Genomic DNA, 121,896 nt, shown 5'->3' with positions numbered 1-121,896 from the left:
TGGTTCCAAAGATCCAGGTGCCCCCAAATACTACAAAGTATGGGCAATGGGTTACCATCAATGGCCAAAGAGGGGAGGCTCTGAGAGATACAGGAGCCAGTATGACTATGGTGAGAAGTCAACTGGTGTCTCCAGAGCAGGTTGTTCCTAATGTACTCCACCCCGCCGCGATGGCTGACGGCAGAATGGGCCACTATCCAGTGGCTGAGGTTCCCTTTGAGTGGGAGGGGGTTGCAGGTTCACTTCGAGTTGCCGTAAGCCCTGCCGTGCCAGTTGATTGTCTGTTGGGGAATGACATGGAGCACAACACTTGGAGAGAGGTGGAATACCGGACGCATTCTGCGATGCTGGGTACACCTGACTGGGCCTGTGTAAGCACACGGTCTGCGACTGCCCGGAGAGGGAGTTCGCCTGGGTTGGAGCCTGGAACAATGGCCCAACCCGCTGCCAAAAAGGGACAGACCCGTAGACAGGAAGAGCCTGCTTCGGCTTCCACGCCCCATGTGTCAGATCGGCCACCTGCGGTGGTAGGCCAGGAGTCCATGGAGGGGGAAGTAGACTCTCTGGAGGATTTACCCATCCCTGCTGAGTGGCATGTGGAGGGAGGACCTACCAGAGAGGAATTGTGTAAGGGGCAGAGGGAGTGCCCTACCCTTGAGGGACTGAGGCGTCAGGCTGAAGCCCAGGCAGCAGGTGATGCTACGGGACACCACCATATTTACTGGGAGGATGGACTCCTCTACAGTGAACCCAAGGTACCCCTACCTGGCTCATCAAGGGCCTTGGTGGTCCCGCAGCAATACCGAGTCTTTCTGCTGGAATTGGCTCATGCGATACCACTGGCAGGACACTTAGGCCAGGACAAGACCTTTGCACGGCTTGTCCTCCACTTTTACTGGCCTCAGATGAAAGTGGCGTCCAACACATACTGTCGGACATGTGTATCCTGCCAGGCCAGTGGGAAAACAGGGGTGAAGCTAAAGGCTCCCCTGGAACCACTCCCAGTCGTTAGCACCCCCTTTGAAAGGGTGGGCATCGACATTGTAGGGCCATTGGATCCACCAACAACAGCTGGTCACAGGTTTATCCTGGTTCTGGTGGATCATGCCACACGGTACCCAGAGGCCATCCCTCTGAGGACTGTTACTGCACCTGTGGTGGCTAGGGCCCTGATGGGAATCTTTACCCGTGTAGGATTCCCCAAGGAGGTTGTGTCCGACAGGGGGACCAACTTCCTGTCAGCTTACATGCGGACAATGTGGAAGGAGTGTGGAGTGACCTACCGGTTCACCACTCCTTATCACCCCCAGTCAAATGGACTGGTTGAGAGGTTTAATAAGACCCTGAAGGGCATGATAAGAAGTCTGACGGAGAGCTTACGGAGGAAATGGGACGTCCTCCTGCCTTGCTTGCTGTTCTCTTACAGAGAGGTGCCGCAGAAGGGAGTGGGCTTCAGCCCTTTTGAATTGTTGTATGGGCACCCTGTGCGTGGGCCTCTCAGCCTGGTGAAGGATGGATGGGAAAAGTCTCCCAGAAAACCTCCTCAGGATGTGGTGAGCTACATGCTGGCCTTCAGAAGCCAGATGGCCAAGTTGTGAAAGCAGGCTTCTGACAACTTGGAGGCCAGTCAGGCAGTAATGAAGGAATGGTACGACCAAAATGCTCACCCGGTGGAGTTGGAGCCTGGCCAGAAAGTATGGGTGATGGAACCTGGAGAGCTAAGTGCCCTTCAAGATCGTTGGACAGGCCCATTTGAGGTGTTGGAGAAGAAGGGTAAGGCCACTTACTTGGTGGATCTTAAGACCCCGCGACAGCCCCTACGGGTGCTGCATGCCAATCGCCTCAAACCCCACCATGAGAGGCCAGAGGTCATCCTGATGTTGGTGACTGATGGTGCTGAGGAAGCAGAAAGCGAGCCTCTCCCGGATCTCTTTTCATCCCAAGAGAAGGATGGGTCGGTGGAGGGAGTGATTCTCTCCCCATCCCTAACTCCTGAGCAACGAGAGAATTGCCGCCAGGTATTGGAGCAGTACTCTTCGCTGTTCTCCCTTGTCCCGGGAAGAACCCACCTGTGTACCCATGATGTGGACACAGGAGACAGCCCCCCAGTAAAGTCAAAGACCTACAGGCTGTCGGACAAGGTGAAGGCTAGCATCCATGGCGAGGTTGCCAAGATGCTGGAGCTAGGAGTGATAGAACCTTCCAGCAGCCCTTGGTCCAGTCCGGTGGTGCTAGTGCCAAAAGCCGCCCCACCAGGCACCACACCAGAACTGAGGTTCTGTGTGGATTACCGAGGACTGAACTCAGTTACAAAGACTGATGCTCATCCAATCCCTAGGGCGGATGAGTTAATTGACCGGCTAGGAGCTGCCCAATACCTAAGTACCTTTGACCTCACTTCAGGGTACTGGCAGATCTCCTTGACAGATGGAGCAAAGGAAAGGTCAGCCTTCTCCACGCCTGAGGGACACTTCCAGTTTTGTGTGATGCCCTTTGGGCTCAAGAACGCCCCTGCCACATTTCAGCGGCTGGTGAACCAGGTCCTCTCTGGAATGGAGAGTTTCTCTGCTGCCTACCTGGATGACATTGCTGTCTTCAGTAGCAGTTGGGAGGACCATTTGCAACATTTGCAAGCAGTTCTCCAGGCCCTGAAAAAGGCTGGATTGACAATCAAGGCCAGCAAATGCCAGATTGGGCAGGGGTCGGTTGTGTACCTTGGACACTTGGTGGGTAGGCGGTCAGTGCAGCCCCTGCAGGCGAAGATTGAGGCAATCATGGCCTGGGAACCCCCCAAGACACAGACTGAGGTCCGAGCTTTCCTGGGCCTCACAGGTTACTACCGTCGCTTTGTGAAGGGGTATGGCACTATTGTAGCGCCCCTCACAGAGCTCACCTCCAAGAAACAACCTCGACGGGTAGTTTGGACGAAGGCTTGTCAGCAAGCCTTTGAAAAGTTGAAGCAGGCAATGTGTGTAGCACCGGTCCTGAGGGCCCCAGACTTCTCCAAGGAGTTCATTGTCCAAACAGATGCATCAGAACATGGCATTGGGGCAGTGTTATCGCAACTAAATGAAGAGGGCCTGGATCAGCCTGTAGTCTTCTTATCCAGGAGACTGCTTCCCCGGGAACAGAAGTGGAGTGCGATTGAGAGGGAAGCTTTTGCGGTGGTGTGGGCTCTGAAGAAGCTGCGGCCATACCTCTTTGGCTCGCACTTCCTGGTTCAGACTGACCACCGACCCCTTCGTTGGCTGATGCAAATGAAGGGGGAAAATCCCAAGCTGTTGAGGTGGTCCATCTCCCTACAGGGAATGGACTTCCGGGTGGAACATCGGCCTGGAGTGGACCACGCCAATGCAGACGGTCTCTCCAGGTATTTCCGCCTTAGTGATGAGGACTCCCAAGGGGTTGGGTAGTTCTCCCCACTTTCAGCTGGGGGGGACGCGTGTTAGACCTGTCTGGTTTTTTTGCGTAGTCCCTCCAAATTATTATTTATTTTGTCCCCTTTTTGCCCCTCATACCCTTAATAATTTTTGTGTCTACTACTTTTTATAGGTGTTGGTCAAGGGTATAGGTGTTCTTTTCCCCCTCATAATTTTTCACCTCAGGCCCAGAGGCTTGTTCTGACAGGAAAAGTTGGAACCACACAAAATGGTGGCTACCAACTGCCCTAACTGTCAATCTTAGAACTTGCCCATAGCCTAGCATAGGGCGTTCCAGAACGTTCTGGTCCATTCTGGACCACTGAGGGGCAGCCTATATAAGGCGGAATGCGGGGCAGCCATTTTGTCTACCTGTGAGAGTCAGCTGGAGGACAGGCTGTAGCTAAGGGTGGGAAAAGGTTAGACATAGGGTTGACCTCCTGGACTGGGAAGCTGCCTTACTGATCCACCACACTACTCCCCTCTTGGTTACTTGTCCTGACCCCGCTGTTGAGGGTTACTGGAGACCCTGGGCGCCTGACTTACCCCTAGCTTAGGAATAGCAGGGTGTCAAAGGAGAAGGAGACTGTAGTGCGGCGGTGCGCAGTCCTCTGCCCAGCAGAGAGAGGATCCTCTTGAGCAGTGTTCAGAAGAGGGTTAATCCTTGTGCCCCCCCCCTTCTGCAGTGGACAACTGTCATCTGCTTCTGGCTGCCGTGACTTTTCTAGTGACAGCAAACCCCCCCCCCCCCTCCTCCAGGGCTCATCACTTACTGGCCAGGGCGAAAGCGGAGAAAGGCTGTGCAGTTTAACCCCCAATTCAGCCCCTGCGGAGAAGCGCTGGATTAGCGCTGTGGTCGCTGATGGTGTGAGGAAGCAAGGCCGTCGCTTGACGAAGTAGCAGCCCGGAGGTAGTTTCCCCGGTCCCAGGGGGTGAGGAGGAAGTAGGGGGGTGCTGACGCGAGTGCGCGATCTCCAGTGTGGAGACGCTGCTTCTGCGCGCATGCCCAAGCATTGAGGAGTCCCTGGCGCAGGAGGGGCCTAAGATCGAGCAGGCCCAGGAGTGTAGTGTCCTTTCTGGGAGCGGGAGCAACGGGAGGAGTCATCGGCACGCGCGCTGCTGCGCATGTCCGCCGGAGGAGTGTCTTTGCCGTCCAGCGCTGAGGAGAGGCGCCGGCGGCTTCTTCAGTCTGCGGAGTGATCGGCTCGTTCCTCCTGCCCAGGCGCCACACTGAGGAGCTGGCCCGGGCAGGGAGGGAGTGATACAAGGCCCGGTCGGGGTCTGGGGCATCGTGGTGTCTGCCCTTGTGGTTTCATGCGCGAGGGCCGCACTGAGGAGTCGGCCTGAGCTGGGGGGCACTGAGGAGTCTACTGAGGCGAGAGAGCCTCTTCAGCCTCGGTTCCTCGAGCCCCTCGCTGTCGTTATTCCCCCTCCTTCTGGCACAGGAGGATTACCGGATTACACCTTGAATGCAAGTAAGGAGGTACTTATGTGGGGAAGTGACTTCCACAAAAGTTACTAGTAGCCTAGATTGAGACTTCATGAGTGTGTGAACATAGACTCTGGCTTCAAGAGTGCAGTGTCCTTGAGGAAACCCTAACTGGGCTTATTGGAAAACTGATTTAAGTGATGTTAACCAATCTTTCTTTATCAAACCCAGAAGGGGAATTATAGAACTATCAATGTAAATAATACTGCCTATCTGTTTAAACATAAGAGTTAAATTTGGCTTCTTTTAAAGTAATACTGGGATGGGGAGTCTCTGAAGTGTAAAGTAGAGTGTGGTAAATGTATTCCTGAGCATTGAGAATTTAAGTATTACTTAACAGTTTGGATTAAGAGGCCTGACTAAAGGTATTATCCTGAAATGCTGATTGTTAAAATGTTTTAGAACGTAAAAGTGGAGTTAATATTTCCATGACCAACTAAAGTGCTTAACCTGTATATTTTGAAAGCAAAAGAGAAAAGAAAGTATTTTTATAAAGCAGTACTTATTTTCCTATACTTTGGTGTAGTGTTGTTTTTGTGTGCTATTGCGTGGATTTACTATTGGGTGGTTTGCAACCTCACACTTGTGCCTCTAGAATTGCATGTCTTACCCCTAGGCCAGGCTACCCTAGGTGACCTGACATTCCAGGTTCCAACAAGAACACATAATTTGAAATCATTAGTGGCACTCCATTTTGCTGAATTACATCATAATGTATCACAACTGCAATTTCTAATTTTGGAGACAATAGAAAAAATAGAAGGCATTGACAACAGCAAACTTTTGCTCCAGAGGGAGAAGAATTGGATTTACTTGATTTGCTTGAGTAAACCGTGTGGTTTAAATGATCGCATTGAATTTGCTTGTTACTTATGAATTGTGATATCAATCGAACGTATTATTATTATAGTGGCATGTTTCTTTGATTCAGTTCCGATGTGTTGGCACATCCCATAACACAACATTAGTTTTATATATGACATCATGACACACGTGTATTCCTTCATATTTGCGCACTCTTTTTTCACTTTTCATCATTACCATTATATATGGTACACATTTTGAGTTGTACATTCATTTTGTACCCGAGAAACTTAGTCTTTCTACCACTTAGTCTTTCTACCATGTCTGAGACCACGTGATCGGAACTCGACAACCAATCGTATCGCATCCTCATTGTTTTTTTGAGGAAGCATCACAGAGTACCCTGAACACGAACAAGAACCGGTGAGACGTACAAGAAGATGCTACGCGTCTTGGAAGTAAGTCTGTTTACCGTGTATGTAACGACATGAACCTTCTTTGAGGTTCTAGATTCTTGACAAAACTTTCTCATGTTTCAGTCTCGTCAGATGAACGCAATCGGCAACCGTTTTCCTAAGGTCACTTAAATACCTTCGTATACATGTAAGTACACGCGCATACGTGTGCACCACTTCCTCACTTCTCTACTTAACCACGGGCTATTGCCTCACTCTCTGCACTTCTATTTCACCCATTTTTTTAATACATCTAACACGAGGTTTTTTTAAATCAGAAGCTTGCATATAAAGCAACAGTAACATGATTTTTTGTTACATTTTAATGAACAGGACTTGAGTTTAATTATGAATATTTTTTGTTGAATTCATCTTTGTAGCACATGTTCCCTGATGAAGGGCTAATCAATGCCCGAAATGCATTGGAAGAATAACTGTGATGTCTAAACAAATCAACATAAATGAAATGAATTTCATATGAAGATAACAAATGAATGTTCTGAATAAATATATGACAGAAAAGTCTTCAAGAACACTACTGTTTTGATATTTAATTTTTTTGGGAAGGAATCCCTGACTAGCCAACAAGGAGACACAGGTGTGCACCGGGGGATGCGACTGATGTCACTATCGGAAGCACTTTATTTTTCATTACATGTCAGACGTCCTTGACATGAGACGTCACCCAGGAAGCACCCGTAACCGTACAAAAAATATATTTTTTTTAAAAACTTCTTTGAACTTAAACAAACACCAGGCTGTGCACCAATCTCACTTTCTTTTCATTACTGTTAATTGAGACATTTTTATGCCTTGTGCGCTGATTTGAATTGAAGTTAATTGACAACTTCTGAATACGAACTTTATATTATATGAACAGGAGCTTGGCCAAAACACCGTTTGGATATTGGATTCGATTAGGCACCATCTGATTTTGATTGCCCACCATTTGGAACTCTTTTTAGTCTACACATTATATTATCTGCCCTGACGAAGTTCCTTTGATAGGAATGAAACGCGTTGGCTGTTGTTCCATTTTTAATACGAAGAAGAATAAAAGAATATTGATAAACTTTACTCCTGGCTCTTCTGTGACTGCATACCTGGTGCTGTCTTTACGCTTCTTGAAGTTTTCTATCTGGAATTCCAGTGAGACCCAACCACAGCAGGTCCCGGAGGCTTTATGCACAGAAACGGATATATATGGGACTTTAGGATTGAGGTACTCAATTTGTAGTCAACTGTGGGTGCTATAGTGTTTTTTCAAGGATTTACTATTCTTAACTTCACATCTATGTACCTTGAAAATATTTACATCAGTGAGGTATGTATGTTTGGGGGCAGGTATGGAAAATGTACAGAAACGTATCTTTCGATGTTCTGACTCTCAATATTGATGTTATGGTATTCTGTTCCATTGTTATTTGGGATGCAATATTCCCAGCCTAGCCCGCCCATAATGGGTTCAGATCGGGCGCCTATGTTTATCCGAGCACAACATACATACTGATGGACATATTGAGCGTCATTTAGTTGAGCTGTAAAAGTGACTTAGAATAGAAGCCTAGAGGTTCAGGTAGTCTGTGTGTGCAAAGATGCTCCAGCCTGGTCTGTTTTAGTGGCAAGCTCTGAGGCAGCATGCTTTACAGCTGGAAGAGGACCACAGCGTGGAGAGCAGGTACTGCAGGAGTCTGAACTGTAGTGCCACACCTTTTAATATTGTTAGCACCTCTGGACTGCGCTACATTTAATTCACACAACCCAAGATATTTAGCCAACACCTGCAATAACGGGGGGGAAGCAACACCTGAAAGTCAGCAGAAATAATACCTGTCAAAAGTAGTGGAATGGCATCTGAAACAAGGTGACACTAAACCTTAAGCTGACCTTTCTCACCCAGAGTAGACCTATGCACTCTGCAGGCACACCATCACTGCCACTCAAGGAGGCCCTAATTCGTCCTGCTGGGCACAATAGCTTTGGCACCCACTGGAAGGCTCACAGAAACATCAAGATAGCACAGTCATGCACAAACATTAGAGATGGCATCTAGGCACGCTGTCACTCGATGCTGCAGGAAATATTCCCCTGCATGCCAGGAGACCATTTATTTAGACATAAAGGGAAGGAAGAAAGGTACAGTAAAGAAGGGTTAAGGCCTGAGTGTGTAGGTGGTGAAAGACCTAACATGTGATGCACTGAGAGGCATCATGGTGACTACACCAATGTGAGAGTAATGTATCTATTCACCCAGAGTGCCAAATGACTCCTAACTCCCCCACGCCCATCGAACCTCAGTGACAATATTGTAATATTATGTTTCTATATTTATTTTCATGTATTGAACTATTATTTCAATGTTGTTTTGTTAGCTGTGTTTGTATGCTTCTTGCCTCAAATTAACAATTTCAGTTTGTTTTTCAAATACTTAGGGTTGAGCGGGATGGTCAACATTAATATTTCAGGGTGAAGCCTGGTTTACATGTAATGACGCAATTGACCCCAAAAGCAAGACGATCAGTGCTCTGGTCTCACCTTGTGTTTAAATTGACAGTGAGGTATTCAGCTGATACACTGAAACACCAGATCAAGTGAGAATACCTAAACATGTCACATAACCAAAATCTTGCCTTATCTTTCAGCAGATGGGGCAACTCTCAGATAACACATTTACACTTCCCATATAGTGGTACGTTTTACTCCGATCACACCAACCTAAATCTCATCTTATGTTTTAGGTGATGCTACAGCTCACAGGCAACACAACAACGTGCCCGATCTAGTGATCCTCCCTACTCAGATCACACCGACATAAATCTTGCCTTATGTTTTAGCTGATTTTGAGGTTCTCAGTCCACATGCTAACACACTGGGTCCAGTAATGCTTCCTTCTCTTATCACAAGGACGAAGCCACATGTTGCCCTTCAATTGATGCTGAAGTTCTCAGCCAGTGCATTCAAGCCAGGATCCTGACGGAACTAAAGTCAACAAGGATATTATTGGCAAAATGTATTCTCCATTGAATACATCTAGCTCACCAATAGTCACAGATTACACGGACTAGTTAACCCAAACCGAACTACCCTACATTCATTCCCCACTTAAGTCCACTTCAAACTCTTTACCAGAACATCTCAACCCCCATTCAAGTCATCGACCAAATTCTAAATAATTTTTGCATCCCTTTCAAACCTACACAGAGAAATAAATGATCAACTAACAATTATTAGATGCTTCATAGCTTCATCTTAGTTAAATAATGTAAGACAATCGTCACGTCTCCAGGTTTAGCTCGCTATTTGTCAAACAATCCCTATCTGTCCCATGTGAAACCAAAAACTCCATCTAGTACAGTTGGAAGTCCAAAACCCAATCAATGGATTTTCTAGCTCCTTCCTAGCCCTCCATTCTCATGCTTCTATTCCATCCTACTTTGATCTATTAACTAGAAGGGTGAAGTTGGAATACCACATTAAAATAAAAATCCAATTAGTACAACAGGAGATATGCAATAATTGAAGATTTAGGTAAAAAAGTGTGCTTAAAAGCACAAAGAGGCAACTGTGGTTATCTGCTTGTGCCAGAACGGGACGAAATCACAAGATCTGGTAGACCGTGATGTAGCGCGGGCTGGATAAAAGGAGCAAGTAAGGCCCGCTGAACAAAGTACCTTAAATCTTTGTTGTGGAGCGCTGTGAGGTCCTGCATTGAGGTCGTGCAGCTGCAGTTCTGAGGAGCTGCAGGACTGCAATGTGTGGTCCTGCATGTAGGATGCAGCATGCAGTAGTGGGTCTGAGGACCTGCAGGGCTGCAATGCGATGTCCTGCGGTGAGGGTGTGTTTTGCAGCAGGAGTTCTGATGCGGAGCTGCGAGGCGATGCATCAAACTGTGTCAGTTCTACGAGAACCACAGCTGGGCTGCCAGAGCACCTTCAGGCCCTCTTCCAAGGGTCCAGGACCCAGGTGGCACCTCTTGGGGGACAGAACTCTCAGCTGGCAGATTCCAGGTGCAGGGTTCTGGGTTGTTGGAGCCTTTTCTGTCCCTAAGGCTTTTATCACGAGGCAAGACAGCTATCCCTTGGAGTCACCCTGGTGGTTCTAGGTTCAAGATGCAGGTCCAGTCCTTCGCCTCACCAGATGTGCACTGAAGAGTTGGGCCTGAGGGTCCTATATTTATATCTAGTGCCAGCTTTGAAGTAGGAGAAGTTTCTGGAGTTTCTGCCTATAGAGGTGTCTGGAATTTCCTTCCTCCCTGTCCTGGCCCTCGCTTGTCTGGGGGCACAAAAGACTAGTGTGAAATCCTTTGTGAGTGTGTTCAAGCAGTGTCTTAGTGATGTACATGATGATAGGGGACAGCTCCTCCCCCTCATTCTTATAAAGATGGCCCATCCTGCCAATATCTATTCCCTTTTTGTCTCACTTTCTGGGAGTAATACACAAAGATCAACCACCAGCTGCACATAGTCATGCGACTCATGATGATTGGGACAAGAAGATGTGAGCTTTCTAAAAGTGGCATCTCTAGAACTGAGATTCAAAATCCAACTATACCTTTAAAGAGGGCTTTAAATTACAATTCTTTAGAGACCAAACTCAACATTCCTACCTGCTCCCAATTGAAAGTTATCACTTATTAAATGTAATAAGGTAAACCAAAGTAATCCTATGTGAGAGGTATGCCTTGCAGTAATGAAAACAAATTCAAGATAAAAGTTTTTGACTACCAGGATATGGTAAAAGTAAAGATACATTTCCAACTTTTCAAATACACTACACCCTGCCCTATGTCTGTTTAGGGCCTTCCATGTTTAAGGGAGACAGCACAAGCACTTTGGCACTGGTTAGCAGTGGTAAAGTATCCGGAGTCCTAAGGTCAACAAAAACAGAAGGATTGAAGGCAAAACAGTGGGGGGAAACCATGCCAAAGATATCACGTTCAACAGCCACTATACAGACAACTAATCTCTCCAACATAGAAACAATCATATACCGCTAACAAGAAGTACTTTCACTGAATCAAAACATTCACCTACTAATAATCTCAACCGCAGAAAGTACCTGACACTTCAGACACCTATGACTACTAAAGTTCCACACCACCTCAAAGAAGCCGGTATTGACTGCTGCTCAGCCATGCTTACCACATTGGTTTACATGATGATTCTGAAGTACAATCTCGACCTGCTAGTTTTAATTGCAACTCAATTTATCTCTTTCTCCGATTCCACTATTGGACTGTTTCTCTATTAGGAGCCTTGACAGAAAAGGGAAGAAAGGGCAAGGCAGTGAGTGCTGTATATGTATCCCCACTTCATTCTACTCTAACTGCCAGTACCTAACAGTGGACATCCAGCTAACTTTCTCAGTCTTAACTATCCCTCAGTGTAATTCACTATTCTCTGTCGCCCAGTAGTAGTACACATTTGGGGATCTATGTCTTAATCATATGTCAAAAAATCTCTTGTCATCCAACTCCAATATTTTCATGAAAGTGTTCAATCTCACGGTGTAATTACAGAATGGATCAGGTGTCACAAGTCCTAAACAATTGTTGAAGCTGAATGATCTTGCTCAAATCTCTTCATATATCACTCACACAATCAGCAGAAATCTGGGCTTCGTCTTAGCAAACAAAGTTTCTGTCCGTTTTCAAAATCCCTTGATGTTGAGTGGTCTGATCAGAAATATATTCCTTTCCCAATCAAATTTGATTTTCTTATGTCAAAGAAGGAGGTAGCTGGCCAAGAGGTATTACTGTCTCTGGTGCGGCTCAGAAATAACCTTAAAATTAAACCCTCAGCTTAAAATAGGCCTGTCTTAACCTCACACTAGTTGGGCTCAGCTCTTGACTCCATAGCCTCTCATACAAAGAGAAGGAAGCAAACTAAATGCTCCGCCCTGCCCTGAAAAACAAACACCCAGCGGGAAAGCATCAGGAGACTAGAATGGAAATGGTTAAAAAACTCTTCTTCGATCATATTTGCTCTTTTTGACAGAGAAGTAGATCATAGAAAAATAAATATATAAGGCTGAATCAGTATTTTTCAAGACTTAGATTATCCAGGCCAAAAACAAAGCTCAGATTCATACAGCACTCGGTCAAACACTTACCTCCAGTTGATGGTTAAAACATGTTGGCAGAATTCCTCATTGATAAAATCCGATACATTTGACTAGACATTGACAAGTTCCAGGTTAAAGCATTGATGACTGAAATCAAGCGATAAGTGGAGTGCTGTGGAGTGCTTGTATGTAACCTTTTGCATCTTTGAAAAAATTGACTTCAGAAAAGCAATAGCAAACACTAAGACTTTATCATACGAAAAAGACTCAAATCTTCATCTTTAACCTAAACCAAATATTGCTCAACTGGAAGAGTCCCGTTCTTCATATTGATATGAATTAATCCAATTAACAGAGCAGTGTGCCTGACTCTCAAAAACAGGCAATGTAAAGACCTTCCTCAAAATACCTGACAGAGCCACTTTTTCTAGTAAAAATGAAAAATTCTGGGGATTTATCCCAGAGAAGAACATATTCTCAGTTGTGCATGCCTTCATTCAGGATGTAAGCTAAATAAAATCTTTCATCTCTAAACAACACCTAAAATATGTTGTGCACGTGATGATTCTTAACAATACTACCTACGGCAATGTCCTTCTGGCTGGCCTTCCTAAATCTAGGCTTGCAACAGTCTTTGTTGGCTGGCACCAGTCGCAATGACCACAGCATCCCAGTGCTAAATGATCACCAATGGCTCCCGCTCAAAGCAAGATGCACCTTCCAATTTGCTTGCATCATGCTTGCCATGATTGCTTGCACAAACTTATGTGATTGGGAGCTGCCATCACTTTTTGAATCGAAAGAGGTCTATGACTAGAAGTTCCTAAAACTATGAAATACAATACCTTAAAACATGCCTTCTCAGAAGCATGCTGCTCGAATTAGAAGAAATCTACTTGTTTCTGATTAGCCTCTACTGCTGCAAACATCTAACATATTACGTGCCTCCTTGTTAAAGTTAGGCACCAATATGCGCTTTCTCCTGTCGCAGCAAGGACACTGCCGGTATATTTAAAGGTTTGTAAAATGACTGGGCTAATTTCTAGATTCACACATTTTTATTGCAGCATGAATCAATCAATCGGGCTTTGGTAAAGCGCAACTACTCACCGTGATGGTCTCAAGGCCCTGGGGGAAGGGGGTGGCTCCGTTGAGTGCTGGGGTCATCCAAAAAGCTAGGTCTTGAGGTCTTTTCTGAACTGTGGAAGTGTGGAAGATTTCAGGATGTGGAGGGGGAGGGTGTTCTAGGCTTTGGCTATGAAGTAGGAAAAGGACTTTCCTCTCGTACTAGTGTTGGTGATACGTGGGACGGTGGCCAGAGAGACCTGGGCTGATCGGAGTTGTCTTTTGGGTGTGTGGAAGAAGAGGTGGCTGTTCAGGTATGTGGGTCTGGTGTTGTGAAGGGACTTGTATGCGTGGGTGAGGAGTTTGAAGGTTATTCTTCTTTCGACTGGAAGCTAGTGGAGATTGCAGAAGTGCTGGGTGATGTGGCTGCGAGGGGGGATGTTGAGGATCAGTCTGTCTGCAGTGTTCTGGACAGTCTGGAGTTTGCGGACGAGTTTCTTGTTAATTCCGGTGTAGAGAGCTTTGACATAGTCCAGTCTGCTGATGATGTGTGTGCGTGACAGTTTTTCTGGTTTTGGTTGGATCCATCTGAAAGTCTTTCAAAGCAATTCAGAGGGTATTGAAACAGGCCGAGGCGACGGTGTTGTTCTGGCGGCTCATTGTGAGCGATGACTCTAGTATGATGCCAAGGATTCGTGCGTGGCCCGTCGGGATTGGGGGATTTCCGAGGGCTCAGGGCGACCAGGAGTAGTTACATGCAGAGGGGTTGGTGCCAAGAATGAGGGCTTCTGTATTTTCTGAGTTGAGCTTCAGCCAGCTGTTCTCCATGCAAATAGCGATGGCTTTCATCCCTTCTTGGAAGTTGCTTCTGGTGATGTTGGGTTTATTGGTGAGGGAGATGATCAGCTGGGTGTCGTTAGCATAGGAGATGTTGTTGAGCCCGTAGTTCCTGATGATGGTTGCGAGGGGGCCCATGTAGACGCTAGAGAGGGTGGGGCTGAGGGATGAGCCCTGGGGCACTCCACAGTCGGTTGCTGTTGGTTCCAAGTGGTAGGGAGGGAGTCTGACCCGCTGAGTTCTGCAGGTGAGGAAGGAGCGGATCGAGGCGAGCGCCTAGCCGTGGATGCTGGATGGATGTCCATTGCTTGTTCACTGCCATGTTATGTTATGGTCTTGCTCCTGTCTGTATTTAGTAATTACATATTTATTTTTGTAAAGTCTCATGTGTGCCACTGAGGTTGGTCTGCTCTATTAAAAAACAGATAAATAAATAAATGCATGAATAAATAAACGGCAAGTACCTGCGGTTCTAGGAGATGGCAGTCCTTGAGTACAGCAGTGTTGTTGATCCCTCATTTCTGTTTGAAATTCCCGAAGAAAAGCATGATGTATTGATTCATTGACTTTGCTTGGCAGGTCGTGAGGAGAGCTGCACAGCCCCACACTTCCAGCCTTACCGCCATCCTTCAGCCCACCGAGCGCCGTGAGGGGAACGGCCGGGCAGGCAACCACAGCTCCCAGCTCACAGGACTCCATTTCCCAGGTGCCCCTGTGGCAGAGGCGCACCTGGGACGTTGCAGGCTGCGCCCGGAGGCGCCTACAAACACCGGAGCGCCGATAGCTCCGTGGGGGACAAAACTTTGCTTGGCAGCTCGTGAGGAGAGCTGCACAGCCCCACACTTCCAGCCTTACCGCCATCCTTCAGCCCACCGAGCGCCATGAGGGGAATGGCCGGGCAGGCAACCACAGCTCCCAGCTCACAGGACTCCATTTCCCAGGTGCCCCGGTGGCAGAGGCGCACCTGGGACGTTGCAGGCTGCGCCCGGAGGCGCCTACAAACACCGGAGCGCCGATAGCTCCGTGGGGGACAAAACTTTTCTTGGCAGCTCGTGAGGAGAGCTGCACAGCCCCACACTTCCAGCCTTACCGCCATCCTTCAGCCCACCGAGCGCCGTGAGGGGAACGGCCGGGCAGGCAACCACAGCTCCCAGCTCACAGGACTCCATTTCCCAGGTGCCCCGGTGGCAGAGGCGCACCTGGGACGTTGCAGGCTGCGCCCGGAGGCGCCTACAAACACCGAAACGCCTCCTGTCCCGCGGGACAGCGCGCGGGACGTGCCGGGAGAAGCCCGGGACAAGGGCGGGCCCTCTACGGCCCTCAAAGGCCGGATAAGGACGGGACGGGCCACCCCCCTTGGCTGCTACATTGTAGGTCATTAAGAAGGTAAAGACCTTTACTCACCCATCTGTCTCTATATTTATGGTCTTGCTGACATATCGCTGTCCTACATCCCTTTATCATCATGACTTCTAAAGTGGATTACTTAGCCAGCGTACCAGGTACAGACCAAAAGTTCTCTTGGTTAGACGAGTTAAACACCTTATGTCAAACCACCTACGCTATATCAGAAACTCCCCTTCCGCCTAAAAGCGATAATATACAATCGGATAAGGTCACACTCATAGAGTACCCAACTTCATCCAACAAAACTTGCAGTCTGAACAATCCAGGTAATCATACACCGTGCCCAAGCTCACTCACTGTTAACTCCCCAATGATTTCATCGACTGTTGAGCTCCCACATGCCTTAACCCCCCCTCCACACCTGCATATACTTCCGCTCATTGAACAACTGCTTAGTTCTCTGATAGCCCCGTTGTTGGAAAAAATTAACCTGTTAGGGGAGAGGCTCATTGGAATAGAGTCAGCCATCAAGTCAAACCTGTTGGCTGACAAATGCAGTGACACACACAACTGCCTAAAGTCACCTCCCACTCATCAAGGCTCTAAACCATCTCTGCGGGATAGAAGCTGCCAAATACAATTAACTGGCCCTAGTACAGTAGGGCAAAAAGTAACTAAACACCCTCCCAAAGTCCCCTCTCCCCAGTTGACCGCACCTAGAGTAGTTCATAACAAGGCTAACTCTATCCATTTACCACCGGAGGCGGCCCCATACGTGTGCATTCTTGCGGGGGTCCCTACTCTTCCACCTGGAAAAACTGAGAGTCAACATGACTTAGTTAATAAAACCAAATTTTGGCTGTCAAAAAATAGGCCACTGCCTCGTCACTTATATGGAACAATAAGGAGCGTTAGGAGGGTGGACTGGCTGGGTTCCCTTCCTAAGGATATTCCTGGGGACCTGGTACTCGTGAGATTTAGAGCCAGAAACATTGTCCCTTACCTGATAACCTGGCCGCCTCAAGAGAGAGACGGCCCAATATCTATATGGGACTTATATGACTTTTATCCCTCAATTCCTTGTTTTCCCCTTTTTCAGAAATCACACCTTACATGGTCGAACTCATAAAATACATCAGGACCTTCCTGGGAAACACTTGGACTTGTAATAACTAACTTTAACCCCTATGTTACCATCTGTATTTGGTTGTTTGTAATGCTGTATATACTGATGACATTCTTAAATGCTCCTTATTTTTGCTTATTGTATTTTTTAGCTGACAAATTGAGGGTTTTAGATTGTACTGGTATGTTCCTTAAAATTATTGATATTTTTTAATTTATTCCTATGTATGCTTATATGATATTTCTTTTTGAATATCGAATAAAGCTTATTTTGACTTTTTTTTTACTTTTGAGTTGTATTTTGAACATTTGCAGAAGGGACTGTGAAAGTAAAACATAGTTATCTTTAAAACAAAATCAAACAAGCAACCTCTAAAAAAATGTAGAAAAAATAAAAATGAGAGAGCAATATTAAATTAAAAAAACAAAAAATGCACAGGTGTCCAGGCAATGTATACCCACATGTGGGGTACACCATGAAGAGGTGCGCTGGCCCGATGCAGAGTAAAGAGGCTGTTTTTATCTGCTTACACTCTATAAAAAAAGCATATATTTAACTCGGAATTTCTCCAAGTTAGATGATGATGATTTCACGATAGTACTGCTCGGAAACAGACAGAGGCAACCCCTGCTCACTGTTTCCTAGCTGTGGTTTCTGAAGTTCATGCATTAGCTCGGATAAATATATTGTACTTTTGACAGTCACACACAAAAAAACACCAGCACACTTTGTTTTAAAGCAGCACTGCTTGAAAAAACACGTACAGACCCTTTAAAATTCCTGCAATTTTATGTTTTTCTTAAATTATGCGTGTAACCCTTTTACCTTACATTTTCAGGAAGCCATATAAATACTATGACAAATTGTCCAGCAGTTTTTTGAGGATGATCAACAAACACTAATAAATGCGACAATGTGTGTGATAGCGCTAAACTTGGAGGTAATTCTGAGTATTACCACATCGGAACATTAACCAGGATGCAGTTCCAGAAGAAGGGATTTAAACTTAAGTAAATATATTCTAATTCCTGCTATGCACCAGTATCTCCCTGCCTTGATGTCTCAATATGTGTTTTAAATTAAATTTCAATAGAACGCGATCACAAAAAACACAAACAGAAGTGTGCATATCTGTGAAAAAAACACAGCCAGAAAGGCCCGTCACCCTGTTCTGTCAGTGGTCCGGCTCAGCGCGTGGCTGGTCTGGTGATGTCACAAACGTGCTGGAATGTCACGGTACAGGCGGGCCGCTGAGGCCGCCTGACGCCTTTCATTTCATTGCTCTGTTTATTTTCTCCCCTCCCTGGGGAAGAAGATGTCTCCCTTTTTCAATGTCGAGCGAAAAGGAGAGCGGGCCCGTTATCACCTTCTGTAAAAGGCGGGGTGGTCAAGGAGACGTCCTAACTAGGTCAGTGTGGAGAGGTTTGATGTTTATTGATGTCTACGCTGTGCATTTATCTCATCACCTTGTTGCCCCAAAAGGGTATTGACCCACTACGTCGCTCCAAATACTGCCTCGACTTCTTACCTGGTGAAAACAGTGATTCCCTTCTCACTGTCCTCTAGCGCCACCATTTGGTATTTGCGTTTTAACTTATCCTTCCCGTTTAAATTTTGCTTTTAGAAGTACGTAGGCCCACCGCCTTCGTTTATATCATTTATTTTCTCCATTTAAATATGCACTAGCTACCTATCCCCACCCTCTCCCAACATTCTGTGGGCTCACTATTCCATAATATTCTGATTTCCAAATGTAGTTTACTGTTATGTTTATAAAGGGCAGTGTCGGACTGGCCTATCGGGCTATCTGGCATTGCAAGAAGAGTTGGTCTGACACATAGTCGCGGCAAGTAGCGGTGCAGGGAGTGCTGCAGCACCCCCACAATATCAAAGCTGGAGTTCAGGAGGAGAATGGGCATTAAAGATGCCTTTATTGTTTGGTTTTATCTTGCAGTAGTTGATTTTAGTTGAGAGACAGATGGCTAATGTCAAGCTATGACTTCTGACAAATTGCTGCTTATGTTTTTAACATGGCATTGTTTACTTTTCTTACTCTGACTGCAGTGAGAGGATTTTTTTTATAATCATATTTTATTGGTTTTAATAGAAACAAGTACAGCGATAATGCATAGGAACTTCACGTCCTCACTACCCCTGCCCCTTCAACTCTCTCCCAGAGAACCCCCCCCCCTCATTCGCTCGCATTACAGAGTGGGTGGCCTAAAACATTCACCAGTCCGTAGAATTTCACCCCCCTTGCCCCCCTCATATACTTTGATGATTCTGGGGAAAGCCTCTGGCCAGAAGAGTGAGATTATTTTTATGGTCTGGTCTGACAGCGCAGCATTTGCCAGCCAATTATGTAAGCACTGCTAGAGAGGGGTTTTGGCTGCACCCACATGTTGGGAGTAAGGAGTCAGTTTGATGGGTCAGAAGGTGCGTGCTTCCACGAAAAACTGCTTGCCCTCCTCACAGCTATGAACATTTGTCATTGTGATGCTATTAAAGTGCCTCAGAGAACTAGATCCTTTATGGTGTTTTTCCCTGGCAATTATTAACCAACAAGGATTTTTAGGTCTGGCTTGAGATTGCATTCATAAGCCAGACCTATTGGCTTTGCCGGTGCTTGTTTGAAAGGAAACTATGCCACAATCTTGTAGGCCTACAAGGAGTTTGGAAGAAAAAGCTGCTGCCTTCCTATTTCTCAGATGTTTGATAGCTTGCATTATTTCTTCTTTAGCTGGTCTGCTGCAGTCAATTGGCAAGTTCTGTCAGCTGGCTGTATGTCTTGTGTAAACTGCTAGTTATGATGGGATAAAATCTCATCTAGTTGCGCACAGTTCACCTGGTGTAATACTATACCTTAAGCAATTATACAATATCAACTCAGTATACTGTAGTCAATCAGTTATTTAATTTCATAAACTGATTCTCTTTTGATCAATCACTAAATAATGCATTCCATAATCTTGATACAATCATGATTTAACAATTTATCACACTATTTTTACTTGTACAATATATTCTGTAGCAACATTTCATAATCATTTTATAACCAATTGTAATTCATAACATTTCACCTTTTTATATTCATGCCCAATGCATTTCGGCACCCAATAGTGCCTTCATCAGGGGCTGATCTCTCGATATTGTTTATGTGCTCAGTCAGCCTATGCTTTTTGGGACTTGATATTCTTAACTGGATTGGTTATGACGACCTCTAAAGTAGTTGCTCTTTCCCTGTGTTAAACGCCGTCAATATTCTGAACCGAATGCTCGAACCAAATCCTGCCAGTGTGTAAACTGCGGCATGGGCTGTTTCAGCAGGTCTTCAAAGTTTTTCACCCATTTTTGTTGTTGGTCTTCGTTACCCATAATTGGCTTCCTAGCTTCGTGTCTTTAACGGGTCTTTCTGGCTTCCTGAATCTGATGGAGAGTTTCCTTGTTATATCGTAGAGTTCTTTGAAGTTTCTATGGCTTGCTGCTTCCTGGGCTTCTGTGGCAAGACCGCTGATGAATCTTCAGTGGTCTGATCTTAAGCTTCTTTTGCTTGCTTATTGGTTTTGGTGTATTTGCCTTGAGCTTTCGCTTTTTCTGCTCTTGTTCAGCTGGTGTTGGCTGCAGCTTTCTTTTCCTTTCGTACTTGAATTTTGCACAGAGTCTCGTGAAGATCCATTCTTTATGCTGGTGTTTCTTGGGACCCAGTACTACCTGGCAGGCTGATGTCACAGTTTCTTTGATCCTCTCCCAATTGCTTTCTACTGGGTCTCTGTCTTCCTCTAATTCTCGCAGGACTTGAATCTTGTTACTGAGGGTGACTGAGTATTCACGCCATTTCTGTGCATCTTTGAGGTGGGTGGTGTTATATTGCTGGTGTTGTTTTGAAGGCTCCCTCCATGCTTTTTTCACCTTAAGCATTAGGCTGGTCATGACAAGGTGATAGTCTGACACCATGTCTGCTCCTCTCATCACTCTCACAACGTGCAGGGACCTTCAGAACTTCTTGGCAATGCAGATATGGTCAATCTGATTTTCTGCTGAATAGTTTGGTGACACACACATTGCCTTGAGTATTCTTTTGTGTGACAATACACTACCACCTATCATCAGACTATTTAAGGCACAGAGATCTGTGAGTCTTTCACCATTCTCATCAATCTCGCTAAGGCCATGGTCTCAGGACTGCCAGATTGAAACACTACTGACCTTCTTAGCTGTCCAGCGGGGATGATGAGAAACTAGTTCCTCTATTCCCTTCTACATTGCCTCCCAAAGAGTGCTTTGTAATCACTGCTTTTCAAGCGAACGCACCGGGGAAAAGGGGAATTGGAGAAAATAATAAAGACTGTGGAGTGTTTCGAAGAGGCGCTGGTCTGGAAACCCTCTTGGACAGTGTGGACCTCTATAGTGTCAGGGAACCATCGTCCATGCGGGTAGAGCCCTGTGTGCAAGATAGGAGACAACAATGAAGATGACATACACTCTAAGGAAACATCCACAACTCTGCACATCACTCTTTCTCCTGTATACTTGCATTCCCCTCTCTCACAGCACACCATGAACTTGTTGCAGAGATTCTGCTTATTCACAAAACTATGCACAGGAAACCAGGACCTCAGTGAATTGTGGTGTACCAAAAAACTCACCTCAGTACCCAGAACCCCCTATCCGACTAGCATTCTCTCATTAGCTCTCTGTACTACAGCGAAGCTTCCAATGATTAGACAACCCAGAACAAGCGATGTAGGGTACTCTCAGGAATGGTGGGAATCAAGAACACTCCTTCATTTTTATTCTCATACCAGTCCACAACATGAGTAATCAAAGACACAGAAAAGTTTAAAATGTTTTTTTTTAACTACGTGCTCTAAGATGCAGTATTTTGGCTGACATAAGCAGGCATATGATTAGAAATAAACAATCCGATACAAAAGGGGATGATGGACGGAGCGTTTGAACAAATCAAACACTCACCCCCAGTCAACTGATCTGGGTTTAATCCATCACCATTCTTTAGTTCACTCAGCCACCCCAGTTCAGACATGGCTATATGCAAATCAGTCTGACCCTGTGCCTTATGGGAACAGTCCAGCCCGAACTGCCAAGCCATGTCTTCCCTGGACCGGAAACCATTTTTGTCTCTATAGGACTCCTTTTGAGATGTGGTAAATTCTGATCAGCCTACATCGTTTTCTCTATCACAAAGGGTAAGAGAAACTGCCATACCCCTGATGGGGATAGGTTTTTAAAGGTTTGCACCGCGGCTAGTAATTTCACAATTCCTCTCTTGTAGGGTTATTCAATATCCCCTGGGTTGCCTCGTTTATCCCTTGTCCTGATGAAGACTCGCCATCCCCAGGTCCAAATCACCGTTTGGGAATAAGTCGAGTCGAAACGTCGACAATTTCAATATATACACCTAGGACCACTTATTAGCCAACATTGTAGACAGTGCATAATTTAGAACATCTATGTATATGTACTACAAATGGTGCTGATTGCAATTATATGAACTCAGTTGTTGGCCAGGTGTTCAATACGGTGAACTTTGTACCCAGTATTGACTGTAAAATTGTGTAAACTATTTCTTAATCACTACTGTGTAATTCCTTTCCCTTTTTTTCATTTGTTTTCATTTTCTGGATCACATCTTTTCTTTTTGCACGCTCCTGTCTTGGGGCAACCTACGTTTTTTATTGACAAAAATAATGTAAATGAATGAATATAGAGAAATATTAAACTGAAACATATTTTCTTTATCCGTGGTGCAATGTTCTGTTCGAAGATAGAGTCTTTGAGTTATAGATAACATATTGATTATGGTCTCTTGTTTTGAATATCGATACTGTTTTAGATTTGATCTAATGATATAATCAATAGGTTTAGGACCACTGTTTGTTTATAATTATAAGTGTCCAGGTCCATACCTTATGGGCCACCCCATTCATGTAATGGTTACCTTTGTGCAGCATGACTGCGAGGGTTGTCTCTGTCTAAATGTTTTGTCTTAAAGTTTTCTGATAAATATGTTATAACTGGTTACTGAAAATCTTCTTATCAGTCTAACATTTACCAGACTATGTCTGAAAAAGAAACCCTCACATATAGTGAAGACTATATTAATAAACTCTTAGATGAAGAGGGAGGGGGGACTCTCATAGCTGGTAGTTCAGCCCCTGGTGACTTGTCTCTCAATGAAAAAATCTCAAAGTTGGAAAGACTAGAAAAAAAGTTGATAAGAACCAGACTGCATGGCCACACATTGGCCAAATATCTACGTGCGAACGTAATACCCATTGGTTTCCAAGTAAAAAACGAACCTGCAATTTTTCTGGAAAATCCAAAATTCAAGGAGAACTTCAGCTTTGTGTCCAACACATGCTCCAGACACTGGATGGTGTTGGGCTGATGAGGATTATGAATCCGAAACCGGTCCCAGGATGCTTGTTTCCGGTCCAGGGAAGACATGGCTTGGCAGTTCGGGTTGGACTGTTCCCATGAGGCACAGGGTCAGACTGATTTGCATATAGCCATGTCTGAACTGGGGTGGCTGAGTGAACTAAAGAATGGTGATGGATTAAACCCAGATCAGTTGACTGGGGGTGAGTGTTTGATTTGTTCAAGCGCTCCGTCCATCATCCCCTTTTGTATCGCTTAGAAATAAACAATCAGCATTGTTACAATTCCAAAAAACACAAAGGGAGAAATCATGTAACAATGATAGTGGAAACAGGTCATATAGCACCTTGTGAACCACCCCTCCTGCTAGGAACTAGGTTTTATAATAATAGAAGGTCTCTTAGGCTTAAATGGGGAACCCCATACCTCCAAGATCAGCAGAGGTGACTCACATCTCAGGATCAGCAAAGCTCCCTGTCCCCGGGAAGGTTTTTTTCACCAAGTGCTCGAATTATGCATGCAATACAATATTAAAGGCACTAGAATTTCAGTCGGTTGCAGCTGTGTGCGTGTTATGTCTAGAGCGTGGGCCGATCAACCTAAATCACAGCATATATTGTTATTATGACCTTGAAGACTTCTGCACACAGTGTACAGACTAAGGTCGCGGTGTAAGTCTAGGGATGTGAAAAACAGACCGTTCTCATGCGAAGAAAATAAAGCAGTTTAACTTGTAACAGTTACATGTAGTGTTATATGCAAAAGCTGCAAATTGGCAAAATGGCATTTAAACTTCTAATACACTTATGCTACCATAACAATGTGTGCAAGTCGAACCCTGTCTCCACTACACCTTCCCCGGATCGGACCACGAACAAAAAGGGGAAGCAATTTAGGAACGCAGAGTTCAAGTTCGAGTGAGACAGAACCAAGTTCATAATTTGCCAAACTGGATAACTGGAAGTGATAAGTTCAAAATTGTTCGATAAAAAGCAAAAAACGAAGAAGGGGGGTATACTGCCCATCATGGAGATGGAAAAAAAGAGTATATATTTTTTTCAAGTCAGTACGCGTTGAAGATGGACAAGTGCCAATTCAATCCATCAGCGTATAGGCACAGTATGTTGCAACAGCCTCCAAAAGGAAGTCATTGTTATCCTCAGCAAACAATTCAGCCATCCAATTTAATAAGGATAATGAACAGACATGTTCTTCGATAGCCAGAGCCTTTTAGCACCATCAGAGGACAACTTGCCTGTTCTTCGAGATAACTTTTTGCCCAGAAGTCATGGGCTGCTGCACATATATCCCAATTACCTAGAACTCCATGCGCCGCTGCAAAGGCCATAATCCCGATACCAGAACAGTCCAACTCATGGGCCACTTAGGGACTCATCAGTCGATCATAATCTAGAGCAGGAGACGCCGTATTGGTGAGACACAAATCCAAAGCCCAATCAAAACAGCAATCCAGGCAATGGAAAACGGGTTGCACGCAAGTAAAGTACGAAAGTCGGGAGAATAACCCATAGGCTACACTCAAAGTGGCTAGAGGTAGCGTTCCATAATATTCAAGCATCCGGTTGCGAAGTTGGAGCAACCGGAGCAGGCCGTCTTGTGACACAGGTGTTTGGTGCAAGACCGTGATTCCCTCACCTGGGCTAGACACTGCTGGCTACTCCGGGCAACACGCTGCTGGTCCCTCTGATTGTTATGCCCCCATCACCGCTGCTTCTGAAGCCCGCAGCGTGACCGCGGTGTGGCGGACCACAAGCCCCAAGCTGTCCTGTGGCAGGAAGCCGCTCCTGGGATTTTTTGCGCCAGGAGGCGCTTGAAATTGAGCACACCCCCGGTGGAGCAAGTGTTTGGTGCAAGACCGTGATTCCTTCACCTGGGCTAGACTATGCTGGCTACTCCGGGCAACACGCTGCTGGTCCCTCTGATTATTACACCCCCGCCACCGCCCCGCCGCCGCTGCTTCCGAAGCCCGCAGCGTGACCGCGGTGTGGCGGACCACAAGCCCCAAGCTGCCCTGCGGCAGCAAGGCGCTACCGGGATTTTTCGCGCCAGGAGGCGCTTGAAATTGAGCACACCCCCGGTGGAGCGGGTGTTTGGTGCAAGACCGTGATTCCCTCACCTGGGCTAGACTCTGCTGGCTATTCCGGGCAACACGCTGCTGGTCCCTCTGATTGTTATACCCCAGCCACCACTGCTTCCGAAGCCCGCAGCGTGACCGCGGTGTGGCGGACCACAAGCCCCAAGCTGCTCTGCGGCAGGAAGCCGCTCTCGGGATTTTTTGGGCCAGGAGGCGCTTGAAATTGAGCACACCCCCGGTGGAGCGGGTGGTTGGTGCAAGACTGTGATTCCCTCACCTGGGCTAGACTCTGCTGGCTACTCCGGGCAACACGCTGCTGGTCCCTCTGATTGTTACGCCCCCGCCACCGTTGCTTCCGAAGCCCGCAGCGTGACCGCGGTGTGGCGGACCACAAGCCCCAAGCTGCCCTGCGGCAGGAAGCCGCTCCCGGGATTTTTCGCGCCAGGAGGCGCTTGAAATTGAGCCTACCCCCGGTGGAGCGGGTGTTTGGTGCAAGACCGTGATTCCCTCACCTGGGCTAGACTCTGCTGGCTACTCCGGGCAACACGCTGCTGGTCCCTCTGATTGTTATGCCCCAGCCACCGCTGCTTCCGAAGCCCGCAGCGTGACCGCGGTGTGGCGGACCACAAGCCCCAAGCTGCTCTGCGGCAGGAAGCCGCTCTCGGGATTTTTCGCGCCAGGAGGCGTTTGAAATTGAGCACTCCCTCCACATCGCGGGATAGCGCACGGGCAGCACTGGGCGAAGCCCGGGCAAAGGGCGGGCCGTCTGTGGCCGGAGGTGGCCGGGCCGGGCCCCCCCTCTGTCACCCTCGGAGGAACATCATCACCAGCGACATCTGCAAGTAAGGTGCGAGACATTACTTATATTGGCCATTAATATCGACACTTCAGTGCCCAGTGAACAGACTAATTTCTTTAAGGACTAAGACAAGGCCATGGCTAAAGCTTACCCCAAAATGTGTCACGGGGCTGTAGGGGTGGGGACCTTGGATGCCTTCCTGAAACGGACAGAATGTGTTATTGACAAGGAGATCAAACTTGTACAAAGGAGGTTGTCTTTGGATCCATCTTGTCAAACTGCTCTTCCATTACTAATTTCGGAGACATCTGCTTGCCCTGTTGTTCTACCTGTCCCTATGTACTCCCCCCAGGTTCTCAATGGGTCAGTTATGGATAACAGCTTGTCAATTTCATCTGTTCCTTCTCCTGTACCCAGCCTACCCCCTTCACCTCCGGCTACACGTACCAGGCAGCTAAGGGCTATGTCGGCGATTAGCAATAAAGTCACATCGGGGAAAAGAAAAGCTAATAATGCCCCCAAAGGAAGTCGGCAACAAGCCAAACAGCCGAGAAATATTAATTTTACATCTGGGTTGGGTAGACAGGATGACAATGCTCTTCATCAGGTTACTGAGGGCAGGGCTCTAGGAAGTAATGAACGCACAGAGCAAAATGTAGCAAACAATGTGGGGGGGAAAGATGACCGAGTTTATGAGACTTATGGATGAACGACTCAGGTCATTTATTTCTCCTGTAATGGACAAACTAGAGCAAATAGATGGTCGATTAAATGTAATTGAAAAATACTTTAAAGAACAAAAAGGCCCAATGCTTGGGGACAATCGACCCATAGTTCACTCTTTGAGTGCAATTACAACCACAGTAAATGATCTGGTGGATTCTATGTTGACTCCATTACCCCAAGCTGCAGCTCAAGCTGTAGCACCCAGTATACCATCCCCAGCCAGGGGAAAAAGCAAAGCATGGTCCACGGGGCCCAGTGGGGAGATTAAGCCTGCTAGTTCCGACTCCTAGAAAGGAGCTTTCTCTGCACCTTCCGCCGGAGGCATGCCCGTATTCAATTATTCTGGCTAACGTCCCAAAAACCCACGACGGCCGAGAGGAACACTGGACTACATTAAAAAATAAAGCCCTCCACTTCCTAACTAATAAAACAGTGCTAGGCGAGCACTTACACAATAATTTTAAGATGGTGAGAAGGGTATCATGGGTAGGAAAGTCTAAGAAAACAATGGAGGGTGACTCTGTTGTCGTGAGTTTTGGATGCCCTAGACTGGTTGATGACATTCTGAGGCAGGCAGGTTCAGCCAGACTTCACCACGACTATGTTAATGTTCTCCCGCTGGGGTTCTTTTACCCACCTTATAATATTGGAGCTATTAGCAAGGGACTGCCCAGTACTCACACTGTTCCCCTTGCCAGATCTGTAGCATTGAGCAACAGATATGAGGTTTTGAGCTCATTGGATACTAATGATTGATTTGGTGGGGGTAATCCTATGGATCTGGGTACGGCCGGCATAGTTGATGGTAATAGAATGTGTTTACCCTTGGAAATTGGGTTCCAGGGCTACTCACCTTTGAAAGAGATCGACAGTGTTGTATGCATAGGCCCCAGAGATACAAATCTTCCCCAGAGAGAAACAGGCCAAGTGGTAGCTAGAGAAGTCGGGGACCCTGTGGCAGGAGGTTCCCCGGACTCTCTAGATAGTACTATTGACGGTAGTATAACATCTCTGGTCTCATGGAATGTGGCAGGTTTCAAGAGTACGGCGTCATCTATAGACTGGCTGACATTTCTAGATGGGAATGATTTTGTGCTCTTCCAGGAAACTTGGTTGCAAACCACACAGTATAGACCTGGATTCCTTAGCTTCAGCATTTCTGCTATCCCTAGCGATCATGGAAGAGCAAAGGGTGGACTCCTAATATGGGTCAGACAAAACAGCAGATACAAGGCGACCCAATTAGACTCTAATAGTAATGATATTTTGCTGATCCAAATTAGATGCCCAAACTGTAAAGATCTCTTTGTTTTTAATGTGTACTCTAGAGGAATGCAGGGTGGGAAACGGTCTAAAACAATCGATGATCTAGAAACCCTCCTTGAGTTTTATTATACCAAAGGTAATACCATAGTAGAGGGAGATTTCAATTGCTGCTTTGAACCGCTTGATAGTAATGATGTGGACCTCACGTTGGAAGAAGATAGTATATCGAACATCCCCCAGCTGTCGCTTTCGCCGATTAAAAAATGGACAGAGGCTGCTCTACAGCTTAAGGTCCTGTGTGTGGGATTAGGGCTGAGAGCTACTAATGGCAGGCTAGCCTCCGACAAACATGGGGCTTTTACTTTTAATAATGGCTTACGCAAGAGCCGCATTGATTACATACTTACCAATAAAGAAAATTGGTCCAATTTAAAGGACATGGTGGTTGTAGAAAGAGGTGAAAGCGATCATGACCCGCTCTGCCTTGCATTCATTTTTTTTAAACCAATAAGGGAGGAAACCCGACCTGACAGGATAGATATCACCGTAACTAATGATGCGAGGCATATTAGATGGGCGAATTGTTCACTAAGTGTGGCCAAGTCAACAGCAATGAGGGAAATGACAATCCAAGCAACAAGTGATCTCCTAAAATGTATAGAAAAAGATGGGGAAGTGGCAGATTTAAATCCAATCCACACAATTTTTTTTACCAAACTTAGGGACTTTTTTGTAAAAAAAGGGTCTTTCTAAGCCTAATAGGCCCGTTAAAAAGGAAGACCAGTGGTATGGGAAGTCGTGCAGGTCTGCGTATAAAGCCTTGGCCGTGGCAATAAAAACAAAAGATAGGGCCAAAGTTAAAAGCGCTCGTGCACTTTACAAAAGAGCACAATATGACGCTAAATGTGCTTGGGATGAGTAGTACTGGAGGGAACTCTATTCTGCAAGTAGGGAACGCTCAATGTGCACCTTCTGGGACATAGTTAAGTGGGGTAGGGGGACACAAAGGGCCCAACCTATAAATTATGTCTCGCCCGATCTCTGGGTCTCCCACTATGCTACTCAGTTTGCATCCAACAAAGCTCCCATGGTAGTTACTGAGGGTTCCATGTCACACGAAAGGGGAATAGTCCCCATACAGTTTGAGAGAATAGAGGTCAGAAAGGTTTTGAATTGTATCCCTAAGGGTAGAGCACCCGATCTGGACTCCATTCCAGCCGACCTTTTCATGCACGACAAGGAGCTATGGGAACCATATATACAAGCTCTAGCAAATGGTATCGCAAACGGTTCGACCATCCCAATTACCTGGAAGGGTGCGGAGATCATACCGATCTTCAAAAAGGGGGAGCACTCTGATTCAGGAAATTACAGGCCTATTAGCTTGATAGACTGTATCCAGAAGGTGGTGGCAAGGCTTGTTCTGCAGAGAATCCTAGCGTGGATTGAGGAGGAAGATGTGCTGTCACCCCTTCAGGCAGGATTCCGCAGTCATACAAGCACTATAGATCAAGTTTTTAGATTTCTTTTAATTTACTGGCGGGTGGTTGTCTTAGGGGGACGCATGATATTTGCAGCGTTTGTCGATCTTAAATCTGCATTCGACATGGTTCCGCGGGAAAAAATGTGGGTAGCTCTTGCAGAGCAGGGCATGCCACCTAGCATTTTGTCATTCCTAAAAAAATTACACGAAAACAACTTTGCTCAAATTAGATGGAATCGACAGGGTAAAGTTACAGATACATTTCCAATAGAGAGGGGAGTACGCCAAGGGTGCGTACTTGCCCCAACCCTCTTCTCACTATACATCAACAGGGTGATCAGCTATTTCACTAACCAACCGACTGACGCGTCAAAGTTGGATGGAAGTCTGATCCCCTGTTGATGTTGGTTGATGACACTCTTTTGATTTCCAAAACCCAGAAGGGTCTTCAAAGGGCAATTGATGTGTTTGAGGTCTTCTGCAAGGACCATGGACTTGTAGTAAATGTAAGCAAGACCAAGTTTATGGTACTACATAAGCTCAAACATGTTAGAGGTAATGTGGAAATGGGTGGGGTTAGATTAGATCAGACTCAGGTCTTTTCGTACCTGGGCATTACCCTATCAACCAAATTAGATTGGAAACCACACGTTACGCAGTTGGTTACTAAGCATGCCCAGCTCACAGGTGCTTTAATTAAGGAATTCTGCCTTTCCCATACAAGGCCAATAACACCCGTACTGAAAATCTACGATGCCAAAATAGCCTCAGCAGTTTTATATGGGGCTGAATTGTGGGGTTTCAGTAATCTCGGTCATTTGACTAGGTCCCAAAATAAGTTTCTTCGAGGGGTAACGGGCCTCCCGGTATCTACTCTGCTTATTCCCCTTTTCTACGATCTTGGTACTCAGCGTCTGGAGGATAAGGCACACTACAGACCAGTGGCGTACTGGATGAGGTTGTGGGTTACCCCGGAACTTTCTCAGTACGCGAGGGCCTTTCTTGATGTTAGAGAGGCGGATAAGGCCCATAAGATCGAATGGATGAGGGAGGTGAGGATTATCTACTCAGCCATGGGCCTGGCCAGCTTATGGCAGGATCCTATGGCAAATGTTTTTCCACCCCGAAAAACCCTAAGAGAACTTTATTGGAGCTTGGTCGCACTGAAGAGATTTGGTTCCTCCATTGGCCCGTCGTTGACAGCTGATTTTTTGGAACTAAAACACCTACCACAACATTAGGGTTACTGGGATTACATTACTGTCCCGGAGGCTAGAAAGAGATATCATCAGTTTAGGGTGGGAAGCCTACCAACGAATTCTTTTGCTTCTACCTGGAGAGAAGGAATTGCTCCCACCTGTCCTTTCTGTCCCACTCAAAAAGAGACCATTGGGCATATCCTATTAGCATGCCCCGAGTTTAAAGTTCCGAGACGGTCCTGGTTGAAACCTATCTGTATACAACTCAGGATTCAAACAGGCTGTGAGGCCCTGAGAATTCTTAAAACTGATACTACCCAGCCGGTGGTTATTGGAGTGGCTAAGTTTTTACATTGGTCTTGGAGAATTCGCATCAGTAAAATATGCCCAAGATGACTATTTTAACCACCCTCTGTATATACAAATCATGTAGTTCTTTTTAACTTAACAACATTTTTAACTATTGTCTAAAGTGTATTGTGCTGTTTGAATACATTCTACTTTATACTTAATTGATTCTAATTTATATTTTTAGTTTTGTGGGACGGAAGGTTTTGCTGCATATCCCGGAATCTTTTTTTTCTATACTGGAGTTTGTAATTAATTAGTTTACATGTATTACCATATTGTATCATTTTTAATTGTGCTTGAAATTTTGTATAATCATTGTGTATTTTATGATTCATCATCGAAATAAAGACTTTTTGATTGATTGACACAGATTGTGCAGCCATTTCTGAGCAAACAAATCAACAGCAGCACACCGGCAGCCAAGGTGAGAATTAATGGTAACCCGCCGAAGATGCTGGAAAAATTCAAATGAAAAAATGCCGGTATCACACTAAATATTGTTTGGAATGAGGTCACAAGACAGGAGCTCACAACTTTGAAAAAATGCGCCAAGCCAGTTGTTGACGAGGCATTGAATATAGTATGAATTAGAGTGCCAAAATTAAGTGGGAGATCAATATTTAAAAGGGCATGCACCTCAGTGCGGGTGTTTGCCACATGAAGGACAAATGTTTCACGGGAAGAATTAAGGGCGACTTCTCTTTGGGACAATAGAGCCCTTATCCTACTCATCTTGTTGAACTCTGATTTCAAGGTCGGTATGGAAGGCCAGATTGATATGTCGAGTCTCCCATGCGGGGGGCGGGAAAAGCACATTTTTACAGGAAGCTACACGTTGGGAGACGGTTACAATGTATGGAATCCCTGCCAGCATACCACAGCAAGCTTCATTATTTAAAAGTAAATAACTACAGTTAGCTAGTAGCGTGAAAGTTGGTGTTATAGCTGCCACCGGATTACCCTTTAAAATGCAAGCTAAATTCGGGGCTTGCGTGTTACATGAGCTGTGCAATTGTATGTTCTTGCAAACCAGTGAGTGATCAGGTGTAGAAGTGTACTCCTCGCCCTTCAAATAAACTTCTTTACCCTCTCCCAGGCACCTATAAGTGAATGGAAGAGACCAAACATCAGGTAGATATGTGCTGCTGGATGTTTCATATCTGCCTAGGGCATAGTGTTTCATACATGAACTGAATTTAAACAAGGGAAAAGGCAGTGTTATTAACCCATGAATTAGCCATACAGCTGTGTTTGATTCTGCGACCGAAAATGGCAACGGTTCCAATTTTCAATATGTCAAAGTGAATATATAGCATCCTTCATGGACATAAACTGTTGTTTTTCAGTCAAATTAAACCGTAAAAATAGAGAAGAGGTACTCATGTAGTCCCAAGGAACTTACCCAGATTTCAAAATTTGTAAAGTCCAAGCAAACTGCTTTATAGATCATAATTGATTTTGACCATGGTACAAAACAGATACTTCATCCTTTACAATATCAACAACAGATGAAACAATATTGTCTAAAGTGTAAATTCTGGAAGAAAGAGTATTAATGCTATTATCAATGACAGAAAGCACTTTTTCCAAAGTTGCTTCATCAATAGCCCTTAATCTAGAAGCTACTTCAATTTGAGACAATTTCCAAACTTCGTTGTAAATAGCATAAATCCATCTTTTGGACCTGCCTCCTACAGAGCCTTTGACAAAGTCATTCAAATCAACATCGTCAGTCAATTGGGACAAGTGAAGATTAACTGACACTAAAGTGGAATGTTTAAGCCAGTTCTGACATAATTTGCCTACTGAATAGGTAGTAACAGAATGGGTGTTTTCAAAACGCGGGTCCACTCTAACCTATGTATAGCCTGGGGCCAGACCCAGAAAACGATGTTGGCACGAATCTGAAATTTATTGCCATAACCAACCCTGAGGATCCATGCTGGAAAAATGAAAGGAGGTACTTGTGACTAGTGACTGCAATTCATCAAGGGACCTATCGGTGTGATTGTACCATGTAGGGTATGCCCCCAGATCAGGATTCATTGTTTTAGATGTAGCCAATCCAAAGCAAGTAGCTTGTGAAATCGTAGAGTTAAAGAACAACATATGGTTAGGGATGAGACATGCACAATGCAAAGCGTCAGTGCCTTGCACTTGCCAGCTTTTAGAACCCCAAACAGATTTCAGATCAATTGTATCTTTCCACAGTTCATAGCCCCATATAGCTAATTGATCCATAAAGGACTTCAAATACAGTAATTTATTGTGGGTGAGTCTAACTTTGGAAGAGCACTTTGCAGTCATTTTGAAATAAAAGTCTTCAGGATTGGCTTGATTAAAATCAGTAAAATACGTAAATTATTTCAATAGAGTTTTTGAACTGTCTTCAACGGAGCTGAACAAGGTTCCCATTGTGTATAATTAACCACATTTTGAAATGTGTTTGCTTTATGTAGGAAATGATTGCCATAGTGTTGGTAACAGAATAAGTCTGCATAATTTGCAGAGTCTAAGTACAAATCCTCAGCATCAAATGCAGCATAATATTTCAAATCAGAAAAAAGAGCCTCTACGGCCTGGACATCCCAATCATCAGAGTGTATGTTTTGTTTAACCACATCCCCTACTGAAACACGGAGTAGATTGGGGACATTAATAACCTTTGTTGGGCAATGAATTTGAAATTTTACAGCATTCCATACAATCCCATCTAACACAGGTCAGGCAGTGATGTTGACAAAAGTCTGGTCCCTCTTCATGATGTGGGACGAGGAGTGGGGTGCCAAAGTTCCATCAATTAACCTGATTGTAGATCTTTCTTTAACACAATTTCCATTCACTAGATGAAAAAAATACAACTACAAATCCAATCGACATGAATAAAAAAATTGAGAAAAGCACCAGCCAAATGTAAATCCAAGGGGGTATCGAAAAATGTCTTTTAAATCAAATGGTAAAAATATAATTTTAGATGGGGAACGCGATGTTGTAGAGTTAGTGTCAAATGAAAAATGTGACTGGTCAACTGCACTTGTCTGCACACCAGGCAACAACATATCTGTGGGATAGGTATACTCAGTGTCTTCATGGGGATCACCAGCCGGTGGATTCAACAATGGATTAGTAACTGTATTCATCTCGATGGCAATGTCAGGCCTGTTGGTGTTAGCTGGGGCCAAAACAGAATTTCTCAGCATTGCTGGAAAAGAGACTGCTGGAGTCATACTAAAAATAATCGGCCACTCGTTGTAATTTGACATTGTCAATGGAGATGTACCTGTTATCCCTGCGACCAGGAAGAGGAGGTAAAATGACTGTTCTTGCACCCTGCACGCCAAACACTGGAACAGGTGCACAATAAGAGGGGCCGAACTCTTTCTTTTCTCCACCTTCTCATGGACCAGGTCACAGACTCGAGGTAGCTAGCCAACTACCGGAATCCAAAGTGCAGCATCAGTTACGGAGGGCAAATGTTCCTTTGCAAGACTGTCTTGAGTCTCTTGTAGGTTATGTAATACAGCAGAATGATCATCTACGTCAAAGGGTGCGGTCGACGCCGCCATGTCTAGACCCTCAAGGTCGGGGACAATTATCTTTATGCCAAAGAGCATTTTGTATGGGGTCCGCCCACCAAGAGACCTTCTAGGGAGATTATTAAGTGCAAGTTGAACACTATACAAATGGGCCAACCAGTTTCTGCCAGTACCGAAAACCCTAGCTGTCAAGGATTGCTTTAAGTTACTGTTCATTCGCTCCACAACAGAATTGCCCTCAGGCCGGTATGGAGACGAAAATTTGACCTGCACCCCCAAAGACTTCGTGGCTTCTTTGTACGCCTTAGAGGCGAACGCTGGACCCTGGTCCGAATGGAGGGTGCCACATGCAAAAATTCCCACAAAGACACGCAAATCCCTGATGACAGTTCGAACATCCGCACTGCGTTGTGGCCAGAGCCATAGAAAGCGTCTGCACGAATCCACTGCAACTAAGATGAACTTATACGCAGTATCTGAGGAGAAAGGACCTCAGTGATCTAAATAAACACCCCAAGTGGTTTATTAGATATGTACATCTGTGTTTGAGGTGGACGCGCAGCAGTCGAAGGTTTAATCTGCTGGCAAATGTGACAAGTAAGGACATAATCTCGAGTCTGTTTGTACAATCCGCGCCACCAGCAACGTTGCTGCAAGATAGTGACTGTCGCTGAGATGCCTGCATGGGCCAAGGCCATGCCTTCGTGAGCAGCTGTTATCAAAGAGAACCTGCGGTCCGTGTTGGGAATCAATCTGTCACCAACGTCGTTAATTCTCACATAGGGAACTTTATCAGGACTTAAATGATAAGAGTATTTAGAAGGGAAACCTCTAGGGTAATCACTTTCCTTCTCTGTTGCAGCAATGGCTGCCAAGATGTCATCATCAATCTTAATTTTGGACCTTGTAACTGCTGCTAGTAAATATGTCGCCACTGCTGACTTTGCTGCTTCGTCAGCAAGACTGTTACCAACAGCGTGTACTCCAATGCGCTGGTGACCAAGAGTATAAATTACATTCACGAGAGGCAGACCCTCTTTTAGTTCTGAAACTTGAACCCAAAGCATTTTATGTTTGATTGTGCTACCTTTGGAGTCATTCTGAGTCCAAAAGAATAAATTGTCATTGAAAGACTGAACACAGTAGTAAGAGTCACTTACAATGAGAGTAGTCGCACGGTGATCAGCAAACTCCAGTGCAAGAACCAGAGCACGGAGCACTGCCAACTGGGCGGTACAGTCCCCTAATGTCTGCATGTGCACGACATTGGACTTGAATTCTCCATTCACCATGGTACCAACCATTATTGAGCAGGCCGCTGAGTAAGCATGCTTAGATTCCGTCGCCGGTTGCGCCGAACCATCAGTGTAAATTATACAATGGTAATCCTCAAGTGGGCGCAGGACAAAGGAGCAGGATGAACAAATTCATACTGTAAGAACTCATGAGTCTGCAATGAGGGGTCAAAGATAAACGTGGCATCCGTAGACGTCAGTGAAGTGGCCCATAGTATCCAACGGGAATGCAAAGCATTTGAATTTTGTACACTGGCTTTCGTCACTGCCTCAAGGGCAGGATTCGGGGTAACAACAAACATGCGTCTGCCTTGCGACAGTGCCCTCTCTTTAAGAATCGCCATCTGCACTTCTGTCAAAATATTCTCGACAGTAGAAAATATAATTTTAGCCAAAGTGTACAAGTGTGACTTGTAAGCAATTGGGACTGCGTCTCCTTCATTAAACGTCAAGTACGTGAAACCCACTGTGCCTGGCACAATTCTTATTACCAGGTTTGTGTAGTTGTCACGTGTCAGTAAGAATTTAGATTCAAGAAGATCAGCCTGCAAAGTCTGCAGTATAGCTGTATGCTCAGGTAGCCAGCACGATTTGGTAAAAGTTGGTTGTATCAAGGCATATAGTGGCTTGATACGCTGGACATAATCGGGAATGTAAGTACGCCCGAAATTCAGAAAACCCAGCAAAGATTGTAGTTTTTTCAGAGTTGATGGAGCACGCAAACACGCCCATTTCTCCAGGAAGTGAGGTGCTAAACCTCGACCTTCAATGTTGAACTCATAGCCCAAAAACAACAGTGTGTACTTGCAATGTGTGGTTTCGCAAAGTTAAATTTGTAACCAAAGTCCGCAAACATGACAATGATGCTGTCAACGTGACACAGATGTGGCCATAATTCGTCATCAGTGAGATATATATCATCAACGTACGAGTACACATCAGGGTCGAGTCTCTCTAACAGAGTGACTACACGAGCGGCAAAGACGCCTGGGCTATTTTTGTAGCCCATGACTAATCTTTTGAACTGTTTTTGTTTTTTGCCCGAAGTAAAGGCTGTCCATTGACTTCTAATCGAGGACAGATTATGACTATAAAAGCCATTGGAAATGTCAAGTGTGGTTTTGAATCTTTTTCTCACGAGACTATCGACCAGGGCAGAACTGTGGGTATTCAGTACTGTGCACGTTCGACAATGAGAGTTCGAATGTCGATAATCCAAAACTAGGCGGTACGACCCATCAGGCTTGGTCACAGTGAAAAGAGGATTATTCATGGGAGACACACGTTTCAATTACACCTTGATATTCCAATTGTTCAAGGACTTTTGCAACAGGAGCTTTTGCTTCTTGCCTCATGGGATATTGGGGTTGTGGCTGTGGCATAGACCACAATGGTATCTTGTGCCTGGGTGAAAGCTTATCCCACCCAACTTGAGTATGGTACAAAGCGGGCGCAAGCGCCAGAGCCCACTCTTCTGCAAAATTCTACGCCTGCTCCTTGGACACTGTGTGCGCGAAACTAGGGAGGATTACCTCCTCCCCTCTCGGAGTGGCCAAAACGAAAGGTGGGGGCCAGTCTGCCTCCGCTAACAAAATGTCATATGTGAAAGTCAGATTTTCCCCAAAAATCTCTTTATTTTATGTTGTATGTCACCCTCAATCAAAAGGACTATTTCATGTAGTCTGTCAGGGGGAGCCACTCTAGTGTCAGGTGTCTCTACGGTGATGAACGTGTCAGTTGCTGTCGCCTTCAGATACGGACGCAGTGCTTGCCACACTACTGTAATCTCCGCTGCGCTGTCTTGCAGCATTAGTGCCCATGTCTGCTTCTGAAGCTGTGGTCTCACTATCTGTGGCATACCTTGCTATTAACGCAGCAACCTTCTTTTTCTGAAACTGAGGGTGTTGACGTTGAAAGTCGTCCTGCTTGCCTTTACCATAAGCTGGGCGGGGCTGCTCACGTCCTTGTGGGGTACCCCGACCTCTGCCGCGTTCTCTTCCACCGGCTTGTGAGACCGAAGTTTCCTGTGAAGAATGAGGAGAACGTTGATCAGGAACCTGAAATCTATCAGGAGGCTTAATTCTTGCATGGTCACGCAAATCATATATGCGGTCAGTAGACACTGGTACTGGTGACGCAGGACACGACCCTTGTTTCTGTTGCTGATTCCCCTGTTTTTTATTTTTACTATTCTGTTTAGGAAAAACTGGACGGTTGTCTTTAGTAGCTGTCTGAGTTTGCAGTTGAGCTGCTGTTTTAGCAAAAGGCTAAACACCCAAACTATTGTGGCCAATGATCTTATAAGCCTCCGCAATAATTTTCGGCAGCTGCCGGGGTTTATCGACTTCGGGGACAAGGCGCAAAGTATTAGACACCTGAAAGTTAACCGCATCTCCATTGACGTTAGCAAGGATGGGATCAGCAACTACGTCAAACACTACGACAAGCCTCATTCCCAACTCGACCACCGCCTCCGGACCGTGTTGATCCTGAACACGCTTGATCACGGAGGGCAGGACAGTCATAGATGGTGCGCCAAAGCACTTCGCATAGACTGCTGCAAATACCTTACCCCAGTTCTCACAATCGGTTGCCTCAGTCTTTCTGCAAACTAATGGTTAGAATCCTGTGTTTTTCCACAGGAGTAGTATTAGGAAACACTGCTTCCAGTTGGTCAAATTTCTCGGCAAGCCAGAAAGGCATCTCGTCCTCATCCTGGGGGCGCTTGCCCATTACCGAATTAACCATGACAGGACTAATTGTTATCCCGGCCGGTCCAACTGGTTGCGCCGCAGCTCCAGGTGCCCCCACCTGGATGTTGTGCGAAACATATTGCACTAAAGCCATCTGCACCCCAACAATGGCTGTATAGAGTTGTCTCAACTCAGCTATAGGGACCATTAGATAACGTGGATGTGGTGTGAACCCGCCCAAGACTGGCCAGGTGGCCCCAGGTATAGACAAAGGGCCTAACCGAACCGGAGTGACGGGGTGGGGAAGGGTGCCATTAAACCAAATATGATGCTGCCAAGCGGAAATTGGAATCTTGTGTCTCATAAATGGTGCATATATGGCAGGTAACGCAGTGGGAGTGTAAGTATGGAATGTATCATCATCCGCATTTACTGCAGGAAACGTAACCCAAGAGTAGAAAAGCTCAAATGGGTACGCTGCTTCAGCACTCACCACAAAAAGTACCGCCATACCATCAGCGGGCACCCCAAACGTCATCAATGATGCCGGAGTGGGAGACGACTATGCTGAGCAATATCAATATCACCCATAAGGACACAGTATAGGACAAACAATCTATATGAATTGTAGCACAAACAGGTAGTAATTCAAAGTACGAACCATTTTAAAATCTCAAGCTTGAAGGAATCTATTATTTATCCATATAGGTAGGTTAATCTGTCACTGCTGTCAAACGGAAACAGGAGTGAGGGTGTTGTGGACTAATAAAAGCACTACTCGAGTGTCTGGAAAATAAGACCAAATGTTAGGTGCGCCATGTTGTGGGGATTCTGCTCATGCAGAGAACTATGCACAGGAAACCAGTACCTCAGTGAATTGTGGTGGGAATCCTTGGACTCACCTTCCTCCTCGGTCAGAATGTTAATAGAGGAGATGGTTCAAGACAATGAAATCCCCTGCTAAAAAAAATTTGGTCTGGTGCTGGTAGATGCCAATCAAATCGTCCAGCATAGTCAAAACCAATGAGTCAGTGCCCAAGAGGAGAGACCTAGCATAAACATTTTAAATAGTCAAAATTAGTCCAGAGGGAAAGGTAAGCTGGACCCCGATTACATCAAGTGAATCAATTGGCATCTGTTTGTGGGCACAAACAATTATATGCTTTACAAAGATGGCTAAGCCTCCACTAGCTCTACCTGATTTCTTCAGAGTTTATGCTTCAACACTGTATGTGGAGTAACCATTAATGAATACTCTATCCACAGCCCATGTCTCTTGGAAAATGCAGACATGATTTCCATCATAAAAGCAAATCATCTAGGATCATACATTTTAGAATAGATCCAGGAAAGCAGTTAGCATCAATGTTAAGGTTAACTATGCTGTGCTCCAGATCTTGATTATTTATGATATAAAAGTTGGTGACAGATGTAACACTAGGTGATTCAGTTGAGAAAAACCTAAAAGCTGGACAAACATTGTTTGGGGTTTGCCCTTGTGGAGAGAGTACTTCATCTAGTACATAGGTATTCTCTTGAGTATTCCCAGCTGATAGAATGTTTGTGACCGTAGGTGTAATAGTAATACTAGATTTGTCCATCAATTTGTGCAGATTAGGATTGGTGTTAAAAGTATTGCAACAAGTTAAGGGTGTTAAAATAATATTGGGCCCAATCATAAGCTGGATATCGAGATCCCTGGATGGTGTACACATAGTGATTAGTGGGTTTCTTGGGTCAATCTACATCTGTCAACATTGATGGTAGACACCCCTATGTTAAACATCAGGATGTAAGTTGGTTCCAGACCTACAGTATTTAAAATGGATACTCAAATTGTTTGGTAAACTACTACTGATATCAAGGGTAAACATCGTTTACAACGATGTTTTCACAACGCGGTACCTTTACACCGCGGCTGTGACAACGCAAGTCGTTACCACGACTTGCGCTGGAGGGCGCTCAAGGTCTAAAAATAGTTAATTTACTATCCTAACACCTTCCCTAGGGTCCACGGGGACTGGTGTTAGAATAGTAAATTAAACTATTCGAAATCCGCGCCCCCCCAACGCAAGTCGTGGTAACGACTTGCGTTGTCACGGCCGCGTTGTAAAGGTATGCGTTGTGACGGTACGCGTTGTACCGTCATATATCCATATCAAGGGCCACCAGGTTATATATATGTTTGTGTTTGACTGAGACAGTACTCAGATTCAGCTGCAAATATGCTGCCCACTACACAGCCACATGCAGTGAAGGGGGCTAAACAAGGTGACCCATGCTCCCAAACTGAGAGTGGAAGTAGGTCCTTGGGGCCCAAGGGCCTAGCTGACTGGCCACAAGGGCACAATAAGTGGCTTACCCTGGCCCGAATTGATCATAGTGGGAGCATCATTGCAAGAAAGTGCTTTGAGATAAGGTTTGCACGTATATTACTTGTCACGCCGGTTGGGAGTCAAAGCAGAGAAAGCACACCAAATACTATTTTCTCAGGCTTCTATTGAGAAGCAAATAACGCCTTCAGTGGTGTTTATGGTAACATCAAATTTAACCAAAAACCCAACATATCTTCTAGTTCTAATTCCCCTGCTTTTAGCTCTCAGTGCCGTCATAGGAGACATGTTGCACTGTCATGTCTTTTTGTCTCACTAGCCAGGTCTCTGTTCTAGTGTCCAAGAGTGAGGCCTGTGTCTCTTTTGTGGGTGTTTCTGTCCATGTTTTTCTCTAGGAGTTCAGGCTCCAGTCTGAGTTGGTCCCTCTTCTGGTAAATGAGCCTTTCTATGCTCACGGCCCACTCTCTATGAATTAGTATCTGTGTCTCCTTTGCCAAATGTACGTTTCCTCTCTCAGTGCTCTGATCTCCCCCATCATAGGGGAAATGCTTACCATTCATGGAGATCATGTCTTTTTATCCCAGTAGTTGTATCTCTCTGTCCCAGTCTCCATGGCCCTGGTGTGATAATTTTCCCGGTTTTTGAGTCAAGGTTTCTAGACGCTGTACCTATGCCTTTTAATCTGGTTCTATGTTCCTGCATCGCCCTTTCTCTTTTTTGGTGCCAGGGTCTTCCTGTTCACGACTATATCTTTTAGTGCCACATGTGGATTTTCTTGGACCAGAATGTGTCTTCTTGTTCTCACATCTGTGTCTTAATTCTGTAGTATTTCCATGATAGCTCCTGTTGTTAATGTCAATCAATAATAACATTATTCGGAGGCAATTAGCCATCCATAAAAGCAGTATATAAAAAAGCATTAAAAATACAATTCATAGCAGCAGATCTGAATATGTGCATAGGTATACAATAAAACTCAGAATTTTTGTATCCCTTTCTAGGTGTTCTGAGCTTCCATTTCCATGAGTAAAGTTTTCTTGTCCCCATAATTAATGGTTTCATTTTTCCCCGCTTAGTTTGATTTATACCTATGTACTCTGGTACATGTCATTATAATTTATGATGGTGTTTCTGCAAGTGAGAGGTATATTCGCTGAAATTGTGAGTATTGGTATAGTTTTCTTTTTATAATTCTTTTTATTAACAATCATCAACATAAAACATACAGTACAGAGGATTTAGCATGTGTGTACACAATGGAGATGGACAGCGATCACAAATACAACATTACTTTTCATTGGATGCTACGGAGTAGGGGAATCATCATACTCAATGCTACGGGGTGGGCTACATATATTCCCCCGATAAGAATTCCATAGGTTCCAAATTTTTGACAATTTTTGGGGGCAACCTCGGGCTATGTAGACTGTTTTTTCCCTGTACATGCACCAATCGACATCTTTTTTCCAGTCTACAATCGTGGGTGCATGTACTGCTCCCCAGAGCTGTGCTATATTTCTTTTGGCTACCATTAGCCCAAGAGTAACCCATTGCGTGTGATAGTTATTTAGGTCTGTGGGCTCCCAGATGTTTAGGAGGCATCTACGAGCCTCCGGACGGAGAATGACTGTTAGTACTTCTCTGATTACATCATGTACCTTTTGCCAGTAGGATTGGATATGTTCGCAGTCCCAAATTATATGGATAAATGTGACTAGCTGAGTGCACCCCCTTCTACAGCCCCCCGATACTCCCATATGTAGCAGTCGAGGCCCGCAACATAGACTCTGTGGAGGATTTTGAGCTGTATCAATCTAAGGCGTGCTGGGATCGTGACTATTCTCTGGGAGGACACTGCTTCCTGCCACTCATCATCGTCCATTTCAATGCCGTCCCTCACCCATTTTTCCCATAGTGCGTGGAGGGGGTTTTCCATGTTTATCAGTTTTTTATATAGTAAAGATATGTTTTTTCGGGTAAATGACCGTCAAGTATCCTGTCCTCCAGGGGAGAAGCGTCAGTAGGGGAAGATCCCTTTGGCAGAAGTGATTGAAGTGCCTGACGGGCCTGTGCGTAGCGAAAACTTTCCGAATTCGCTAACTCGTGTTGGTGTTGAAGTGCGGTAAATGGCTTCACCTTGCCCTTGTCCCAGAGGACCCTGATACGCGAGATCCTAATAAGTTCCCATTTGTCAAATCCCTTTGATCTCCATAGGTCACCCAGCCTTTGGGAGTCCCACAACGGAGTTGCTGGTGGGGTTTTCTGCCCCCATCCAAGTGATCTGTTGGCTGCATGCCAGACGTTGGGCGAATGTTTAGTAGGGCCCGTAAGTGGATATCTACCTGGTTTTGAATAGAGAACCCGATTGTAAGTCCCTCGGGGAGGAGCCACCTATTCATGTTATATCCAGGGTCATCAGGTCGGCCATATGTGCCGTGGTTAATAGCCGCAAGGTGTGCTGCCCAATAATATTTCTTGATGTCTGGTAGGCTGATGCCCCCATCATACCAGTTGAGTGTGAGCTTGTGTAGTGCGATGCGCGGTTTCCCGTCCCACAGCAGATCTCGCTGGAGCCCTTCAATTACTCTAAAGCACGAGTTAGGGACAGGATCAAAAGAGTTCTGCAACGGATATAAAAACCGGGAAGTGACATCATTTAAAAAAAAGCTGCTTTGCTTAACATCGAGAGAGGAAGAGTTTTCCAGCTAGTTATATCTTGTTTGAGCCTCTGCAGTGGTGGGACGAGGCTACGGGTATAACAGAGTGTCTGATTTAGGAAGATTAATATTCCCAAAAATTTTAAACCTTCTGTAGTAATTTGTATTGGGCAATTTTGCGGGGGCGGGTGTCTCCTGAGGACATAAAGGAGGGATTTCTGCCAGTTGACACTGAACCCGGAGTACCTGCCATATATAGCCAGGATGTCAAGGACCGCAATCAGGGATTTCCTGGGGGAGGCAAGGTACAGCAGTATGTCATCTGCATAGAGGGAAATACGATCTTCCCAATCAGGGGACCAGGTCAGTCCGCATATAACTGGATCTCACCCTGTTCCATGCCGCAAGGGGCTCCAGGGCCAATGCAAATAGTAGGGGAGAGAGAGGGTGCCCCTGGCGGGTCGCATGACTGAGCTGTAAGGTGTTCGATTTTTTGTTGTTATTGTTGGTGCTACGACTTGTGCCATAGGTTCGTGGTATAGGAGGTGTATCCACTGTATAAGACCCGGCCCAAATCCCATCTTCGCGAGTACTGCACAGAGATAGGATCACTCAACAGTATTGAATGCCATGGTGGCATCCAGGGAGACAATTATAGCCTGTTCTTGGATAGTGGCCACAATGCCCAGAACACCATGGACCCTGCGTAGATTCAGTGCTGTATTTCTGTGCGGCATGAAGCCAGATTGATCCAGGTGTATTAGGCCCCCTATTACTTTTGCTAAATGATTAGCTAGTAATTTGGCCATGATTTGAGGTTCTGCGTTGAGGAGCGAGATAGGGCGTTATGATGCACAGTCGTTTTGGATTTACCTTCTTTGTGGATGGTAACAATGGTGGCTATCCTGTGATCCACTGGCAACAATCCCCGCTCCCGGCTCTCCTTGTACATGGCCTTTAAATATCTAGCTAGCTTATCTGGTCTAAGTTTGTAAAATTCAATAGGAATACCATTGGGACCCAATGCCTTACTGAAAGTCTGGGGAGAGAAATATCCCTCAGGAGTTCGGTAGAGTCACCTTCATTGTATGATGCTATGGACGTATATTCGGTGTGGACTGATCATTTTCTGGTCAAGTTCTATTTGAATATGGCCAATTGGGATAAAATGGAAGGTAAGGGGAGGATACATTTTGTGGGGAGGGATTGGAGGGCCTTGGCACAGAGGAAAAATCATGGTGAGGTGTTTCCGGTGGAAGATTGCTTTTCGCCGGAGGCTCAGGTCGATGAAAATTACCTCACCCTCTGTAAAAAGATCACTCTGATCCTAGACTTACTGGTGCCTCGAAAATCCATTCAGAGTAAAGGGAGGCCATCTGCCCCCTGGTTCGGGGAGGAATTGAAAAAACTGAAGCTTGATTGTAATCGGGCTGAGAGAACCTGGAGGCAGAAATATCTAATCGAGAACAAAAAGGCCTGGAGAGGAAAAATATTGAACTACAGGAAGGTCATAAAAAGAACGAAGGCTGATTTCTTCGCCTCAGCGATTCTCAGGGCCTCAAATAGTTCCCACTGCATTTTAAAATTCTTAATACGCTGACAAACCCTGAGTGCTGTATAAATGACATTCTGCCATCTCAGAGGCTCTGTGATAATCTTGCCAACTTTTTCCATGATAAAGTTGCCTCTATCGTTGAGGAGCTGGGGAAGACATCAGAGCCTTCGATGGTAACAATTGAACAGCTGGCCCTTATTGAGGATAGGGGTGAACTGACAGGCAATGACAGCACGAAGGAGGCTGCTTTGGGGGATCTTTCTGAGTTTCCCCCTCTCCAGATTGAGGACTCCCGAAGGTTAACGGATAGTATTGTGTCAGGCTCCCCCCTGGATCCATTGCCTTGCAAAATCTGGAAGGAATTCGGGGCAGAACTTTTCCCACTGCTGTGTAAGATCTTTAATCAGTCTCTTGTAGAAGGGGCGGTTCCCAGTCAGTGGAAGCAGGCGCTTGTAACGCCATTGCTTAAAAAAGCCTCCCTTGATCCAGAATGTCTGAAGAATTTTAGACCAATATCTCTTCTCCCTTTCCCAGCCAAGGTAGTGGAACGGGTAGTGAGTGGCACACTGTCCGCGCACCTGGAACGGGCCAAACGTCTGGAGGAGGAGCAGTTCGGTTTTAGACCGGCACATGGTACGGAGACAGCATTGGTGACCGTAATGGATGAGCCACGGAGGCGGGCAGACAGGGGCCAGGCAGCAGTGTTGATTCTGCTGGACCTGTCTGCCGCCTTCGATACGGTCAACCATAACATCTTGTTGAGACGGTTGAGTGAGGTGGGAGTTACGGGGTGGCCCTTAGATGGTTTCACTCCTTTCTCTCAGGGAGACAGCAAGCAGTATCCCTTCCTCCTTACCAATCTGCCTTTACTCCTGTCTCATATGGGGTGCCTCAGGGCTCGGCCATCAGCCCCATTCTTTTTAATGTCTATCTGAGACCCCTGCTGACGATCATCAAGCGCCATAACATCAAAGTCATCAATTACGCTGATGATACGCAACTTATTCTCTCCCTGGAGGGAGAGCAGTCCATCTCAGCAGAAGGGTTCCATAGATGTTTAGGAGATATGTCACAATGGCTGAAGGAGAATTCCCTACAGTTTAACATTGCTAAAACTGAACAGATGCATTTTGAAACGCATAGAAACAGGGAAGGGCCGCCCATGAATCTGTGGCCCCCAGAGTTCCCCAACCCCGGCCAGCCGGTTAAAATAGTCCATAACCTAGGGGTCACATTTGACTGTAACCTCTCCTTGGAGGTGCATGTGGGGAAGGTGGTGAGCTGCTGCCTGGGGATTATTCGCTCTCCGAGGAAGATCTTTCCTCTTTTACCCCATCAAGCCCGCGCCCTGATAGCACGAAGCACGATACTTAGCCGGGTAGACTATAGTAACGCTCTGCTCCTCGGGTCCCCTATATTTCTGCTAGACAGGCTACAACGGGTACAATCTGCCGCTGCTAAATTGGTATTAGGCTGGTCAAGGTGGTCCTCTGCCTCTGGAGCATTGACGGAGCTGCACTGGCTGCCCGTGACACAGAGAGTTACATTTAAATCTCTGTGTCTAGTATTTAAAGCCTTGCATGGAAAAGGACCAACCTCTTTTCAGCAAATGTTTGAGTGGTACGTTCTGGGCAGAGCGCTCTGCTCTTCGAGAGGAATGTCAATAAAAGTACCACGCTTTAACAAAGATAGAGCAGGGGGCAGAACATTTGGGGTGGCTGCAGCGTTCAGAAAGAACCTTAAAACTTGGTTATTCCCTAAGAACTAGGCCTGTGCATTAACCTCCTCCTGTGTTGATATGGTCTCTGAGTTACTAGCGCCAAGATGCCTGTCAGGTGGTAGCGCACTTTAGAAATTGTATAAATAATAATAATAATAATAAAGTGGCTGGCAAAATGGTTGACAATGGCCTGCAGGTCCGTTATGGGAGTCATCTGTGCATCTCTAAGCTCAGGGACCCATCTGCTAGCCCACTCTTTTTTGTCAAGCCAGGCTATAAGTTTCCCTGCTTTGTCACCCAGATCATAGATTCTGCCCATCTTGTCCCTCCCCAGAGTTTTGGCTTTATCGGTCACTAGCGCCCTATAACTATCTTGTTTAAGGCGGAGTGTGTGGAGTGCCTCAGGTGTAATGTCTGTTTCTAGTTCTTTTTCTAGTTGGTAAATCTCCACCTCAGCATCTGAGATATCTTTGTGTTTATCCTTCTTTATCCCAGATATTAATCATAGGACTTGGCTCTGGATCACTGATTTAAAGGCTTCCCATAATGTTTGAGGCGAATACACCGTCCCTTCATTCTCTCGGAAATAGTCATCTATGGATTTGATCAGGTCTTTACGAATTTACGGGTCCTGTAGATACCACAGGTTGATGGGGGCAATTCTTCCCACCTGTGTTCGGTTGAGGACTATACGCACCCATAATGGGGAGTGATCGGAGATGCCCCTAGCTAAGTGTCTGATTCATGAATATACGTGATTTGTGGTGTAACTATGCCAATGCTGGTATATGCTGATGAATCAATATTGCAACTTTCAGTAAATGAATAGATAGATAGCCGGTATGCTCTGTTAGCATGCGCGCCACGGGACCCTTGGCAAGTGGCGCGCATGCTGGCAGAGCATACCGGCTATCACATAATTTGAAAAGTTCCAGTAGGCGTGTTCTCAGGATTTAGTACACTCGGACCACGGTAGTTGTTGCAAAAACTGTTTATTACACAGCGAGTTTTGGCTGCCCAGCAGCCTTGATCCCTTGTAATGTACACACCAATCCAGTGCCTTTAAAAACACATGGTGGAAAGAAAAGAAGAATACATGAGGAATAATAACATGTCGGCCATACTAGAATGGTGTCGCAAACACAACAGGTAATGGCAAAAATGAAACCAAATGGTGCAAGCAACATAAGAAAATGTAACCTGAATTAAACATACGCTGTAAAATATATAATACATGTTGGCATTTATAATGCATGAGGTGTCTCATTGGGTACACACTCAACTACCAAGCATGGGCAGAAAAAGTGAAACCGGATAGCTATTTTATGCAGAGAGCCATGAAGTATACAAAGATGAACCAAACGGGGCAGTGCAAGTACTGGCACAATGCCTGATTGGCCTCGTAAAGTTCACAGGGTGTCGAAATGACAAGCCCAGAGGTGCGCAAGAGTGACTAACACATGAGAACTTGAAACCCGGGTTTCTCGGGCTGCCAAGTATCAGTAACAAGCAAGTGCCCAGACAAAACGTGACACACCTATAGCCTAATACAAGATATACTCAATAATGAAAACTGCTTACACCATGCATGGTAATTCTTAACAGAGTTGACGTTCCAGGGGTGACAACGAAGAAAAGGGTTGGGAACCTGTGTCGGTGGGTGCTGTGTGGGTGGGTCCCTTCTATTTCTCCTGCAAAAGAAACATACAAAGAAGAGTACAGTGAATAAAGAAATAAGATAACATGAAAAATACAATACTACAAAAATGACATCGTTCAAAAAATTACAAGGTTTCTGATGCGCTATGCACGAGAGAATCTCTACAGGAGGCAAAGTCTATTCTTCTCTAAGGTGAATGGCAAGTTCCTCATCCTGATTCAAACTCCCAGGGATCTTGGTTTGGAAGTCAATAATGTACTTCGACTCCCTCTTGCTAAGTTTGAGAACTCTGTCTCCTCCTCTGAGATCATTCATGATCTGTTTGAGGGTGAAGTAGCTGAGTTGGGTTGCGTCAGAGAAATGACTATCCTGAAAGTGACAGGTTACTGGATAGCGAGGATCCCTGTTGGTGATGTCCCTCATGTGTTCCAGTTTTCTTTTCCTAGCCATCAGAGCCATACTGCCTATGTACCACAGCTTGCACGGACACTCCATGATGCAAATAAGAAACGTGGTACTGCATGTGAGGAATTGGGTGATAACTTTCTTGGTTTTGCCACGTGTAAGCTCCTTGCGCATCACACTGTTCCTGCATGCCTTGCAATGTCCGCACAGAAATAATCCCTGAAGATTATGTGTATTCCTACCTGTCTGTTCTGTGGTGTCACTATGGACAAGCATGTCCCTGATGTTCCTGCCTCGTCTATGTGTGATGTTAGGTCTCCACTTGATGTTCTCACCTATGACGTTATCACAATTTAGTGTGTCCCAGTTTTTCGCTAAGATCCTCTTGACATCATCGGCATCGCCGTTGTATGTCAAGATGATCCTGGTGTTGTCTTCAGTAAGGTCTGTCTCCGTCTTGTTCTTGTAAGAGAGTGTCTCCTGTCTATTGATACCGTCAGCTCTGTCACTGGCCTTCTTCAGGACCCAGGTGAGGTAACCTCTTTTACTGAATCTGTCTCTCTGCGCTCTAATAGGTAAGCTTCCTCAGAGTTGCAATTACGTTTCATCCTCAATAGTTCGCCAAAGGGGATGCTCCATTTAAGGGCCTCTGGGTGGCCACTGAGGGCAAGTAGCACAATGTTGCCAGCAGTGGCTTTGCGGAGGAGCTCTGTGTGTATTTTATTTCAGAATTTCTAGTCTGACTGTCGGATTGTATCTTTTGTGGAGTGTTCCTCAGGAGCAGTACCCTCAAGAGGCCCACCTTCCAGCAGCTTCGACTCTGATTTTATGAATAAACAGAGGATCAAAGTGGCTAGATGGGGTAAGGGTAGTTAGGGAGGGTACTGCGGGAAGGAGACCTGGAACAAGATGATTGTCACTGATTAATACCTGTTGATTACTCTCTTGGCACTATATATAATTACTATACATGCATAATCATATATCACTTGAACATAGCATACCTGAAAAGAAAACAAATGCCACACAACCAAGTAGTGGAAGTCCTGATAATTGGTTACTTGGTCTATATGTCTAGGATCCCATATGCTTTGCCTGATATTCCACTTCTGTACACATATTGCCTTTAAACAGTTATGCTTTGAAGAGTTAACACCTGAATATTCTCTTTGATGTGCTATCGATTCCCAAATACGTTCTTTGGATTGTTCTCATCAATTGTAATATGCCCAATACATTCTTTGGGTTATTCTTAGCAATTGTGGTTAGGTTTGTACCATACGGCGTCTGTTTGAAAAATAAACGTGTTACCAAACAAAAGAATAAACGTTTCCAGCATACGCTCTCCTTGAGCGATAAAGAAATCACACTGTAAACACTGAAATACGAGGGCAGATGCGCTAAATATTCCTAATGAGAGCCCCTTTTGTTAAAAAATCAATGTGACTCTCAACCTGACAAACTCACTTTGGTTTTGTCTTCTACCCTTTAGAGTGTGACTAGAGGGGCCTTCCTCCACCCCTACCATGGAGAACATAGTTTAAGAATCTTGGGTAAGATATCGGAGAGACCCTCTCTCAAAGTTGTTAATGGCGTGCGCACGTATGATTGACATGGATCATGCACATTTTTTCGGCATTCGCACTAAGCAGTGTGGTGTTGGATCAATTCATGTAAGTGACCAAGGAACACCTACAATTCTTGTTTATGCTTTCTTTCATTTCTCCCACAGGCTATACTTGGAGCCCCCTCATAGTGCGGAATGATTAATGACACCCCACCAAGTGGTTAATCTTAACCTTTAGGTGGTTACGGCGGAGCCCATATTAAAACAGGTCCTGATGAATGCCATGTACCCCTATGGGACACCAGGCAGAAACATGTTGACCCTATACATCACGGTGATGGGATAATTAATTCCCTAGGTCACCAAACACTTTTTTAATACCATACAGCTGCACACCTTATTAAAATTAATTTGACAACTGTAATGGTTTTTAAATCACACTCACTGTTCACGGGCCCCCACTTAGTTTAGAATTGTATCCCTGTCGTCAGGTGTATGCCCACCCTCTATCAAACCAAGTTCTTAGAGGGCGTGGACAGCCAATGATGAAGCATGACACCAGGTGGTGTGTGAGGCCAGTCCTTCACTTTTTGTGAGATGTCCACATTGACTATTCAGTTTTAAGCACCTTTAGGTCACTTTACTAGGAGCAGCCCCAGTTGTATTTAACATTATATGTTGGAGGCTGGCTAGCTCCTAGCGCCCTGTGCCTCTAGTTCCCTTCCCGGGGTATATACTGGGTCAGCTTTCTGTTTTACACATAAAGCAGAGCAGACTGTTAAAATGGCACAATCCTTCCTGAATCCAAGGCGAGGGTTTCAGGAGAATGACCTGCTGAGCGCCGATAGCTCCGTTCCTCAACAACCACGATCCCCACTGCGTCTCAACTCAGTGTCCTCCATAATTTGCACTGAGTATGGGGCGTGGCAGGTATTTATACTGTTCGGGAGCATAAAGATGGAGGCACGTGCATGCAACTACTGGTGCTGTAAAGGGACAAAAGGTGTTAGAAACATGGCACTTCCCTTTGCAAACAAGCATTGGCAAACACACACAAGGCACATCCTTTTGCAAACAAGCATTGGCAAGTGTAACAAGTCATTTATGATTATAACGTAACGATAGATAAAGAAAGCATTCTATCCTGCGTACATGAGACCATAGTCTTCTTTTGTAGCATGTAGTGTACCCAGTACTGGGTAAAGTCAATGGATCATGACAGTCCACCTCATCAAAAGTTCCAACACTCCTATTCACACAGGAGCGTTAGGGTGATGTAGGTGAAAAAGTTTGTATCAATCGTGGGGCATGGATTGCATTACTTGATTCCCATGAATCTTCTTCCGATCCATTGCCTTACCACAAAACCAAATACCATAGCTTGCCTTTGATACATTTACTGTTTTTAATACTTTGTACTTTTATACTTCTCTTGATCTCCAATAAGAAGAGGTGGTGGATTAGGTCTTTTCTTTTTCCATGCTAGTTTTAGTAGCGAAGTATGGAATACTGGGTATATTTTCATGTTTTTTGATGAATGTAATTTAAATGCTACTGGATTAAGGCATTGTGCGATCTAAAAAGGTCCATTTAATCGTGGATGAAATTTGTATCTTTTCCTGAATTTTTTTTTTTTTTGTAGAGAGCCATACAACATCTCCTGGTTTATATAGTAGCCCTGCCTTACGTTTCTGATCAGCAAACTTTTTGTAAGTTGTTTTTGCCAAGTTTTGTTGTAAGTTCTTCATGACCATAGTCATTTCCTGTAAATGAGTGTCTAACAAGGGTATGTTTGTTTTTGGTTGTGAAATCATTAATGGTGAACAATGCGGGTGACATCCATGGTTAGCAAAAAAAAGGTGACATATTAATGGAAGAGTGTTTTAGAATATTATATGCAAATTCAGCTTCCCATAAAAGGTCCATTCAGGAACCCTGTGTCTTGAATAAATAACATCGTAAATACTGTTTAAGTACTTGATTCACTCACTCTGTTTGGCCATCAGTTTCTGGATAAATGCTTGTAGACAGTTACTGTGCACCATGCTTTCCAAACTTTGGAAGTGAATTGTACATCTCTGTCCGACATTATTGTTCGGGGTGAGCCATGCCACAGTACCACTTATTGTAGTAATAAACTCACTAATTGAGTTGCTGTAGGTATCTTGTCACACGCTATAAAATGTGCCATTTTGGACAATCAATCCACAACTACCAAAATAGTATTTTTACCTTGATCTTTTGGCAAATCCATAATAAAGACCAAGGAAATATTTTCCCAAAGACATGTTGGAGTTGGAAGTGGTATCAGCAATCCTTTTTTACACCCATGTTCAGTTTTTGTTTGCGCACAGGTATCACATTGCTGCACATAACTCCTTGCATCTTTTCTCCATGTGGGCCACCAAAAATTACGTTGAATCAAGCCTTGTTTTTTAGTAATACCTGGATGTCCCGCTATGGGTCTTGTATGACACCAATAGAATACTTATTTTTGCAATGATTTTGATGGTACCTTTAACAAAATGTTGTGGAAAGGTAATCCTTGTATAATGGGCCTTAGTTTGTCTCTTTGTTGCCATTTTAGTACTTTTTGTATTGGCATTTGTTGTCTTATTTCCTGAACGAATGGTTCTGACATGGTAGTTCCTATAATCTGAATCTTTGGTACCATAGAGGGGGTATGGACTGTGTCGTTTCTTCTGGTGTTATGTCATTTTGTGAGAAGGCATCTGCTTTGTTGTTACTTGTTCTTAGTCTGAATGTGATAAGAAAATCAAACTCTGCGAAAAATAATTTCCAGCGTAATTGCCTTGGGGTCAGTGCTCTAGCACAACATAAAAATTGGAGGTTCCGGTGGTCCATATAGACAGATAGGTGTGTTTTGTCCCTAGTAAATAATGACACCATTATTTAAAAGCAAGGCTGTGGCTAATAGTTCTTTCTCAGCCACTGTATAGTTTACTTCTGCGGGTAAGAATTTTTTTGACAAGAATGCGATTGGGTGTAGTTGTTTACTTTGCTCATTTTTCTGAGAAAGAATGGCACCTATGGCAGTATCAGAAGCATCCGCTTCTATGATAAAAGGTTGGCTAGTATCAAGATGTAGAAGGACATGAGCTGTTGTAAATGCTTCTTTTAATTGTCGAAAGGCATTTTGGCTTCTGGTGTCCAATGGAATTTTGCATTTTTCTTTAATAACTGAGTCAAATGACTTACTGTGATGGAGAACTGTTTAATAAAACGTCTGTAAAAATTTGCGAATCCTAGAAACCTTTGGATATCTTTACCGAGGTTGGGTCTGGCCATTTCAAAATTGTTTGTATTTTTCTAGGTGCCATAGTAATTCCTTGCGGTGAAAGTATGAAACCTAAAAATTCAACCTTGTACGTATGAAATTCACATTTTGATAGCTTACAATAGAGACCATGTTGACGCAAGGTAGCTAGAATGATTATTATGTGTTTTTCATGTTTTTCAATGGAGGAAGAATACATCTGTAATCTTCAATGTAAGCGATGACAAACCTATCTAAATAATCCTGAAGAAAGTAATTTATAAACATTTGAAAGGTGGCAGGGACATTGCATAAGCAGAAAGGCATTACACAATATTCGAACAAGCCAAAGCGAGTCTGAAAGGCCGTCTTCCATTCATCTCTGGCTCGTACGAGTACCACATGAAATGCCCCTCGTGGATCTAATTTCGTATAAATGGTTGCTGTTTGTACTTGGTCCAAGAGAACGGGAATCAACGGTAAAGGATACCGGTTGTTTATCGTGATGGAATTCAAAGCATAGTAATCAATACATAGGCGCAAATCACCATTACCCTTGGGTATGAAGAACAGAGGGGAGGCGGCCGGAGACTTAGAAGGTCTAATATAACAATCTTTCAAATATTTGTCCAAGTATTCCCGCAAATGTTGGTTTTCTTGTTCTGTGAGTGTGTATATCCTGCTACATGGGATTTTGGATCCAGCTACTAAATCGATTTCACAGTCGTAAGCCCTATGAGGCGGCAGATGGTCGGCACTTTATTCACAGAACACATCTTTAAATGATTCATATATTGCAGGCAACTCAATGTCTTGTTCCGCGGCCATGGCTATGTAGTGTGCATTACTTTTTGTAGTTATTGGTGGTTGAGAAATAGACATCTTTGTCTGAGAATGTAAACCTTCCTGTTTACACCAATCTGAATGAAAAGTGACGCTCGTTTAGCCAAATCAATTGTGGGGTTATGCTCTGTCAACCAGGACATACTTAGTATGACGCCAAATTGGGGGGCATCTATAACATCAAAAGAAATATCTTCAACATGTGTTTGATCTTGAGTAACACAAGTCATTGTTATTTCGATGCTAGAGTGAGTAATTAAGCCTGATGTTAACTGAGTACCATCTACTGCATGAACCATTTCTGGTTTTTGTTTTAACTGTGTAGGTATATCTAACTTTCTGGCAAAGGTAGCATCAATGAAATTAGCGATGGCTCCAGAATCCACCATAATTACTGCTGTCCGGGTCAATTGAGCAGAAATAGTAAATTGACCATTCATAATTAAATGAGGAACTGAGATTTGTAGGGTGTTAGCCACTGATTAATCAGGAGATAGACAAGATGTACTAGAGGAAGTCTCCTGGTTATTCCTCGAGTTGACTAGTTTCACATTTTGAAGCCTATGGTATCTCGTGTTAACCCTCCTTTCGGTTTTGCTATACAGTCTTTCACAAAATGGCCTTTCTTGGCACAATATAAACAAAGTCAGTTTTTGCGACGGGACTCTTTTTCCTCCGAGGTCAATGGTTTAGTAATACCTCCTATTTCCATGAGTTCACTAGTATCTGGAGTGAATTAGACACTTATTTCCTTTGGCCCTGTTACAACTTCGGGGTCTACACGTTTCTTGTCTCCTCAATGGTCTGCCACTCTATGATCTAATCGGAGACTTAATGCTATGAGGTCTTCACAAGTACTTGGTTGTGGATCAATGGGAGCAATAAGGTCTTTTAACTCATCTTGCAAACCTTGGTAGTACAATGCAGCCATTTTGTTTTCAGGCCAATTTTTTTCAGAGATCCAACGGTGAATGTGTTTCAAGTAATGGACCAAATCCCTATTGCCTTGCTTCAGCTCGAGCAACTCCTAATCAGCTGACCCTGTAAAGGTTCTTTGATCAAAAACTTTTTCAAACTCACTTTTGAACCGAGTCCAGCTATAGAGTAAAGGATCATCCGATTAAATCAACGGGACTGCCCACATGGCAGCGTCTCCACTAAGGTACGAAATCAGGACTGCTATATGAGATTGTGGGTCAGGAAAGGAGGTGGGCTTAACCAAAAAATGTAGTTGTACTTGGGTCAAAAAGGTTTAGAATTTGTTTGGTTCTCCTGCAAACCTCTCTGGGGGGAGCCAACGGAACCAGTGGGGGAACAGTAACCGAGATAGCAGGTCCTAGAGTGATGCTGTTTGTCGCAGAAGTTACTGGATTTGTGGGTTTTAACTGTGATTGCAGTTGAGTGACTTTATTTGCTAATGCAGCTGTTTCTTGCCTAGCTGCAGAAAGCTCTTTCTCCATATTGTCCAACATGGCACATAGATCTTCTAAGTTGGCCATCTTGAAGATACTGCTCAGGGGGAACAAATATCGTGAGCGGATTATTCTGTCAGATTGTATCTTATGTGGAGTGTTCCTCAGGAGCAGTACCCTCAAGAGGCCTGCCTTCCAGCAGCATCGACTCTGATTTAGGATCAAAGTGGCTAAATGAGGGGAAGGGTAGTTAGGGAAGGTACTGTGGGGAAGGAGACCCGGAGCAAGATGATTGTTGCTGATTAATACCTGTTGATTACTCTCTTGGCACTATATATAATTACTATACATGCATAATCATATATCACTTGAACATAGCATACCTGAAAAGAAAAGAAATGCCACACAACCAAGTAGTGGAAGTCCTGATAATGGGTTACTTAGTCTATATGTCTGGGATCCCATATGCTTTGCTTGATATTCCACTTCTGTGTCCTTATTGTCTTTAAACAGTTAGGCCTTGAAGAGTTAGCACCTGAATATTCTCTTCGATGTGCTATTGATGCCCAAATACGTTCTTTGGATTGTTCTCCTCATTTGTAATATGCCCAATACGTTCTTTGGGTTACTCTTAGCAATTGTGGTTAGTTTTGTACCATACGGCGTCTGTTTGTAAAAGGAAAATAAATGTGTTGCCAAACAAAAGAATAAACGTATCCAGCAAACGCTCTCCTTGAGCGATAAAGAAATCGCACTGTAAACACTGACATACAATATTGTCTTTCCAGAAGCACGCTCCTCTCAATGAGCGTTCATCAAAGTCTTCAATATTCTTGTAACCTGCTCGCTCCTTCCGAGCGGTCACAATGACTCTAATCTCCTAAAATCAATTGCTCCGCTGAGCACTGAACAATGCCTGAAGCAGTCCGGAAAGCTGCCCCCACTGTGATAAGTATAAAGAGTCAGCTTTCTGTTTTACACATGAAGCCGAGCGGACTGTTAAAATGGCTGAGTCCAAGGCAAAGGTTTCAGGAGAATGACCTGCCGAGCACCGACAACTCTGTTCCTCAGCAACCACGATCCCCGCTGCGTCTCAACTCAGTGGAGTATGGGGCTTGGTGGGTATTTATACTGTTTGGGAGCGTAATGATGGCGGCACGTGCATGCAACTACTGGTGCTTTAAAGGGACAAAAGGGTTTGGAAACATGGCACGTCCCTTTACAAACAAGCATTGGCAAATGTAACAAGTCATTTATGATTACAACGTAACTGGAGATAAAGAAAGCATTCTATCCTGCGTTCATGAGACCATAGTCTTCTTTTGGAGCATGTAGTATACCCAGAACTGGGTAAAGTCAACGGATCATGACACTGACATCCAGGTATTCAGCCGTGGTACTGCTTATATTGCTCGTGAGGCGTATGTTACGATTATTGGTGTTGAGTTTCCTGATGAAATCAACAGCTTCCTCCTCCAAACCCCTCCAGATGATGAACAGGTCGTCGATGTATCTGAGCCACACCATGACCTGTGCAAGCTCAAGTTAGATTTCAGAAATTGCAAAGATCTCTTCCTCCCATAGGCCCATGAACAGGTTTGCAAAACTGGGAGCAAAGCATGAGACCATGGCAGTCCCGGTGGTTTGTTTGTAGAGAACCTCATCAAACAGAAAGATATTATTACTCAGACAATACTCTATCATATCTAGTATCATCATGGTGTGGTCTCTAAATCTGACATGTCTCCTGCGGAGGAAATGTTGGCAAGCCTCGAGGCCCTGCTTGTGATCTATAATGGTATACAGGGTGTGAACTTCTAGAGTATTGAGAAGTAAGTCATCCTCCCCTTCTATATCTTCACTAAAAAATCCTTGGTGTCCCTGAGGAAAGATTGCTAACATGGTATTTGAGAAAATGGAACATGTACTTTGACAACACGTGTTCCAGTACACTACCCTTGGAAGACACTATAGGGTGCCCTGGTGGAATGAGGGGGTCTTTGTGTACTTTAGGAAGTAAGTAGAGGACAGGGAGTTTGGGATGGTCCTTCTGGGTGATGGAAGAGGTGTGGCACAGTGGCCAGGGTGCCTGACTCCGGACCACGGGGTTCACGGTTCGATCCCCGGTGCGGGCGGCAGGTCAGCCCAGCACCATGTGACTCTGGGCAATAGCTCGCTTAGTCTTCCTGAGGGCCCCCAGCGCCGGGAAACCACTTCGGAGGTAGCTGTGCGCTTTACAAATTATAGGTTATTATTATTATTATTATTATTCTTGAGGAAGCAATACTCCTCCCACTCCAGAATGCATTTGTCCCTCCACTCGCTCAGTTTGTCCCAAATTGTGGTAATACAACTAGTGTCGATTTCCCTAGAAATGGGAGTGTAAAATCTGGTTGTCATTGAGTTGTTTTAGGGCCTCAGTGATGTACATATCCCTGTCCAGTAAGACCACATTACCTCCCTTGTCTGCAGGACGCATGATAACTTCCTTATCTTTAGCTAAGGAGATGAGAGCCTACCTTTGTCTGTAGGTGAGATTCATGTGTTGCCTATTTTTGTGATGTGGTGTGTGACAATATTTAATGAGCGATTTGGTGACACTCTCATGGAAAGTGTCAATACTATCGTATTCACTGCAAAAACAAAAGGTTACAAAGACAGTTAGGCTCAGATTTCACTTGTACAAAACCAGAGAAATGTACCTGTTATAGTTACCTTAGCTAACTATAGCTTAGGCCCGCAATGCTCTGCTTATGACCTCACATATTACATCACATAACATCCTTCGGTTTTTGCAGTGAATTTCTAAGGTTTTTTTAATTGTATTTCCTACCTATAACACCCCTGCAACCTTTAGTTTTGTCGGTGAATTTCTAAGGTTTTTTACATTTTATTTCCCAACTATAATGTCCCTGTAATCTTTATTTTTTTTGTGAATTTCAATGTTTTTTAAATTTTATTTCCTAACTGTAACCTGTTGAGGTTTAATTTATGTGAAATGAGCATCGTCCCAGAATGAATCCTGACCTGCGTATTTATCCAAGAACAGGTCACTGTATTTTGCAACATCTCTACCCAACTGGAGTACTTTCTACTGACTAATTAGTAAGTGCTACCTGTTGGGTAAATGTATAGTGCATCTCCTACAATACAGCGCTATATAGAACGCTGTGGAAATGTCTCCAGTAATCATTTGTCTGTAACTTTGCCAATGTGATTTTTGCTCAAGCGTCTTCAACAGATAACTTTACAAGGTGGAACTACAGAGAAAACACACTTGGATGATTTTTACTTTACAGAAGTAAGTGTTTCTTTGTTTGGTAGAGATGTGATCATATTCCTAGGCATCAAGACCTCGTCTCCAAAATCGGCAGGAAACACGCTGGTGGGGGAGGGCCTTTTAGTAAGCTATCCATCATCCTGGGAAAAGGGCCGGAAGACATTGCATTCCGCTGATCTATATGGGGGAGGACCAAATGGGCGGGGCTTCCAGGCAAGTTTACATACTTCTCATTTTTTAAAGTTTAGAACATGATCTCTGGTCTCAGCAGCAGATGACAAGAAAGAACCCCCTCATCACAGAGACTGTGTGAGATATCGCGCTCGAGAAAAGCAAGGATGCAAACACCTCCATCACGGACTACAGATAACTTTTCATTGAAAATGCAGAGAAACCACACTTGCTTTGCTTTGGCCATGTGTAGGAAGTTAGGATGATTAGTACTTTACAGAAGTGGAGCTTCAATGTGGGCATCTGCTTTGCTTATATCTGTAAGTGCTTCCCACTGAGGTTTCATTTCTGTTAACCCCTCCCCTGCGGGGCTAATTCCCCTGCTGTGCTGGGGGGAGGGGGGGCGCACGCATCGCCGCGGTGCTCATGACGAGCTTACCTCGTCATGCAGCACTGTGGCGCTGTGCTCATGACGAGCTGAGCTCGTCACGACTACGCCCGTTCCAATGGAACGCCCAACGCAGCAGGGGAATTATCCCCGCATGGGCGTTCCGCAACAGTCATGACGAGCTCAGCTTGTCATGAGCACAGCGCGACCGTGCCTCATGATGAGCTGAGCTCGTCATGAGCACGCAACAGGTAAATGAGCATCGTGCCAGAATGAATCTTGCCCTGTATATTTGTCCATGACGCCACAATTTTGTGTAACACGTCTACTGGAGTACTTTCATCTGGCTAATTAGTAAGTGATACCTCGTTGGGTAAATGTATAGTGCCTCTCCTACACTATGGCTGCTTAAAGGACACTGAAGAAATGTCTCCAGTGACCTTGTGTCTATGACTTTGCCAACTTGATTGTTGCTTGAGCATCTTCAACAGCTATCTTTACAAGATGGAACTGTAGGGAAAACACACCTGAAACAAACATCTTTTTATTTTAGTATGGGGGTGTGGCCCCCCTCCCTGGGCAGATTTCAGCCCTGGGGGCCCGGCCCTGAGGGGTGGTGATCCCCATGACCACAAATGACTCCACAAGGGGGGCTGCACGGCCTCCCTCCATCGCACTGTACAATTTAGCCCCGGGTAAGTGGTGGTCCCCAGGGTTGCGGGGGGTCCGTGCAGGCCCCCACTTTAATGTTATGTTTTGTCTGAGGAAGGTGGCAGTCCCCCGGGTGCAGGCGGGCCTAGCCGGCCTGCTTGCACACAAATTTTAAAGTGCCTCTGGGAGTTGGTGGTCCCCAGGGTTGTGAGGGGGTCACGCAGGCCCCCTGCTTTTATTTAAACATTGGCCCCAGGAAAGTGGAGGTCCCCGGGTCATGGGCGGTTACAGCTGCCCACTCGCACACCAGGGTGGTGGAGGTCCCGGGGGTTGGCCCAGCAGCCCATCAACCTAGATTTTTGTTTATAGTGTCCCGGGGAGGTGGCGGTCCCGGCTGCTGTGGGGGGGGGCACGACTTTTATTTACCTTCATTTGCCCCCAGGGAGGTGGCGAACCAGGGGTTGGTCCATCCGCACGCATATTTTTAAGTCCCCTGCAGAGGTGGCAACTCCCCGAGGCGTGGGGAGTGCTGCAGCAGCACTCCCCGCTATTTATATTTCCTAATGACCTCTAGACCAAGCCGGGAGGGGGTCTTAAGATTACAAAGGTGCAGGAGCTCCTGCTTCTTCTTTTTTCCGGCGGGAGCTGTGGTTCTAGAATGGCTCCCACTGAAAATATAAAAAATAAAAAATAAATTGCCCTGTGGGACACCCCCCTACTCTTTTTAATAACATTTTGTTTCTGGGACTCAGTTGCAGCAGAGTCCCAAGATGGCTGGCAACACTTCCTGGTTCAAGTGCTGATAGCCAATCAGATTTGAGCACAGGGACTGTCGGATTCTCAGAAGATCCACTCCCCTATATGTACAAATTTGGATTTTGGTTAATCTCTCTAAAACCACTGAACGGATTTACACCAATTCAGAAAATGCACTTATCTGGACCAATATTTGCCTGTCTGCCAAATTTGGTGCAATTCTGTTCAGCGGTTCGGGCTGTAGCTCTGTCTACAGTCCATATTGGAAATTGTTTGGGGAAAATGTGTTTTGGGCCCCCCCCCCCCTTTTTCTCAGCCACCCTTTGACAGATCACCCCAAAACTTTCAAGACAGCACTGCAGTGAGTGGGTAACTAGTTTTGAAAATTTCATGAGGATTCGTCAAACACACCAAATTTATTGGCAAAACAAAAAAATATTTTTCCTATGGAGACTAGGTGCTAACTAAAACTACCTACTGGCGATATATACACTTCTTCAAGTCATTACTAGTGGTCCCTCTCGAGTCAAATGCTAAATCTTCTAAATTCCATTTTCTGCCCAGAGCTGCAGTTCATCAAGACCCTACTGAGACAAATGCAAAACCATTTATGCTCTTTAGTGACGGTTTAGTTCCACAAATTATTACTAGGTGCCCCTAACAAGTCAAATGCAAAAGCATTGATATGGTTTTATTAAGCTACAGTTCCAATTGTCATTACTAAGTGTCCCTCAAAAGATGAATGCAAAAGCATTGTAATTATTTCATGAAGCTGCAGTTTCACGAGTCCTTACTAGGTTTCGCTTACTAGTACAATGAAAAAAGCCTTGAAATTCTTACGTGAAGCCACAGTCTCACCAGTCATTATTGGGTGTCCCTTCTGAGCTAGATGCAAAAGCACCGGAATTCTTACTTGAAGCTGCAGTTCGGGCAGTCATTACTGGTATCACTTTCTAGTCAAGTGAAAAAGCATTGAACTTCTTACAAGAGTCTACACTTCTATTAGTTGTTGTTAGGTGTCTCTCACAAATCAACTGCAAAAGCATTGAAACATTTTCATGAAGCTGCAGTTCCACCTGTTAATAGAGGTCCACGTCACGTCAGAAGCAACTGCTTCAAATAACCTGCAGCAAAATGAGGGTAGGTGGCTTTAGAATAATAAAAACATGCATACACATTTTTGCTATTTTAATAGTGTGTGCCTGTTTTCCATAGGATTAAATATTTGCCAAAGCTGGTTCATAATAATGAGTCAAGATTACAGATTTCAAATCATTTCTTTATTTAAAAAGATATATGTTTTCACACCCTGCTATCTCTAGGAACGTTTATTCATGGTAAGTACAAGTACATCTGGATTGCATACTTTGACAGTTCATGTTTTGGTGTGTATAAGCTTTGTCTTTGAGTAACACACTCTGATTTGTCTTCAAAATGACTTTCAGCTGAAAGGAGTGTTTTCTGCAGACTGACAGTGCTTCTACAACACTTCAATAAGGGAGACGTAGTTTCACAAGTAGTTACTAGAGAGCTCTCTCAGTGGTTGAAATGTCAATCACAAACCTGTGGAGAGTGTGGCTCAACCTAGAAATCTGCATATACACTCTAGGTACTCCAATGCTTTGTGCTAATTTTCAATGGGATAAATAAATATACTAAAGATGGTTTATAGTGAAGAATGAACATTGCAATTTACAATAAATGTCTTGAGAGTTATAAAAATAGTCAATGTAAACCTACTATTAGTCATTGAGAAGTGCAAGTGTCTAACAATTTTTGTATGTATATGTGTGCATGTGCAAGGGCAAAAGGCGCCCACTCAAGCATCAAATGGCTGGAATATACTGGCCTGCTGAACTATACATTCTGCTGTGGTGGGAGGGAGTACAATTTGAGTGATATGTCAATAGATCAATGGAGAAAGAATGTTGACTGGGAGCCTCTATATCTATGTACGTATATTTTGTATGATATTTTTGGGAAAACATATTAGAAACAGCTAAAGCGGGCTTTAGGCCAGACGTAAAAAGGGTGAATTAATGGAATACTATAAAAGACACTTTAAAGAGGTGCTGAATGAATCAAGGTTAATCTACGCAAACACTAAAACCAGATCTTGGACAAATAAATATATTTACTGAGTTATATTTCTTCATAGTACATTATGTTTTTACAATACATAACCACACTTGTAAACGGTCATGCTGATGTTACTGCGAAGCAACTAGAGAGTGGTGTAAAGATGAACAGAACATTTTATCAGATACAAAAAGATGCCCACTCTGTAATGAACCATAGCCAAAAACTAAAGTGACGGACTCCTGAACAATCTGCAATGTTTTTTTCACACAGGTTACAAGAGGGTAACGAATTGCGAAGAAAGCCGTTTATGAGTAGAACTTGCATTGCCACTGTGATCATGCATGACAACACAAATGAACAGCGGATTCTGGATTTAAAGGTAAAGACAAGAGTGGTGAAGAGAAGTAGAGTATATATAGTGATGGAGCGGGAGACTCATTTCATTTGTAGGGGTGCATCATAGTCACGTGTAGAGCGCACCCGCATATAATCATGTCATGTATAAACGTGAAGTGTTCGAATTGTGAATGTATTACCATAACTACGTGATGTATTTTAGGCTATTGACAAGTGTCATGGAGTATTAACCTAGGAAACTAATGTAACTAGCAGAAAACGTTAACCTGACGAACCCGTGCTGTGACATCTGATGCTATTCATGTACTAAATTGTGTTTAATAATGGTGACATTTTCAGAAGTAGGTAAATGTATTAGTTGAAATGTAATAATGATTCTGTATCCCTGTAATGCTTAAATGATGAGTTCTTATGTTAGCTATAGTTATAGGCCTGAAATGCAAGTCGCTAACAACTCTCGCATTAGAATTAATAGTTGAATTTCTTGTGCTCTGTGGAAGTTGTTCTTTCTCATGTTTTGTATTTCAGGTGAAGAAGCATTCCTTTAGATAGAATAATGTCTTTGTTTTAGCAGTTAGGCAATGAGAGAAGAAGTTACAGTTGTGTGACTTGGGCCGATAAAGGAAAGACAGTGGTTTCAGATCGGAGAAGGCCTGGGAGCCAAGGACAGAATGTTGCCAAGGTTGTACATGGAGAACACCGTAGAAAAGTATGCTCAGGACTGTACCCAGAGTGGATGGCATGTGCGAGGTGCACTATGGAAATTCTACCTGTGGATAACTTATTGTTAGCAATAGGGAAAGTGCCCCACTTCTTTCTTACCTTCAGAGAGATAACATCCTAGAAAAAGCTCTTTTTAATTGACCCATGGATGGAGGAGAGACTTCTTAGGAAGACTCCACAAATGACACCTTTTCCCTTCCTGTGGAAAATGATTATGTAGGGATGTCATCTTAGTGTTATAGTGGGGTTATATTTAATGCTTGCCACTCATCAACCCTCGGTCCAGGGTAACTTGGATGCTTCTGTATTCACTTCTTGAATTAATAGTTTTGTTCATGCTGCACCATCTAAACTGGATGCAGATATTTGGCTTCATGCTAATTCCTTTGTATTTCTATACCCTCGTGTTGAAGTGTGTCTATGTCCAGTTATTTTTGGCTTTGTAATAAACTACTCTTACCTTGTTGTCAGTTGGTTAATATGTATCAAAGAGAATTATTGGCAAATATACTGTTTATTAACAACTTTGCTCCCCTTTACACTTTTGTGCTGCCAAAAAGAACCACTGGAGTGGGTCTCTAGAGAAGGTCTAGAACTAATGGGCCTGCCCTTTCAGTAGCAATCTTGGCATCCAATATTTTCAGGGAGTCTGATAAAAACGACACCAGAGATCTGTCAATGAGGGATTGAGGTTAGATCTTGAGGAGGTGGGCATTCTGTGTGATGTGGGTGGTCATGGTTGCCTCTTCTATTTTAACCCACCACTCTGCTTTTCCAACTGTAAATATGTTTGGATGGCCCCCCCAACTCCTTGCTTGAAGTATGAAACTGTAGCAGCAATAGTATTCTAATCCATCCTACAAGATTCAACTCTTTCTCTTGTATGAGAATAAACACTAATGCAACTACAGAGTGGTTTGATCGTATTATCACTCTATTATTTGTGGTCAAATATGAGCTCATGGATGTTGGCACGGGAATTGCCATGGAGGGGTTGGGGTACTCCTAATCCTAAACACTGTGCATTCATAACATGCAAGAATTTCTCCAGCTTACTTGCACAAAATACAGGAGTGTAAAAATGTTACTATACACTGTGGCCCTATTGCTATCACATAGGGTCCACTGTATGCTTCATCTCTAGTCTCTCTGTGAAACACCAAATCACTAGCATTGCATCTTGACTGCAGCTATTGAGATGGAGGCGATGCATTTGTACATTTACAGAAGTTATTACAAAAGGTGAGTAACAAAATCATACTTTTAGATACACTCTGCCTGCGCCTACAACCTGGCAAGATTTCGTATCAGGAATGAATTGGAGAATGGCAGTAGCAGCAAACATAACATTTCTGGTGAAGGCTGCACTCAATTAGCTTATTCTTCATTGCACGTGTCCGGACAAGTGTTTGCAGAAAGCAAGTCAAGTATCCCAAGGTGCCACCCCCATTGATTACATCTACTGGCCCGTGCATCTGAAAAGATGTGGACGAGCCTCATACTTCTGCGAGAGGTGCCATATGAATGAGAAACATTAGGAAATGTAGGAGAACAATTTACAGGCAAAAGGATTTCCCTATGCAGGCATGAGAGAGTGAGATGAGCCTACCCTTCTTCAAATCTTTGACTCCAACTACATGAACACTCACAAAGAAGATTGTAATCACTAGAACAAGGCTTTACAGAGACAGCGAACTCAACCTAGCAACAGAGAAGTTGGCCACAATCTGGGATCACCTAGCTTCTGGATAACTCTGTTCACAGCATAGGGATGCGCACTGACAAGCTAGCCAGACTTTCTTCAGTCTTGTATCTGGCAGAGGATTTGGCATGGGCATTTCAAGGAAGGCTAAGCAGACTCACCTCGGCCTCTCTGGGTGGAAAGTTCCCAGCGTGTTGCAGTCATGTGCGTATCTTTGCTCAGAGCCTCCCCTAAGCTCCTAATACAGAGACATAAAAACAAAATGACGCAATCATAAAACTTTTCTGTGGGTGATCCCTGTTATAAATAGTGCCTTCGTCTTGGGGACTGGCACCTCCCTTTACCCTCAAATAATCTGACACTGAGTATCATCAAATGAGTTAAGTGGGGTTCTTCATAGGTCCTCCTCAAGTGAAACTACTTTTGTTTGATGGTCCCCGCCCCTACTTGAGCTCTCTGAAATAATGTTGACTTTTTATGTAAAAAAATCTTTAACCCTCCCGATGATACATTTTTTCCTGTCACAGGTCTTACATTGTGGGTACAAGTTTACCTCAGCTCCCCTTTAACACCATTGGGGATGAGACAACAGTTGTGATGAAGTTGGGTGGTCCTATTCAAAGAGAATTTTAATCCTGGATTTTTGAGATGGTGGCAGATAGGGACTCCCAGATCCCCAGTTACATCATCTGGCTGGACCCCTACAGTACGCACTGCTGTGGTGCCATGACGGCCCTAATTGCAGGAAGAACTCCTGGAAGGACTGGTAATGAACGAAGACCTCCCCAGGCTGCTTATGAGGGGGGTCATAGGGTGGCAGCAGGTAACCCCCTTCATAGTGGCCCAGGTTGCACCGGCATGAGAAAGAGTGGCCATCATGCTATGAAGCGTGCGCAGTATGCCTGGCTCCTCCACATATGGTGGTTGCGGCCTCCTTTCATACTCACCCGCACCTCCATGGATGTCTCACAGTGGTTGGATGTTGGCTGTAAGGGGGCGGGAAAACTGCTTCTGAATGACTCTTTTGTGACACCAGCAGAAGCAGGAACACTTTTTGGAAGAGCACTGAGGCAGTTTCTACAGTGTGTTCTGTACAGCTTGTGAGATCGGGACAAATTTCCCAGTGGAGCCTAACGAATCCCATGTCCTGATGGTTAAATTAGATAGAGCAGGGGCCTCATTTCCACTTTGTTCACTGCCCTGAAGGAGGACAGGCAGATGGACGTAATGTCTGCTTGCAATAATTGGAATAAGGACATTGAGAGGCCTCTCATGGACGGAGAATGGAAGCGGGCTAGGGTACAGGTGCAAAAAAAAAAAAAACAGCCAGCAACTCCAGGTTTCAATTGGCACAATTCTACCACCTCCATAGGGTCAACCTGATGTCACAGCGGCTGCATAGGGTTTACCAAATGCAGTTGACGGGCAGTGCGAAACCCCAGCTGATTTTATTCATGTTACATGGCATGTCGTTGTATGCAATCCATCTGGGTGGAGGTGCTGTGGAAAGTGAAGCAGATAACAAGAGTCAGGGAAAGCTGGCAAAACAGCATGGATCCTGGGCCTTTTGCCGCTCCCTAACGGTGGCAAGAAGATGGGATATAAATGAGCCCAACTTAGACTAGTGCTAGACAAGTGTTGTATTGCCCTTCATTGGGCAAGGCAGTGGAGAGCTGACCTGCTGGAATGGGCAGTGGCTGAAGAATGTAGGCTTAGAAAGGTACACATGGATGGAAATGCAGAGAAGGATTTGGAGATGTGGGACATGATGGTGGGCTGCCTTGGAGAGTATGGAGGATGGTTCGACCTCGCCTGTGGCTGCAGTGGTAGCCCCCTGGGAAGGGGGTGAAGGTGGCCTGGGTGCGTTCTAGAACTGTCGGGAGAGCCCCCCCCCTCGCTGCGTACTGTTGGGGCTTTGCGGCAGGAGAGCGAAATGTATGGCAGAGAGAGCGAATGGGAGGTAACATCTGGCCCCTCTTCCGTCCTCTGAAGATATGTTCATCAGTATGCCTTCTAGGTCATCACGCTTGCACGCACGCCCGACCCCCCCCCCCCCTGCGCCAGACTCAAAATGGAGCACACTTGATCATTTTGGGATGCCTTGAAAATTGGGGATATACTATGCTGAAGGAATGTTTTAAGTTGCTGCTACGGACCTCGACTCAGTTTTGTACTGTTTGCATATTGCAAAATGCTAAAAAAAAAGACATTTGGAGGAAAAAAACTATATACTAATATCTTCATTCCACGGAAGAGGAAATATTTTTTGGGAAGGCAGAAGGTTGTGAACCAAAACCTTGGGTCTTGAATGAGCCTAATTCTGTACTCTAAGATTGGACTGGTATTGACAGAAACATCATGAGAACGCACTTGAGTATGGTCATGACAATGGTTTATGACAGGAAGAGGCACACATCTTTTGCCTGTGGATTGGCCTTGAAATCGCTCTTCAATCTTCTTTTCTTAGTGTGAATATTGCCAGTGGAAATACTGATTAGAGGCAGAGTTTGCTTAAACCACTGGCTGAGGTGGGACTGCAGGCTGTGAAGCGGTGCACTATCTCCTAGAACTTTTTAGAGGATGGAATATCCTGCTCTCCTTGCGAAGAGGAGAACACTTATGAACTAGGACTAAAGATCATTATGAAGTGGCCCACCTAAAGAGGGTGAATTGTTTATATGAACACGCTGGCTATAGTACCGATTAGAAAGAAGTCTTTGTTAGCTATTTCCCCATATAGGGCGTAATACAATCTTATTTCAAGAAGCTTTCGTGTGTTTATTGAACTAAATTAACAGCCACTGCTATTAACTCGGCTGCCAACTGGGGGTATTGTATTTAAATCCAGGGGTGAACACTGTTCATGTAGTCCTGTTCACTGACTATAAACAGAAGACTCTAGTAAAAGAGGTGGGGCAGAGTGTACAGAAGGAGATTAATTAAATTAAATGCATAATGTATGCTTATGTCCCTGCTTTTAGTTCGGTTCCAATTGGTGCTTGGTGGTGATAAGACTGTAAACGCAATATGGGAGGGACGCAAGTCGGTTCACTCCTATAAAATGCGAGTTCATTTTTAGACATGGCAGGACCGAAATTTGGTTAATTATGACTAATATATACGTACAGTACAGTAGGCTCAGAGCAGTATTTCTCTCTCCAGATACTGTTGTCTGTTTGATGTAAGAGTACATCGAATGCAAAATTTACTTTGGAAGGCAAAAGGCACAATATTACATCTAATTAATTCACACAATCATTGTTCATGCATTCTATACATAAGCAATCATTTTGTATTATGTTTACTACTATTAATTCTTTTGTCAGGCCTTAGGGGTGAGTTTGACCTAAAGGTGGCTGCCTAGTTGTTTTTTTATTTTTACATATTAGTGGCCGAATCGTGATGGGCTTTTCTGATGCAACGTAGAGGTGAGCACCTGTTTAATTTTCCTGCAGGACGTAAAGTGAATTCATTTAACACAATAATTCTATCATTTGCTGCTTAATTTTCTGTCACCACAACTCAGAAAGAGACAAACCTTGCTCACTGTTTCCAAGCTGTACTATCTGAAAATAACTGAAGCCCTCATGTACTAATAATCTAAATAGAAAATCGAAACGTGCAAATATAAAACGATTGCCAATGTGTGTAAATTTCTTATCTAGAATGTTCTAAAATCTTGTGATCCTGTTTCTGAAAGTTTAACATACACTTCCAGTACTGTTTGGCATTGTGCAGGCTCGAGTTAGTGGGAAATGGGTTACAAAATTAAAAAGTTCCTTGGAACAAGCCTCTCCAAAGTATGTCTTGCCAGGGGGCCCCAAAATTCTTATTAGGGAAACTGAACAAATGGTTTTGTCAACATTCACAAAGGGGATGGGGTCCTGATTGCAAATGGCTTGCCACCTCCTTTGAGGTAGTAAATATTAATGCTTGCGACAGGATTTCAATCGTAAAACATTAATACATAACTTAAAGAATCAGCCCTTTACACGCCCCTTTAAATACCGATTTGCTGTTTACTCATAAACCCAAATTGTGATTCAGTAACGTATTACCGAATCGCAATTTGGGTTTTGTACATTTAAAAATGCCATTTTGCAGTCATGAATGCTCAATATTGACCTTTGCAACCCCCAAATAGCTTCGTACATGAGGTCCTAACTCACAAAAATGTTGGGTTGAATGAATTCGCTGTTCGCCATACAGACACATAAAAGATGCATTCGGTCCTGTGCTGCACTAGAAAAGCCCATCATGATAAAACCCCTATGGCAGTCTGACTCCATAATGACTGTCCTGTCTTATGACATCTCGTCTCCAGTTCAGCCCCAACTTCTATGTTATTTTGCTATGGCTGTCGGCCACTACTTATACTTTCAGGAGCCCAAGAGAGCCCATGATGCTCCTGCCAGGTACTTTTGTAGAATTGACAGTGCTCACCTAGCAGCTCCTCTACTTCCGTTATTTGGCGGTGGCTCTTCGTGTGATGGGCCTGTGCATGCGCTTTCCGCTCAGCCAGCAACTCATGCGGCGCAGTCCAATTTTGCTCCTTCTGTGCTAATTTATAGAAAACACAGTACCAGGTCAGTAGCTCTTCTCCCGCCCATGTGAGTCCGCTTTTATGCTGAGCTTTTCCACCATTACCATTACTAAGACTACCACAACCGTTACCATCATTTAGGGCCAGATGTAGGTAGGAATCATTTACCGATTTTTAATTACCGAATTTTACCGATTCGGTAATTAAGAATCGGTAAATAAGAAGGGGGGGTATGTAGGAACATCCAGATGTTCCATTTACCGAATCGGTAAATATCTGTATTTACCGATTCGGTAAATACCGACCGGTAATGCTCCATTCATTCCTATGGGCTTTGAAGCCCATAGGAATGAATGGGGCATTACCGGTCGGTATTTACCGAATCGGTAAATACCGGTTTTGACAAGGGTGCAGGGGGTGTCACTTTGACACCCTCTAGCACCCCCAAAAATGGTTCGGGGGCCATGCGGCAGGCATACCTGCCCTAAGGGCAGGTCTGCCTGTCATATGGCACAGGTGTGCATGCACACATGTGCATGCACACCGGAATCGGTATTTTACCATCAAATATATTTGATGGTAAAATACAGATTCGGTAAGGGTTGTGGGACTCAGAAGAGTCCCACCTACATATCAAATTTAACGAATAGGTAATAATACCGATTCGGTATTTTACAGATTCGGTAAATTTACCGATCGGTAAATTTACCGAATCTGTAAAATAAGTGGCCCTACATATCAAAGCTCAAATACCAGTCGGTAACGGCCGAAAATACCGATTTTCGGCCGTTACCGACCGACCTACATCGGGCCCTTAATGAGTTAAAATATGCAGATTCATGCATCAGCAATTTATTGGGTAGGTTCCAAACCATAGGACTATGCTACATGCCCAGACCTTGTTGTATTCCGGTTCCTTTTTAATGAAATGGTGAGTAACTGTAGAAAAATCCCTTTTCAAGTTAAAACGATGCCTTATTTTTTGGTGCTATGGTTTTCATTGAAATTAATAATTTTTATGGAAACTGATACAAAACATGCACTTTTCCTTCAAGTAATTATCAGATCTTCATTCAGGTGGACTAATTTTATGTGAATTGTGTTAGGTGAAATGCCAGAGGATCAACTGGGACACGTCATCCAAGGATAGACAGAACATGGAGCACATGATACAGACATAGATGGGAAGTGGGTTGATCATACCAATGACTGTTGCAAAATTGATCAGTGATGGATGATGGGTGGTGTTGCAGGGATTCTGCTGAGAAACAGAACTATGCTTGGGACCATAGAACATTGGCAAGTAGTGATGCAGTCACCATATCACCTAGGTACCTATGGGCCCGAGTCTGACTAGCCATAGTGCCTCACTTGCCCTCCTAACCTTACCAGAGAAACAAGTGAATTGGCACCCTAGAACACAACACTCTTGACCCTCTCAGGGATCTTGGTGACAGGACACATCCTTTTGCTCTCTCACTCATACTTGTCCACAATAAAAGAAACAAAATACACAAAGGAAGTTTAGAATATTTATTCAAACTATCATGTCCATAAAATGCAGTATTCTAGCCACAATTAGAAGACAAATGCATATCAAAAATACCGTTATCATAGTTAATGACCACATACTATAAAAAGACCTGTCATGGTATGAGACAGATTAGCCTAAACATTTCCCCCTTTCTACTGAAGCTAAATGATTATATATCAAAGATCTCTGGGATTAGTGGTGGACCCCATACCTTACATCACAACTGCACCAGTGATCTTGTCTCAGAACTCTTGCTCCATGTGTTTTCTTATACTCTTGTGCTCCGTTATATGACAAGACGTGTGCTCATAAACATCAGCTGCATTCTTGTGTTGTGTCTAAGTGCTAGTGTCTGCACAGATAGAATAACAAGGGGCATTGTTGTTTGAGCTTATTTAGGGTGTTCAGGCTAAATTGGTCAACTGAACAAGTCACAAGCTCCAACTAACAGATATTATCTCCGGTCTCAGACGATGCTAAGACAATTACTGGGTAACCTGATCCGTGTTAGCAAAGCCTGTATCCAGTGAGCCATGTGCCAAGTTTCCTCGTAGGCTAGTGGTGCAAACCTTGCACTGGGTGGAAGTAGCAAACTCTGGGAACAGTTCTGGATATGGGTTGCTAAGGGACTCATTAGCAGTCTAATGTCCAAGAGTCCAAGGAATTGGGTGCCTACAAAGCCTAGCAAATGCCCAGTGCTCATTCAAAGGGGCACAAGATACAGCGAAACACGGTTTGCACGCAGGTAAACCAGACAGATCAAAATGTAGGGGGCCATTCAGGATCCAGCTCCTGTAGTAGAAACATTCTAAAGTTCTGAAGCATACTCTCACAGTAATGTTGGAGCGTTGCCAGCTCCAGAGGGCCTGCAAAAGGAGCATCCATTGCGGAGAAGCAGGAACAGGATAAGAATGCCGTGAATGAGGAACAACAGCAATTGACTGCATTTCACTAGAAGTTCTAGCCACCTCCAAGTCGAAGGTCTCACGAGCAGATGTAAGATCTACCTCCTGTTGAAATAATAATGCTTTGAGTATGCTTAGGTTGTTGAAATCTGCCTTCAAAGTTGGAATGGAGGGAAGTACAGGGGTTCTGGGAGGAGGTGCCGAAAGACGTTGATACATACTTCGAAACGGAGGTTCCCCGATTCCCTGCATACACCCTTTTAGGCCTGCCCAACGAGCTCACCTTTCCACTCAAGTCCATGCGAGGGAAGCAGATGGGTCTGGCCCTAGCCGCAGCTGTTCACCATATTGTTACAATGCTAAATGTACTTTGTAATGTAAGTAGATCCAATAGTCGTAGATGTTCTTAAATAGATGTTTATTAGTCAAAGTTGGTAAATAGGAAGGCCCCACCGGGAGTAGCATCCAGCTGCTCAGCCCCACTCATTCAAACTGATCACACATTCAACCATGCATACACGAACATTCTAATGACATCACACACACACAGGCTGAGCAGCAGGGAAAGAGATGATCAGAATATAACACATATCTTATCCCTTTGGGGCTCTACGACTCGCCCCTCACACACTGGGTGGCTGCATAAACTATGGTGCATCATTGGTATGGAGCGCATACAAGCCTCCATAACAAACTCAACAGCAGCATTCCACACGGTCTGGAACTGCTCCTCTCTCTGCTGGCACAGGAGTTCAACAAGGTGACTTGCCCCAAGTACTTGCGAGTGCTCCGACGCACAGACGTTCCGCCCTCTGCGGATGCATCCCAAAAGGAGTAAACCACTGTTCCTCTATGGAGCAGGGCACACTGGTTCCGGGGTGGGTGAGGGGTAGGTGTGCGGGGTAGGTTGGGGGGGATGTTTCGGACAGATAGGTTCCAGGAGAAGACCTTTTATTGTTGTTTGTACCATCATTGATCCGCATGGCCTTGGGATTGTCATTGTACCTCTTAATCGGGCCGGCTAGCTGGGGGGCCAATTACACAAGCAGAGTTTGTATGCTTCTGTTCATGATTGCACCAAATGTGTTTTGTTTGGGTCATTGGGTACTTTTCCTTGATTACCTCTGTCTGCTTAAAATCAATAAGATAAAGTTATTCAAAGTTGGAATTTTAAGGCCACAATGAGCTCTCTATAATCCCATTTGGAGTGGGAAACAAGACATTGTTGCAACAAGTGACTTGCTGGGAAACTGCCAAAATATACGGGACTCCAGCCCATATTCAGCAACAGTCTTGATCATTAAGCATGAGATAACTGGCAATAGAGTGTACCGTAACAAAAGGGAGATTTGCGGGAACCAAAATCCCTTTAAAAAAACAAGCCAGATTAGGCACTGAAGTGTTAGAGGCGTCATGAATTTTAACAGGTTTTCAAACAAGTGAACGTCTGATAGTAGAATTGCATTCTTCTCCAATAATAAAAACTTCCTTATTAGAATGTTCACAACAATATTTTAAGGGAATTGACCATAACTCAGGAATGAAGCTGCTTTCAAGGGGTTCAGATCTACCAACAGGGAAATTTTTCATGCATGCTGTAAATTGAAATGTCGAGATGGGAATTGAAATAACACCATGTATTAGCCACACTGCCGAAGTCGTTGTAGCAATGGTGAACGGAAGTTGATCTCAATTTTCTACATGCAACATTGTGTAAGTCGCTTCTTTCATGGCCATCAGTTGCTGCTCATGTGTTAAATGAAAAGGCAGAAATAAATTGTTGCAATTCAAGTAATGCCATGGAGCTTGCCCATTTTTTAATGTTTGAAGCGTCCAGCTAAACAGCATAATAGATCGAAGCTGATTTTGACCATGATACAATGTTGACATATCACTTTGCACAATATCACTACAGACAATACCATTTTAAGTTGTAAATAACAACTTATTAATACTATTATCAACAACTGATAACATTTTATCTAAATTATATTGGTCAATTTGTCTTAAAAGTGCAGCAGCTTCCATCATACATACATCTTTTAGAACATGAGGACCTAAAAGAAAATCCAACAAATTTATGTCTTCAGACAGGAGAGAAAGATGGTGTTTCACTGCAGACAGTGTGGAATTTACTAACCATTGTTGACCTAGCTTGAATAGGTGGTAACATAACCAGAACGTGTTGACTGAGAGTATTGGGGATCAGGTCAGCTGCATTTTAACCCAGGCGTCGAATTGAGAAAATGGGCAAAGGCAACCATTCTTGTTCATCGGCCACAATAACCACCAGCCAGGATTTAAAAATGAAGAATTAAATGTGCCATTCTTCACCATGCTATTTAATTGGTCTTCAGTGTAGTTTGTCTGACTCTGCAAGTTACCAAAGCGGGCAACAGAGAAAATGGTTGGGGCAGTTATTTCTCTAACTTTTGCCAATCCCAGACAGGTAGTCTGTTGGATCATTTCATTCAAGAAAATCATTTGGTTGGGAAGTAAACCCGGCTCAAAATAAGGTTTCCTTACCCTGAAACTGCCAGTATTTCATAGCCCAGAACAAATTCAAATTGACGTTGTCTTTTCACTAATCAAAACCTTTGAGGGCCAACCGGTTGACAAACAAAGCTGTATAGATTTGATTAGTCTGAGTAAGCACATATTTTTAGGTGGCCATGGAACGAATTTGAAGTAATATAACGCGAGGCCTAAAGTGTCATATCCTGTAAAATATGTGTCCTTTTGCTAAATGGAGCTCCCTTGAGGTGGAGTTGGACAATGTCTCCACTGTGTATAATTAAAACGGTGACGCTGTCCACTTGCTCTGTGCAGAAAATGATGTCCATAATGATGATAATAGAACATATTGGCGTAATTAACAGAATTAAGATATAGATCCTCAGATTCAAAAACAGTATAATACTCTAGTTCAGAAAGCATAGAATTTACAGTGTGAACAGCCGAATCATCTGAGTGAAACCCATAGAAACTTATTTAAAAAAATATATTTTATTAGTATTTTATACTGTTGACATTCACAGCAAAGCATTGGATTCAACTGAAATACACGTTTGGACGAAAAAGTCACTTATCACATGATGAAACCCATAGAAACTTTGAACACATATCGTATTTGCAGGATCTTCAATATGATCAATTTATTCGAAAGGAACCTTATCCCAAACAATTCCCCCAGTCACTGGAACAGCAGAAATGTTAACGAGGGACAAGTCTCTTTTTAATCTATGCGATGAAGAATGAGAATGAGGGCCCAACAGCCCGTAGACCAATTCTGTTGCAGAACGTTCCGTAAGGTAATGGCCATTGATTAACAAGAAAAAAAGTTCCAAATCCAATCCACATGAATAGGAAAACCAAGGAGAGTACAATCCAGACAGTGCGTTTTAACCACTAAATAAACACACAAATCTGTGCTGGGGCATGTACAAAACAGAAGAACTGTTGGAACAAAAATGATCTTGATCCATGTAGTACCTGGAAGTACTCAGCTGGAAAACAGGAAACTGACTCAGCAGTAGGGTTAAAAAAAATCTGATTCAGAAGGATTCGCCAATGTTTGAGCTGTATAAAAGACATCTATTGCAGAAGACGTAATAGTAGAAACAGGTAGTGTATCAGTTAAGTTGTCAACAGAGGACTCCGTCTCACCCCAACACCTCCCCTCGCTGGGGCGTATCAGCGTCAGTGGTGCTCACGGGCTGGAAGGCAAAGTCTCGTTGAAAGGAACAAATATTCCGTGACATACTATGAAGAATCGGCTACATGGTGTATTTTGACATGTTCAATGGAGACCAAGCGATTTTCTCTATAACCCGGGAGTGGCAGCAAAGTCAGCAAAGTCACAGTGTGTGTACCCTGGACACGAAGGACTGGAACAGGAGCACGGTATGTAGGGCCAAATTCCTTTTTGATCTCCACTGTTTCTTGAATTATATCTCCAATTTTCGGAAACTGGAAGTGGATAGTCTGCACACGAAGAGCTAGATGCAGGCAACAGCTTGTGAGACTGAGCATCACAAAACTTTTGTAGGTCCTATAAGACAGCACAATGGTTATCCACGTCAAAAGGATAAAGCAGCTGCCACAATGTTGGGACCGTCAAGGTCTGGAACAAACACCTTGATGCCAAAAAGTACTTTGTACGGGTTCGCCCACCCAGAGATCTTTTAGGGAGGATATTGAATGCATGTTGAACCCCATAGAGATGATTCAACCAACCACACCCTGTACCTAATATCCTTTATGATAAGGACTGCTTTAAGTCACAGTTAATTCTTTCCACAACAGAATTGCCAGTGGGCCTATATGGTGCAGAATAATGCACTTGTACTCCAATGAACTTCATTGAATCACAGTGCACTTAGAAGCAAAAGCCAGACCTTGGTCTTAATGGAAAGCACAGCAGGCCTAAGTGCCGATGAAATCTTGAAAATATTTAACAATGGTGCAGGCTTCACCCACATGCTGTGGTCAAACCCAGAGGAACCTAGAGCCAGAATCTGCGGCAACCAAAACAAATTTGAATGCAGTATTTGAGATCTGTGGACAACGATCCAAGTCAATACAGTGTAAGGGCTGGTTGCAAATAAAGATCAATACACAGTAGAACTTTTGATCTGTTGACATATTTGACAACACAAAACATATTTTCTGGTTTGTTGGTATACACTTTGCCATCAATAGTGGCGCTGTAAGGGTGAATTAGAGGCAGACATTCCCACGTGGACGGAAGCTACACCTTTGTGTGCGGCTACAATTAAATTATGTCTGCGGTGGTCTGTGTTGGGAATCACACGATCACCAACTCCAGGAAGAATTGCAAAAGGAACACTTTGTTCATAGAAAATTATAGGAATATTTAGAAGAAAAACTAGGGGTGGGCGTCAAATTCTGTTCCGCTCGCGGAAACTGCGATATTTTGACATTTCCGCATTTCGTGGAAAGCACGAAAATTTCAAAATGTACGCGATTTGCAGCGTTGTGGAGATTTCTTTCATTTTTGTGCTTTGAAAATGCGTTCTCGCGTGCGCGATCGCCTTACCGGGATCCCCGCGTTCGCTGACGAGTTTTCCGATCAGTTTGCGTGCTCCACAAGATGTTGGTAGCCGGTCGCGCTATCTTGCGATCGCGATCACGTCATTCGCCTCGTCAACAGACACAGCGAGAGTCTGAGATCACGAACAGGAAATAGCATCGCGAGCGGGTGGGACAAGAGAAAACAAGATGGTCACGCCCATTAGCGACTGCATGGGCCAATTGGCAACACATTTCCAACGGGATCACCCAAAAAAACATTACAAACAGGCGAGACAAGCACTTACGCGTCCTTGTGATATTTCTGCGTTCTTGCTGAGATTTTTGAAATTTTTGCAAAGATTTCCGTAACGCGACTACGCAAATTCCGCCCACCCCTAAGAAAAACTCTTCGGTAGAGAGGTACTGTTCTTTAAAGCATTCACGGCAGATCAAGATATCATTTTCGATACAAGCTTTAGAGCATGTTACCGCTGCATTTTAGCTGTGGCTACTGCAGATTTGACAATGATGCGTTTATCTTGAGCAAGTGACCGTTCTTTTAGGGAGGACATCTGTACAGCACTAAGTATTTTTTGCAGTGGAAGCAAAACACATTTCTGATGGGGAATATAAACGCGGTTTATATGCTACATGTACCGTTTCACCTTCATGAAAAGTGACATATGTAAATCCAATTGCACTTGGCAAAACGTAGATCACCAAATTTGTGGTATTGACACGTGTATGTAAGTGGCATGTTTCAAGTAAGTCATATTGTAAATATCTGAGAGTGTCAGTGTGTTTTGGCGACCAAGAGGAAGCAGAAAAATCTGGCCATATTAAGACATGGAGTAGTTTGCGCCCACTTCTCTAGAATGAGGGGCAAGACTTTTTCCTTCAATTGTAAGTTCTTATCCCAAGAAAAAGACACTCCAAAAAGTTATATTCCATATTTTTAAGTTAAACTTGTAGCCAAGTTTTATGCAATCGACTCTCCCTAGATGCTGGTTTAATTCATCATACGTAAGGCAGATATCATCTATGTGGGACAAAGCATCAGGGTCAATTTTATGAAGAATCCACATAATTGATGCCGCAAGAACTCTCTGGCCATTTTTGCAGCCTACAGGAAGTCGAGCATCGTGAATTTGAAAGCCTACGGTGCTACAGGCAGACCAAGCTCAGCTCTTTGGAGCCAAATTGTGATGGAAAAACCCATGGGAAATATCCAAAATGGTTTTATATTTTTTTACGGAGTACGTTATTAATGTGTGACGTACTGTGGGTATTTTGTACCACAAATGGGCGTGTATGACTATTCAAATATCTATCATCTAAGGCAATGCAATATGAATGATCTGGTTTCAGAACAGGAAAAGGAGGATTATTCATTTGAGCTACAGAGGGTTCAATTACTCCCTGGTACTCTAGTTGGGAAAGAATTTCTTTAACAGGTGCTTTAGCATCCCGTTTAACGGGATACTTAGGTTGATCTTGAGGTGCAGACCGTATAGGAATAACATAAGGGGAATCCTTATCCCAACCAGTATGATTACGATAAAGTGCAGGTTCTAATGTGAGGCCCATTCTGATGCATACGTATTCTTCACTTCATCAGGGAAGAGGTGTGAGTAAGAAGGGAGAATGATGCCCTCAACCTGGTTGCATGCAAGAACCAAAGGTGGAGTCAAATCAACCACCACCAAGGGAATGTGATAAGATGCAGTTAAGTTGTCCCAGAATATGCCCTTAATGGTCCTTTAATGTCACCTTCAATTTGAATGTCTAAGTGATAGCTTCTGTCTGGAAGGGATGTGTGGGTATCTGCAGTTTCAACTGTATTAAAGGTTGCAGTTGCTTTCGCTACCAGAAATTGGCAGAGATTCCGGGATACTATGGTGACTTATGCTGCGCTGTCGCGGAGAGTCTCCGCTAAACTCCTGTTCAGGAGGAGGGTTTCTCCCAGTCTGTGGCATATTTAGCTGTTAAGGCAGAACATTTCTTTATCTGAAAAAGGGGTTTATATGGAGGAGGTGTGTCTTCTTTAGCTTCACATCAGACAAGCATTGTGTCTTCCTTTTTGGTTTCATGTACTCTTCTTATCTGCAGTCAGATCGCCCTCCTCTGTAGTACTGTTGATCAGACAATTATTGAAAGGAACAAGGAAAATGTGTTTAAGATGACCGGTACCTGTCTGGAGTCTTAATTTTAGGGCGATCGTGGAAATCAGGTCGTCTTTCAGAGGACTCCAGGGGTGGAGAACCTCCAGGCTATCCACTTTTGTTGTTGTTTAGATTCATCTCATGGTTTTTTAGGAAATTCATAGGCTGGTCTGGCATCCTTGTCAGATCTAGACTTGCCAAGTGGTGGCACGGAAGATCTAGTTCACAAACTGTTATGTCCTAAAGACGTATATAAATTAACAATAATGACAGGCAACTCGCATTCACAGTCAGCTACCGCCACCGCAGCAAGTTGCTGGCATATAGCCAAAGACGCTGCTTCACCCTTAACATTAGAAAGAATAATTTTGGAGACAACGGGAAAATGACCCACAAGTGTCATCCCCAAATTGATTGCAGGACCTGCTGCATGTTCATTCTATATTTGTTTGAGGACATTCGGTAGGACGGCCATCGAGGGAGTGCCACATCAAAGAGCGGGGACTGTGGCAAAAATAGTCCTCCCATTGATAGTGGACAAGCAGAAGCACGAATCAGGGTTCTCCCAAGTAAGTACTGACCATAATATTGGTGGCGCCATGTTGCAGAAATTCTTCTCAGGAACAGAACTAAGCTTGGGACCACAGAACATTTGCATGTAGGGATTGAGTTGCCATACCGCCTCAGTACCTATGAGCCCAAGTCCGACTAGCTATAGTGTGTCACTTGCTCTCCAAACCTTACCAGAGAAACAAGTGAATTGGCACCCCAGAACACAACACTCTTGACCCACTCAGGGATCGCAGTGACAGGACACACCTTTTCACTCTATCACTCGCACTCGTCCACAATAAAATAAATAAAAGACACAAAGGAAGTGTAGAATATTTAATCAAACTATTGTGTCCTAAAATGCAGTGTTTGTGCCACCATTAGAAATCAAATGTATACCAAAAATACTGTTAGCTTGGTTAATGAACCATATACTATAAAAAAAAGCCCTGTCATGGTATGAGATAGATTAGCCTAAACCTCCCCCTTCTACTGAATCTAAATGATTATATATCAAAGATCTCTGGGATTAGTGGTGGACCCCGTACCCGTACTACAGATGGACACTCTACATCTCAACTGCACCAGTGATCTTGTCTGAGAACTCTCGCACCATGTGTTTTCTTAAACTCTTGTGCTCTATTATATGACATGACATGTGAACTCATAAACAAGAGCCGCATTCCTGTGTTGTGTCTAGGTGCTAGTGCCTGACAAGATAGATTGACAAGGGGCATTGTTGTTTCACCTTTTTTAAGGTGTTCAAACTAAATCCCAGGAAAAGGACAGAAGGCAACAACATATTCAGGGTCCGTGAGAAAGTACAGTGTGGCACAAAGCAAGTATGTTTATATAGCAATGTGTGCAAATGAAAATGCGGCTACAAAGTGTACAATTAGGCTAACACAGGAGAAACTACAATGGGCCAAGCAGGAAACACACAAAAGTTTGTGCCATTCTTAAACAAAATGGCGCTTGGCAGTTGGTGAGACGTTGCTCTGAACCGAAGAAAAGTGCTGATTTTGGGGGTGCTGACCTCCGACTGTGGGACTGTGATGGCTAGCTGCAGGCTCTTCATCCACACTGTGTCGCCCACTCTCTGGAGCGACGCGTAGGTCAGGCTTGAGTGGTAAGGCCCACTGAGCGGACCGGAGATCTGAGGCTGGTGGCAATGACATCCGCTGCGTGGAAGGGCACCGTTCGTGCCTTGGAGATCCCGGAGTGCCACCCACCTGGAGGTAAGTTGAGGCAACACAGAGCGAGGAGTGAGCCTGCGGCGTGGCCTGGTGTTCCGGCAGGGGTGGCCAGTGGCAGTTCCAGAGCCCGTGAGGCCTAGAAGGGGAGTGCGGTTGACACTCTCAGCCCCCCCACAACTCTCGCCCACATAAGCCTGCAAGTCAGGCTCAGCGGTGAGCCCAACTTAGCCGTCTGCAATCTAAGTGAATACCCACCATTGAGGAAGGAGTTCCTGGTGAAGGTACTGTTACCACCACGTGGAGATCATCAATAAGAGCCACTAGGGAGGCGATAACTATAGCAATATCTGCGAAAAGCAGGCCTCTGGTTGTGGATCCTTTGGATCCCACAGACAGCCTTGAGTTAGCACTAGTGTATGCTGAGCTACTGCAGACCCAATTTGTGGAACTGGCTGATGTGGAGGGGAGTCCATTGGGATGCATAGTTCTGTCGGCAGCAAAGTACTTCCTCCCATCTTACCACGCATTGTGTGCATCGTTAGGAACTACGCCTCGGGAGTGTGTGCCATTGGTAGAGTGACTGTTGCCCTCCAGGGGGCCCCCCCCCCAGGCTAATCATGGCAAAGCTCCTAAATTACAGAGATTGGGACACAGTGCTGCATCTATCTAGGGAAAAGGGCACTAAACTGAAATCGCCTTTTATCCAGACATTACCACAACAGCGCTCGGAGAAAATACATTTCAAAAGAAACTGCAGTCCTTGGGGAACTCATATGCCATGCTATACCCTGCCCTTTTACAAGTGGATCATGATGGCACACAAATGATATTCACATCATCAAAGGCAGTCATGAATTATATTAGGTCCTTTAGGCGAGCCCTTCGCTCCTCTCTGGGCCCCGATCCTGATGCTGTGGAGACTGTAGCCGAACAGTTCATTTGTAGGTCCCTGCAGATAAGTAAATATGCTGGATAATAATAATTTCTGTGTTCAGGCTGTGTTGAGTATCTGATGAACGCTATTGTGGTGCCCTGCCTTTTATAGTGGCCTGTCGGCACAAAGCCATTATACTATACTTCATGCTATGCAATTTGCAAGTTGTACTAGTTGAAAATGTTGCTTAATCTTACTAACAGTGTTGGATACCCCCGTAATGTCTCTACTAAGGCCGGCTGAACCCAGTCACATTCCTGCCCCCCTCTGTTCTACAAGAGGGTATTTAGCATCTTGCTTCCCCACAAAGGTATACCCCAACAAGTTCTGATATCTTTAGCTGACCCCTCTTCATCCCCTTTTCTTTTTTTTCATCCTCTGAAAGTGCTCCATGTTTGATCACAAATATGTTTGAATTATATTTTGTAACTGGGCTTTGTAGAGTTCTTCAGTGCTGGAGTTCATGGGGGTGGGTATGTTGTTAATTTGTCTAAACTCCATGCACACACTCACTACATGTTTATCTGAACTCTAGCGGGCCCATTAGCGTGTCGGGCGGATCGCCCGACATATGTGCCCACCCGTCATATTACTATGGCGAATGGGGACCACTACAGACGGAAAGACCGTCTGCCGGTTTTCCGCTGATAGGCACTCGGCCTAATTGCCTACCGGCCAGAAAAGCTGTTAATATGGTGGCGTGTCTGCTAGGCACCGCCATCCATATTAGTATGCATGCGGGGACATGCCGCCACGGAAAGGCATGCGGTCTTTAACATTGGGGGCCCGTAGCGGGCCCCAAGGGATTCTGTGCGGTGGGGGGTGCACATGGGGGGTACCCATGGGTGGTACCTGTGGTACCCCCCCTGCATTACAATGTACAACGTGGCAGGCACGGCGCAGTGCCTGTCATGTTGTGCAAGGAAATGCACAACTTGCTTTTGTGGCATTGCGACGGGCGGTGCTTGCAGCACCGCCCGCCGCAATGTTACAAATGCCACAATGTTTCAAATGCGGGATGCGCCCGCCAGTGTGGCGGGTGCATCCTAATTGTAGGTGCGGGACCGCCGCATGCATTACCGGCGGTCCCGTTTCCCGGGGCTATGGCGGGCGGACCCATACTAATAAGCCCCTATGTCTCCATGCCCCGCGGTCCACCTACTTCTTAGCATGTGACTGGTTTGTTGTATAATGGCTCATTAGGGTGGTCGGCTTAACCTGCTTACCTGGAACCTACAAGGTTAAATAGTCTGAGGAAGGTTAGTTTGGTGCAGTGGTCAGCCACTACTATTGGGGCGCAATGGGCACAGACGAGATTGACCTCTTCCTACTCCTCTTAAAACAGGTGAGTCCTTATCCTTGTTAAGAACGATATTTCCTTCAATACAATACACTCAGGGACAGATGACGAAGGCAGATACATTATTTTGCAGGGAAACTGTGGGAGAACTGTCCTTACAATTAATAATCTATATGGCCCCAATGTTTATGACCCTTAGCCATTCACCAAACTATGCGTTCAGCTGTATAATTTAAAATCATCCAGCATACTTTGGGGTGGAGACTTCAACAGCCCACTAAACCTGACTTTAGATATACCCACTTTTGCTGCATGGCAAGATAAGCAATCTACAAAGGTGTTACAAGAGAGTATGGAGGATTAGGGACTTGTCGATATATGTCAGATCTGTCACCCAGAGGATCGAGAGGTCACATTTGTACCATTCTCCTGTGTGGTTTTCCCTTAAGCTCCGGACTCATGCACCACAATCCTTTCAATGGAAGCTTCACGCCTCAGCTCTTTTGGACGCGATGTTCAAGGATGGGGTGCGCATTGCAATCATACAATATTTTGACACTAAGAAGAGGTCAGTTGAGGTGGCAGAAGTGCTACGGGATGCATTTAAAGTACATTTTGCGGATCGTTCATTGGGTTCTGGGCTTGGGTATTACACTCCATTCACTCCTGTTTGAAGTTCCTTGAAAACATGCTGCATGATTTGGAAAAAAACGTATGCGACCCACCCAGACCCCACAACAATTATCAGAACACACCTAACTAAATATAATGAAGCAGCGGAAAAAATAGGTTCAATATCTGTCAAAATGCTCTGTGGCAAGGGCGTACGGTGTGGAGGGGGGGCGCCTCGGTCGCAGCCTAGTGGTTAAGATTAAAGACCTGTGGGCTGATAATCATATAGTGACCATTACTACTCCTGATGGCGAACCCTTTCATGATACCCCCACTATCCTGAGCAAATTGGTTGAATTTTATGCCCAGATATATTATGCCCATCCATCAGTAAATAAGCATGAAACTGCTGCATACTTAAGTGATATTACCATTGCCTGGCTATGATAGAGCGCGGGTTCTCCTGCACAGGATATTACCATACTCACATGGGCCCATAAACATGTACACACATTGAACAGGTAAACCTACGCTTTAAACCAGTAGTACTTTTAGGACCGATACCTTTGACTTACCAATCCTAGTCACCGGTACCTAGAGTCCTAAGGGATCAGGGGAGTAGCAAGAAAATAGGTAGTAAATAAACATTTGCATTTATAAAATAGCCACAGACTCAGGAAAGATTTAAACGCTTTATCTAAATATTTTCTTTAAATGTCAAAGTCCATACTACATTAATCAGAGCTTGATCAATTAGAAAGAATAAAATCAAAGCAAGATGATGTGAAAGTATCATGAAACGTTCTTTAAGCATTGAATTATAGGAAGGGTAAGGCGAGGGAAACAGCACAATATTTACCTGGAATGGTGTGAAGACCAACCCTGGCCATGGGCTGGAATAAAGGACAGGACCCCCGATAGTGCAGGTGCCAACAGGATAGAACAGGTGCAGACCAGAATCAGGATAAGTATGGACCAAATTGGATCAGGACAGGACCGCCGCAGGTCAGAACCGGCACCCACAGTTAAAGTGCAACGCCAGCGTCACACCCCTCTCTGCAGCTTACAGTCGGACTCCGATTGGGTTAGCGCATCTTCTCCCTCAGGAACCCCGAATGGGTTATCGAACTCCTTCCCAGAACCCTAATTGGGTTATCGAATCTTCTGATAGAGTGCTCGGCCAGCTCTTGAATCTTTTGACAGAGTGCTCTGCCAGCACCTCTGCTCTTGATCGCCTATTGAGTGAGTTGGGTCAGTGACAGGTCAGCTATTCGGACAAGTCAGACAATCTAACTAGCTAAGCCTACCTTAGATATACCATTTTCCAGGGCAGTGTACCACCCCCCAATGTTGCAAATGTGTGTATTCCCTTAACTTGATTGGTCAAAAGACGAGGAGAGGTCATCACACCATACCAGTTATGAGGTCATGCTCTTCAATATTCAGATAGATGTTCCCGCCCAATATTTTATTTTCCCATGCACTTTTATTCCACCCAGCAATGAATGTTCCAATAGTAAATACAATGTATAATTTAACATCTTCTTGGTGGTTCAGGAGGTCGAGTTCCCAGGAATGTCTTCTAGCAAGTAAGGAGTTGGCAGGAATTCAATGCCATGGCTTGTAGACTCAGGTGAATTCGGCGCATGCCCAGTTTCAGGACCCAAGATGGAACATCATTATACTCGATTGGTCAGAACACAAGCTAATAGCAAAGTCAAAGAGAAACAGTTTTAGAAACTTTTATAAATGAATGCACTGTATACCACTTATCTCTACTCTATTCCCATTACTTTATTTTAACTACAGCATTAGGGATTATGCAGAACGAACAACTTAGTAAAAGCAGCAATGCAAGCATTAGCGCATGAGAACTTAGAGCAGCCATCTTTAGTTCTAGTGCGCAGAAGCAAAGTTTTCCCACCACAGCAATAAGTACGTCATGCCACGTGAGTGTGACAGACGCATGCGCAGAAAAGTTCCTGCGTTGCGGCGGCCATTTTAGGTTAATCGAGTTACAGTTAGTAAAAGCACATTGAAAAGCTTCCCCTAGATACTAGAAATGTCGTGTGGTGCATGGTTAGTAAGACAAAACATGTTTATTAGTGTATTACAGTTTATTTTGAGAGGGCTGAGTCCAAGCAAGTCGCTTTACGTGCAGATCCTTGCTCCATCATACCCCCACTATCCTGAGCACATTGGTCAATTTTTATGCCCAGATATATTGTGCCTATCCATCAGTAAATGAGCATGAAACTGCTGCATACTTAAGTGATATTACCAATGCCTGGCTATCGCGGGGATAGAGACAATTCCTGGTTCAGCCCATAACTGAGAAGGAGGTGAGGAATGCTATATGCCTACTTCCAACCGGGAAAGCACCATGGGCGATGGCCTTCCTAGTGAGTTTTACAAGATGTATTCAGATTTGTTGGTGCCTCACCTGATGGACATGTATCAGGAGGCCTACGAGAGACACTCACTGCCACCCACTTTGAGAGAAGCACTGTTATTCACTCTGTTGAAACCAGATGAGGTGCAGGAGAGGTGTGACTCTTACTGCCCTCTATCATTGATAAATACCTACGTCAAAATTCTGGCTAAACTCCTTGCTACTCAATTGCAGCCACTGCTGCTATTGCGGGTCATAATCTATGTACGTTATTTGCAGTTTTGCACCAACAAGACCCCTCCATCCAGGCTGCGGCAGTATTTCTGGATGCCACTAAGGCGTTCCATCCAATGGCTGTATATGTTTGCGGTGTTGGCTAGAATGGAGATGCCCCAGGCCATTCTGTGCTGGATTTGATTGTTGTATACGGATCCCATCTCCTGGGTCTGTGTGACTGGCATAAGATCAGATCCATTATACATTCACAGAGTGATGAGTTAGGGATGCCCAACATCCCCGATTTTGTTCACCCGAGCACTGGAGCCAATAGCCTGTATCATTTGGCAGAGACACTCAGATGGGCCCCTGCGAATTGGTCAACGCCCTCTGGCCATATCATTATATTCGGATGATGTGGTGGTGTATGTGAGAGACCCGTCCACTGATTTGGCCACAACAGTTCGAGAATATGTAAAATATGAATGGTATTCTGGGCTTAGTATTAATTGGTCTAATCTGTTATTTTTCCTCGAACCCAATCAGTGAAATACATGCTCTAGAATATCCACTAGAATGGTGTGTTGATTTCCTAAAATACTTGGGGGTGTGGATACACCATGACCCGGAAATCAAAATCCAACAAATGCAACCATTTCTAAATTGCAGGTTCAGGCGGTCCATTGGACCAGTCTCCCCTTGTCGCTGGCAGATAGGCTAGAAAATATGAAGTTGGTTGTAATGCCCAGATTTTTTTATTTCTTTACTAATATTCCTATCCCTTTGACGCACACGTTCTTTAAGGCACTCCAATCCTGCATGACGACTCTGGCGTGGGCTGGTAAACAGCCTAGGATTCGCTGGCAGTGCAACACACAGGTGGGATTCGGAGTGCCAGATTTATTTATTTTTATATATTTTTATTGAATGATTTTACAACATATAACATATACTCATCAGCGCTTTGTTGGTACAGGGTAGCAGCCCAAAACTGGCTGTTCTGGTTGTGGACCAATTTCGGCTTACGTATGCTTGGGTGCCCCCCTATCCACTGTCTCAATTATCTGTGCGCACAAGCTCACTTTGCAAATTATTGGAACCACCCCCAGCACCACATGCCACACACTGCACTCGAGTATGATGCTGCTCATCCCATCCCTCTCAAAGACATATTGCCATATACTCCTATGACAAATGCATTTAAAGAGGTTAGCTCACTCCACAGCACAACGAAAGCCTGGCAGGCACTTGCCTCACGGGTGGGCAAAACTCCACTATATGTCCTGGCATTTCCATTGTTGCATCATCTGTCCCTATCGGTCACTCAGGAGCCTAGAGCAATCACTGTATTACAAGAAGCAGGATTGCAGGAGATGGGTGACGCCTTTCTTGGAGATCGTGGTCACATCCCCCTACGCGGCTTCATATATTATAGATTGAGAGTGGCCATGAAAACATTAGACCCTTCTTTTCCGCAAGAACGGGTAACACTGGGGTCCCTGCAGCTATTAGTCACATGTCCAGATTGTAAAAAACGTATCACCAAACCATACAATGCCTCTCAATGTGAAAAGGATGGGTCTACTGACTGCGTTTGACAAATGGAACACTTTCTTGGACAGCCCACAGAGGCAGGCTGATTGGGAGTTCTGCTGCGTCCTCTCTGGGTAAACTAACCTCCAATTCCAACCTGGGAATCATATATTTTAAATAGCTTCAACAGGCCAACTATAGTCCCCTCCAGCTGCACAGATTCAGGTAGTGTTTGTACGCGGCCTGTGTTCGCTGCGGGACCACTTCAGCAGATTTCCTACAGCTGGCATGCGGCTGTGGCCCAGTAGCCCAATACTGGTCGCAAGTCATGCAAACTCTAACGGGTATGATAATGAAACAGGTTGATTGCACCCCGAAAGTGTGCCTTTTGGGCCTTATAAAGTTGTTTAAACCTACAAACTGGAAATTTGTATCAGTGTACTACTGGCTAAATGTAGAGTGTTAATGTACTGGGGCTGGAGGCGGGCCTTTAACTTGCGGAATGGCTTCAAGATATGGCGTACTGCAAAGCTCAATTAGAAACCTATGTAGAGGAACATCCACACGCCTCAAGGTCAAAGGACTTCTGGGGTCCATATGTCTCTTACCTATCTAATGCTGAAGTCAATTCGGATTGAATATTGCCATCTGTAGCACTGTGTACATGGGAGGAGGGTACGGGAGACGCGAAATGCCCATATTGTATTATTTTATAGGATTGAAGAATCGAAGTCTGAGTTGTACTGTTTCCCATAAAATTTTCTTATCAAAATTAGAAAGGTATTAATAAAATAAAAAAGTCCTACAAGTACTAATAGCAAATGCAAGACAGCATTCATAGTTTACAGGCGATCAAGTAGACACATCCCTTCAACAAATGTGATTGAAAAATCGAATGCACATGAATATGGATTTAACTTATTAGAAGAAAAATGCATTTGTGTAGATGATATATGAATGCACAGGAACCCTTGTGTGTTATGTTTTCATCATGATCATGGGCATTAAATTGTATGTTTTATAATTTGATTTCTCTTTAAAGAAAGAACACCTGGAGAGCTTGAAGAAGAAGACTGTCCAATTTTACGACCACCTAAAGAAGAATTTCCTCAGTGACTTCCAGAAGAAGAATGCACGCTGGGTGAGAGAGCACAACGTATTCATCAAGTCCTTGGAGAAGGACGCAAAAGCTAAAAACATGACCTCTGGTCGGATACCACCCTCCAAAGGACAACGCCAAGTTCTCCTCTAAAAATAAGTAGAGAAGGTACCTTGACAGCCCAAAACGATTCGTAAACCTTCTCATCAAGGCGTCAGTCAACCTCTTCTTTCCTACTGTCATTTTCATACAGTCCACCATCTTTTCTTTTGTCTCCAGCCAGAATGATGAAAGAAAAACATGGACTAATTGAGAAGTTACACATTAAAGTGGATCATTTCACAGTGACCCTCAGACAGTTTTCCGAGTCTGAACAGTTTGTACAAAATTTACTAAGATATAAAAAATATATTGGTGGCATGTGGAGCGTGCGTGGAACATCTCATCCGAGTATATTTTTAGACGCTAAAAATGTAGTAGATTTTGTAGGCTACTTTTGCCTATCCCTTGTTCATTTCTTCGACTTCATGAATTAGAGGATATGTTCCAGTACTGTGGTGGTCAGTCCCCAAGTTTGTTGCATGAATTCTGATTTCCAAACTGCCTACGATGTGATTGCAATTCTACACAAATAGATGCGCGTACCGTATTGTATTACGCCTCTTTGAAGCAGTCTTGCTATCTTGAATGACCTACCTGCCCGTTGGCTTAGTGTTTCACTTTTTCATTATTTAACATTCTTTGCTGCCTTTCATAACCACCTTCTATCTTCTCTTCAAACTCCTTAAGCCTGCATGAAGAGCGGGCTCTTAATTCCAATGATACCAGTATCTCCTGGTCTGTCCATATCATAATTACAAATCGGTGGACCCAGTGTTTTTCTCTGACATTTCATTTTCTGAAAGCAGATGAAATCACTGCGAGGACATTTAGGTGGGAAATCGGGAATTACTGGGGGTATTTGGGCTGATATGCTGGATTCCTCGTGTACCTTCTCATTCTTAGCGAATGCCCCTGGATGTTATCAGTACTTCTATTGTCAGTAACTCAGAGGAGCATGGCCGTATTGGTCAGCCAGGCAAGCGGGCAAACCCCTGGGAGGCTGGATTCCCAGGAAGCCAGTTTTGACACTGGAGGCCGGTTTCGGCCCCCAAGGGTGGTGGTGTGCGTTACGAAACCCTGCAGCAACTTGAAAGAGTTGCTCTGGTTCTAGCGCGCATTGGGATGTCTGCACATGGGGGCTGGGGCTGTTTTAAGTTCCCAGTCCATCCCTGCAGGGGAATAGGGCAGAGTACTGGCCCCTATGCAAGGCCACTCATAACGAGGTGCAGCCTCACCACGAAGACAGGCATGCTGTGCATAATTCTTTATTGTATTTACATTATTTTTTTATATGATGAACAAAAGCTTTCTTGCATTTCCTCCTTCTGCTTCCATGTCCAGTTTCTGTTATTCTTTGTCTACAGTGGGAGACAGGAGTGTTAGTTCTCCGGTTCAAGTATCATTTTTTCTGCTGTTTTTTGTAAAACATGACCAGGGCCCTACCCTGCTCATTGCATCTTCAAGGGCTCCACAATTGTGCCCAAAAACCAGGCTCTTGTTACCAGACACCACTGTACACTCAGTGTACGAGGCCTGCTGTGTGGACTTTCAAACGGCCAGTATGTCAGTTCTAGATGTTTTCCCCGATATATCCCCAAGGTAAAAAAAAAAGATGTTGATGTCTATTTGCAGCAAAGCACCTCGCCGTAAGTCACAATATAGTGCGCAGTTTCCTCTTAGGAGTGCTCAGAATTTAGCAGAAGCTTTACAATGGAAGACTAGTTGGGCAGAGGGCGATAGAGCAGCAAGTCTGTTTCTTGCTTTTTGTTACATTTCACAGGCTCTGGAACTTTACTGTGCCTTCCAGATCTGCCATTAACATCAACAAACATCAGGCCTACGTGAACACATTGAAACGCATCTTTCAATTCCAGCCGGAGTACTTGCTCAAAAAATGAATAAGAACATTGAACCATCAGTCCGAGCCTTCCTTCTGGCCAAGTAGTTTCTTTTTATCCATTCAGGAAACAACATCAAGTTCATATCCATGGGTTTTAGGTATCATCAAAGAGGGCTATGTTTAGGAACTCGCATATTACATCCCTCATGACCTGTTCTATGATGTAATTGATAAAATCACTGCAACATCTGAAATTACATTGATTACAAGACTGTGCATGGCAAGGGTGCGAGTTATAGTTATTTTAGGGCAGGGGTGTGGCCTGGTAAGATGGCCACCAGGATGCAGTTTTCACAGCTCCTTCCCAGGGCCAGCTATATTCTGCATAATCCTGTGCATCTTCTAACTGTGAAAATGACTGAACAGGTGGAATTTGGAGGAACCCGCCGTAGATATCCCAGTTGCTGAAATACGGGGGAATGACTGGCATGGAGGAGAGCTTCTGCAATCCGAAATTCACCGACCGGCAGCCTAGTGTGGGCCTGAAGATGCACCGGGGCTGGGTGAGCCAGTGTTAGTGTTGTGTTTGCAAACTCCTATGGTCGCAGGTGCCCCTCCCACCACCACCAAGGGTGGAGACTCTTGCTGGCTGTGTCTCTTTGAGCTGTGCGGGGATACCCTGCTGACCTGATCGGTGCCACGGAGGGGGCCACTTTATGGGCAGTTGGCTGTACGACACCAGAGCAGCAATTAGGCCACAAGGTGTGATGACGACCTAGTGGTAGGGAGTGGCTGAAGCATAGAGTACAGCTCTCCTGCAAAGGTCGAGGCCACTGCTCACCTATACAGTGGGGAAAGTGAGCCACTGGACGTGCAGCCCCAGCGGGGCCTGGATGGAGCCTGACATGGCCCGCTGCTGACTGAGTGTGGAGGGAGGGCCCAACACAGGCCTTGTACAGGGCCCGTAAGACAGGGAGATCCCTTTGTGGTCTTTGTTGGCATGCGATGGGCTCCTGACTGTGCTGTGCCTGCCCCTCCTCCCTGACACTGGAGTTGGCGGAATGACAGAGGGGACAATGAGTGCTTGAGTCGGCGTGACAGGTGATGGGCCCTGAGTTACACTCACTGCCCAGACTCTACACATCTTTGCTGTTAGCTGGGCCTGCTGAGACCTAGCAGAAGAGTGGGCGCCAAGCAGAGGTGGAGTGCTGGTCCTATTGATGGCCAGAATTTGGTAGGCGATCTGAGGCTTGTGTGGGCCCATCAATGTTCACCTCGGAGGCTGAACTGTGGGCAAAGAGGCTGGGGCTCGGCAACCTCCCTTCCCCCCTATGGATCCTGAGATAATTTCATAATTCTCACTGGCGGCTCTTGGGCAGACGGAGGCAGCAGGAGGATCTCTCACTGGATTTCCGACAAAGTAGCAGCCTGTTGTGTGCACCTGGCAAACAGGAGGGGGTGACTGGGTGCAGTGCCTCACTCTCTTGGAAGGACAGTGGAGTGGGGTGGGGATGCAGTTGAGAGAGTGGCAGACCGACCCCCACTTTGGAACACAACTCCTCCCCTCCCTCGTGGGTGCATAGAAATGGCAAAGGACCGATCACAGTGCAGCACTCTGCAGACCAAAATTGACCAATTTACAGCCCTGGGGACGAGTGCCGGAGGGGGCACACCCCGGAATGAATTTGGGGTGGGGAGGGGGTGGTGGTGATGATGACTTCAGGTGCCTCAGGGTCCCACAGGTGCTCAAATATTGCCTTTCATCAAAACATCCAGTGCTAATGTGCAAGCTAAGATCAAAGCAGTCTCGCACAATGTCAACTTGCTGTGTGTTGACCCCCCCAGAGGTTTGCAGAGTGATCGCTGGCCACTGAGCAACTTGTGACCAAGCTGCAGAAGGAACTGGCTGCCCATTAGACCATGGTGACAGATCTCTCGGCATGGGCCCTTGGGATCGAGACCAGACTGGAGGATGCAGAGGGGTGTTTGCGGAACTGTAATCTCTGCTTTGTTGGCTTCCCAGAAGAAGCAGAGGGCCAGACACCGGAGCTCTTCTTAGAGCGCTGAGTTAAATCCACAATTCCTAGTGCAAAACTCTCACTGCTATTTGTGAATGAGAGGGCGCACCAGGCCCTGGCAACGGAGCTGCCCACAGAGGCTCTGCCTCAAACAGGGATTGCTAAAATCCACAATAATATAGACAAAGATGCGATCCTGCAAGCAGTCAGGTAAACTGGTGACCCTAACTTCGAGAACCATGTGATCCAAATCTTCTCTGATAACACGCATAATGTGCAGCAAATGTATCAAACATTTGGGGGAGAAAAGCCAAAGCTGAAAGCAAAAGGATCATGGTGTTCTACCAGGCAAAGATCAAAATAATACATGAGGGCCGGATGCACTTCTTCGCTACACAGGAAATCGTTGGACGTCTAGAACTGGTTGGCAATTTGAGGGGATGGCCATATACCTGCGCCAACGCCTTGTGCGACCCAAGTTTGGACACAGAGTACACGCTGGACTGGACAAGACAAGGCCTTAGTAGATAGGCCTCCTGGGGGGAGGTGTGTCAGGATGACACACTGGACTTGGAGCGTCAGCAGGTTGACAGGGCAGAGGCAAGAGCACTTGTGGAGGTGGTGACGGCCAATAACTCCAAAGAGAGTTGTTCTGAAGTGGTGGGAGAAACGCTAGAACTAGGGAGTCTTAAAGTACACAGACAACAGGGTGATGCTTTTTTCATTTCAGATGCGGCAGTGCTTGGTATGCTGTACCATGCTTGGCTGGCCTCCTGCACCAGTGTTGCCAGGCGCATACCTCGGACAGCCATCTGGAATGTCTTAATTGAATGGGTTGGGAGTGTGTGCAGTAGTTTGTCTGAGGGTCGTAATCACTGTTTGAATTGCTAGCAGAGCAAAATGTCCTGTGCAGACAGGAGCTAGCCCTCCATTTACTATTTTTTGGAGGTGTTGAGTTGGATGAATGTGGTAGGGACAGTTACAGTTTTGATTTGAGTGTGCAAGAATGGTGGTTGGATTGTGTGCAGTGTGGGCTGGCAGGAGTAGATTGGGGGCACGGGGAGCCCTGAGGTGGCTATGTTAGTGGCTGACACATGGTAACCGATTTGTGAAAGTGTGTAATGCACTACCTTTTAATATTTTCCGTCTATTAACTAATCAATCTGCATTAGTGTGCTTCTCTGGAATGCATGCTGTCTCACATGCAGCTCAATCATGTATTTCATAGGATTAAGTTACTAAACTCGAAACCAGTGTGCACAATTCCCCCAAAAATCAAAATCAACAATCTTTTCACTTTCTTCACAGTTTATATTTACACTTTTTCTTTTTACATGCACGGTTTAGTAACTCAATACTCTATGTTGACAATCACATATAATGATACTAAGTTACATATGCGCAAGCATATACATGTAATCCGCATTCATGCGTTGACATGACATACAATTGTGTTTCTTAAGCCCAATGCATTTCGGGACTAAGTAAGTCCCTTCCTCAGGGGACAGTTGTATATCAATCTTGGAGAACCGATCTCCGTAGTGTGTATTCTTTATTCCAATGTTCTGTGGTTCTTCCTCCTCAGCCCGATATTACTCATGTCTGTTTCTCAAGGCTGTCATGGCTTTTCGCAATGGAAAATGTACGCAAATAGTCACAGACACAGGGTAACGTCACCACCCAGAAAAGCAACAGGGTGGCACACCGGGTAATAACATTAGGTCCCTGTCATAAGCTGCCGTTTGTGCGGTCAGGTGGGGGGACGGGAGGGAGGGGGTTGGGTCAGGGGGGTGAAATGCAAGTGGGGCTACCATGCCTGGACATACTAGAATGATGGGTGATAGGTAGGGTGGCCCTGAAGAAAATGGTACTGCTCCATAGGTTCCTCTATACCTTGCAAAACTCACTTTGTAGCATCCCGAAGTCCACGCTCACTGAATTAAACAGTCTTCTGGTGTCCCTGGTATGGGCATGCAAAGGAAGCAGGGTTAAATTAGAGATTTTGATATTGGAACTAGAGTGGGTGGGCTGGGCTTCACAGATCTGCAAATGTACTACATAGCAGGAATGTTACAATACGCATCTCATTGGTGTGCAAAGGGAGTGAATGGAGAAAATAAATTATTGGACGTATGGGCAGATGTGGAGGATTTCCCAAAGTACCTAATGCAAGGCGCTAGATTCCCAAGCAACTGTCCGTTTATTGTTCGGCAGGTAGCAAAGGAATTGGTGGTCACCCATATACTGCACAGAGCACCCTATGACAGAATACTTCCTATTCTGTTGCTGCGACCTTTTCAGCAGATACAATACTTAATGAACCTGCCACAGTAGATTGAGGGAGGCTGTACCATGGCAGGGAACCTTTATCTCAACAATACTTTTTATAACTATGGGGCATGCGCATGATCTGTTTTAGGTAACAACAAGTCATTTCTTACAGTTTTTACAATATGCTAAGTTGTCCCTCACTGCTTGGGAGATCTGGACAGATTTCCCAGTGGAATCACGGATGTTGACAATGTTTCTGGACTCTGGATCCAGTATTGGCTTGATATCCTGTGTTATAAAGCTCTGAAGAGAGACAGACATGTAGATATGATGGTAGTAAGAGACAGATGGGCAGCAGATTTGCCCATGCCACTTATGGGCACAAAGAGGAAGAGAGTCTATGCCCAGGTCAGGGAAGTGGCTTTTAACACGTGATTTAAGCTTACGCAATTGTGTTATGCGCACCTCACCTATTTTACGCTGCAACAGCTGCACAGAATCAGCCCCTCGTGATCAGGGGCATGCGCCAGATGCAGGGCGATCCTGACAATGTTTCTTCACAGGACGTGGGAGTGTCATAGAATACAGGAGTACTGGGAGTGGGTAGTGCAGGTACTTCAGGGCACTACCCAATTGCATTTGGATGAGTCGGTTAGGCACTTCCCACCAAAAGGACAAAATTAAATGGGACACAGGTTTGCCCCCCTGTGGTTGGTGCTTGCTAGAGACTCTTTGCCATACACTGGGCACAGCACAAGCAGCCGGATACACGAAAATAATTGGGAGACTTGTGGGAGTGGTGGTAGAGCGGAGGCTGAGACTAGTACTCTCTGACAAACAGGCAGAGCGAGACTTAGAACTATAGGGGATATGATTGACCCCTAGAGAGCACTAAGCTGTAGGAAGCGGTCTGCCACCTTGGACTCCGATTGATGGCACTCCAAAATCGGGGTACAGCCTGGAGAGACTCAGACAAACTGCGAGTCATAGATATAGAGGAGTGAGAGGCGGCACCACTGACCCACTAATCCTCTTTTTAGGGCTGCTGCCGCATGAAGAAGTAACCATTAATATGATACATATGTCTGATTCACACAAGGAGTTGGGCCTGTCCTCTCCTTCATCCAGGAGCTGCTGTGGGGACCCTGAGGCTGTATACTCATGAATGTGTGTCCGTAACAGCTGCTTCGTTATACACAGTCTCTGCTTGCAAATGTTGGTACCTGTTGTACTTTATGCTTCTCAATAGGGGATACACACTACTGGTCAATGGAGCTGGACCGAGAGAGAGTGAAAGACATGTCTCACAACTCCAGTAAGCAGTGTGTATGATTCCTCAGGCTGCAGGGGACATGCATACCCTGTCAATGTATCCTAAATGTAAGCAGTCTTCTACTCATGCCTGTACTGAACAAATCTCAAAGAATTTGCCAACAACAAAAAATAGTTACCTTAGGGAACGATTTAGAATTATTTGAGATAGCTGTGAATTTCAGCTGTAACATCCCTTTAACCTATTTATATTTACATATATTACCTACTGGCGGTCGCCAGTAGGTAGTTTTAGTTACCTCCAGTAAGCGCCACAGAGCTGCATTGCAGAGAGGTGTAAAAAGGGGCGAGGCCTCAGAACACCTCTCTGCAACGCAGCTCCCTGGTGCATAATGGAGGTACCTGGTGGGCTAGTTGGCTGCCAGGGGACCTCAGAATTCAAGAGGACTTAATCCCCCAACTTAAAACACGCCACAGGGCGTGTTTGCACACGTCACCGCAGGCCCTGCCCCCTTCCTTCACCATTGTACAAATATTCCTCTAAAATCAGCCGAACTACGAATTCCATTTTACTCATCTGTTATCAGGAGAGAACCCAGTGCGGCCATGTCTGAACTGGGGTGCGGAGTGGGCTAAAGAACAGTGATGGATTAAACCAAGATCTTTTGACTGGGTGTGAGTGTTTGATTGGTTCAGATGCTCCGTCCATTACCACCCCCTTTTGTACCGCTTTTGGCTGCCATAAGTGTGGCAGGGTATGCTCAGACGTGAGTCCCTTGCTCACTTTGCCACTGGATTCAAGCAAGCCGGGCTGAAGACGGCTGTAATGCCAGAAACCGGTCCTCGGAGGCTTGTATCCGGTCCAGGGAAGGCATGGCTTGGCAGTTCGGGCTGGACTGTTCCCATGAGGCACAGGGTCAGACTGATTTGCATGTGGCCATGTCTGAACTGGGGTGGCGGAGTGGGCTAAAGAACGGTGATGGATTAAACCCAGATCTTTTGACTGGGTGTGAGTGTTTGATTGGTTCAGATGCTCCGTCCATTACCACCCCCTTTTGTACCACATCTTTGAGCCCAGCACTGACCCTGAAAAGTAATTCTAAGCGTACTTACCAGTAATTTGTATTTCCTTCCATAGGAATCCATTGTGTGGTTTTCACCAGAAAAGTTTCTGTGTCGATTTTTGAAAAGTACATAAATTCCTATAAAATCAGCAGAATTACAAATTCCGATTTACTCACCTATTTTCAGGAGTGACCTCAGTGCTGCTTCTTTAAGCCCAGTACTGATCCTAAAAAGTAATTCTAACCAGACTTACCAGTAACTTGTATTTCCTTCCATAGGAATCAATTGTGCGGTTTTCACCAGAAAAGTTTCTAAGTGTCTATTTTCTCAAACTAAAAACATTCCTCAAAAATTGACTGTATGACTTAAACGCACTCTTTCGACTGTTTACAGGAGATGCACCCGTGCTGGATCCAGGATCCACCACTGAGTAAGAAAAAGTAACGTTAACACTACTTACCTGATAAGTGAATTTCCTCCCATAGGATAACATTGGTTATCTATGGGAAAAAGTTTCTAAGTGTCAACTTTTAAATACAATAATATTCCTTAAAAATCACTACTGTAACCAAAACGTTTTTACTCAACTGTTTACAGGAGATATCCCAGGACTGAATCTAGGATCTAGTCTTGTGGTTAGAAAAGTAATCCAAAAAGTAACTAATTACATTTAACTAGAAATTCACATTGAGCTCAATGTTGTATTGTGTCTGAAATTGTGTTGCCCATTGCAACAACTGTAACTACTGTACTTAAAAGTCTATTACCTATTGCCTATTTGCAAAAGTATTTAAACTAAAGTAATTCACTCTGAGAAAGTGTAATTCAAAAAATAAAATATCTAAAAATAAAGTTTAAAAAAATGTAGTAAATCAGTATCAAAAAAATAAATATAAGAATTAAAACATTTAAAAATTGTCATTTACAAAACCTTTGAAATTCACTGAAAAAAAACATAGGTTTCAGACACGTTATAGTTAGGAATTAGCATTTAAAAAACCTCAGAAATTCACTGAAAAAACCATAGGTTTTAGGGGTGTTATAGTTAGTTGGACATTTCACTCGTACAAAACCATTGAAATTCCTTCGTTATAGTTAGTTGTACTAACTATAACTCGCGCGCCCGCAATCCACTGCTGATGATGTCACATATTACTTCATTCATGACATGGTCAGTGACATCACAGATGACATCCCTGTTGACATCATCCACGTGACAATCTGATACATCTTATCATATACTAGTATAACCTTTCAACACTCATTATAACATATGGAGTACCATATTTGAAACCATTCACACACATATACAAGTTTCTAAAAACCCACTCAGTGATTCTTATATCTACACACACATCTGAACACTTACCTATAGATTCACTCATACATGCTAACAAAGATCAATAGAACACTATTAAATATACTACACCTACATCAACATAACACACCAGCACACATCCTATTCACTTATACATTCATTCTACTCCCTTATGCAAACAGTTGATCATACTTATATTTACTAAGCTACACGCTTACACAAACACCACTTTATTTATTGATATAGATAGTAACTCATATAAAATCACTATTACTAGTATAGTTATCCGTACGTCACTCATACAATCACTGAGTCTTATGTATAGTTATTTATATACAACAACTGTCACATACACTGCTTTTTATATTTCTAGTTTCTTGGACATGTGTCATTAAAACATATATTTACTCATCACCACACCCATAACGAGATTCACTCACCCAAACAACTGTTTCCACATACAGTCTTAACCATATATACCTACTAAATCAACTATTTACACATCCTTGGACAGTCACACACCTCCCACCTAATCACACACATTCATTCACTATCCCATACAAATACTCACTTAACTAATTAATAACTAATATAGACTTTCACATAGCTAGTAACCAACTTATGTAGTAGTTTACACAACAAGAGATAGAGTGCTACAGGTATTCACAAAGTTTAATCACTATCCCATATATTTAGTGAGACACTTTAAATTCGTCACTTAGACAGTCAATCACATTGCTACTAAATCCTCCATTCAGTCACTTATACATGCACTCAGTCTTCAAGGTAGATTGCTATATATATATATATATATATATATATATATATTCCATCCAAAAATTGCGGCACACAGATAGGGTAATATCAGCAAAATCTTTATTTACTCCACGCTCGGACCAACGCGTTTCAGCCTAGCAAAGGCTTTGTTCACGGTAAGTGGGCATGTTTCTATGTCTACTATTTATCCCAGTTAGGTATTAGGGTGCTTTCTGGGACTAGTAGTTAATTGCAAAATACAATACAAAACAAAACAAAATATTTGCGCATTGGGGACGCTGCTGCTACATTTTGCACTGTTTTGAATTACACAGATTGTTTTAATCAAATTCTAGTCGCTGCTTAGTTCGCGCTGCATTATGTGAATGCATCAATTACATCGCTGCCATACAGAGCTTTACAGCCACGATTTCAGTGAAATTAAGCAATGATTATGTACGCTATTTTAAGCGTATCGATCTAACCTAACGCGTTGGTCCGAGCGTGGAGTAAATAAAGATTTTGGTGATATTACCCTATCTGTGTGCCGCAATTTTTGGATCGAATTGTTGAATGGGCTAGGATCCGGCCCCTCTGCAGAGCACCCGCAGTTGTGCAAATCGTGGCGAAAGGATCATTTTGAAATGATGTGAATGTGAACCAGAGTGCGCCCGCCATTGCTGAAACTACGAAGGATTTGAGCACAACACCTGAGTACGGAGTTCATCGCGGAAGCTGCAGTTCTCTGTCTGGAGGTGAGTGGCAATCCCAGCCGCTTTGTATCGTGCAGCAATATGGCGATGTGTTTCCCCGAGAGTTTCAGAATATAACTAACATCGTGATTTAATACGACGGTTAGCGGAACTGACCTGGGGATAGATACGGCAACAACTAAAGAATTATAAACTCCAGTAAGCTCGGTTAGAAGTGTCTGTATGCAAAAGGGGACGCTCTGTTTAAAATAAATCAAGATGGAAGCGCGAGCTGCTAAACACGCAGAGAAAGCTATCAAGATATTCAAAAGTAAGGAAAATAAAGAGAAGGAAACATCCGGCGCGAGCAATACAAATGGTACCAACACACCAGTAAATAATGTGGCGAAACAACTTTTCAATCAAATTGAAAAACTTTATCGAAAGGAGATCAATAAAAGTTGGGAAATTATTGCATTAGAGAATTACATCAAAGTAAGGAGAATACCGATAGGTCTCAGGATTTTTACGATGCCCACACACCCAGATACCAAAAAAGAACTTATCGAGGACTGGGTGGAAAACAATACGGAATGTTCATTAAATATGATGAGGATATTAATTAAACATGCTACCATGGATATCTCAGAGATCAAAATTAACATTGACGAACTGGAAGAAAATATCAAACAAATAAATAAAGATGGGGCAATGAAACTAAGGAAAGAGATGGATGATAGACTTGAGAAATATGAAACAGAGATCGAGGAACGCAAAGAACCTAAATATCAAAGGGATGAAAAAGATTACGCACTTGGCAGAATATTAACATTTGCGAAACGATTCGATCACTTGCAAAAAAACTTCCCTGCCAAACAAGCTTCAGAATCCGCAACAAATGTCAGTGGATCAGAATTAAGTGAGACTGAAGGCTCCGATAGTGGAGCAAGCAATAGAAGCAGGGATTTTTTAGAGGAAGTGCGGCTCTAGAACTTAGACAAAACTTTGTTCAGAGGAAGGGGCCGCGGAAGAATAACATCGCAAAATCAGAACCGCGGAAGAGGCTCCAATGTAGTATCCGGAAAACAAGGAAAACCCGAAGAGCCAAAAGGAGAAAAAAGAGCGTACTACCTAAGGAAAAGGAAATAGAAAATTTGATTATCAATCGGATCATGTTCTTACAAAAGATGAACAATCTCTCTTAAATAAAGGTTTGTCGTTCTGTCCTGAGAAACATTTCAACCCAACGGAAGTAAGAATTGATCTGTATAAATACATTCGCAAGCTCAAACTGGCCAAATTCCATGCTCGACAAATCAAACCAGCTCCCAAATCAACAAACAAGGAGGTATCTGGTAATAAATCTAACTGGCAAATTGAAGAGATTCCGGATCTCCAAAATATATTTGGATTACTGTATGAACCCATGACAACGGAAATATCTGGTACCCAATTACTAGAGGATCTTGAAATCAGAACAGATCAAAGGGTTGACAGCGGTTTGAAAAGGAAATCTCGCTTCTGTCCTACCCTCTCTCCCGGTAATCGCATCGAAATGTTTTCAGAAGCATTAACTGAAGAACTGGAAAAATTAAGCAATGTTAAAACCAAAGATGGATACAGGGAAAACCTGACTAAAGGAGAACGGAATGCTATTAAAACTCTAAATGAAGACATCAAGTTAATCATATAGCCAGCTGATAAGGGCGGGAATATCGTCCTAATGAATACTGAGGATTATTTAAAAGAGGCAAATCGCCAATTGGAAAACATCACGAACTATAGTAAACTACAGATTAATCCCATTAACCAGATGACATTGCAACTCAATCGATTGATAGATACCTGGCAAATGGAGGGGCTATTGAGTGAGGAAGAGAAAAAATTTCTAAAAATGGAGTTCCCATTGATCCCTACCATCTATTTTATGCCCAAAATCCATAAGACACTCATTGATCCACCCGGGAGACCGATCGTCTCCTCCTGTGAAAGTCTATATGAAAATGTTTCTCTATATGTTTTTCTCGGACCTATTGCTAAAAGCATGAGTTCCTATATTCAAGACTCAGGAAATTTTTTGAGAATCTTACAAAATATAGCATGGGATAAGAATTATCGATTGATAACCATTGATGTGGTGTCGCTATACACCTCGATAAAACACCACATAGGACTCAATGCATGTGCCTACTTTCTCAAACAACGAAATGTAGAGGAGAAAAAACATACAGAAATGCTCATGCAAATGATCAATCTGTATTTGATAAATAATGTGTTTATTTTCAATCATCAATTGTACAAGCAGGAGTGCGGTACATCTATGGGCATGTCATTTTCACCAAATTACGCCAATGTCACCATGGGTTGGTGGGAAAAGACAATAGCCTGGGACCCCACCAATCAAGAAGATCTGGACAAAATTATTTTATGGGTTACATCGACGACCTGTTTGTAATTTGGAATGGCTCAACATCAGAATTCAACTCCTATTTCTCCAAACTCAATAGCAACGATGTGGGATTACAGTTCACACATTCCATTAGTAAAAAGAAAATTGATTTTTTGGACCTCACTGTATTCAATGAAAATGATCAAATACAAACCACTCTCTATAGGAAAAAAACAGCCACAAACAGTATCTTGCATGGGACTAGTTTTCATCCTCAACCTCTACTATCCAGCATACCATACGGCGAATTCATTCGCATGAAAAGGAACTGTACTAAAGAAAGTGACGCAGAAACAAAAATCAGGGAATCGTCAGTATGGTTAGAATCAAGAGGATATAGTGACAGAATCCTTAAAAAATGCAAAAAGAGAGTGGATTCGAAAAGTCGAACAATGATACTTACCCCACGAGTGAAAAAGGATGAGAGTCAAGGACCACCTCGATTTGTGATGACATTTAGCAAAGAGAGCGGCATCATAAGAAACAAAATTCAGAAGTACTGGCATCTTATTTCAGGGGATCCTGATATAGGTAAGATGGCAGGAAAAGGACCATTGATCAGCTACAGAAAAACAACATCTCTAAGAAACTGCCTTGTACAGAGCCATTTCAAAGGAAAACAAGTTGTCAATAAAAACAATTGGCTAACAGATCAACGAAATGGATTCCGGAGATGTAATATCTGTAAAGCTTGTAAAATAGCCACAAGTCAGAATATAATTCCCTTTGGGCGAATTACCATAGAAACACAAATTCTTACAAACATATACATATAAACTTAACAATATCAAATCATAACAAGGAAAGAATATAAAAAATATTAAAAAAGCAGTGAAAACACTGTAATAAAAGTATATCTGCACAGTTTATTAGCATACACTATATTTTGTTAAAAATGGGAAACATATACAAAACGGAACACTATAAAAGAAATAAATCCAACATTCCTATAAAAAAGGAGGTACAAGTAAAGGACTAAATTCCAACAAAAGCTCAGAATTTTCCTTAGTTTGTTTTTCACGTATTACTCCTTGTGCATCAACGCGTTTCGGCGGTTTGTTTAGTGTTTAACCACCTTCATGAGGACAATTACAATGAATGTTTCCCAATGGTTCTGAAATTCAAACAAAACCAATCTTAGTGACATATAATTCAATCTTTGTTTTAAAAAAACATAATGTATACAAGTTTCTACAATCCTAAGTACATATAAAATCCATAACATTGCTTCCATGTTACACTAGACAAACAATACATTCTATTACAACATAACACTAGTTACTATCTCCTGTATACAAAAAACCAAATCATAAACAGTACATTCACTGATTTTGGTCACATGAGTATATTCCTCGTGCTCACAATGTCTCATAGGGTCTATACATGTTAGACATCTATTTATAAGTACCCTACACAGTGCTCCAGTCACTAAACGTACAACATTAAGTCCACATCAATACATTTCTTAGAGAAAAAAATAGCCAAATAGTATAGTTAGGGCCTATTTTAGGCAAGAGAGGCGGCTAACGAGATAAACTTGATATAACACCTACCTCAATTGTTATATATCAATCAAATAGAGTCAGGGGTACTCTGCCTCCTTCTACGTCTCAAAAAATATTCATCCAGCGAATTATCTCTTCAAAGTTAAAATAATGTTATCCTATATAGAGTAGATAAACAACTGATTTTAGTGTCAACAAACATCGTTGTCTGTAAAGGGTGGTATTTATTATCACACACAAATATTTTCTAAAGGCATTATTAGTTATCTATACTAGGATTTGTAACACGCAAATATTTTCTAAGGGCATTAGGATACTATTAAGTAGTGGCCTCATTGGTTATCTATACTAGGCTTATGCTGAGCAGTTATATAGGCAGTCCACGCAACGGCCTAAAAGCAACCAGAGTCCAAAAGTATCTATACTACATCTGTGACTTTTTAAAGAGGACAAAAAAGTGGCATGGAATTACAATATTCACTCGCCACAAAAACGCTCACCTCCTAATGTATCTTGATCGTGATAAGGGGACCTCGGCACTTATATTCTGCCTTGTTTCCAGATTTAGTAACTGACAGCATGTGCCAATATAGATCTGTGGACATATATAAACAAACGCCTTTATAGACTGCTGAGGATATATGGTCCAAATAGCTCTTCCTATACCTATTCCCTATTATACTTACATAGATGTGGAGTGATACAGCCACGCACGCGGTATCAGTGTGATCGTATATACACACTCTGTCAGGGTTTGTGTTTAAAATACCCCTAAAGACAGGAAAAAGAAGAAGAAACAACCGCATCTTATTCCCTCATCTATACTTGAGGGCTCGCTACTTTAACAGACCCCTAAGCTTATCACAACCATAACGATAAAGAATATCTTACTTGCTAATCGGGAATCCCAGGGTCAGGGAACCATTAGTAACACGTGAAATTACCAGCGTGTAAACCCTGAAAGACATTTAAACCGATACGACACGTTTTGAGTGATAAATTTAAAAATACTCTCATTTGCCAAAGCAAAGCAACGCCAGTTCCTTACCTCTCGGCGCTCAAGCAAAAACGACCCACGTACTGGCAATCAAAGCTGGAAACGGCAAACAACAACGCCGTTCCAGCCGCCGGTTTAAATATCCGGTCCCTCCAAATTGTATAGCGGAGGTTCCGGTCACATGACCTAACCAGTAACAGATACAAATAACGGACTACGCGATGGAGGCAGAGCTAGAAATACTCACTTCCTCCCATATGTGAGCAAAACATCGTAGCCTGTAATCCTTGCTTAAACTTCTTATTTATCCCATATGGATATCGCGCTAAGATAAAGATTAGTTTTGTTGAGCCCAGAATTTTTTTATTGGTATAAAACAGCACAAAAGATCGTGCTTGATCCGTGCTCTTTTCAAAAGCAGGTGGTTTACGGCTCAAATGGAGCTGACTCTTTTAGACAGTTTTAAATAAGCACAGACAATTTTTGTAAGTTTTAGACAGCACAAAAAACATGTTTAAGTCGTGCTATATTCAAAAGCAGTTTACATCCATCCATCATATGGTATATAGAAATATAGGGTTATGTTCAAAGCAATTATTATTACACATAGATGTTAATAAATAAATTTGCCAAACACTCCCATAATCCTTGTGGCTTATTTTCGAGGAATAGAGATCGATTAAGAAAAGAGATGGATCATCACTACATCTTCATGCTTCTGTGGATATAAATCATACTCCTAACTATTTATAGTTTCCTAAATTTAGTTTAGCCATGCATTAGTCAGTGTCAAGGACGTCATTCTCATATAAATGTATCCCTTTCGAGTGTTTATAAAAAAAGATTGCTAAATACTCCCATAATACTTATGGTTTATTTTCAAGGAATATGTGTTCGTAATGAGGAAGTAATTAGTCATCATTATGATTTATTTTCAAGGAATATGTGGTCATAATAGGAAAGTAATTAGTCATCATTACATATTTACGCTTTTATAGATATAGATCCTACTATTAACTAGTTTTAATTTCCTATGTTTAGTTAGCTTGTAAAATAGGCCAAAACAAAACCACTTATGATGAACCGAGTGGAAAACAAACAACAATTCAAGGACAAATATCATGTGCATCAACTCATGTTGTATATGTGGTACAATGTAAATGTGGTTCCAAATATATTGGGAGTACAACATGTGCACTCAAAAAGCGAATTTTGGAGCATATAAGGGCGGTAAAAAATAAAGACATGACATATGCTACCGCCAAGCACATGGCTAACTGTCAAAACAGTGATTGGAGAGCTATGACGTACTACGGTATCTTCATGTTGGATGCAAATGAAAGAGGCGGCAATCGACTACGGAGATTGCGGCTAATTGAATCTAAATTGATCATTCGACTTAAAACTAAGGTACCGAAAGGGATGAATTTCGACGAGGAGCTCTATGTGCATCTTGAATAATTTACCATCTGAATTGAACTGATTTGAATCATAACAGAGACGATGACTATCATCTAACCGGGTACTATACCCTGATTACATGAACTGTAATACCGTGTAAATATCTGACCAATAAGGTTAGATCGATACGCTTAAAATAACGTACATAATCATTGCTTAAGGGTACTATACCCGGCCAATTTCACTGAAATCGTGGCTGTAAAGCTCTGTATGGCAGCGATGTAATTGATGCATTCACATAATGCAGCGCGAACTAAGCAGCGACTAGAATTTGATTAAAACAATCTGTGTAATTCAAAACAGTGAAAAATGTAGCAGCAGCGTCCCCAATGCGCAAATATTTTGTTTTATTTTGTATTGTATTTTGCAATGAACTACTAGTCCAGAAAGCACCCTAATAGCTAACTGTGATAAATAGTAGACATAAAAACATGCCCACTTACCGTGAACAAAGCCTTTGCTAGGCTGAAACGCATTGGTCCGAGCGTGGAGTAAATAAAGATTTTGGTGATATTACCCTATCTGTGTGCCGCAATTTTTGGATCGAATTGTTGAATGGGCTAGGGTCCGGCCCCTCTGCAGAGCACCCGTAGTTGTGCGCATCGTGGCGAAAGGATCATTTTGAAATTATATAATACTTATTTAAATATCGAACCAAACCACATTCACTGGATTGATGTCATCAGTGATGTAATTTGAGCTGTCATCAGTGATGTCACTGACCATGTCATGAATGATGTAATATGTAACATCATCAGCAGTGGATTGCGGGCGGGCGAGTTATAGTTAGTACAACTAACTATAACGGGGGAATTTCAATGGTTTTGTACGAGTGAAATGTCCAACTAACTATAACACCCCTAAAACCTATGTTTTTTTCCGTGAAAATATATATATATATTACCTACTGGCGGTCGCCAGTAGGTAGATATAGTTAGGACCTAGTTTCCATAGGAAATCCGCAACATTCTATTGGGAATAACTTTGGCGCCGGTTGATGAATCTTTGTGAATTTCTCAAAGAAGATGGCCCGCTCCGCTCCGCTCCTGAAAGTTTTGGGGGGGATTCGTGAAGTGGGGGCTGAGAAAAAAGGGGGGTCCCAAAACTTGTTTTCTCCATGTTATTTTCCATAGGACGATTAGACACGACTACAGCCCGAACAGCTGAACGGAATTACAAGAAATTTGGCAAAATGGTGGAGTCTGATTCGCAGATCACCCTTTTGTTTAAATGGTGTAAATCCCTTCAGTAGTTGTTGAGAAAATCGTATTTGAAAAATGTATATATCTATAAGCGCGCACCTGGCGCGCACCGTACACGTACCGTGCGCGCGTACCCCGCGATTTTTAAAAACAAAAACAAAAAAAAAATTGTGCCTTGTGGGACCCCCTGAGCAGGCCTAGGGGGTTAGGGTGCTTCTACCCTGCCCCGTTTTTGAGTTCTACACGTTTTTTTGTTGTTTTTTTTTACCAATTGATCACAAGGCCAGAGTTTTTACCGAAGGAAGTCAATACATCAAATAGCACTATTAGCGACTTCCGAGGAGAAGTGAGGTATAGCAGGATGTCGTCAGCATAGAGCGACACTCTGTCCTCGAAGTCGGGGGTCCAACGTATACCCTTCATTGACGGTTCCCACCTCAGCCACGCCGCCAAGGGTTCCAAAGCAAGGGCAAAAAGAAGCGGAGACAACGGGCACCCCTGGCGACTACCCCTCCCGAGAGAAAACGGGCCAGAGACACGACCATTAACGACCACCTGAGCCAAGGGGTCATGGTATAGTAACTTTACCCAACTGATGAAAACAGGGCCAAAACCAAACTTGGCGAGGGCAGCCCAAAGATATGGGCATTCCAGCTTATCAAACGCCATTGTGGCGTCCAAAGAGGCCAAAATGGCTGATTCACGCAGCGAGGACGCTCTCGCATGGGCGCCATGCAGACGACGAAGGTTAAGTGCCGTATTACGGTGCGGAATGAACCCGGACTGATCCGGATGGATCAAGTCGCAGACGACAGTTATCAAGCGATTCGCAAGCACTTTTGCGAGAATCTTGGGCTCGGCGTTCAAGAGCGAGATGGGCCTGTACGACGCGCAGCAATCCCGTGGCTTCCCCTCCTTATGGAACACAACAATAGATGCAAGTCGTTGATCATAAGGGAGGGTACCAGCTTCTAGCGATTCTAAAAATATAGAGCGAAGATGCGGTGCTATTTTATCTGGACATAGCTTGTAAAGTTCGATGGGAAGTCCATTCGGACCCGTGGCCTTCCCGGATCTCACAGAGCGAACCGCGGCCGCGACCTCCTCAACGGAGAGCGTCGCGTCCATCAGCTCCCCATCCAGATCTGACAAGCGGGGCAAGGCAATATCCCTAAGAAGCAGATGCGAGTCCTGTTCCGGTCTATCCGATACTGGGGAGTAAACGGTTTGGAAATACTCAGAAAAACACTCCACAATCTCAACCGGGTCAGTTACTCTCACACCATCCGCCTTCTCAATCAAAGGAACCACACGACTAGCCCTCTCCCTCTTGTCCAACCAAGCAATCAACTTTCCGGCCTTATCACCCACGTCATACAAACGGCCTTGCTGCTCCCTACTCATCGCCTTGGCGGCATCAGTGACCAGTGCTCTATAGTCAGTTTGTTTGAGGCTGAGAAGGTGCAATCCATCCTGAGTAACATTGGATTCCAGATCTCTTTCTATGTCTAATATCTCTGTTTCGAGTCGGACCACTGCCTCGCACTTGCGCTTCTTAGCATTGGTAATTAACGATAAGGCGTGACCGCCGATGACGGTCTTATAGGCTTCCCAAAGCGAGACAGACGATGACACAGACCCCACATTTTCCACAAAATAATGGTCGAGTGATGTGATCAGTTCCGTTCGGATCATAGGGTCACGGAGATACCAAGGGTTTATCGGGGCTACCCGGCCCTCAGTTCCCGGCCCAGTTTCCATTACAAGCCATAAGGGGGAATGATCTGAAATACCCCTAGCCAAGTGTCTGATTTCTTTAACCAACGGGGCCTGTGTTGCGGGCATCAGAATATAGTCTAGTCTCGAGAGGCTACCGTGTGCACCAGAGTGAAAGGTGTATTGCAATTGTCCAGGGTGTAGCAGCCTCCAGCAGTCTATCAATCCCAGAGTGTCAAAAAAGCTACCCAGCCAAGACTGGGACCTCCCAAGATCCCTAGGCGGGTAGCGATCGCAATGCCTGGAGACCACTGAGTTGAAATCGCCGCCCACCACAAGAATGCCTTCTGGGAGCCCCAGTATCACCCTCCCAAGATCGGCAAAGGTCGTAGCCTGAAGGCCAGGTGGGACATAAACGGAGAGCAGAGAGATGACTTTCCCCTCCCACCGTCAAGTAATGGCGGCGTAATGCCCCCTGTCGTAAAAAATGACGGCGTCGATCTCGAGGGGGAGGGAGGCCCGGGATACCCGCCCCCCTAGAGCCAGTGGTGAAGCTGGAATGCGCAAGGAGACGGTAGCCCCTTCGGTTCATAGCATAACATTTATTGCCTATCAAGTGTGTCTCTTGCAATAGCACAATATCAGGAGAGAGACGTCTCAAGAGTTGTAACACCACACCACGTTTTATCCTGTCCCCCAACCCGTTAACATTCCAACATAGCAATTTTAGCCCCCTACCCCCCATCCCGAACATGGTCGCAGCATCCACCACACATTAGTCGCAACAGCCAAGTCCAAACGTCCATCAATATAATGCCTTGAAAGGAATCAAACAGCAACAACTTCCCTCCCTCCTCCCCCCGGTCTACCCCAGAAACAATACCCCCCACCCCGCACCCCTGCGTTAGACCCCCCCCAACTTGCAGTGTGCCTGTCGCCCTAGTAAATAACTAATCTACGAAAAGAAACCCCCGAGGAGGAAGAGATCCACGTCCTCCGCCACCTCTGGAAACCAGCTCAATTAAAGCAAAGTAAAGGATCCGCAAACCACGGCTAAAAGGTCTATATGAAGTCCAGCGAACCAAGTCCCATTACTATTTCTGCTCCATCGGGTCACCCCCGGCTCCACCAGAGTGTTCAGGATGTTCCTGCCGCCTGGGCAGCATGTCCAGCCAGTCACTGGCAGCCTCAGGGTGATCAAAGAAGAACGTCCAAGAACGTCCAATCTCCATGTACCACACGTAGCCGGGCTGGAAATAGCATTGCATATTTCATGTCCCTGTCATGTCCCTGTCTCTCAATCGTCTCTTGACTCCCTGAAACCCCATCCTCTGTTTCTGCACCAACTGAGTGAAGTCTGGGTAGAAACTCACCGTCGTATTCTCAAATGTCGTGGGGCCACCTAATCGCGATGCCTGCAGGATAGCGTCCCGATCACGGAAATTTAATATCCTGGCAATTATGGGCCGCGGGGTAGCACCCAACTTAGGTTTACCACCCGGCACTCTGTGCGCCCGCTCCACCGCAAAGAATTTACGCAGGCCTTTGGGTGCCAGATGGTTGACGATGAGGTCCTCCACAATGAGGTCAACATTTAAGTTGTCGGAATTCTCAGGGACACCCACAATACGGACGTTGTTCCGCCTAGTACGACCGAAATCCTCCAGACGGCGGGAGAAGAAATCATTAGAGGACCGTAAATTACGGACCCCCGTCTGTAGGTCGGAGACATCCGTCGTGAGGCTAGAAGTCTTCAAGTCCAGGGATTTGACTTTTTCATTCGTTTTAGCTAAATCCACCCTGATCAAGTTGACATCAATCGCCACTGTGTCGTTTTTGAGCCAGGGTTTCATACTGCACATCAATGGAGGTCTTCATACTCGCAATGGCGCCCATTACATCGTGCAGTGTCAGGTCATCGTCCACCGTAGAATCATCTTCCTTGTCCACCGGATGCTTGCTCGTTCCACCGGGGGATCCCTTAGGATGGGTGTATCGATCCATGACATTAGATTGTATGGAGCCCCCACGGTGAACAGTCTTGGTCTTTCGCTTTTCAACCTCGGGCTTGCCGGCCATCTTGGAAGCTATGTCCCCGAGGGGACCCTGAGATCTGGTGAAAATGGCTACGTCAAAATCACTCACAGATGCTCTTCCAAAGGACAGTGTGTCTCACGTCACACACCAGCGATGATGAACAGTCCCGGCCCTGGAGTAGGACCACGAAGTAAAGCGGTCCCCAGGCAGCGGGGTCAAATCCGCGGCGTAGAAAGATCCGGACCAAAAACGAAAACGAAAGCCACGTCCAGGGTCGGGAGTCGGATCAGGGGCAACCGCTGTTGTTCAATTACCGCCCAGGCAGATATAAACTCGAGCCCGGGGCAGAGCCGCGGAGCAGGCCAGGAAAGTTCAGATTGTCGTAAAATCGGTTCCCTTGGACCAAATCAATTTTTGAAAGCAGCTGGCAGATCAGCCGGGTTGCATCTTCAACGATCCGTCGTCAGAACCAGGATTATAGACAGGATAAGTGTCGGAGGTGGCGAAGGTCCGGGAGCCCTGTGCTCACGCGACCATCCCGGTTGCGCGTGAAGCTCCTCCTCTACACGTTTCTTTTTCTGCTTTCTTGTGCCTCAGTCTACCGAGACACAAGATGGCTGCCAACAATTTCTGTTTTGGAGTGTTCAACACTTCAAACCAGGAAGTGTTGGCAGCCATCTTGTGCTTGGTAGCCCGAGGCACAAGAAATCAGAAAAGCAAACGTGTAAAACACAAAAAGGGGGAAGGGTAGAAACACCCTGACCCCCCAGGCCTGCTCAGGGGGTCCATCAAGGACCCCCAAGGCCCAAAAAATGTTTTTTAAAAGCCTGGTCTGTTTTTTTCAAATTACCCCTAAAAAAAAACCACAAAAAAAAACACGAGGTGCGCGCACGTTGCACGCACCCTCGAGGCAGAACTGAGTCAAAAACAATAGTGGAGAACGTGGAAAGGGGGCAGGGTAGAGACTCCCTGACCCCCTAGGCCTAATCAGGGGGTCTCTGAAGGACCCCGAAGGGCAAAAAAAACATAATTTTTTTTAAATCACGAGGTGCGCACACATTGAAGAAAAAATACATTTAATTGACACATTTGACTGTTTATATTTTGATTGAAGATGTAGACTATACTGTTTAACTTTATCCAAATCATAAAAACTAGCTGTGCCATTGCATATTACAGGATACAGTCAATGTATTACAATATACAAAGGCAGATCTGCTCTTTTTTGCTGAAGAGGTTGTTTGGATATTTACTGCGTTTTGCCAGAGACGCAGTGGGAAGCCTCCACTTTTTCAAGTCGGCCCGGACCCTTCTGGCATTGCTTCGGCTTTGTGTGGACACCAAGGGATTGGTCTGGCCTAGGGCCCGCCTCGATGTTCAGGGAGAAATAATGCGGTTGCGAGGACATTGTTCTTTGTTTTGGGCGGCGTGCACTGACACTGCTGCCCCCGCTGAAATTTGGACCTGTGCTTCGGGGCTGAAGCGGTATGTGGACTCAAGGAGGCGCATTGTTTTTCCAGCAAGCAGGGGAATTAGATTTCATCTTGGCAATTCCTGCTTCCCGTCCGACCACTGGGTCTGACATTCCATGCATTCACCTACCTGGGAGCTAAGCTCTGCATCCTGGGAGTTGCAGTTCGGGACCAAGCCGAGAACTGCAACAGGTGGGCTCTTTACATCGGGGGCAGAGCCTGGGTCACTTGGCCAATAAAGGCAGCAGGACAATACCAGTGTGTTGATGAAAACCTCCTGAACACTTGTGGCTCTGAGGAAGGCATTTTTATGACGAAATGCATTCGCCGAATTTGTGGAAATAAATTGCTTCCATGTTGTCCCCAGCTGTGGCTTCTGCTCTTTTTTGCTGAAGAGGTTGTTTGGATAGAGATATATATATATATATATATATATATATATATATATATATATATATATATATGTGTATATATTCACTGAAAAAACCATAGGTTTCAGGAGTTATATAGTTAGGAATTCGTTTTTAAAAAACCTTTGAAATTGACTCAAAAAACTATACGTTTTAGTGGTGTTATAGTTAGCTGGACATTTTACTCATACAAAACCAATGAAATTGCTCCTATATAGTTAGTTGTACTAACTATATTTTGCGCACCCGCAATCCACTGCTGATGATGTCACATATTAGATCATTCATGACATGGTCAGTGACATCACTGATGACATCACTGATGATATCATCCAGTGAATGTGGTTTGCTTCGTTATTTAAATATTCATTATATATATAGCAATTTACATTGAAGAATGAGTGGATATATATAATTAAATATTTGGATGGAGGATTTAGTAGCAGTGTAATTGACTGTTTACTTGACCAATTTATAATGTCTCACTAAATATAGTGGATAGTGACTAAACTGTGTGAATATCTGTATCACTTTGTCAGTTGTTGTGTAAATTGATTCTACAGTTGGTTACTAGCTATGTGAAAGTCTATATTAGTTATTGATTAGTTAACTGAGTATTTGTATGGGAGTGTGAAAGTGTGTGTGGTTCGGTGGGGGGTGTGTGACTGTCCAAAGATGTGTGAATAGTTGATTCAGTAGATATATGAAGTTAAAACTACATGTTCTAACAGTTTGGGTGAGGGAATCTCTTTATGGGTGTGGTGATGAGCAAATATATTTCTCAAAGGTACAGGTCCAACAAACTAGAAAAATAAAAGGCAGTGTATGTGTCAGTTGTTGTATATAAATAAGTATACATAAGACACAATGATTGTGTGAGTGACTGTATGGATAACTGTATACTTGTAATAATGATTTTATAATTCACTAAGTATGACTTACTATCTAAATGAATAGAAGAAGTGGTGTTTGTATAAGTGTTTTGCTAAGTAAATATGTAAGTATGATCCATTGTTTGCATAAGTGAGTAGGATGACTTCATATGTGAATAGGATGCGTGCTGTTGTTTAATGTCGATATAGATGTATAAGTATTTTTGATAGTGTTCTATTGTTCATTGACAGCATGTATGAGTGAATCCATAGGTAAGTGATTAGATGTGTGTATACATCTATGAATCACTGAGTGGATGTTTAGATACTTGTATTGCTGTGACAATGGATTTAAATATGATACTCTATATTTTACAAAGTGATGAAAAATTGTAATAGTGTATGAAAAGGTGTATGTGATTGTCACGTGGATGATGTCATCAGTGATGTCATTTGAGATGTCATCAGTGATGTCACTGACCATGTCATGAATGATCTAATATGTGACATCATCAGCAGTGGATTGCGGGTGCGCGAAATATAGTTAGTACAACTAACTATATAGGAGCAATTTCATTGGTTTTGTATGAGTAAAATGTCCAGCTAACTATAACACCACTAAAACTTATAGTTTTTTGAGTGAATTTCAAAGTTTTTTTAAAAACTAATTCCTAACTATATAACTCCTGAAACCTATGGTTTTTTCAGTGAATTTCAAAGGTTTTTTTAAATGCTAATTCCTAACTATATAAGGCCTGAAACCTATGCTTTTTTCAGTGAATTTCAAAGGTTTTTTAAATGCTGATTCCTAACTATATAAGGCCTGAAACCTATGTTTTTTTCAGTGAATTTCAAAGGTTTTTTAAATGCTAATTCCTAACTATATAAGGCCTGAAACCTATGGTTTTTTCAGTGAATTTCAAAGGTTTTTTAAATGCTAATTCCTAACTATATAAGGCCTGAAACCTATGGTTTTTTCAGCGTTTTAAAAAAAAAAAATGATTGGTTAACTGGCTTATTAAGTGCATCTTAGTGAATACATATATTAGCGAGTAATGTTTAAATATTTAAATATATGCATGAGTGATGTAATATGTGACGTCATCAGCAGTGCATTGCAGACGTGCAAGTTATAGTGAGTCCAACTAACTATAACGTGGGAATTTCAATGGTTTTATGCAAGTAAAATTTCCAGCTAACTATAACTGCTGTGAAACCTATGGGTTTTTCAGCGAATTTCAAAGGTTTTTTAAATGCTAATTCCTAACTATAACTGGTGTGTAACCTATGGTTTTTTCAGTGAATATATATATATATATAATTTCTATGGCAAAATGAAACCTTTCATTTTGTTCGTTTTCAAATTAAATGTATTAAGTGTTACCACTTTATTCCAATCAAGATGACTTCAGGTGTGCCATACTTTTGTCATAAGTAAGACTGTTAGCGTTCTAGTTGTTCTTTAGAACACTCTGGGACATTATGTCATTGGGCTATAGTTGGGCTACATCTGGCTGATATTTGGGCTACATTTGGGCTCTTTTGTCTCTGGTGGCCATCTTGGGAGACTGCATATCAGAATTTTTTTAATGAAATATAAGAGGATTTGAGAAGTCACTCAAAATGTGCCCTAATTTTTCTTTCTTCAGCACTAATCATAATTTCTATGGCAAAATGAACCCCCTCATGTTGTTCCTTTGCAAATTAAATGTTTTAAGTGTTAACACTTTATTCCAATCAAGATGACTTCAGGTGTGCCATACTTTTGTCATAAGTAAGACTGTTAGCGCTCTAGTTGTTCTTTAGAACACTCTGGGACATTCTGTCATTGGGCTATAGTTGGGCTACATCTGGCTGATATTTGGGCTACATTTGTTTTTTTTTGTCTCTGGTGGCCATCTTTGGGCTACATTGGGCTACATTGGGATACATTGGGCTACATTGGGCTACATTTGGGCTCTAACATATATATAGCCCAATATATATTTTTTCAAAGTTAATTTTCGTAAAAACCACTGGAGCACATATCTTGAGACATAGCAAAGGCACATCGGGCTACGAGTCCCTACAATTTTGCCAAGTTTGGTGGAAAACCATTCAGCCGTTCGGGCTAAAAGTGAGTCCAACCGCCCTATGGAAATTAACATGGGGAAAACACATTTTGGGACCCCCTTTTATCTCGGCCCCCGCTTGACAAATCCCCCCCAAACTTTCAGGGAAGGAGCGGAGCACCGCGAGGCAAAGTTAGGGAAAATTTCAGGAAGATTCCTCAACCGGCGCCAAAGTTATTCCCAATAGAATGTTGCGATTTCCCTATGGAAAACAATCCTAACTATATATACCTACTGGCTATCGCCAGTAGGTAATACATATACACACATACATATCCCTTCAACCTATTTATATTTACATATATACACCTAAATGTAGATAGATAGAGGCAGTCACCACGATAAATGACCTTCACCCCACAACCGTAACCACGCATGCTGTCACAACGCGGTCGTAACAACGACCGCATTGTGACAATGCATACCATTACCCTGCAAGTCATTACAACGACTTGCGGAGGGGGGGGAAAGTGTTTGATTTAAAATCCAACACCTTCCCTATAGTCCGCACACACTAGAGTTGGAATGGTACATTTTACTATTCCAACATCCAGCACCCCCCCTCCGCAAGTCATTGTAGCGACTTGCGGGGTAATGGTATGCGTTGTCACAACGCGGTCGTTGGTACATCCGTTTTGTGGCAGCAAGCGGGGTAATGGTATGCGAGGAAAAGAGCCATATTAGTCACCACTGAGAGGTTCTAGTTCAGTTAGAGTTTCCATGGGAAATGCATTGTAGTTTAATAACTGTAGTGCTGTTTGACGAATCTACACAAAACTTTCCAAAAGAAAGTTTATCCACTTTGGCTCCTTCATGGAAAGTTGTGCACTGATCCATCCAACTGGGGCTTACAAAAAAAAAAGGGAGGGGTCTCCCAAAGTGTTATTTGGCATGTGAATTCTCCACTGAAAGTTTTCTCTCAGGCAGAAAAAAGTCTGACCGCAATTATAAAAAATTTGTCAAAAAGTTGGAACTTGCCAACTGGCACATATCAGGCAGCATACCTCTGTTAAGAGGGACACGCCAAGGGTGCCCCCTGTCACCACTCCTCTGCGCGCTAGTACTGGAGCCCCTGGATACGCAGATCAGAGGTGATCCCTTCCTGAAAGGTATCCGGTGGATGGAAGGCTGGGATGACCATCTGTCCCTCTATGCCGATGACATCATGGTATATTTGACAGACTCTGAACACTCCCTACAAGTGCTCCTTGAGATATGCGTCAATTATGAGAAGGTTTCGGACTACACTATCAATTGGGCGAAGTCTGTTCTGTATGTGCTGCGGGGACCCCCGCCGCGTCGACGCCCCGCCGCGTCTCTCTGAAGACTGCCCACTTCTGGTGTCCCATAGTTCCTTTAAGTATCTAGGTATCCATATCACAGCGGGACCTGCAGATTTCTACACCAAAAATTTGACACCCCCATTGGAGCGTTTGCGAAGAGATGTGGCACACTGGGCGCAGCTCCCGCTAACGCTGTTGGGAAAAGCAGCATTGTTTAAAATGATGGCCTTACCCCGTTTTTTGTACGCCCTGGAAAACACACCGTACCCAGTGCCTTTAAAATATTTTAAGCAAAAAGCAACACAGGTGTCCACGCTACTATGGGGCAATAAACCGGTTCGTACAGCGCAGGTTAAACTGAATCGTAGTTGGTATGACGGAGGAATAGCGCGCCCTAATGTCCAATTGTATTATTGGGCAGCTCACCTTAAAATGGTTAATCAATGGGTACACGCCCCGCAGGATGACCCAGCCCATAGGGCGGACAGGGCCCAGCTGGGCACGGGAGCTATGCTTTCGGTGCTCTACAACAAAAACCAGGTTCCAAAGTTATTAGGACCGACAAAACACACTGCTACACTATGGCATGCAGCGCATGCAGCGCAGACGCGACTTGGGTGGGGAGGGACCCTAACCCGACTTACCCCACTATGGGATACCCAAAAATCGGGACGCTTGCGTACCAGCAAGGGATTCGACCAATGGGACAACATAGGTATCTCCACGATAGGTGACCTATGGGATAAGGGAAATGTGATTCAGTTTGCCCAGCTCTGAGGTCTTCCGAAACACACAGGTCAGACACGCGCTGCTGGCGGCACTGCCGCAGAGGTCCCTGAGGCTTCCCCACTGGAAGAAAGGGTGCTAACAGACTACCTACAGAAACGCGCCACGTCGTTCACTTACCGTAAATTAATCAATAACCTACCGGACCCTACAACGCCATTGAGAGAAAAATGGGTGAACGACGTAGGGGACTTAGACGAGTCGGAATGGCAGGAAGCACTGGCCTCTCCCAAAGAGGTAGGGATACCAGCACGGCTACGGCTAGTCCAATTAAAAATCCTGCACCGCACATACCACACTCGGAGCACCCTGCATAAAATGGGCAGAATACAACATCCATACTGCCTTAGGGGATGCGGGGAGGAGGGATCCTTCAATCATATACTGTGGGACTGCCCCCAGATAGCTGATTTCTGGAGGAGGGTATTGAGAACACTGTCACAAGTCACGGGTATATCACTGGTTCCGGACCCCCGAAAGTGCCTGCTAAACATAACGGAACCCAATGACCTCACACGCCTGACGCAAACGTGGGTTGCGCTGGGATTCATGGTGGCAAAGCGCAATATAGCGCAGAAATGGGGAGCCGAGGACTTGTCTACAGTAACGACCGGGTGTAAAGATATAGATTTAGCCATGATGGCCGAATGGACAGTCTACATTAATCGGGCTGTCCTCAAAAATGGACAAAAATATGGGCAGCATGGAACACTTATCGGGGGAATATATGTGAGCCTATACCTGAATATGACGATGAAAGTTCTGACGAAGATCTATGAGAAAGGTGGGGGAGAGGTGTTAAATCCAATGTCTACAGTCTTAACTGCAGCCGACCGGGCTACTGTGCGATTTATTGCTGATTTTTCAAAGCAAATGTATACGATGATTGTCATAGCTGATATTTTATGTTTTGATTTACCTGCAACTGTTCTGCATGCAAATAATAAAAACAGATTTAAAAAAAAAAAAGTTGGAACTTTACTAAGAAAGCCTGCTTTTTTTGGTATTGCCTGCGATAGACCAACCGCTTTTGCTTGCAAGAGATATTGTAGATAACAAGGGACTTCTAGCCTGCTCATTGCTTACCACTCATTGGCTTTATTATCACTCTTATTTGCTGCCTAATTATCCAGCGTGCCCCGGCTTTACTTCCTCTTCCTTCAGCTGGAGCATGGACCAAGCAGTGAATGCTTCAGCTGACTGCTGTCCTAACCCTGATCGCACAGTAATTCAGGTACAACTGTTTTGGTAGTTTTTCTTCTTTTCACTTCCATCCTCACCCCTCACTTACTTCAGCCCACCTCCTTTGTTGCTCACCCTCCGTGTTGCATTGCCATCAGGTACTGCCGACCTAGGCTATTTATTTACACAAAGGACTCTCAGTGCCTCCATCTACATTATATGCCAGCAGTGCTTTAAATTAAAATATAGAATCAGACCCTGTATCTTCACTGCTATCATATATGCCCAATACATTGTGGGTGATGCAGTACTTCTGAGTAGTGTTCCGACTAGGCATGTTACCTATACTCCGAGTCCTCAGACTCCCCGATAGCTTACTTTTTCACATAAATGCAACTTCTCCAAATAATATCATCTACTGCAACTAGAGAGCTCGATAATGCCAGCTTTTGAATGTGGTGTCTGATCAGTAAAATAAAGAACATGGAGCACAGTAATGCAGAAAAATTGAGATGGTGCGCTGCCCGCCATATTGATCAACTCCTCGCAGGACTCTTGGTGACTTCCTTTTTGGGCTTGCACATTTAGTTCACCATTCCCAAAACAAACAAACATACACACACTCTCTCTCATGGTCACATCACACGAGCATGTCTAAATGCACACATGTTCCCCAATGAAACTCAACCATGTACTAGCATGGTTACATCACACAACTGTGTGTGTAAACATGCACACAACACAGCCACAGACACCCCTCAAAAGTAATGAGACACACAAATTCATACAAAGGCACAAGACAAACACCCGCCACCTCACAAACATTATTCGATGGATGAAGTGTCCTTCAGGGACAATGGCAGACTGTACTTTTACCAGGGAGTGGGGAGGAGGACCACATACACACTCACTCACACTCATGCATTCACACATGCACACACATCCATTCACAATGCTCACTTCCAAATATTCATGCACGCACGCACCAAACAAAATTAAATCAGACTTACCTATGCAGCTCTGCCCCAGGAGTGTTGGGCCTGCTGTTTTCCTTCATTGGCGAGGAAAGACAGCAGTTCCA

At 44.1% G+C, this 121,896-nt stretch overlaps 1 protein-coding gene across 1 annotated transcript; it reads left to right on the top strand.

Moving 5' to 3' along the window:
• The first annotated feature begins 17,879 nt into the window (after window positions 1-17,879).
• On the top strand, window positions 17,880-90,367 carry C11H5orf52 (chromosome 11 C5orf52 homolog). Its single transcript, XM_078665896.1, has 3 exons — window positions 17,880-18,013; window positions 63,475-63,583; window positions 89,942-90,367. The coding sequence occupies exons 1-3, from the start codon at window positions 17,937-17,939 to the stop codon at window positions 90,149-90,151; spliced, it is 396 nt and encodes a 131-aa protein (XP_078522022.1). The 5' UTR covers window positions 17,880-17,936; the 3' UTR covers window positions 90,152-90,367.
• The last annotated feature ends 31,529 nt before the right edge of the window (window positions 90,368-121,896 follow it).

Source organism: Lissotriton helveticus, chromosome 11 (genome assembly GCF_964261635.1).
Source record: "Lissotriton helveticus chromosome 11, aLisHel1.1, whole genome shotgun sequence".
Taxonomy (NCBI): Eukaryota; Metazoa; Chordata; class Amphibia; order Caudata; family Salamandridae; genus Lissotriton; species Lissotriton helveticus.
Note: the sequence above shows the minus strand (reverse complement) of the source record. Positions and strands in the feature narration are given on the sequence as shown.

What these genes read in the sequence shown, in the direction of transcription:
- C11H5orf52 (XM_078665896.1), top strand. Translation starts at nt 17,937, where the DNA reads ATGTCGAGCGAAAAGGAGAGCGGGCCCGTTATCACCTTCTGTAAAAGG. An exon ending in CAAGGAGACGTCCTAACTAG is followed by an intron (nt 18,014 to 63,474) that starts GTCAGTGTGGAG and finishes TTTTTCACACAG; the next exon opens with GTTACAAGAGGGTAACGAAT. An exon ending in AGCGGATTCTGGATTTAAAG is followed by an intron (nt 63,584 to 89,941) that starts GTAAAGACAAGA and finishes TTCTCTTTAAAG; the next exon opens with AAAGAACACCTGGAGAGCTT.